At 25.3% G+C, this 142807-nt stretch overlaps 14 protein-coding genes across 27 annotated transcripts; 6 read left to right on the top strand and 8 right to left on the bottom strand.

Moving 5' to 3' along the window:
- The first annotated feature begins 14026 nt into the window (after window positions 1–14026).
- LOC113549460 lies at window positions 14027–33248 on the top strand. 5 transcript variants are annotated; one of them, XM_026950774.1, is made up of 8 exons: window positions 14028–14207; window positions 16072–16151; window positions 18194–18337; window positions 18571–18651; window positions 19663–19902; window positions 26096–26410; window positions 28464–28581; window positions 33075–33248. In XM_026950774.1, the coding sequence occupies exons 1-8, from the start codon at window positions 14189–14191 to the stop codon at window positions 33080–33082; spliced, it is 1005 nt and encodes a 334-aa protein (XP_026806575.1). In that variant the 5' UTR covers window positions 14028–14188; the 3' UTR covers window positions 33083–33248. The 5 variants fall into 5 exon arrangements, with proteins under 5 accessions (XP_026806577.1, XP_026806575.1, XP_026806574.1 ...); XM_026950773.1 differs by having other exon boundaries at window positions 28464–28676; XM_026950775.1 differs by lacking the exon at window positions 33075–33248 and adding an exon at window positions 31672–32378.
- A 6960-nt stretch (window positions 33249–40208) lies between these two features.
- LOC113555924 (zinc finger protein 569-like) lies at window positions 40209–44808 on the bottom strand. Of its 2 annotated transcripts, XM_026960550.1 has the most exons (5): window positions 44581–44808; window positions 42630–43983; window positions 41884–42251; window positions 41267–41805; window positions 40797–40956 (listed from the first exon to the last, which is right to left on the bottom strand). In XM_026960550.1, exons 2-5 carry the CDS (start codon window positions 43957–43959, stop codon window positions 40797–40799), a joined length of 2397 nt encoding a protein of 798 aa, XP_026816351.1. In that variant the 5' UTR covers window positions 43960–43983; window positions 44581–44808. The 2 variants fall into 2 exon arrangements, with proteins under 2 accessions (XP_026816359.1, XP_026816351.1); XM_026960558.1 differs by lacking the exon at window positions 44581–44808 and having other exon boundaries at window positions 40209–40956; window positions 42630–43959.
- Window positions 44809–49166: 4358 nt separating this feature from the next.
- Window positions 49167–69024, bottom strand: LOC113555935 (acyl-CoA Delta(11) desaturase-like). Of its 3 annotated transcripts, none has more exons than XM_026960578.1 (6): window positions 68866–69024; window positions 52843–53113; window positions 52635–52765; window positions 51246–51451; window positions 51000–51185; window positions 49259–49623 (listed from the first exon to the last, which is right to left on the bottom strand). In XM_026960578.1, exons 2-6 carry the CDS (start codon window positions 53099–53101, stop codon window positions 49299–49301), a joined length of 1107 nt encoding a protein of 368 aa, XP_026816379.1. In that variant the 5' UTR covers window positions 53102–53113; window positions 68866–69024; the 3' UTR covers window positions 49259–49298. The 3 variants fall into 3 exon arrangements, with proteins under 3 accessions (XP_026816389.1, XP_026816379.1, XP_026816370.1); XM_026960569.1 differs by lacking the exon at window positions 68866–69024 and adding an exon at window positions 63432–63897; XM_026960588.1 differs by lacking the exon at window positions 68866–69024 and having other exon boundaries at window positions 49167–49623; window positions 52843–53101.
- Window positions 69025–78095: 9071 nt separating this feature from the next.
- LOC113548975 (probable RNA-binding protein 19) lies at window positions 78096–83886 on the bottom strand. The gene is made up of 16 exons (XM_026950096.1): window positions 83682–83886; window positions 83405–83609; window positions 83156–83319; window positions 81643–81807; window positions 81327–81579; window positions 81057–81266; window positions 80793–80975; window positions 80539–80690; window positions 80360–80473; window positions 79800–79935; window positions 79595–79732; window positions 79408–79529; window positions 79133–79335; window positions 78960–79073; window positions 78666–78901; window positions 78096–78232 (listed from the first exon to the last, which is right to left on the bottom strand). The coding sequence occupies exons 1-16, from the start codon at window positions 83715–83717 to the stop codon at window positions 78168–78170; spliced, it is 2496 nt and encodes an 831-aa protein (XP_026805897.1). The 5' UTR covers window positions 83718–83886; the 3' UTR covers window positions 78096–78167.
- Window positions 83887–84068: 182 nt separating this feature from the next.
- Window positions 84069–86584, top strand: LOC113548976 (G-protein coupled receptor 143-like). Of its 3 annotated transcripts, none has more exons than XM_026950098.1 (7): window positions 84069–84265; window positions 84385–84581; window positions 84643–84754; window positions 85004–85092; window positions 85175–85353; window positions 85842–86169; window positions 86299–86487. In XM_026950098.1, exons 2-7 carry the CDS (start codon window positions 84432–84434, stop codon window positions 86485–86487), a joined length of 1047 nt encoding a protein of 348 aa, XP_026805899.1. In that variant the 5' UTR covers window positions 84069–84265; window positions 84385–84431. The 3 variants fall into 3 exon arrangements, with proteins under 3 accessions (XP_026805899.1, XP_026805898.1, XP_026805900.1); XM_026950097.1 differs by having other exon boundaries at window positions 84070–84265; window positions 84429–84581; XM_026950099.1 differs by lacking the exon at window positions 84069–84265 and having other exon boundaries at window positions 84432–84581; window positions 86299–86584.
- A 1744-nt stretch (window positions 86585–88328) lies between these two features.
- LOC113560355 (rhodanese domain-containing protein CG4456-like) lies at window positions 88329–90003 on the top strand. Of its 2 annotated transcripts, XM_026966185.1 has the most exons (5): window positions 88329–88477; window positions 88773–88867; window positions 89371–89565; window positions 89640–89799; window positions 89872–90003. In XM_026966185.1, exons 2-5 carry the CDS (start codon window positions 88801–88803, stop codon window positions 89918–89920), a joined length of 471 nt encoding a protein of 156 aa, XP_026821986.1. In that variant the 5' UTR covers window positions 88329–88477; window positions 88773–88800; the 3' UTR covers window positions 89921–90003. The 2 variants fall into 2 exon arrangements, with proteins under 2 accessions (XP_026821986.1, XP_026821985.1); XM_026966184.1 differs by lacking the exon at window positions 88329–88477 and having other exon boundaries at window positions 88555–88867.
- Window positions 90004–90550: 547 nt separating this feature from the next.
- On the bottom strand, window positions 90551–98823 carry LOC113560354 (dopamine N-acetyltransferase-like). 3 transcript variants are annotated; one of them, XM_026966182.1, is made up of 4 exons: window positions 98654–98823; window positions 93582–93810; window positions 91963–92251; window positions 90551–90800 (listed from the first exon to the last, which is right to left on the bottom strand). In XM_026966182.1, the coding sequence occupies exons 2-4, from the start codon at window positions 93787–93789 to the stop codon at window positions 90581–90583; spliced, it is 717 nt and encodes a 238-aa protein (XP_026821983.1). In that variant the 5' UTR covers window positions 93790–93810; window positions 98654–98823; the 3' UTR covers window positions 90551–90580. The 3 variants fall into 3 exon arrangements, with proteins under 3 accessions (XP_026821983.1, XP_026821984.1, XP_026821982.1); XM_026966183.1 differs by lacking the exon at window positions 98654–98823 and adding an exon at window positions 94129–94287 and having other exon boundaries at window positions 93582–93830; XM_026966181.1 differs by lacking the exon at window positions 98654–98823 and adding an exon at window positions 94129–94286.
- A 325-nt stretch (window positions 98824–99148) lies between these two features.
- Window positions 99149–101785, top strand: LOC113560356 (rhodanese domain-containing protein CG4456-like). Its single transcript, XM_026966186.1, has 3 exons — window positions 99149–99533; window positions 100170–100332; window positions 101200–101785. The coding sequence occupies exons 1-3, from the start codon at window positions 99401–99403 to the stop codon at window positions 101255–101257; spliced, it is 354 nt and encodes a 117-aa protein (XP_026821987.1). The 5' UTR covers window positions 99149–99400; the 3' UTR covers window positions 101258–101785.
- A 1227-nt stretch (window positions 101786–103012) lies between these two features.
- On the bottom strand, window positions 103013–104681 carry LOC113549601 (partner of xrn-2 protein 1-like). Of its 2 annotated transcripts, XM_026950984.1 has the most exons (4): window positions 104496–104679; window positions 104145–104326; window positions 103897–104033; window positions 103013–103170 (listed from the first exon to the last, which is right to left on the bottom strand). In XM_026950984.1, coding segments are annotated over exons 2-4 (309 nt in total). In that variant the 5' UTR covers window positions 104315–104326; window positions 104496–104679; the 3' UTR covers window positions 103013–103168. The 2 variants fall into 2 exon arrangements, with proteins under 2 accessions (XP_026806785.1, XP_026806784.1); XM_026950983.1 differs by lacking the exon at window positions 103013–103170 and having other exon boundaries at window positions 103889–104033; window positions 104496–104681.
- Window positions 104682–105457: 776 nt separating this feature from the next.
- On the top strand, window positions 105458–107116 carry LOC113548327. The gene is made up of 2 exons (XM_026949146.1): window positions 105458–105612; window positions 106754–107116. Exon 2 carries the CDS (start codon window positions 106763–106765, stop codon window positions 107015–107017), a length of 255 nt encoding a protein of 84 aa, XP_026804947.1. The 5' UTR covers window positions 105458–105612; window positions 106754–106762; the 3' UTR covers window positions 107018–107116.
- LOC113548326 lies at window positions 107077–108379 on the bottom strand. Its single transcript, XM_026949144.1, has 3 exons — window positions 108309–108379; window positions 108137–108217; window positions 107077–107504 (listed from the first exon to the last, which is right to left on the bottom strand). The coding sequence occupies exons 1-3, from the start codon at window positions 108352–108354 to the stop codon at window positions 107347–107349; spliced, it is 285 nt and encodes a 94-aa protein (XP_026804945.1). The 5' UTR covers window positions 108355–108379; the 3' UTR covers window positions 107077–107346.
- A 140-nt stretch (window positions 108380–108519) lies between these two features.
- On the bottom strand, window positions 108520–110254 carry LOC113548325 (probable ribosome biogenesis protein RLP24). The gene is made up of 4 exons (XM_026949143.1): window positions 110044–110254; window positions 109773–109959; window positions 109534–109683; window positions 108520–108711 (listed from the first exon to the last, which is right to left on the bottom strand). The coding sequence occupies exons 1-4, from the start codon at window positions 110122–110124 to the stop codon at window positions 108584–108586; spliced, it is 546 nt and encodes a 181-aa protein (XP_026804944.1). The 5' UTR covers window positions 110125–110254; the 3' UTR covers window positions 108520–108583.
- A 2655-nt stretch (window positions 110255–112909) lies between these two features.
- LOC113560680 (m7GpppN-mRNA hydrolase) lies at window positions 112910–116574 on the top strand. Its single transcript, XM_026966707.1, has 7 exons — window positions 112910–113491; window positions 113566–113722; window positions 115154–115372; window positions 115433–115692; window positions 115774–116056; window positions 116123–116263; window positions 116325–116574. Exons 1-7 carry the CDS (start codon window positions 113400–113402, stop codon window positions 116505–116507), a joined length of 1335 nt encoding a protein of 444 aa, XP_026822508.1. The 5' UTR covers window positions 112910–113399; the 3' UTR covers window positions 116508–116574.
- A 9716-nt stretch (window positions 116575–126290) lies between these two features.
- Window positions 126291–141256, bottom strand: LOC113552480 (serine-rich adhesin for platelets-like). Its single transcript, XM_026955359.1, has 11 exons — window positions 140925–141256; window positions 139243–139436; window positions 139034–139179; window positions 138859–138958; window positions 138478–138563; window positions 138335–138408; window positions 135986–136053; window positions 130058–135030; window positions 129466–129507; window positions 127900–127941; window positions 126291–126463 (listed from the first exon to the last, which is right to left on the bottom strand). Exons 2-11 carry the CDS (start codon window positions 139432–139434, stop codon window positions 126382–126384), a joined length of 5805 nt encoding a protein of 1934 aa, XP_026811160.1. The 5' UTR covers window positions 139435–139436; window positions 140925–141256; the 3' UTR covers window positions 126291–126381.
- Window positions 141257–142807: the final 1551 nt, after the last annotated feature.

Raw genomic sequence — 142807 nt, 5'->3', positions numbered from 1 at the left:
GACTGGTAAACATTATATTTTGGAGGGCTTATCCCCCGGGATACCCCTACCCCCTAGCATACCCAATGAGAAATATATATGATTTGGCGAATTTATTACACTATATCTACAAATAAATATGTAAATGAATTTTTTTTTCTAAATGTAAGTTCTTCAGAAATATGATGAAATTTCCGAATGTTTTCCCGTGATTTTAACACAATAATCCCCAAACAGTTAAAACTTTTTTAAAACGTTTTTGGTCTTACGAGCGTAAGTCTTAACTAGAAAGTGGATTATTAGATTTCCACATAGCTATATTTATGTAGTTTGTGTAGCTTAATGAAAGTAAATATAATTTGAATGATTTATATATTACAAAATATTAGTATAAAAAAATTGTTTTACATAATTGAGTATGATTTGTAAAATTTAATATAATATTTATTTAATGTATTATTTATAATATTGAATAATTACTTTAAGATAATATTATATTTTTTTTAGTGAAAAGGTTATTACTTATTTTTTAGTAGGCAGGTAGACTAGCATCGTTGATTTGCTAAAATCTGTTATAGTCATTCATGACTGCTTTTAATAGTGTTTAGTAGATATAGTTTTGAGTGATTTAATATTAAAGTTATGGGACGTAAAGTATCATTTTATAATCAGCAATCACTATTGGTTTTATATACATATATTTTAAAATAAAATAAAAATATTGTACATATTATAATTATTAATTATTAATAAAAATATTGTTTTAACGTAATAGAATATTTAAAAAATATTGATTGCGTAAGTAAACATGTTGTATATGTATTAATTAACTTGATAAATTTAGTTGTATTTATTTTGGATAGAAAGTTGAGAACATTGATAAGTATACATAAAAATTCCGGTTTTAATCTCTATTGAAAATGGTTAAACATATCATAAAGTTAATGAAAATAATTAAAAATAATTGAAGTATTAAATGAAAATAGAAAAATAATTTATTAGTGTTGCAGTGTTTTCAACTTAGTAGTTATTTTTCAAAATAAAGATGTAAGAAAGTTACTTTGCGTTTTCATACGCAAAAACATAATTATACATTTATAAGTTTATAAATAATATATTTTTGATTAAAAATATTTAAATTTCTATGACACTAAAAGATTCATATAATTAAAATGAAAAAAATTGACTATATATATAAAAAAAAATCTATCATAAATCATAATATTATGGTTTGGTATATAATAACCGATCACAAATAATTTGCGAGATTTGATTCTGTGCTAAAATATCCAGAATCAAAAATATTTTATTTAAAAATGTTTGGTTACAAAAATAGTTAAAAAGTGCAAATACTTGAAAACATTTTTATATCAAAAACATTGTCAATATAAACGATTATAATAATGATAATATACAATATAGTTGTAATAGATAAATTTGAATAGTTAGCAAAAATTTACGTAACAGATATATCAACTATTAATGTTACAGTTATCACGTTACATCGATGACTAGTAGTTTTTAATATTTTATGTATTACCTATATAGATGGTTTATTAATATTTATGTATTATTTATTTTACTTGTTATTTTTTTATATGGCTACGGGTTAAAAATCTATATAATATTGAACATAAAAAGTTGTCAATATGTAATCATGTTAAAGCCAATGTGTCAAACAACTATAAATGAAAAGTGTAGGTATACCTAATCTGTCCTGCGAAAACAATATTTTGTTAAATAATTCTGTGGAATTCGTGTGACATTCCACCATAGTGAAGTTGGTTTGGGTGGCATGATGTTGCGCGGTAATACGCAGAAGAATCGATTATCATCGAACCATATAATATTTTCTCAATAGACAGAGTATAGCAAAGACCCAGGCCAAGTAAATAACATTTTAAATGCTAATAAAAATATTTATAATAATATAAGTTGATGTGGCTGAAACATATAAACATAAGAATAACTGTTTGATATTAGACAATTATTAAATTGCTTAAAAAAATATTTTTCTTATTCCAATTGTTTTTTAAAAAAAAACTTAAATTACGATTCGATGCGCATTTTTACCATAATGGATAAATAGTTTTGGAACTTATAATTTATTTTGCTAGATAAAATACTAAGTAACGTTAATAAATATAAAGTGTGTTTTTACTAAAAAAAAAAAAAAATAATAATAATAATTTGGATTAAGTGAAATTAACATAATATAAATTATTTATTATTATTATTTTTAATTTGAATTTGTTTGAGAGTATTTTATGCTTTAAAATAAAAAATCAAAGTATTTATTTTGTTATTTAATATTATTTACTTACCTTTGCGTTAAGAATATTGAATTATTTTGTTATAAACTATACATATCAGGTTTATATAGAATAAAAAGGTAACAACTATAGTTTGTTAAAATTATCAATCAATATATGCCATTGATAAATTTGTGGATACTTAAGTTTCATTTTAATGATTAGACTAAATACAATTTGTCTATACAATTTAAATGTTGCTGTTCCCCTTATTTATTTTTCTCGATCTTCTCAATAAACATTAATCAACTGTATTTGTAGCGCCGTGGTTATTTAAGTCAACAATAAAATTGCTCGCTGACCTATGTAAAACGTATTTAATAATTAATAATATATATATATATATATATAATGTATGATGGTTTGAAAAACCATGTTTTTGAATTAAAAAAAAAGTTTTTCAAAAATTACATTTATACAATACCAATTATTAAAACTTTTCATGAATGGATATTAAATTCTGAATGATAAGTATATTGATTTTATAATTATATATTTTTTATGCAAATCTAATTTGGTGTTTTGGTGTAATTTTCAAAATTTCGACTCTTTTGAAGCAATTTATAGGTAAGAGGAATTTTCCACTTTTTTAGTTTTATTTTCTAAAAATGTCGATAAAATCTATCAAAAGTTAAACTAAAAATTACAAATTATTTTTTAGTTAGAAATTCATAAAAAATGTTTTGTTTATTCATAAAAATTTGAGACATTAATAAAAGGTTCTTTTTATGTTTTACAATCTATATGAAAAAAAGAAAACAATTTTTGATATTTTGTTGTATTTCAAAAACAAAAAAATCGTAGGTAGTTTTAAGTTGTAAAATTTTGATGAAATTTTCATATTATTATTTTCAATGTATATGATAAAATTGTCAATAAATTTAAATTATTTTTAAGTTATTTTTAGGCATGAAATATTTTCAATTTTTTTAAAAGTTTTTTCCTATAAATGTTTATAAAAAATTATAACAGTTTACCAATTACACCTAAAATTACTTTTTTGTATACCAATTGCGCTCAACAATTTTACAATACCTAAGGAATATTTATAAGTTAGTTATAATTATCATATAATAAATGAAAACACTAATCGATTTTGGTGTGAGTATTAATACATAATATAATATAAATAAATACATTTTTTTTTCGAATTTTACAAGTTATTTTTTGATTGTCAATTATTCAAAATTAAATACTTGCAGTTACATTACATTATAATTCGTTTCATAAATTCTCGATACTGTTATAAAATATATTATACCTTGCATAGTCACTTTAATCAATAATCATTTTATCAATAAATAAGTATAATTTTCATGTATTTTAGTATGTGGTATACAAGTGTAATTGGTAAACTTATCCTAAAATATAAGTAGCGTATTTGGCTTACTAACCTTAAAAAAAAAGAAGTGCAATTGGTATATTGACCTTAAATGAAATATTTGTGTTATGCGCAATATATAAACATAATTATTCTTTATAAAAATGTTAAGTTAAAAATTGAACGAAATTACTTATTTAAACGTTAAATAACAATATTAATTATTTTGTTATAAATCAAAAATTTTGGAACCTTAAAACTTGTATTTATAATGTATATCATATATTCATATTACAACGAATTTTACTATACTCAGTATACTCAATATCATTTTTAATTTATTTTAAGGTATTATCTATTTATACTAATAACCTACTTTTACTGTTGTACGGTATTTACAGAAAAATGTTATTACATTTTGATTTAGGACGTAAGGTATATAACAAATGTATATAATATGATATAAATACAATATATTATTATAATAATTAAATATAAAATACTAATAATACAATAAATGCTATATAAACCTATAAAGTATTGTTAAATACATCGGTAGAAATCCTTTGCTGTTTTCCCTAGTTATTTTTCTCGATCTTCTTAATATGCATTAATCATCTGTTTGTGACTATATGTAGTACAGTTTTTTAATATTGGGAATAAGACTGTACATTTTACGCAAAATTGAATTTATTTTATTGTAATTTAAAAATATTTTTGCGAAATTATTTGCATAAATTATTATATTTTTCTAACCATAATGAAATTTTTAAAATATTGAGATTAAATTTTAATATATTATTTATTTATACAGTTAGTACCGACAGTACCGTATTGCTAATAATTATTAATTATAATAAGAATATAAATTATAATAATAATTATATTATATTAATGTATATAGTATATACTTAGTAATATAGCTTAATCTCCGCTCAGAATCGTTTTTTGTACGCAATAATTTATCATTGAATTCAAATTTAACATATTTATCTATTATAGTTATTAGTGACCTACTCAAGAGATACTTTTGAATCATATCGAATTACATGAGCAATTACCTAATTTCCATTGTTTTTTATAACAACTTTCATTCAAAATACAAATAAAATTAAATAATATTGATGTTTTAAAAATTAATATTTTAAAGAAAATATACATGATTCTGATTGGTTTCTGGTATAGATATAAGTTAAAATTTAAGTAAGAATCTAATATAATTTAATCTATTATAATTCTTTGGATATTTTAAGTATATTTGAACAGCTGAGTTTTTAAAAACATTTCGTATTAATAATTTATACGTTGTTTAATAACTTGATAAGTGTTATGAAATAATTCTTAATATTATGAAATTGTATTTCTAATAAATATTAATTTGTTGTGTTTGAAAGTTCATTTTATTTTTATTTGGTTTAAATTGGAAAATAAAGATGGGTTATAATGTTTGTATTATTTTGTACTTTATAATGGCAATAAATATATTAATTGTATAATAATATGGAAATAGTTAACGAGAGAGAAATAATGAATTATTACCACTAAAAACGATTTATATGCAAAAAAAATAAAGTAGTTATTAATTTTAATGTTATCAGTTTTATGGGCATCTTATATTTCAGTCAGCTACTTTTTAGGACTATGGAAGTTTGATTTTGCACACTATATTATTATTATTATTATTAAAATAGTATTCTTTAAATAAAAGTGAAATACGAGTTTACGGTACATTTATACAAAAATTTAAGTTAAATTAACGATGTCTGATGCCAATCATAATAATGATTATAATAGATTGAATATATAACATATTATAGAATATATAACAATAATTAAACATTGTAATCATAATGTTTTTATAAATATCAATTTTCATAATATTATCTTAATAAAAACCATTACTTTATTTTACACAAAATAATTTTCTTTAATAATTAAATCAATATTAGCAGTTGCGTGTAAAAGTATAATTTAATAATATTTTTGTTGTTGGTGAAATTAATGTAGTATATGTTTTGATAATAAAACGACTAAATATTAAAACCATATTTGATTATAATATGTAACTAATTGTAACTACTACATTTATATTTATATTGATATCATTATATTAACTTATATTAACATATTAACTTGGAAAATGATATCATTGACGTACATAGTATACGCTAATTTATTGTTTAAAATGTTTAAATAACTACTTACCCGTATAATCCCATTAATTGTATTTGTATTTATTTCTATATAAAATATCAAATTTATTAATTTTAATGTTGTATAATCAGTGCTTTATTAGGTAGTTTAGTACCTGCCTATTGCTAGATCATGGATATCAATATTTTAATGAAAACAAATTTAATAAGTATAAACTTAAAAGGCAATCTTACAAAACTATAATATAAAGATTAAATATCCATACTTATGTTTGATAATTTATGTGTAAATTAATCATATGTAATAATTAAATTATAATATCCTTTGAAATTGAACATATTACTATTAGGTTGAAATATTACTTATTACCAGTTAAAAAGTATTAAATTTAAAATACATATTTCTGTCTATTTGAATTTATTCTCGATCACAAAATATTACCAAAAATAAAAACTTACAGACTTTAAATACTTCAGAGTTTAATTATGTCTATAATAATTTTAATAGGTACATTATTTGTATATACCTATATATACACGGTAATTGTTCCCATCAATTATTTTTTTGCGCATAAATATTTTAAAAATAGGATTTTTTCAATATAATCTTATTATATGTATTTTCAGTACATATCTAGTATATAATATAGACTTGTAATAAAAAAAAGAATTTTTTCGTATTACCTATTTAAAATGTTGAAATATTAAATTAAAAGATTTATTATTTATGTAAATATTTCAAAGATAAACTATAAACTTTCACTAAGTATTCAAATAGATATTATTTATGTCTTAAACTAAAATTTTAAACAACTAGGTTTACAGAGACAGGTAAAAATAAAAGCGGAAGATCCTAGAGATATGTAGAAAATAATGGTGGTACTTGATATACGTATAAAAGGTTTTTGACCAATATCCATATTATAAAATGTAGGTATAAAGTATGATTAATATAACTGAATTATCAAGTTTAAATTCACCGAAACGTCTGAAACCTATAATCTGCTCATAAAATATAAATATAAAATTGTGTATACGTATCAAAATATAAACTATTATTTTACGTATAACATATACAGAGTGCTTCACCAAAAAATACATTCAATCTCATATTTTGTTTGATACTGGATTCATTCAAATTCTGATTTTCGGGATTTTTGGAATTTTTTAGTATATTTAAGAAATATATTTTCAAATTCTTAAGTTTTTTTATATTATTTAACTAGTAAAAGTAGGAAAAAGTATGGTAAGTTGATGAATTTAAGGTTTGAATGATATTTACATTATTAAATAATAGACAAAAAATCATGAAATTTTGCACGAGTCATAAATATTAAGAATAACGTGTAATAACTTCAATGCTAAATATTTATATTCCATTTTTATTTTGTAAAAATAATAATAAATTACAGAATATTTTGGTATCTATTACCATAAAATAATTATTGTTAAATTTTGGCAAACCCTGGCTGATTGATTAATATTAGCTAATTACTTAGTAACTAATTAATAAATATATATTTTTTTTGTATGGAAATAATTTATTCAGTTTTAGTATAAAAAGATAAAGGTGAGGTGAAGATAAAAAATTAAAAAAAAAAACCTGGGCCTGTGGATGTGCCATTGACATATGTGTCTGGGTACTGAAAAGGTTAAAGGAATTATTACTTATAAATTTTACAAAAAAAATTCAGAATTCGTTATCATACTGGCTATGGCCACATGATGAGGTGAGTTGACCACCATGGTGTATACTATACAATATATAAATCAACGAAATATTGAATAAATATTAAATTTATTATATCTGTAATAGTATTAAACATATTATATCAAATTACTCAAAGTTAATGAATAAATATTATTTTTAAGTAAATTTTTCTTGAGAAATTATTAATTAATTGTAATTGATATTATAAATGTAATAATTTGTTTATACTTAAACTTTAAAAATGTGCATTTAATTAGGTAAAAATAAAAAAAATAGGTACTTAGAATATACATTAATAACAGTATAACCTAACGATAAAAACATTTTATTTTTTAAATCGAAATTTTCTTTTTTTTCCACAAATTCTTAATAAGATGACTTATTTTATGATTGTAATGTACGAGTATATAATCTTAACCGAACTCGAATGAATATTTTTTGTTTTAACTTTGTATACTGATGACAATATAGGTCTATGCTAATGGGTTCGGATGACACTAGGGATATAGTGATTTGAAAATTATATAGATTTATAGCAATTAAATAAATGTTAAATTTATAAATATTTTATGATTTCTAAAAATTTTCGGATTTTTATTAATACTTAGTGGTTACTAAATTGAATATTATTTATATATTATTTATTGATTATTATTTACTTATATTTTTATTGTAAATTATTTTTAAGGATTATTATATATCCTTAGTGCTTACATTTTAATAACTATAAAAAACTTTTCGTTCTAATTTTAACTAATACAAAAAGGTTTTAAAAAAAAAATCAATTAAACAATTAACAGTAAAAAAGTTTAACTCTACTTTGAAAAATATCAAGTGTATATCGCTATTTACCACAGAACACTTCTTAAATTATACAAGAATATATAAGTATTTGAAAATATTGGCTTAAAGAAAGGGTCTCCAACATTTAAACAAGTGAGCTTCATTCGAATTTTTAAGTTCCGGGTGATCGACATCTAGGAGAATTTAGGTCTTTAGGGGAAGATATTTGTTTGATGAGCGAAAAAAAAGGTCTGATAATCTTCAATGAATAATTATTTGAGAATAATCTACATTACCCAATTTTTTATAACCTTATATTAACGGATAATGGTAAAATTAATTTTTTTAACGATCGACTGATTAGCGACCTCTGTCCTAAAGTATTATTAAAAATTTTGAAAATTTAAATTTAAATAAATTCATTAATAAAGCAAATTACTGGTGGGCTTAGTGTAGTATGCTCCATAATTAGGTCGTGTTAGTAGTATATACATTATACAATATTATACATAACACATTTATTATATTGATTGTTTAGAAAACTCAATATTTACGTTGGTTAGCATAGAATTTTATATTAGTTATACAAGTTTTAATTATGTAATTATTAATTATAGAAATAAAAAGCTTATAATTAAAATAAAAGCTTGAAATTTTAACATATGTGGCAAATTTTATAATATCCTAATCACGTGTGTATTTATTTATCAATTAATTATAATATAAGCTTTTGCTTTTTAATATTTAATATTTGATTAATTGCGATGGTTGATGAAATAAAAAGTAATACAGGAATAATATTACTTATAAGATAGATTAATTTTATCACAACAGCTCTGAAGGTTATTTGAAATAACTTATTTCTTATCCTGGTTTAAAAAAAAAATTCAAAATCTAATTTAATAATAGTCTTTTGATTTGTGTATTTGCATTATTATGAAATTATTTACTAATTTATTTATATACTATCAATAATGAGTGCTTGAAATATTTATATCTATAGGAACGTATTTTTTTAAATACAATTGATTTATCATAAAAGTATTAAATTTTTAAATTTTTTATTATAAATTAATTATTTGTAAATTTACAATATTATGTTTTTATACGTATTTTTACTATTTTTCCATATTTCTATGAATACTTAAACGGAATAAAAGTTTTAACGAAGAAAATTGCATTTTTTTTTCAAATTATACATTTTAATAAAATATAAATGTTGTAGTACTTAATTGTTGAGCTGTGTAATAATTTAGATATTGGATGCTATTAAAAATATATATATATAAATAAATAATGTGATATCACCCTACCACAGTTGGTATTAAAAAGGTCATTTTTACATTACCTATTATCTAAAATGTTTGGTCATTGTGTTACAATTCCCAGATTTTCTAATTTTCCCGTAATATCTATGTCCTGTATCTATATTTAAATAACTCTACAGAAACTGCTGTTTCAATTTTGAGTTTGATACATCAATATTTTGAAAAAATATCTACTAAACAATTAAAAAAAAAGTTCAGTGTGCTTGTTAGAAAAAAATAAATTTGTATCACCATGTACGACATTCTTTTAATATTATAAAATTTAAGTGTTTACAAATATAATTCTACAGTTAAACTAAAAAGTAAAAATTAAAAAATCTGCAGAATTTGAATAAGTTCATTATAAAAAGGGAAAAATAGGAGTGAGCAATAAGCAAGTTTAATCACTCTGTATACATACAACGTTGTATACATTTTAAAATATTAAATATTCGACATAGTAAAGAAATAATTAAACTTTATTCTAGATTACTAGATTCTATCAGTTGGCAGATTTAGTGGTCTTGTAAAATTTGTAAATTGATGGAATGTTATTTGGATAATATTATTTTTGTTTAGTCTTCATTATTTTGGCATAATATAATTTAATAGAAGTACTATGTTTAAAAAAAATTGTTTAAAGACAATAAAAACATGATAAAATTTTAAAGTTTCATATTAAGTTTAAATTTTTAGAATTATAATAAATTATAATAATCGATTGTATTTTTTATTAATAATAAAAGTTATATTTCAATTTTTTGGGATTGGCCATTGAGCTTTTAAATCCATAAACTTTAAGAAATTGAGAATTACAAACTGTTCTAAATTCAAAATTTTCAAATACTGGACAGGGGTTTATAATGTTTATATAATGTGCAAACAATATTTACAGATATATTTTTTTGTTTCAAATAAGTAAAGACAGTTTAAACTCATCAATTTAATTTAATTGTTGAATAATAAAAAATAATAACTAACAATAGGTGCATTTTTAAATTATTTTATATTTGAAATTTTTTTCAGCTATCCAAGTTTCTGAATTGTATATTAAGTTGTAATGTTTGCTTGTTATTTCTTATAGGTACATCCAAGATACTCAAGTTATAATGAAATACACGCATTTCATAAAATGATTAGTTTGGTTCAAATTCTTAAAAGTTATATACTTATATAATATATGGTATGTACACTGTACAGTCAATAACGAAAAAAATGTAGTTTGCCGCATTGCAGTTTTCGATTTTACAAAATGTTAAAATAAATCCTGAGGTAAATTTAATGATAAAATATATTTAGATTATTTTGTTTTGAATTTAAGCTATACTATCATATGAGATCATAACTTTTACGTTTCTCTAGAGTATATCATAATATAATATAAACACATATATTTAGTGTGAGCCAACACTTTAAAAAAAAAAACAAAAAAAATAACCAGAGAAAATTTTAAGTATTGTGTACCTAGAATCCAATAATATTATTTTAAAACTTAAAATATTAATTTTTTTTTGTTTGAGAACAAATAAAATAATGAAAAAATATAAACCATTAATATAAAATATTAATTATCAAAATAAGATACAGCCCAGAAATAAAATTAATATAATATTAGAATATAATGTATCATTGCAGTGCATATTATATTTTTCCATCACATTATTAATTATCAACAAGCATAATGCATAACTCATAAGAGACTAATTAATAGATGTAAATACACATACTTGTTCATTTACTATTCAATATTTAGTATAACTTTATACATTAATTAAAATAGATTATGAAAATAAAATCATTAGATAAATTTTAAGAATATTATAATATAGTTTTATTTAGATTAATAAATATGTATATACATATTGTTACGATTAATTTAGTATTACATACAATTAATAGTTAATGGCAGTAGAGTATATAGGATTTTTTTTTGAAACTAAAATAGTTATTCTTTAAGCAAGTGCCCTAACTTCAAGTACGTGAGTATGACTAGTATGAGTTTCTTTGTATTTGTTTTAATCCATAGTATTATACGTCATAGATTTGAATAGCATATACACTACACAGCCATACGGAGTAGGTAGGTATAGTGAATATGTAGTTAGGCCTAAATCACGTGGACTATACCGGAGCTTTGATAAAAAAGGTGGTATAATTTTTGATGTACTATAATTTATCATATGTTTATTTATTATATAGGATATACACTATACAGTATCCATAATATATGGATACGTAATAATATATCTACATATATTTCATACAGTAAAGCATAAGCACGATACTGTATACCGTATAGTTATTAGTTAATACTTATTAATAAATTTACTTGAATTCTTGATAATATGATAATAAAGTATACAAAATTTATGTTTTGTTTTGTCCGTATACCATCACTCGTCATACCAATGAGCGGAGTGGTGAGGATGTGGATGGTGGATACTTTGAAAAATGTTAGTCTATTACTCTACTTAAATAAACCTTAATAACTTATGTTATAAGTGTTATAACTCATAAACTACTCGTCCGAATTTTGATTTGTATGTACTGAAATTCTCGGAAAAATATTTTGCTTCGGAGTATGAAATTAAAAATAAATGTTATCATTCAAAAAAATGAAAATATAAATAAAAATATTGATAAAAATATTTAAATAAATGTTATTTTATTTTGATTAGAAATTATGTAAACATTTTTTTTTTTCAAAAATGTTATAAGGTTTTGATGTAATATGTGTTATTCGATAAAAATAAATACTCTATAGTCTATGACCATCATACATTACGTATATACAATTCTTCATAGTTAAATTTACAGGTCACAACACCGTCAACACCTGTATATATTCTGATATAAACAAATTATGGGTATTAGGTATATTTAAAATTCAAAATTATTTTCTCCGCCGAGTTGTGGTGTAGGTGTTTCACTACCTTTGTAATTCTATACAAAGTACATACTCGAGAGTATAGGTTAACTGCAGTACGTTCGTCACGAACGGTCAATCTACGCAGGTGATTATATACATATATATTTATTTACAATAGATGTATAGTATAACGATGACGACCTCGCTGGTTAGGAATATACATAATACACATAATATTATATGTGGTGGAATTATCGTTTTGAACAAAAGAACAACAAAGATATATTTATGATTATGAAAACGATACGCGCAGGCAAAAAATATACCTATATATGACTTTATTGTATACTTAATATATAATATATCGATGATAATAATAATAATAATAATAAGATGATTAAAATTAATACTATTGAACTGTAAAATCGCAATCGGCAACACCCTGTAACAATAGTTTGTAACTTATAGGTGTCGATTTCTATTATTTTAGTTGACGAAATTGGGTTTACCAATAGTGTTTTAACACGATCATTGGTAATGCTTCAATTTATGAGGGTGAACGGAAATACTCTATTTTTGTTATGTATTATATTTTGAGAATACCCCTTCTAATAATTTTCATTCAAACGAGGAGAAATTATTTTTTAAAAATATTTTTTTTATACATAAATTATATTATTTTTGTAATTTTTATTTTGAAAAAATGCATTGAATAAAATAGTACATCTTATTTCTATTAAGTTACTGAATTTTACCATGACAATTAACATATTATAATATATATATATATGAAATTTGAATAATAAGTTATAATACAAAAGAAAAAAGTATATACAAATATATATTTAACTAATTAATTAAAATTTTATTTTAAATGTGAATAAATGGCTATCGACCAATTTGTTTATTTTAATTATTCATGATCATAAGTATAGTTGTTACTAGACATAGTGGCATGGTCTTGTATTTCTAATTATTCTTGAATCATTCATAGTTGAGTGTGTGGGTGGTTTTGCCCCCTCCCCCAACAAGTAAGGTTGAGTTGAATCATTTTGAGAAACGCTGATTTTTTCAAGTCCAACAGTCACCATTTTTTATTTTTAAAATGTGTATGCACATTAATATTCTTACAATGTAACATAGTTGAATACTTGAATACTCTTGAACGAGTCAATCTTGACATAAAATAGCGATTAATAATAAAATACGCAACATAATAAACTGTACATTGTATTAAAAGATTTTCCTATATTTAGGGGAGGGGTCGATTAAGGAGCTATATGTTAACATCTCCTATATATTAAAATTGCATAAATACAATTATGATCGCTAATGCAACGCAAAGTGCATCAGATAATATATCGCCCAAAAATAACTAAAGAATAATAATATAGCATTATCTACGTGTGCACTGCGTAAATTTTAGATGTGCACGCGCAAAATTATAATATGTAGGTATATGAGGCGACTATATTTTATCGATTTTGTTTTGGCGGCGCAACGGCGGCGACCGCGACGGAGGCGGCGGCAGCGGCGGCGGCGCGCGCTCGAGTAACCAAGGTCACGAGAGAACACCCGCCAGCGGCCCCGGATATTTAACTACAAGTCTGTTATATTTGGACGGACATTGCCGAGCGTACCGTCGTTGTAACTGCACGAGCACTACATACAAAACGAATCGTTAATACAATAGTATCGTAATATATTATTATTATAAATTGTACTCGCGCGGCTAACCAAATTCACATTCAACATGTTTAACTTAGGAGGAGGTGAGTGTACACATTTTACATTTTTTTTACATTTTTTCATTTTAAAGATATTATTTTGTCGATTTATTTATTTATACGTGATTGGTACATATTTTATAACATATTATTTCAAATTTGGAAAGTGGAATTTGTCCATAGTCAAACGTCGGAAATAGTAATGTTTTTGATATAATTTAACTATTTGACATAAACTTACCTCCCAAAGATAAAATCTTAATATATATAATACACGCGATGATAGTATTACGTCTCATCATAATATTATTAACGTCTTATTTATTGCGTCTCTTCGTGCAAATGTCGCGCTATGCGTGAATCATCAAGATCTCGTCGAAAACCGGTCAAACCGAACGCGACGGTATACTACAGTATTAGTGCGGTTTTATGATAATTTTTTGTATGTATTCGACACCAACCTAACAAAGAATTTGAAATCACAATCCGTAATAACTATACGTACGTCGATCGCAGCTCGAAAACCCCGATCATTGTAAATATAGTGCCTTTTAACCGAAAATATGACTCCTTATAAAGATACCAATTAACAGGATAAACAGTTTTCTATACATAATCGGTTAGGTACACTTTTTATTTTTTATAGCATAATTACACGGTGGCGTGTATTTTTTTAAGTTAAAATAATATTAAACCCGAAGATTGTAAAAGAAAAATAGGATAAATTGGCTTCGTGATAGAAACGTATATTAATATTCAAATTTGACGTCATTTAGTGGTTAGTCGTATAAATAGACGGGATGTATAAATATATGTGCATATAATATTGTATATAATATTATATAATATGTGTACGTACGAAATGATCATATTATAATAACGCCACCATTTATTATGTATCGCGACTAAAGTGTTTATATAGGTATGCTTATTGTAGGAGTAGGCTTTTCGAATTACATTTCATGCCTAATGTAGTAACATCTTCATGTATACGGCCTTGCTATTAGCAGCGTTGGTGTTGTTAATGCTTCGACAGGAAATTAACTTTTTATATTAGAATTATTATTATTCGTCCTCGCAATCGATTTAAATTTGTGTGATTGAATTTTACAGGCATTTGTGGAAAAATAATATTTAATTAAATTTAAATAATACGATGGTCTAAACCCTTAGGTATAGCTGGCGTTCGTCGATAAAACGGTTAACATTTTTCTAGATGAATCCAAAATAACAACTTTATTAAAACAGGTTTTTTCGCATTAAATGTACATTTTCATAATATTGTATAATAATATGAAATAAACGAATGTAGCTGAAGTAGATGATTATAGTAAAATCATTCTTTATATTATTTTTATGCTTATACAAACAGTAAACACACTTCACACAGTAATAATTTAAAAAACTCCACAAACTTCTTTGAAAGAAAAACAATGAACAAAATATTATTCAACTGAAAAGTACTTAATCCTACACATGCTTAAGGAAGTTAAACACCTAATGACAGTGTGCGGGTAAGACGGATTGTTTTATTTAGTTGTAGGTGTCTTTTGACCATCGGATAGTTTAATTTATCTTTTACATTTCAAAAGTAGTAATTATTTATGCATTAACATTGAATAGGACACTGGTATCTATGCCAGAAAAACAAAAAATTGTTCAAAACGTGTATTTCATTTTCGTTTTAGCTAATTATTGTGGTGAAGTAAAATATGAAATTTTTTATGAAATATAATATTCAAGTAGGTAATATATAGTTCAAAATGTTGTCCAGGTATCTGATTTCGAAATTTTACTTAATTGCGAAACATAGCTGTTTACAAACAAACCATGTTTTATGTTTCATTATAGTTAATAAACTCATCAAACAATTGAATCTATTAAACTTATTGATGTTTTTCTTTTATAGCAATGAAAAATATTACAGCAAAGGCCGAAGAATTAGTAGAGGAAAAGAAACATGCTGCAACTTCACTTCTTGAAAAACAGGTATGTTAATATTATAATGGTTAACTAGAAATACACTTTAACTAAAATTCTATTTCATAAAATCATCATGATATATTTGGCCTATACAGTGGATTTTTCTCATTTTTATGTATACTTTAGTTTTCATACATTTTAATCATTATTATGAAGGTAGCATATTATAAAGAAATTTATTTTTTTCCATAATAAAAAACTTCTAGATGAAAAAAAATTAATTATCTACGATAATTTTTGTTTTTTAATAATTTTTGTATCAAACGAAACTAAAAAATAATAATAATTGCATTAGTATCAAATAGTATTTATTATTTTTAATTATTTCAATTGTGAAAACTGAATACTCGACTAAAATATATTTTATTTGTATCAAACAGTGCCATTAAAATCATGATAAATAGCTATTTGTCTGTCTTTAGATAATAGAATTCAGTTTATAAAGTTAATGTGTAAATGTTTTTCAAAAAATATTTGTTAAATCAACACTATTTTGAATTTACCCTTATTTCATTTTTGAAAATTACCTAATATTTAAAATGTTCCATTGGAATTTACAATTATTTCTATAATTAATTGTTATGCAAATATAGTATTTCAGAAATATAAAAAAAATTGTATTTTATGACCTTGTATGAGACAAGATATGTATGATGCGACAAACATTTTAGTTGAAAAAAACAAAAATAGTTTAAATAACAATTTTAAAATAATACATTACAAAAACTGACAAGTTAATATTTTATAATAAATCCAATCTAAAATATTTGTTGAATTTGCATAACAACTTTTGTTAAACTATATGATAAACTTCATAAAAACCTTGTATTTTCGTGGGATAATCTTCATTGTTATGGACACACTACAGTACACAAATTCTACTCCCATCAAAATAATGTCAATACAATCAATATAAAGTTCATCTATTAATTTATTTCAATGTGCAATTTCAAATTATACAGTATACAATTTTTAATTAAGAAAATCTCAACACTTATCATTACGAGTCTATTTAATTCATTTTTCAGTGATTAATAAGTTATAAGATCCTAATATAAAATAACAGAATTTATAAATATTTTTAAAATGTTATGAATCAATCAGATACAACAGAAAAAAATACGATTGAGCAATCGCTTTTAATTTAAATTTAAATTTTACATAATTTGTACATATTTTATCACAAGCGTTATTGTGAATCCAGCTGAATTCGAATGTATCATTTTTATGTACTCTCTCTTTTCCACTGAACGGTCCTGTAATATGTATTAACTTATAATAAGTAAACGAATTATGCTGACATAATATGCATTACATTATCTATCATGTAAAAATCTATAGTCCATCTCATATTTAAATTGGTTTTTTGCTTCCGGACTAAATAGTCTTTAAAAATGTAAAGCCTGAATCTATAATTAAAAATAATAAATTATTATATTATATTATATAAGAATACAATTTTGAAGTTATTTTATGGGAATTTTTAATGTTTTAGTCTTTAAGTTCGAAAATTGTTATTAGGTAGTATTTACAAACAAAACATATTGTTTACTTAAATACCTTAAATTACTATTGTAGAAATTCGTAGTATCAAATATCAATAGAACAAAGTAAATCTCTACGTATAATATAAAACATTATATTTTATCTTTGAACAATTTGTTTAAATTTATATCATTTAATATAAGTATAAAATCTTCAATATTGGAAGCATTAAGACCAATTAATTTGTGAAATAGATAAAAACAATCAATTATATCATGGTGGCTTTAAATATAACAAATGTATTTCATTAATTTTATATCTATTTTACGATTTAATATTTATGTTGATAAATATTACTATATTATATTAGATACGTAATCATTTTGTATAAACTATATTAAATACATAAATAAATAATTTTAACAATAATGATTTTATTATTATTGCATCATATTATCATTATACTGTATAATATTGCTTTTTACAAAAATTGCTGTGGCGAAGTGATACAAAGTAATATATATATACACCATTCACACACGTGTTGACTATGAAATCCTTAGGTCAAAGAAACCGGTGAGTTCTTGTCTCACACACTCAACGAGGCAGAAGGCAAAGCTGTGAACGCCGCAGAAGAGGCGAAAAAGGCAGCTGTAGATGGTTTTGACCAGGAGGTCGAAAAACTTGCTGATAGTGCCTTACAGGAGGTATTAGACGGGGCTTTATGATATATTGCTAGCTGAACCTAAAACAGCTTATGGGCTATGGCGAAAACAACTTTTTTTATTGCACATATTAGCTTATAAACGCAACATCCAAATTTATTTTATGTATTATTTCGACTATTTTGCACGATTATTTTAATTTCAACATTTTATACATTTATAAACTTGAACCGTATCGTATGGCTTTTTCTGTAATTATTATACATTTTTTGTAGAATTCTAAACGCGATATTGGTGGTGGTGGTTTATTAGGTGGAATTAAGAATTCAATTGGTCATGTTGCTAATCAAATAGAGGTCAGTATAATATAAAACTACGTTTGATGAAATTATATACGAGTTTTTACGAAGAGACCGAACAAATATGTTATAAAAATAATACCATTTAAGTACGATTTAAATAATTGTTTTATACTGCAGGTAGATATATTTTTTTTTTATTATTTTACTATACATAAATAATATTAAAAGCAATTTATTATTAAAGTTTGATTAGTGATTATTATTATAGTATTATAATATTATATTAGTAATATTTAATTTAGATAACACCTTATAAGTAATTTCCTTAACAGTATTTTATATGGATATTAGTTGGTCTTTAGAAAATTATAATGACGAATATCTTAATTTTGTTAGTAAAAAAGCATATTTTAATATTGTTTAATATTATAACATTGTAGAGTTACTGATAAAAATTTAGTTATTGTTTAAATACATGCATTCTATATATTATATAAAACGTAAACATAAGCTGTATGCTGGTACTATTATTTTATTAAGAGTGTGTTTAATCTAACATTTGTTCCATTGAAATTATTTAAATTTATTACCATGAACATTTACAATTATTGTATATTTGTTTACTATTATCGATTTTGTTACATTCTTTACTATACTTAGCATTTTATTATATTTTTACAATAATCATTTTATGGTTTAATTGCGAACGAAACTTTGAAATGTTTATGTACACTACATAATATTATATAATTATATATTACATATATAATTTTATATTGTAAATGTTATAGTCTGGTGGTAGTCATGCGGGCCTTGATTTGGGTTCGCTGATCGGGAATACGGTCAAAAACGCTATAGCAACACCAAAATCCGTAAGAAATTGTGCAGTGTTGTGTACTTACATTTTAAATGTGTTATTAACATGTTTGTCGGTGTCTCAGAGTATAAAACTCGCATATAACAATAATACAATAATCTATACTTATATAATATATAGCTGAGTTAAATGTTTTAATTGCAACCTTGCTTGTGTGCACGTGTGTTTGAATCCGTGTAATATTTTAGCATAAAGTCGAGGGTTCGGTGCACGGGGTACAAGACAAAATAGAAGGCGCAGCAAGTGCGGTGACCCATAAAATTGACGAGTCGGTTGTCGGTAAGGTAGCGCATACGGTGGGGGATAAAGCTCATGAAGTGACTGGTAAAGTTCACGAAGCGGCCGATGGTGTAGTCGGCAAGGTGCAGGGAGTCGCAAGTACGGTAAAAGGAGTCGCCAGTATGATGCAAAGTACTACTAGCGGAATGGTGAGTACGGCGCAAGGGTTGGTTAACACACTAGGCGTTGTAGCTGGAGGGATGTCCGGCGTAGTGGGTAGTATGTCCAACGGTATAAACGGCATGCTTAACGGAAGTCTCGCTGCTTCAAAGATGGCCATCTTGTTAGCGACTAAGGTCGTACCTTTGGCCACGACTATTCTCAACCAGACTACAAAAGCAACGGGAGTGATATTCGGCAGAGTGGTACCCAAGGTATAAGTCAATGACTAATCTCCCCATCCATCAAAACACACCCTCTGACAAAAACAATATACATGATTTTGAAAAAAACACGGTCTGAAGAGGCAGAATTTAAATAAAAACATCTTGGATCATGAATTTTATTTACAAGTACCTATAAAAAATTTTGAAATAATATTATGTAATAAAATAATTGTTTTTATCGGCTAAAACATTTAACTTGATTCCGGCAAGTTAGGTTTGGTTTCCCTAGTCAGGGTTAGATCAAATAAAAGGTCATAGTGAAGTTTATATCGTATCTGTAATATAAATATAATATAATATAGTATAATATAATTTCAATAAACATTATTATTTTTATTTTACAAAATATCTATTTGATATTTTTCATGACGGATTGTTTTTTTATGGCACACTGTTTAATAATACGATGTTCATCGCTATTATTGTACAATTTTACTTTTAAATATATCGATGGTTCATGATATCATGATTAATTTAAATCTGATCAAACAATATTCATAACAGTAAACAATAATTTTTTTAACGAGTCCAAAATACTCTAAATTTAAAATAAAAAAAATTCATCTTTGTCTCTAGTAAATCGAAAAAAATTAAAACATCACCGTTCATTCCTTTGATTATAGAATTTTGGTTTAGTCCTGAATACATTTTACGAACTATTATATATTATTATATTATTGAAACTACTCGAGTTCTGACTACCTACAAAAATCAGAAATTAAAATTTTTCGGACCAATATCTACACATTATTTGTAAAGGGAAGTCTTATATACACGCTATAATATATAGAAGTGTAAAAGTGCGACAATTATCAAAATGATTGAGAATTGAAGATCAAATAGGTGTTATATCTTAATATTGAAATATTGTAAGTGGAATGTGGGTAGAAACATAAATAAGTATAGAGAATTGACCTGCAAAAACCACACATATATGTATGTAAATTAACACGCATTAACACACCACTGTCCCTTAATAACATGCACTTTGCTTTGTAGATTGTATGTTTAAATGTTTGTTATTTTTTAGTTTGTTGATCGGGTCTCTAACTGTGTAATACAATAAGCACATTAACACGGTACGGATTTGAAATCAATAATGGTTGAATCTATAATATGTAACTGAACTGCCAAGAACTATACATTTTATTGTATTTATTTTCTGTATAATCTCTAAAATATAATATCTTACTCATAAATTGTCCTAAAATATTATAAAAACGAGTTTATTATTATAATGTCTTGTAGCTACAGATTTTAAAGCCCAAACCTAAAAGATGGTATAAATGTGTGCCGTGGTTTTATTTGTTTGTTTGTTGTTGTTTTTTTTTTTTATATAATATTATTCTATATATTGTTATTTATATTTAAATAAATGTACATTTTATATAAATCAGTTATAATAGTTTTAAATGTCTACAAACAGATTGCATATATCATCATTATCTCACTGCAAATTATATTTCCCAGAAATTCATTAATCTAATTAACCTAATCAAAGTCAGGATATTTATAACTTTATAAGTAATACTATAATAATGATATATTATAACAATTTTATTAATTTCAAAATCTTATCCGAGTTTATTTGATTTATTTGTCAATAATTTTTCTCCGATGGTTTGTTATAAATAAATCGTCCGAAACGTAAATAATCACTTTTATAATACAGTTAATTAAAAGTCTTATTATTCCATTTAATTGTAAATTTTATCAAAATGCCGTCGATTGGAATTAAAAATGTGGATATTAAAAAAAGCAATTTTGTTATTAAAATAGGAATACTAGAATAATATTAAAAACTGAACACAATAAAAAATAAAATAACTTAAAATATAACTATCAAAAAAAAAGAAAAAACTATTGATAATACTATAGATTATAATTTATAAGGTGCTTACCCAGCATGCTCACATTCGTCTTATCCTTTAGTACTTAATGCATTTATTCAAATTATGATTGTTGTAATTTTTAGTATACATATAAAGACCAAATTTTCAGGAACGCAGATTTTTATACCATTTAAGCAGTGGTAATAAATATTTAATCACGCAAAATTATGGTATTTTTATACTTCAATACTTAAAACTTTCAAAAACCTGAATTTGAATTAATTTATTATAAATAAAAAATATATGGTGAGAGGGGGTGAGCATACCTGGAGATACCATCTTGTATAATATTATATTTAATACAAAATAATACATAGACCCATAATCAAGTCACTATAGTTAATTAATATAAAACTATATATAATACTAATTGTTATTGCACAAAAACTGAACACATTATTACCGAAGCTATTGTTTTCTATTATTTAATTTAAACTCATTAATGTTTAGAGCATCAAATACAAACAGCTATATACAAAGAGTGCATTTTGGTTAGTATAAAAAAAAAGGGTAACAAATATTTCGAAACACTAAAATAGTATGTCTCGTAGTAACTTTTTAGGTACCTATACTAATACAACATAATAGATTATATAAAACACAATCCAATAACAGAAAGTAGCTTCTGATTTATGAGGATTGTGTTTTGTTGAATAATAATATCAATAATATTATAATAATATAAACCATCGTGTGTTCTCTGTTCTTTAAATCGCGTGGAATTTCAGATTTAAACAATACAATATGGTGACGTATGATCGATACATGGAATGTGGGTTAAACGAACGAACTATAAATGCTATATCATTATGGTGTTTTATTTTTTTTTCGCTATGCATTATTTTCCGAGTTCCCAAGGTTATGGTCGGCGATTCGTTCACTTAAATGACCGCTGAATCGCGTGATGGTGTGTATTAATTTAATATTGTTAAAAATGGAATTCGGTCATTTGTTATCGATGTAGTGTAATTTTAATTATTTACAGTCGGACGAAATGAATACCGACAAATGACAATAAATCGCGAGTATATATTTAAATAAACATATAAGCAACTACTGATAACACAAATATTTCAAAATTTTTATATTGCCTTCGGTGGAGTGTTTTCTTTAACATACCTAATAAAATCGTGGATATACATAATGCATATAATAAAATTGTTCTGTTTAGTCATATTATTATATAATAATATGCGCTTATTCAGATTATCTATTGTAACGAATCCATTAATGTATATCAGTTTTTGTGCTTTCAAATTAATTAATGTAGGTACAGAAACTCTTATTAGTGATTAATAGTTACTATTTATATCGGAGTTAATGTTTTTTGTGCGTTAAAAAAATACCTACTTTGCACATAATATGATTTCAATATTAATAATAAATTATATGCAATAAAATACAAAAATAATTTAAAAAATAAATACAAAACAATAACCAAATGTTAATTATATAAATTATATCAATCGATATTGCGTTCATATGTGGATCATAGTTATTAATTTCGTATTAGAAAAAAAAAACACTCTCAAAAGATATACATCGAAATTAAAATTGCAATAATCAGGCATAGAACTATATCATCTCTTTAGTCGAATATTAATAAGATATTAAATGTCAGATTATACTAACACTATTAATAGATATTTAATTGGTATATAATATATGGACATTATTTATGATTGATAAAGTATTTAAACACTAATTAATGAATTTATTTTTTAAAGAGTAAATAAATGGATACTGTTAGACTGATTATATTTTATAAGTCGTAAAATTGCAAATATCTGAAGACCTTTTGACCTTTATTAAAAATTAAAAGAGACCTTTAAATCGTTTATATCACCTTTTATCAAATATATCAATAATACGTTTAAAACACTTAAACTATATTAAATTATCTGAACAATTAAGAGAATAAAGGTTAATATTGAACATTAAAAACATAATCGTTACAAATCATAGATTCTTGCATTATTATTGTTGCACGCTTTTTTAATGTTGCATGCAAACGGTGATGGGTAATTTACCGAGTGTTACTATAGTGATATAGTATTATATATTGCTATTGTAAAAATAACACGAAACGACACTCGAACTGCACCAACTGTGTACACATAAACATATAGAATAACTTTTACTTATATTTATGTATAATATATGTATTTATTATGTGGTAATAAAATGTCACTTGATTATTTCAATTTTATGCTCGAATCGGGTCAAAAGTAAAAATACAATTATTATTTTGTTTTATTAATTTTTGGTGACATAATTAAGAATATCAAATTGATTTAGAAAATCACTCAATAGTTATATTGTACATAAGAAGGCTAACTATTTTTAAACAGCTGTTCTGCATTCTGCAGAATAATAATAATATTATGTATTGGTGTACTATATTATATGAAATAATCAAGTATATACATTATATTATTTATATCGTGCCTCACGTTAAATACACCGAATATGTCTGTAAATACTTGGCAAATCACATATATAGGTACGCTGTACGTACCTACGGACTACGATTGAGTCGTTTCAAAAACAGGTACCTACCGATAATAGAATAGTACGTTGTAGATACCAATGTGATAGAAAAAAATAAATTATAGTAAAGTAGACGAAATAAAAATTTTAAGCTGTGTAAACGTCTAATTCTTATACTACCGTCGCGTACCTACCAGCATTTATGGTGTACCTATGTATACACCTCCTACTCGAATGTTTGCGTGAGTAAGTGTCGCATTATTATGCGATATTATATATTTTAATAAAGCGAAGGATCAAGGGGCCACTGCCGCCCACGAATTTTGTTTCTTCCTATAATGCGGGCAAGTGAAGATATAATATAAACTACTATTATAATACAGTGTGATCCATTTAACGTAAAACATTCATTATTTCATAAAACACTTAGGTTTTGAAAATATTTCTTTTACCTAATTTTAAGTTGTTTTAAAAAAAATCATATTTTTTCATCGCTATTATTTTTTCAGTTTTTACTCTTTTGAATAACAACGTATATTTTTAATCTTATATTCCTAAGTTGACTATTATTATGAGTATTTCGAACTATAAAAATTAAATTTCGGACAAGTGTGTTTAATATAGTTATAAGTTTTCAGTTTAAATTTGTGAAGTTGGTCCTTAACATTTTATGGGGTACCGCTGTACCCCACTCTGCTCATCAAAGCTTAAAATACTTATCAATCATACTACTCGACCAATATCGAATTTCATATATCAATAATAATATATGTATATAGATATTATCAATAAATTTTCAAAAATAATAACGATAGAACATACTAAAAAATATATATTTTTCTAGAAAAAGTTGTTTTTTAACCATTTAGTTATTCATACAGAGAAAAACATTTTAAAAAATTTAAAAAAAGCGTTTGAAATAATAAGTGTTTAATGTAATCCAATGTTAAATGGATCACCCGGTATAGTAATAATTGATATACCATACATTAGCCGTGACCTTGCAGGAAACTAACGTTTTATACTTAGTGTTGAAACAATTTGTTATGTCTTCCCCTCCTCGCAATAATGTATAAATTAATTTTAGGTATACAACATATAGGTAGTGAAAAATCCTAATTGCGCCGTAACCGGTAGTCTCCGCATGCACATAATATTATATTCGGCACGTCATACATCACATGGCGTCGTGGCTATTAAACAACTAACATGTATAAGTACAATAAACTCGGAAATTTTTCCTAAACAAATTAAATTAAATTCGTCAAAAGCGCCCACGAGTTTCGTGTTTTTCTACTATATATGCCAAGGAACGCGTTGTCATACGATATATTTTGTAGCATGGGGTTGATAGAAACATATTATATAAATCGACTATCTAACCCCTTTGAAATTTTGTCTGCTATTCGGAAATGTCCGTTATAAGGGATAAGTTTCACTGTATATGTTTTAATATATTATCAATTATATTATTACCTACCTGTACCTATTTATGTGTTATAATAAACGAGCACTGCGCGTATATTATACACTTTGCCGGGCACCCAAAATATACAATTTTGGACCGATATTAGGACACACCCGCCGCACCAGCGACCGCCCCTGCCGCTGCCACCCCGGAACAACAGTCGACCGTCAGTCAGGTGGCGGCCGAGGCCAAAACACTGGTGGACAAGACGACTGCCGAACTAAAACCGGCCCTGGATCAAGCGGTGCACGACAAGATCAACCCGTTGGCGCAAGACCTGGCCAAGAAGCTGCAGCCGATCACTGGCGACGTGTCTGCACACATCAACACGGCGCTGGCTGAGGGCGTCAAACAACTGAACCCGATCGTCGATGACGTGTCCACGAAGGCCAAAGGGTTCGTCGACGATGCCGCCAAACAGGTACGGTTCGCCTGCCCGCCCGCCTATAACCGCCGACGATATACCTATAAAAAATCGCGGATTCGATATGACAATATGATAATAACAATATAGTATATGTTCAGTAGCCCAACCCCAACCCCCAACACCTTCACCGAAAAGATCGCCGAGATCTAAATCACACATTATTATAAATGACATATAATATTATGATATTATACATATAGGTATGTTCGAACGCGCGTATTTACCGCATTATATGTATTGTACATAACAGGTAGGTGTGTATTGTACGTGTAAAACGTAGGAAAAACAGACGCAAACGTTTTTTATTTATTTACTGTCGTTGCTGTTATATAATATCATGTATTATATCTTATACGTAATATTATGTATGCGGCCTATTCACATTTATCATTAATTTAATACATAATATAACGACTCCAAATAAAGAAGAGGTGAGACTTTATGCATAAATATTGTATAGCTATATAGTTTTCTGATTTTATGACGTAGTATAGTATATTATTATATACCTACCACAGACGAATGCGATAACGACTATTGCGGTCATTTTTTTCATATGTTTTATTTTATTTTCATATTTCCATCACACGCCACACCCGGTTGTTTTAGTAGTTATTGTCATGCAGCTTTGTATAGACCATAGACGCGTTTATATATATTATAATTTATAATTTTATAAATATATATAATATGTACATGGATGTATTACATTATATAGTTCAATAGTTGAGTGTTTCTCAACTTCTCTGTGACAATTTACATATTGATTTTTTACACCACCACTATTGCAGTTAAATTCGATTGACGTGTATGTGTATATATGTATACAATTCGTCGGCGACATTGAAATTAAACTACTTACTCGCGAAGTGCTTTGAAACAATTTTTTTATTCACTAGTCGCGTTGAAACGTAAAAAGTTTTTAAGAAAAAAAATATATAACTATCGAAAAGAAACTGTTGCAGGGTTGAGAAACGCTAAATATACATTAAACATATACAGAGTGTAACTTCTGGAAAGACTGGCGTGATTTAATTAACTAACTATAGATTTATGTTAAATATATCTGCAGTATATATGTAACAAAAGTTAATATATAGTTAGTATTAATTATATATATTTGGCAGCTATTTCTGCTACACTCTGTGTATACCAGGTGATTATTTTATTGAGAAACACTCTTAATTTCAAAAAATATTAACGATTTTGAAAAAAAATCGATACATCTTTTATTTTTGAAACTTTTACTTTGTGTAATAATAATATCGATTTTTAATTTCTTGTTACAAAGCAAAATATTATTCGGGGTACTTATTCAAAGCATAATAATTTTTAATGTATAATTTATGTGTTATAACTTTATAAGTATTTAACTATAAGTACTAATCTGAAATTTAGCTTTAAATATCGAATATTTTGCTTTAAAATATGAAATAAAAAATATATGCTGTTATTTAAAAAAGTAAAAAGTAAAATAATTCTATCTACACAACATTTTAGGAACAAAATAGAATTATTTTTAAAAATATTGTCTTTTAACAAATTAATTGTACAATACATAATTATGTAAAAAATATATTTCAAAGGATTAATGAGTGTTTTGAGTTAAATATGAATCACCTGCAGATATGCATACTCGCAATCATTAAATTATCGTTTATCATATTATGGACCACCTGAACACACACCTGCGTGTATATTAAAGACGATCTTTTGATCATAGAACACCTCCACTCGATGTCTCTCATCCCATAACCCAATACGACGAACTTAGATGAAAATCTGTCGTACGACTCTTACGAGCTTCGTTTCAATCATCGAATTGGGTCGGATCGACAGATATCGAGTACATTTTGCAAACACTCTGCAGTACACACTATTATAATATGTACGTATTATTATATTACCGACGGTCGTTTGTCCCAAATGTGTATATATAATACTCATAATATAATACTGTGTACTTAAGGTGATTCCGCTGATCGAGACATTATATTATTATTAATCGTGCATTTTATTTTTGTTTGCGTCTTTCGCATATTCGCAGGTGAGCACTGTGGTAGACGACAAGCTCAAGGAGGCCGACCAGTTAATCAGCGAGAAGCGTGACGCTCTTGGGGAACCGGCCAAGAGCATTATGTCCAAGGCCAAGGGATTGTTCGGCTGTAAGTTAGGTTGCTGTACTATCATGTAGGAAAAAAAATTTTCACACAAAACCCGTGTACGCACAGACTACACACACTGTCGATGTATATTGCCAGTAAGGATAATCTTTATCGGTTGAACGTTTGTTTATTTTATTTTTTTGATTTTTGATTTTTCACACATAATCGGATCGATTGCGGATGACGCGTACATAAAACGCATGCCATGCGTGGATTTTGTATGGTGGCAGTGTATAGTAGTATTATAATATAATATATAACGCAATCACATTTTTAATCGCGTCCAAAAAGTATTTATTTGTATAAGCATACAATAACAGTAACAAAAATACATACGCATATTGCAGTGTTAAGTTAAAACTAATAGTTTGTTGTTTTATAATATAATATATGAAAAATATTTTAAATAATTTCGCCACCCAAAACGAATTTTTGTCGTTTTAAACGACCCACATCGACTTATTGCAGAATTGTATATTATGACCTAAAACAATACCGGTACAAATTTGCAATAATATATATATATATATATAACTAGGAATATGACAAGCTTAGACTAAAATACACATTTTGATCATCGATGTAAATCAATAATCACATATGTTTTAATGACGACTTGATTCAACAGCAATGCTGAACTGGGTGTATACGAAACTAATATTCTGAGATAAAGTATTATGATGAAACACTTGTAACTACAACCAGAGCTGTGGATTTAATGATTTTTCGTATCGATAAATTGTATTGTATATTTAAAATAATCGTAAGGTACCAAATTTGATATTTCAAATATGAGATTTATTTTGCATAATCTTGCACGTTGTTTATTCATTCATAGTATAAATTTCATTTTTTTAAATTTTTTTATTTCATTTTCAGGAAAACAATTTTGAATTTGGTGTTGTACACTTGTACATTAATATATAACTAAAGATAATGTAATGAAATATAATATGATGTTTTAATACAAATTATTTCATAATATAATTTTTTTATGGAACCCATTATCTATTTATTTTGTTTTATTTAACAATTATTGTTGCAGATTTAAATATTTTATTTAATTATTTCCTATAAACTTTCTTGCTATAATATTCACAATAATTGTGAATTTATTTTATTAGGTTTATTCTGCAGGATTTCGAATACATTTCCCTGTTTTGAGTGCATGAGCGAATGTACATATCATGATAATTTTCAGTGATTTAAATGTACAAACTTGGTGGATTCATAATTGAATTTTCGTTTTACTAAATCCCATAACGTTATAACTTATAGTATTATGCAAATTTTCTAACGTTTAAAAAAATCAGTTTGGGCGATCATTCAATTTTTATCAAACGTTTATCCACTAACCACAATTATATATAATCATACAAGTAGTATATTATTTTTAGTATTAGTATACATAAATAAAAATATATAATAATAAATGATAGACGAAGACATGTAATTTCCTTTTACAGTCGAACTGGGAAAATCGAACATCTTTAATTCGAAATTGTCGATACCTTGAACTTTTTCCCCGGTCTCTAGAATCTCCTATTTAAACAATGCGAAAAAATCTTGTTTAACTCAAATATTTTCGTGTATAATTCGAAATTTCGAGTTTTATTAATATTATAAAATTGTAACATTTCCCTCGTGTACTTATGTATATTTACAATTGAAAATAAAATAAAATAGAACGATTCACTGTAAATTTTACAATCAACAGCAAAACTCAAACAAAAACAAATATCTTTTTTAAATAATTTTCTTACCTAATTGTTGTTTATACATACCTTTTTAAAATAATACAAAATAAATAAATAGTAAATATTTTTTATTACAAATTATAATAAATACATAGGAATTAATATATTGTACTGTTTTAAAAAAATGCATATGTATTTTGAAATTTTACTTGGATAACTCGAATTCTTATTTCGGTCCCTTCAACTTCGAGTTAACCAAGTTCGACTGCAAATATAATTATAATATGCTAAATATTATTCATCAAAAATATATTATACGCGTTTGATGATTTCTCATTATTCATTATCCACTAGCGTAGATAGTAATTAAATCATTATGTTTTCATATAATATTAGCTATATGTATATCTATAATTAATTAAGTTTTTTTCTGATCTATCAATCTTGGCTAACACAATTAACACATAACGTTTTAATATACTATATACATCATTCAAACACATAACAGTGCATACACAAAGAGTTACAAGGTGATTCTATTGTAAAATGTGAACAATCATTTTTTCGAAAAGTATTAACGCATATTTGAAAATATTTTTGTTACATAATTTAAAGTCATTACAAAATAACTGAAAAAAACATATTTTTTTTTATTTCTTATCCTAGTTATCATTTTTATTTTACCTATTTGAACACAGCATAGTGTTATGTATAGGTACATTTTGGATTTCATATTTTAGGAAATTGTTTTGAAACTATTAATACCTACATAAAAAAAAATTGTTTTCTAGATTAATAGGATGAATAATAGTTTGCGAGGTAAAAGTACTTAAAGATTTAATCAACATTTGGTGTAACAATATTTTGCTAGAATACCTTGCATGTACACTTTTTATCAACATTTTAAACGCCTATAACAAAGTAATAAATTAAAAAAAAAAATTCAATTTTATACATTGAAATCCTTAAAAAAATATTATGCCCCGGAATACGAAATTAAAAATTTATTACACTGTCATTACTATAAGTAAAACAATTTCAAAATTATACCTATAATAAATAGTAAAATGTATGTTAATTAAAAATAAAAATTATTTTAAATTGTGTAACAATTTTTTTTTCAAAAAAATATATCACAGTTAAAACTTATAAGTTATAAAAATCAGATTGTTCACCTTTTAACACAATATCACACACATTGATTGTACTTAACAATATAATACGTCTTAATTAATGAATAATAATATTACTATTTACTAACACGTTTGTGTTATTCCAGTTAAGTGTAAATAACATACTATTATATTGTTAATGAACATATCAGAATACCTAACTATCTGTAAACGCTATTTAACCATCTTATCTTTGGTTTTTTCTTTTTTTCTTTTTTCAGGAATCAATCAACTACTAATCATTACATATTATATGCGTATAATAGTGGAAGTAGCGAGTTGGCTATAAAACTGCTATAGTGTACTAACTGCTAAATCATTTTAATTTTACTCATTATTTATGATACATAATATTCCACGTCTATTACTTATGATATAAAGGAACATTACTTTAAGCGGCACACACGTATAATATAATAATTGTTTTTTTTTTCCTTAACTTTATATTTATCGGAAATTGTAGTCATTTTAAGCTGCACTCTTGATTTAAATATTTATTTTTTTATATATACACGCGATTTATTTTATATCATTATATTATTATATACGTTTTACTATTAATTTGTTCTTTGTTTTTACGCATCCCTATATATAAATATATTTATACCTCTAGTCGTTCACCGTGTAATTTACATTCATAAAACAATTTAAGTAAACAATACCGTATCTTACAATATTACCTATACTGCTTTTGCGGATAAAATGACGAAGACAATGTACCGTAACGTAAATATTATAATAATTCATAATCTAATATTGTAATGTATTCAACTATGAACTCTAACGGTCGAGTACACTGATAATAAACTATATTATATTATAATCATTATCGTCCACAAACATTATATTGTTGTGATATTTTTTTTTACTTAAAATCATTATTTGGTATAATATACAATTAACATGCTTGCTATTTTTTACATCAAGACATATGTCGTTAGTTTTTTTTTTAATCATCATCGGCTGCGGACGATGATATTGGTTACCTGTAATCTTTTATTGACTGTGGCGTATTTATAAGAGAAATGGTAAATATATTTCCATTTCTTTCGAAGGGGCTTATAATATTTCTATATATTTTCTTAATAACATTTCTTCCTTTTGTTGTAGAACATTTATTTTGGTATCACTTTATCGAGATAAACTAATAAAAAATGTCTTATATATTATAGAATAATTAAAAACTGCGATACAGGTATATCAAATTACATCAGTTACTGTTATTATTTTCAACAAAAGTTTAAAATTAAAATTAATATTTTATCGGTACGTAATATGAAGAATTACTATCGAGTGTTGAGTGATATTTATTTAATTATCTATACTTTAAATCATTAATTATTTTTCAATATTTTATAGGCGCTTATAAGATTATTACTTATTTACTTATAATTACATCCTTCTCATACAAAAATAAATTTATAAATACGCCATTCTGGTAATTACAATCTATTAAAATAGTGCTCATCTATAGTACGTGCGCATGTCGAATTGCGGTGGTAATGGTATACAGTAGTTAGACGTTTTTAACGATATTTGCATCGTACTATAATAATGCGATTGATATGATACAGGCATTTTGTTTTTGTTTTTAATTTTAATTTTTTTTTTTTTTTTTTTTTAGTTAGATGATTACATTGGAAATCCACAATCGATAGACGTTCACAAATAAATCGGGGTCATTATTATTATACATACCTTAAGTGTCAATTTCTTTAAAAACATATATTAATTTTTTATTGTAATACATTTTAAATACCTACTTATATAAATAATTATACTTATAATAATATTTTAACTTTTCGTTCATTTATACTACCTATTTAGTATTTATTATTATAATATGTATACTTTTGAAAACGAAACGAATTGAACACTGCATAATTGAGATTATCTTTTAGATAACAAATTCAATAACAAATAATATTATGGTATAGTTATTTAAATTTAGTTTGATGAATAAAAATATTTTTACGGTGCGGTGCATATATTTAATTATATAGTCGTATACATATAAATATAGTTATTAATTTATATTATTATTATAAGTAGATATAATTTTAAAACTTTTTAATACCTCACTTCTATGAATTTATCATGGTAACTATGTAAAATAAAACTCGCAACTGTCGTCACTCATAGGCCTATACAGTATAGTCTGAAATAATGAAATATCGTAATAAGTCTTTGTTCACACGATCAAAAATACATCATATTTAAAAAAAAATATACAAATATGAAAATGGCTATAAAATATGATGTTGGTGGTGTGTCAAGTATCTATCATGTATTATTTTGAATAGTTTGTCGTGTAATAAAATACAAATTAAACAATTTAACTGACGTGAAATATTATATGGGCAACTTGCTTAGTTAATTTGGGTCATGCAATAATATCAATAAATTATTATTTTTTTAATCTAACGAAGATATGTCTAATTTACAGTATAGAGGCTCATCGTGACGATCAGTACCTATATAATACATAATAGTTTTACATTAATCAATTTATCAATTACATAAACTTTAAAGAGTAGAACATGAAGGTTACTAATTGAATTTAAAGTAGGTCGTGTTGTTAGGACATTAACCTTCTACATATTAATATGGTACAAGATCAGTGCTTGTTTCAAAACTCCCGGGAAGATATTAAAATTTTCGAGGAAATAAAAAAATAATTAAGACAATTTTTTTTATAAAATTTAATTATTTATTTATTACATTAGGTACCAAAATTTTCAAAATATCTATAAATATAATTTTCAATTCTGAGCAGTACAATAAATGTATTGATTATATAATTATTTGTGTATGTATAGTGTATACTGTATACACGATAACTAGTTTAAAAAATGGTTTTATTTTAAACTATAATGATGGTTTCGGATAAAAAAAATTGGCCTAGTAGGCCAACGGAAATTTTTACGCAAGTCCAGTTTTTTACCGAATCGTTTTTTTTTTTTTTTTATAACCGTAGTTAATTTTAATTTTCACCAAATGTTTATATAAACATTTTTCATACATAGAGAAATTTTCTCACAACAATCCGCACTCGTGTGCTACAAAGTATTAACAAATAATAAAATGACGATCGATGTACTAAACTACTTGTGCGACGACGCTTGCTGGACACGAATAACTACGACCGTTCATATTGCACGTACCATCCGCACCCGCGAGCGTTTAATACCAAAAGAAAATACATAAAAAATGTCCGTACAGCACGCCTATACGGCTATACGTACATACAAACTACAGCATCCATGTGCATGAAATAGGAAATGTGTAACAGAATATCGTGACACAATTATACGAATCGTCCGTAAGATGCACTTCAAAATCAGCGTCCTATATGATACGTACACGAAAAACATCGATACATCCGCGTTGACAAAATAAAAAACGGACGATAAATCGAGCACACAACGGCAGCTCAACGAAGACTTATTGTATTTTGTAATACACCTGTAAACGCGACGGACTATACGACCGAGTCCGCTGTCGTACATAGACTATATAGTAATTGACTAGAATATTATGGAACGTTGTCGCTAATCGCACAAAAATAGGCAGACGCAATCGGTCCCGAATATATATATTGTTATCGATTTACCGGTAGCAATTTAATTAGATTTTTAAAAAACCGTGGTTTGAACTATTATACATTGTTATATTAATATTATGTAAATTTATACTATCAAATACTATTGTTAATAGTTATTTCACGTGTGAACATGTGTTTAACAGTTATCATAATATTTTATGTTTGTATTTACTTAATCACGATACAGAATAAAGTTTAGTTTTACGACTATGCATGCTTTTGTCATGTTACATTTTTAGTGGGACTGTAAACACAAAATAGATTTCAAATATTTTATACATTACAATTCATAATTTGTGAATTCTCATAACTTATAAGGAACAGTGTACTGAATTGTAAAATCTTAGGTGTATGCATATTAAAATTGTACAAATTTATTACAAAATAACTCACATTTTATTATTTTCAACGAATTTTATTAAAAAATTTCAAACGCTCATAAAAAAATTACACTAGATTTACCTTCAGTTTTTTTTTTATTTCAGTATTAAAAACTTATAATGAATTTTCCCTTAAAACATGAATTTCAGTATAGAAACAAATTATTTTCACACGGCGTAACGGGTATGCAATAAAGGTACAGTACTGTTGTGAATTCATGTTTTCAGTATTTCCCAAAAAACCTTATTATTACCCCCATGCTTGTGAAGTCGATTTAAGTCAAATCAAAACTCTGAACGAATCCAGTAATCCACTCAGTATCATTAATTGTGCACATAAAATAAGTATATTAATCTGTAGCCATCTACACTGTATAATGCCTGTTCATATTTTTACTGTCTTATCTGTATAACATACGTTGCCCGACAGGAATGCAGCGATGACGAAGACAAGGATGGACGAGACACGAGAGCCAGCAGGACGCTCTCGCAGTCGGACGTCCATGTACATATGTTTAGAATATATGAATTATGTTATTCCAATATGCATTTCTATGTTTGAAATAGGTATTTGATTTCTGCACATATTTGATAGCCAAGTGTTATTTAGCATAATATGCAAAATACAATAAACATAATGTTCTTGAAAACAAAATTGTATAGCAATACATTCAACACTCAAACAAACGAACTTAGGTTTTGATTTTTGGAGGTGTCTATTATTAATTTTAATCCCGTACGTGTTCTGAAACATTAGTTATATTATAAAATATAAAAAACTCCGCTTGTGCAGCTGATAAACACTAAACAGTATCTGGTAATATATTATTTTAAAATGCATTTTCGTTGTTACTATAATACAGTTTATTTAATTTAACATAGTGTCCACAACAAGCTGATCAACCTCGTCAACTGCAACTGCTTCGGCGGGTTTTGCTAGCTTTTTCCTTTTTGCGACGTTTTTTTTCCGCGGAGACGGATGCAGCAGAGCAGCGGGTTGTTTTCGCGTGGGCAATGACGAACCAGAAGATTTTTCGTCATCAGCGTCATAACTCACGGTCTGGTAAACGGTACCGGGCAAGATATCGACTCTGTGGTCTTCTGGATTTTCTGGAGTAATTGGTCTCTGTCCGCCGTCTCTGCGAGACATGTCTGAGTATTTCATCAAAGTGTTATTGCCGTGAAAATTATCGGTTACTGGTGTACGATATTTGATAGGACGAAATTTTGTGTGAAAAGTGTTAAAAGATAGTTTATGTATATTAATATATTATGTACTTCGTGAAGTTCGAATAGTACTAATTATATTATTTATATAAAGTAGATAGATATATGTTAAAATAAAAACCCTCTGTCCCCCGAGCGTTTCATATTATAATATTGTAATGTGTTTTCTCTATATCAAAATTTACGTAATATGCTATATTTGTACACAACACCGCGCGTATCCATGTACAACTATATAATTCTAGCCAACTGCATGTGTAGTAAAATTATATAATCACCTAATCATGACTAAAATGTGTCTACATCTATACGGACATACGGTATAAGTATGGTAAATAGATAACTACTAAAGAATACTGGATAGTCTAGGTATAAACATATTGAATATACTATTATACATAATGGCAGATCCAGAGAGATCGGAACTTAAAGATCAAAATAAAAATTGCTAATATTTTTTTTGCATAATCGCGAAAAACAAAAAAAAAAAAATAAGAAAAACCGAAAATTTGTATTCAAATTCAATTTTTAAAAATATCGATTTTGTTTTTTGATTTAACTCGAGAACAAATAACCGTAGATATTCAAAATTTTCAAAAAAATGTTCATGTAATCATTTTTTATTTATATTTTTTTTCTTATATAGTAGCTTAGAAATTTTCGTTGGGTAATAAAAAATTTAATATGAAACTCCTCATAAGTGATTCCTTTTTAATTAAAAAATATCTAAGATCTATTTTTACGTCATATTTTTAATTTTTATAAGCGTTTAAACTTATAATTTTATTGAAATTCGTCAAAATATCAAAAATATATAAATTATTTTATAGTTGAAAATTCATCAAAACATGTTTTTCGTTTGAGATTTGAAAATTTAATACAATATTCTTTTATAAATGTATAATATATATAAAAAAAAATTCTACAAAGTCAATTTTTCATGAACACTTGAAATACTTTTATAACATTGGATATTTACCAACGAAATTTCACCTTAAAATATTTTTAATATTTTACTATAGTTCCAAAAAAAAACTGTAAATATTTCAAATTTTCGTCAAAATGTTATATTATAATTTTTAAAATATTTTGAAATTTTAAAAAATAAGAATTAAAAATTATTAGCTTAGTTAAAATTCTTAAAAATTTAATACAAGATCCCACAAACCTAGGTTATTTTTACATATGTATAAAAATAATAAAAATTTATATAGAGACAATTTTTTATAGACTTTTTTTGTTCAAATTTAAACAATATTTCCTATTTAAATGATAATCATCGAAAATTAAAGCATCTTTATATGGTCAAGATTTAATTTTAAAAATATAAATTATGAATGTATACAAATACCAAACATACAATACATTTTAAAAAAATAATAAATTAAAATTATGCAGTTATAGAAAAAAATTAAATAATAAATCTTTCCCTTAATCACGATAAAATTCGTTATTAGATGTCATAAAAATAAATGAAAAATATATTTTTTTTAATTAACCAGTTTGAATAATAATTTATATGATAATGAGCAATGGTCATTATGCTTATTAAGCAAATCATATTTTAAACCATTCAACATTATCGGAAATATACCTTTTTCATAGGTAATACACATTTATTTTATTAAAATAAATAAAATTTAGATTCTAAGCGGAGTGTATTGATTTGACAATGATGTGTTATTTTTTCTATCTTCGCTTTTGGGTGATAAAAATTCTTTGATTTCAACTTTGGGAGTAATTTCTCGTAAAAAATTGGATCTAGTCTATACTTGGGGAGTTAAAAGTATTAAAAGTAAAAAATTTCCAGTACTTTCCTTCTATAATCAAGACAAATAAGAAAAATTAAGGAATAGCGTGATTTCTTACGCTAAATCCAGTTTCAACAAAAATAGATTTCTTTATTTTATTATAATTCAAAAATGAATCATCGTAAAATCTTTTAAAATATTCACGAAGTTTTCAATGTATTCATATTATCATTTTATATAAAGGTGTAGTTTATAAATTATTTTGAGTTACTTAAAATAGTTGTAGATGCTTGAGAAATTAATACAGATACTTCATAATAATATGTTGTTCGTTTTCCAATAAAAAAATATCAAAAATCTTGAAAATAATGATGTTAAGCGTTTTTTAGTAAAAAATGTATAAAATCTTCAATCTTTAAATCGAAATTTTAAAATTTACAAACAATGTTTTTTGTAAGTGTTCATATTGGAACTAAAAAATAAACAAACATAATTGTTTTAATAATCATTTGTCGTAATTAAAATATGGAAAAATTACGTATTTTAACGATGTAAATTATTTTATAATAATTCAAAAACTTTATTTGTGGTGACATAAAATTTTTATGTACACAATGAATTTTACTATACCCATCGAAATTTTCAAAATATGCAGATTAATTTTAAGAAATATCTATTTACTCTAACTAAGAATCTCTTTATAGTAAGGTGTTCTTCAAAACATTTAATTTCTCTAGTTAATTACAAATTATAACATGGTTTAAATATATGCAATTATTATCATAATAATTTAATACTTTAGTAAATTTAGAGAAAATAATTCAACCTAACGTAATACCAAAAGTAAACCAAATTACTTTAAAATCTGTATTTAAAAACATATTAAAATACCTATATACTGAATGATATTTTGATGCTTTATGATGCTGACTGTCTTCGTTGAAAATTGTTGTTCGTATACAATGATATATAATTTAATTTAAATTTACTACACCCATCACAGTGATCCACTCGACATAATATGTTCAGCAAAGCAGTATTCAGTTACCTACCTTTTTTTAAAATTGTAATTAAATGTTCTACAGTATAGGTGGCATGGTAATAAATTAAAATTTCTAGTTATCATACATTTTCAGAATTAATTTTAGGTAGTTAATTTATTAAAATGAAACAAAAACTATGATTATTTTTAAAAAATAATATAATATAATTGCATATATTATAAAATATTTTGACATTCTTATAACTTATACATTTTCTACTGCAAAAGAACCAAATTTAAAAACTAAATAAATTCTAAATTGCATTATAAGAAATTTAATATTCTCTAAATTAATAGATATATTTTAAATAAAATAAATTATAAAATCATAACAAACAATGGATAGGTTATTAAAAACATTAACTTAAAACATTATTTTACAATTTTTCCGAAAATTTACCTAAAATATATTTTATCTTCATAAAATTAAAATGTTTTTACTATATTTACTTAAATAAATAATTATGTTAAACATGTACTTTTAAAACTATGGCTACAAAAATAATATATTTATTTTGTAAATTCCGATTGTAAATAAATTATAAAACATGCTTCGTATTTTAACATAAATATAAATTTAATACAGAAAAAATTTTAATTTTAAACTTCAGTATTTTTAAGGAAAATATGAAAAATTATAAATTATTTACACATTTTTTGTACGTACATCTATTTGCAAGAAATTGAAAATTACAATATAATTTTATTTACAAGTTGCATTAGTTAATTTTAATTTTAAAAATAATATCGACAATTTATAAAAACAAAAGTTGTAAAATAACATTAATATTATCATAAATAAAAAAAATATATTTGCCATGCTAAACTTAATATATATATTGCATAGGTACCTAACATATAACTAAAAATACTTAAGGTAAATAACTTAACACAAGTGCTTTGATTAATAGTAGACAATCGAAGGATACACACGTACATATAAACACACACATTTGTTCACAAAAATTGCAAGAACCCAGTCAAGTACAATTTAAATCACTATTAAAGTTGAGTTGGTAATAACATATTCAATAATTAAAATAATGTATTAATATAAGAGATGGTAAATACTTAAACTGATGGATAAAATTATTTATGTTTTTAATTTTAGAAGTTATTTATATTATATATATATATATATATATTATGTCTACAGTATTGGTAATAAACAAATAAATAAGAATATAAAAATGCAGACATATTGTTAAAATATGTTGAAATCACTATTATATTGGACCAGCCAAACTATAGATAAAATTTAGTTTATAAAAATTATTCCTTAAGTTTAAATCTTAAAACTATTGTTTTGTAAATTATTAAAGTAGGTTAAAACTGCGATACATTAACCTTCAGTGTTTATTGTTTCTCTTGCATGATGTGTACGGACATGTTTGTTGTGATTTGACTTAGAGCTAGTTGTTTTACCGCATATATGACATGTATGAGGCTTTTGTCCAGTGTGTGTCTTTATGTGATCTGTCAGATAATAACTACGATGGAACCTAAGCAACAAAATTTAAAAAAAAATTAGTTTTTGGTTAAATTAAACATTTAAAAATAAATGTATTAGGAAGGCATTGCAAATCAAGATATTGAATAAAAAATAATTAATTTTTATAACAGAATATTATGTTTGTTCATTCGTTCATAACATAGTTGTCATAATAAGATAAGATTCTAAAAGTATTATTTCTGATACAGCTTTATTAATTTTTGTGCATGCAGTTACAATATTTTCATAATAGTGAAAATATTTATTAATACAATATATTTCTTGATGTAATATATTATTTTAACTTTAATTTTACTCACCTTTTGCCACATTCTTTGCATTCATATGAACGATTGCCTTCTTCATGTTCTGCCATATGTCTCATACAATGCTTTTTCCTAATAAATTGTTTTCCACATTCATTACATGTAAATGGACGAACACCATTGTGTGCACGAACATGAGCTTCCCATTCATGTTTGAGATAAAATGCACTTTTGCACTGGGTACATTTAAAAGGTTTGTGTGTACGTGACATATGAGTCCACTGATGCATTCTTAAATTCCATTTAGTCCGAAATGATCGGTTGCATATATTGCAAGAATAAGGTCTTAAATCTTTGTGAATAAGCATATGAGTAGCAAAAGATTTACGTAAAAATGTATTATTACATATATGACAGGTCATGTTTTCAAAATCACGGTCTTTTGTAGGTAAATATGATGAATCATGTGAACGCCTTATATGTCTAGTCAATGATGTTAAATGTACAAAACGTTCTGAGCACCATGGACATTGTTTTGGTTTATCTTCGTGAGTTTCCTTATGCCATGCAAGCTTTTTTAAAGAATGAAATACCTAAAGAAAAATTATAAACAATGTTTGATAGAGGAATATAAATGATTTATTAATATATTTTTTTTTTTTTTTACTCACCTCTCCACAATGGCAATAAAAATCTTTTGGAGTTCCATTAGCTTGATGTTGTTTACGAATATGACTATTTAAATTTGATTTGCAACTAAAAGCTTGATCACACATAGAACAAGAGTATGGTTTTATATTGAGATGCCCATTCATATGATCTTGAAGTTTAACACGACTGACAAAACATTTATGACATTGTTCACAGACATATGGCTTAATTTGAAGATGACGTTTCAAATGTGTGGTTAAATTAAATTGGGAATGAAATTTCCTTGAACAGAAACTACATGTCAATGGATGAACATTTAGTATATGTTCTCGAAAATCTGTTATCATAGGAAATACTATGTTACATGTTGGACATAAATTATTCTTATCTGAAAAAATAAAATTAATAACATAGTTTATTAGTATGATTTTTTTTTTAACCAATATAATTATGATTAAATAAAATATATTTCGTTAAACAAAATATGTTTAAAATTATTATGCAATAATGGCTAAGATTTATGATAACGATGTTTAAATAAATATTAATATACCTAAATAGTAAATACTACATAAAAATGTTTGTATTTAAATTATGCTAAAATATTCATTTAGAGAGCGAAGTTTAATTTTTTATTCTTAGTTGTTTAAAAATCATATCATTAAAATATAATAATATTTGTTATACATTTAAATTATTAATTGTATTTTATATTAATGTTTGTCTTATTTGTCTAATATAATTGTGAGTAATATATATTAAGTACCTTTATGAGTATCAATAAAATGCAATGTCATATGAATATAATTTTCAAAAGGTTGATTGCAAATGCCACATTCCACTTTCAGAGTAGTTGGTTGATCCGATTCGTCCAAATCAGTTTCTATTTTTTCTGTAAATGGCTTAATGTACATCAAACCTTTTTTCACACCTTCTTCATTTTTATGCTCTTCATTAATATGTGCTTTACGTGACTTAGCATCATTGAACTTTAATTTGCAATACGGACAAATTAATTTTCCTAACAGTGGTTTTACTTCTTTTTTTTCTATTATTTCTTTAGTATCTTCTTTAGGGATTTCTTCTCTGTTTTTTAAACACATTAAATTTCTAGCAGCAGTACTAACTTCATGTACAGTATCATCCCATGCAGTACTAGTTTGAGGCAGAATATCATCACTACTTTTCATTGTCCATATAGATGCAAGTATTGGTTCAGGGGGTTCTAAACTCTCTTGGCCAGACAATTCTCCATGAGCTGGCATAAGTTCATCAGTTTGAATATCTAAAGTTAAATTATGTTCTTGATGGTTTGAGGATAAATATTCTGGATGTAGCTCCATTGTAGTAAGAGTACTATATTGAGGAGGGTTAAGTTGAGGATCTGGATCAGTATGTGATATACGAGCATTTTCGCTGGAGTAAAAGTAATGCGACATATATTCTTCATTTTCAAGTAGATTACCATTTGATTGAAATGGATCATTAAAATGACCTGCTACAGATGAGCCTGTTTCTTCCGACATTTCATGATGTTGAGTTGAATCATTTGATCCTCCTTGAAAACCACCATTACTGCAATCTTGTTGGTCTTCTTCAAATTCTGGTGGATAGTCATCCTCAAAAGTAACATTGTTATCTTCAATATCAATGTCATCTTCGGGATGATCTTCAAGAGCATCTCGTAGTTCTGAAAGTGCTTGACTATTTTGGCTTTTAGGTGATGAACAAATGTTGGGACTATTTCTATCCTCATTATTAAGACCAGAATTAACAGCATCTGATATATTGAAGTTAGTTCTGCTGGTTTCATTAACCGCTTCTGATACATTTAAGGTATTTTTATTTGCATTATTAACTCTATCTGGTATAATAAAGGTGTATCCACCTTCGGATGAACCTGAAGATGAGCTACTGTCATCTGATAGGTTTTCTTGATCTGATTCTGATTTGTCTGATTTTGAAGGAGATATTTGATTGGTTAGGGTTAATAAAGCTTTTATGACTTGTTTTTTTGGATGTGTATGCAAATGAACAGGAAGAGATATTCCTGGGCGTAAGTACAATGTGCAAACTGGACAACATGATTGACTCATATTTTTTCAACAACGATTTTCAGTCTAAAATAAAACAATAAAATGATAAGTCTTAAAATTATAATATCTATCTAAATAATAATATATAAGATCAAATTACTTATTATTAAAAAAAAAAATCATTATGTTAATTAAAATTAAACAGAACTAATTTAAACTTAGAAATTGTTCATGTTTATTCTACTATTGTATTAGTCACTTTATTGTGTATTGCACTTATATATAAATATAATATGATCAAATTATAAAAAATAAATAAATAGATACATTAGAAAATTGAATAATTTCAAGAAAAAATTATAAAAATTGAGTGAAATATTACTATTACTACTCAATCAGTCAAATCAATTCTACTGAAAGTAGGTAACTAAAAAACCACCAAGGCACCAATTATTGAGAACAGTTCGTCGTAATCAATTGAGAAACATAGGTATACAAAATCTATATCTACTGCCTACTAATCAGTATTCACTACATATAATTGAGGTTCGCAGCAATAGAATAGAAATAGTTCGAAACAAATAACATATCAAGTATTAACCCAGCAGAAGAAAAACGAAACAAATTATTTTTTCGAATTTTCTATAGATACTAAAATAAAATCGAAATGATTCACTTTACCTTAATAGAGTTGAGGAAGAATAATGGAACGATTATGGCCGTAACGGCCACAGAATGGCCTGTCGGGCGACGATAGAACGGTGTCGAATTAAGAAAACGTTAGAGCCGTTTCCGAATAATGTTACAAATACAAATTACAAATTACGATTGCTTAAGACCTACACTAAAAACTAATATTTATTAAATAATATACATATAACATATACATGATAATATATATGTATATCAATTAAAAAATGTAATTTTTTTTTACAAATTTACATGATGGAGAAAAGAAAATATCAATAGCGAGCAGTGTTGCCACATTTCCAAGGCCGACGTGTCCAAACAAAATGCAGAATTGCCAAGCTGTTAGACCATTATTTTTTCGTTGATACACCGATTTCTCGATAAAAAACGAAGCGCCCAACATTGCCATGCCATTTAACATGTTGAGTCAGTTGACTGAGTTGAGTCTTAAGTGATTGTAGTTTGCTGGCCTCTCACAAATCATGGCTCATGGGTAATGACTAATGGATATAATAATATGACATAAATGATATAAAGTGAAACTTCTTTACTCTTGTATTTCCATTGTGCATACAATTGGATACATTGTTTTACGGACTTCTGTGTTTGGTTTTTCTTAGTTTCTAGCATTCATTTAGAGTAAGGGGCTCTAATTTTTGTAGTCTTTTTTTAAACGCTCGAAAGACTTGTATGAGATGGCCTCTAAATGAAACATTTTTGGAAACCATGACCATTGTTAATTATGAGTAATATTATCTCCATTTACAAACCAAATGAGTTATAATAATTATTCATTGATTCATCCCCGTCCCCCGATATATGTCGCCTATGACATCGTACCTTCATCGGTATGGCGTTTTACAGACTTAAACAGTTGTAGTGTACTAGTGTTACCATAGATTATATATTTATATACCTAGGTACCTATAGGGGTATTACCTATTGCCTAATGCAATAATGTCTATTACGATAATATCCGATTTAGTTCACTTTTTATTTTTTTTTTTGGTCTATAGAATAAATTATATTATAATAAAAACTAGTTCACAAATTTTAGAAGGAAAAGCTGCAGGTTTCCGTCCCCACCCCAAGCAATTTGTTTTTTATAATTAAATTTTGTATGTACCTATCAATTTGAATGACTAATGGTGCTAGCCACAAGGCATTTTTAATCTTATACCCACAAGGCAAAAATAAAAATCGAATTTCGGACATTGCTGATTGCTAATAAATTATTTAGAACTTCTAAAACTTTATTAAATATTTTTTAAGTTGATAATAATTAATTATAGGTACGCGTATTAAAAATTAATAATTTCTATGTACAGTAATTCTCAAAAAATTAAAATTGCATGCTTTAATATTCCAAAAGTTTGATATGACTTTAACCTTTAATTTACTCAGAAAAAAAACAAAGAATTAAGAGTTGTGACGTGACTGGCATCTGCATATTTGAAATTGAAATCAATTAATTTAACAATTTATTACAGTTATTTATTTACTTTACTCATTATTTATACATGTATTGTTTTATTATTTATAATTTATATATTCATTAATTAGTTTATTACATATTTTAATTAAACGTAAAAAATACGTATAGTAAATTCATTGGCGAATAATTATTGGCCTATCGGGAAATCCGAGTACCTATCATTCTGATGGTAGATCTTTTCGTGGGAATGTATTAATATATTATTTCATAAATAATATTTTCAAATATAAATATGCAATGTTTTCGGCAAAAATTAATTCAACCTATACTGTATTAATAATGGTAAATTAAATTACTTTAATAAAGATATAACAAAAACTCATGAAATATGGATACTTAAGTATCTAACATAGTTTGACTAACCATCTCCACTCAAAGTCAAAATTGTTTTTCATATAAAATGACCCACCGGACACCTTATGTACAGCTGAGCGGTACCCACTTTCCTAACTTTTAGTTTTTGGAAATCATTTAATTAAATGTATTCATTATATATAATGTAATAATAGGTATATGTAGCCATGCAAGTACTGGCGTACTACAAGTAAAAGTAAAAAAAAAATAATTCTAGAATGTTACAAAATTATAGAGCTTGTCTTAATTAATTATTGTGGAAAAAATAGATTTTTTTACAATTAAGAGAATGTAGCTCATGAATAGTTGGTGGTATAATAAAATGAATTTCTATAGACAAAAAGTTGTAAAAAATTCCTAGATTAAATTATTTTAGTATTTTTCTGTTTTTTTATTCGTGTACAAAAAAAAATATTCCTAAAAACAATATTTATCGAGATGTGACGAGTGGTTGGTGTTTAAAGAATTATCCTGCACGTGATAAACCAAAATAGTTATATTAAACTTATTAGAAACGAATCAGGGCTACACTATATATTTTATGTATACCTAATACCTACTGTATATAACTTAATGCTAGCAGTGTATGGCTAGCGCAAAAGTATAATATATTTAGGTTGTCAACATTAAATCATGTAAATCAGTTTACAACTAGGTACCTACATACAGTACAAGCGTTGTTGTAGTTATTTCGTAACTGTAAGTGTTTAATTCTATAGCCCTAATGTTACATATGTATCACAAGTCCAGAACACATAAATATATTGATATTAATAATGAATATTATTAAGTATACTAGTATTTCGTTAGTTAGGATCTAACTTCTAATAATTATATCTTATGTATATACATTGATATAATTTTAACAGCTGTCGATTATTATTTTTTTTAACAAAATTGTAAGAACATGAATTCATATAATACATAAAGAACTATAAACTTTTTTAACGTTCTATAGTTTATTAACAACATATTCAACTTGAAACAAAACATAAATAAAATAAAGTATATTATTAGTATATTTTGTAGGTACAACATACTTATTGTGCGTCGTCCAAAAATATTTTCCACACCTGAAAGGTCATAACTCAGAATTACTGAGATAAATAATTACTATTAAAATTTTTTTATATATATATATATATACACACCTCATGAAGATTCTCCTTCAATAATTCGACTACTGAACAAAAGGAGCGTTTCCATTAAGTTTTTTTCTATATGGATTTCACATCATGGTTTAATACTTAATAGATAACAAGATTCTTAAGATGTGAACATTAATCTATAATATAAATAAATATACTACATAGTATACCATGCATATTTGTGTGATGATTAATTTCGTTAATCAGTACAACAAAACCTAAGGTCATAACAATGTCAAAGTTAATAACGAAACAAAGCCTTGCAATGCATAATCATAGTTCGTGGATATTTTTACTCAATTGCACGGGATACTTATACTACATTTAAAATATTGTTATTACACATTTCCAAATTTTTTGGAATAAAGAACATTTTTCTTATCAAAAAATGAAATTGTTTTTATCATACACTCAACTTGACACATTATGTCGTAAAATAAATAATATAAAACTAATAATTGTAGCAGATAATGTTGTCATCATTGTTTAACCACATTAAAACATTACTACCTGTCTACCTCCCATTTTTAAGCTTAGACAGTTTAATGTTATTTTGCAAACTTTACCATTAATGTTCCTACTTTATAAATGTTAGACCTAACAAATAGTAAATATCATATGTAACAGAACATGTAATAATAAAATAGGTATTTAAATAATATATTCTTTAAAGAGTCTTTCAAAAAATGTACATATTTTCTTTATATACAGACTAACATCATAAAATAAATACATTAGAATTTCATAACCAAGGGTTTATTGTTTATTAAATAATATATAATGTTAAAATTACTACAATATGTATATATTCATAAATATATATAGTATATACAATATATATATATAAATATATATATATGATTTTTATATTGTAGTAGTACACAAAATGTTTATCTACCAAGTTCGGAGGGCTTTAACTCATAATTTAAAAGGTTACTAATGGGATATTAATTATTGATGCATTATTTGAGTTTTGTTAGATAATAATTGTAAAAAACAAAAAATGTAGTTAAAGAATTTGTATTAAAAAAAAAAATACATAATTATATAATATATTTACTTGAAAAACATAAAATATGGTGTGAAATAGAGCCAGTTAGTTTTACTTATCATATATTTTTAATTCATGTATTATTAAAATGTTCTTATGTTCTTAGTATGTAAAACAAAATGATTAATATAAAACCACAATATAAAATAAATAAAACTCAATAATTTTACTGTTCCAGAAAACAGAATAACCAATATAGCGGTGATTAAACTGCTAGTACAATGTGTACACATTTCAAAGGTGTAGAATACATTGAATTTTTAAACAATATTGTTGATGATTAGGAACTAAAACGAAGAAAAAAAGCAGGCTTTATCATAAATATATTTTTTTTTTTTTTGAAAATGATGGCTCCAAAAATGTATATAAAAAAATTAATAAATTAATTAAAATTATAAAATACTATACATATTTATATTTTATTATATAAAATATAATAACTAAGGAAAACGGTTTTAACTTTTTGTTTAAACTTTTTTTTTAAATATATCTTTATTTACATTGTTAAAAGTTTATGTGTATGGGTCTGTCAATTATGTTTCCCCCCTTCTCATTAACACTTCAGCATTCTATTAATTTCTTTCTTTTTTTTTTTTTATTAAGAAAAACAAACTGTACTTGGTTTTTTTTCTTCGTATAAACATTATCTAAAAATTATTTTTTATCCTACATGGGATCTGTTGATGATAACGGCTTCTTCACGGTCTTCTGGTGATAATTCCTTGTCTTCCCATCCCCAAATGCTACTATGAGTTCCATCACCAGTTCGATCAACACGTTTGCGTATCATGTCCATAGATACTGTTTTCAAGTCATAAGCCCAGCCTATTTTAGAAAAGAAATCTATAAATCCAGTAGTTAAATTAGCACGATAATTTCCCAATTCTGCTGCTTTATAGTCCCATGGGAACACATGATGATAATTGTGCCATCCTTCACCAAGAGCACCCAATGCAACACCAATATTTTCAGAAGGATTGATAAATCTGCAAAAATTAAAATGTAGGATACACTAAAATGCATTTTATAATAACAAATTACAATTTAGGCATATAGCAATGATATCTAATATTTTTTAAAGTAGGTAGAATCTGAGATACATTTTGTCATTATTCTCAAATTTGTTTAAGAAATGGTAAAGATTGAAAAAAGAATCATTTTATTATTATATCAGACCATAACTTTAGTATTTATCAAAGACAAAAAAATAATAATAATTATTAATTTTATTGAAATTTAAATTTACTGATGTCTTCATAATTAAAACTTAGATAATATCTAATGTATTAAATTGAGAGATTAATGATTATTTAAAGAATATGTAATATTTCAAAAACTATTAACATTATTGAAAATATTTTTTTCTATATAAATCTAAGTTATTACATAACAAAATTTTCATAATTTCTTTTTAATATATTTTTTTAATTTTACTTTTTTAATGACAACATAAATTTATAATGTCTTATTTTAAAGCAGAATATTTTTGGAATACTTTGGTTTATATATAAAAAAAATAATTGACAAGTAGTATTAGTGGTATGACATAGGAGTACCATAAAAAATTTTAGTTCATAACTCTATTTAACTAAACGTGAAATAACTAATAATATAACTAATCCATTAATTATTTTTAAATTTGAAATATGAAATTAAAAATATATTATTTTAATTATTAAAAATAATAATTTTCTTTCAAAAATGTTGTTTTTAAAAACATTAATAGTTTTTAATATAAAATAATCACCTTGTATAGCTATAATCTGGGAGTTCAAGGTTACAATATCTTTCAGTTTTATAGATTGGTTCAATAAGGTTAATCATAGGCTGAAAAACCCTAGTATACAGCAAATAAAAAAAAGTTAAATGTCTAAATAATGAAAAATTCAAATTATGTAGGAAATACACTATACTCAGACATGCTAATGAGAAATCATTATTTTAATGTGACTTTGCTTTGCTGATATGAAACCTCAATTATTATAATATTAATACATAAAAATATATTCATGACCTATTTGTTTTTTAAAATATATTATAATTTAAACCTTTTGTATCATTCTGTGATTAAAAATTTTAACAAAAAATAAAAAATATTTAGTTTTTTAAACTATTAATAAATAGCTATAATTTAAATTTAACATAAAAACTACATAGTTATAACTAATAACTAATTTTATATTTTAATTAATTAAATATGAAAGGCAAATTACCTATTTCATATTTATAACACTATTACCGGAATCTATTTAATAATTATAATTTTATAACATTATTACAAATTTACTAATAAGCCAACGTTACATAAATATAATAAAAAAGATAAAATAAATATAAATGTTTTATACTTTACAACACTTACTTATCATAAGGTCTATCACCCCACATATGAGCAGCACTATTTACAAGCCATGTCATATTTAAAGTGAAAGTATATCTGAACATAGTAGCAACAAACCACGCATTGGACCATGTTTCACCCCACATAAATACAGGTACACAAGTAGGAACCAAGAAACATAAAACCGGCATCAACAATAAATAATACCTAAACAATTTTTTTTTTAAATTAATATTTCTGAATATTTTAAAATTGGTTTATATTTACGTCATCTGAAATACTACAACTGGATCCCGTTCTAAATCACTCATGTCAATACCACGTCCTTTTTCTTTTATTTCAGGGTGTTTACGACACAACAACCATCCAACATGAGAAAAGAAAAACCCACGTTTAGCATTATGAGGATCAGCATTTGTTTCACTATACTTGTGGTGCATACGATGATCTCGAGCCCATTCATAAATATGGTTCTATAATCAAAATAAATGTATTTAAATTAAATTATTTAAAATCATTACACATAAATTATAAATAATAGATAAAAGGTTAGGTAAGTTAACCAAACTTCTTGACATTCTATTACTCTGTTTTATTAAGAGAATGTAGTAGCCGCATGTGTTGTTTCGTCTTATACATGTATAACATAGCAAATTTTTGTTCACTAGTTTCAATATTGTGCTGTTAGTTTTGATATTGAAACAGGTTAATGAAAATTTGCTATTCTGTATAAGTGTAAATGGAGACAACATATGCGGGCACTATGTCTTCTTAAACTTTAAGCTTAAGTCTAACAAACTAATTGATTAATATTTTATATCAATAAATTAAAATTTTTAGAACTGTTTAAAAATCTTAAAATAGGTTTTTGACATTGTAAGATTTATGTATCTAGTTAAAAACTAAAATAAGATGATAATATTATAAAGCCATAATAGTTTTAGTTGAATGTTAAGTGAAAAAAAAATGTTATATTTATAATGTGTACTATTTAAACAACAAATAGTAAATAAAATAGAAATTTAATTCTACAACTTTGTAATTAATATGCTAATTAATAGCACATATATATTTTGTCTCAAAATAATAAAAATTAGATTAGTTGTGTATACTGTAAAGGTAATATGAATGTTTTTAAAACCTTAAGTACTCATACTGATAATTATTATCAATGTAAGATAATATTAGGAAAAATAATTAGTATAGTTACGTTAGTAATTATATCTTGTGTGATTATGATTTGACATGAATAAGTTTGAAATAGTTAGGTTTTCAGTTAAAATATTTATTTTTATTCTTTTAAAAAATAAGATTAAAAAATGGCTATCGTAAAAATTTAAAAAACTAAATTACATAATTTTTTTTAAACTTGAATTTTTGAAAATAAATTTTGAAACGGCATTTAGTTGAAATTTTTTACTAATTGCAGTGGAGATACTAGATATGGGGTTTCTAGAATTTACTGTACATAATAATAATTTTCTTCCTTTCTACAACATACGTTACTTAAAATAACAGTTATAAAATAAATACAATTGTTGAATATTAACAAACAAATAAGTAGTATCTACTTTCAAACTTTAAATTAGTTGAACTTTGAATTTTTATTTTTTACCTTACAACTAATCTAAGAAATTTAACAAATTTTTTATTTACCTCAAAGGCTATTGTATTGAAAATCATTAAAATAATACGTAATGGAAGTTTTCCTTTGTATGATCGATGGGCCCATAACCTATGGGCTCCAGCAGTAATTCCCAGTCCGGACATTTGATACAGTAAAATTGCTAAAACACAATAATTAAATTAAAAAAACAATACAAATGAACATGATAAAATAATATAGAATATTTAAGAGAATTACCCCAAATTGATGTTGCTATTTTTGCAGAAGCAAACATTAGGTATGCACCATACAGTGCAGCTATATGTAGATAAACAAATAAAGCAACATTTCGCCAAACAATTTGTCTTTGATATCTGTATGGTTTGTATTTGTTATTTTCAACAGTTTCTCCTTCAGCTATCTGATTTCCTTCATCAACAACAGATGGTTCCGAATCATCTTCATTAAATAAAACACTAGGAGCGCCAACTGGACGCTTGGTCATATTTGGGGCCATTTTTAGATGTTCCTATTGTTAAACAAATAAAATAAATTTAAGATAAATTATACAATCAACATACTATGAGTAAATTTTGTCGATTCTCAAATTAAGAAATTAAGTATTAAATTTTAAACTAATATAAATAATATTAGTAATTATTTATTTATTATTAAAATTTAAGTAAAAATTACAAGTATAATGGTCATAATCATTACTGAGGAAAATTTTTTATTGGTGAAGTTGGAGTACTAATAATGAATAATTAAGATAATATAAGCCATAAATAAGACAGAAAGACAAAATAGAATTAAAATACAAAAATTAATATAATATAAATAATAATAATAATAGGTAATTTTTAGCGGAATTAAATTAATTAAATTCACATGATGTACACTATATTTTTAAATGTTTATATAGCATGCCTCTTAAAATTTATTTGAAATATATTTTCATTTCTTTAGGATGTTTAGCAATGGTGGTTTTAGGGGGGGGGGAGGGGGCGCCGCTCAAACCCCCTTAGAGTTTTTTATGTCAATTTGTATGTTGTGTATGTCATATTAATTTCACAATAAATGTACAAACCATTTTTACATCAGCATAAAACATTGAATTGATAAAAAAGAACTATTGATTTTATTATTTAAATTCCATTCCGTGATTTTCTGTCTTTTTTTAACACACGCGTGATATAGTATTTTAGATATATTTTTTGCCAAATATACCAATTGATCTAATGAAGCGATAAGAATTCTGAAAACAGATTTGAATTTGTCATCAAGTCTACTTGGGCACGACTTTCTTACAGCTTTGACAATACTTTGATAAACTCTTAACAAAATTATGTTAAAAAAGAGTGATTAAAAATCACTGTATTTCAATTTTTAGAGAAGTTAAAATCAAAAAATCAAAAATCTGGAAAAGTCAATTTCAAGTAGACTTGACAAAAAATTCAAATCTGTTATTAGAATTTTTATCGCTGCATTGGATCAATAGGTATGATTGGCAAAGGATCTGTCTAAAATACTATGTCGCGCGTGCGTTAGACAAAAACAGAAAATCATGGTATCGAATCCACTTATTCTTTACTTAAAATACTTTAATTAAATTACTTTTATAAGCTTATTAGTTGACTTGTTTTACATGTTAAATTGTTTTAAGCTGTTTATTTGAATATTCTACAAGGTGCTTTTTACATACATAATGATACCAATACAACTAAACTATTTGAATTATGATATAAAAAAATGAAAGTTACATGTAATTTATTATAGGACCATACACAAATTTTATTCTTTATTTGATAAATGTAATTATGGTGAGGGAGGGGGTAAAAAGTTGAAAATAGCCCTCCCTTAATATTGTATCAAAACCTCCATTGATGTTTAGTTAATATAATTATTTCTTACAAATTATAATATGTACACTGATATACATAATACAATACAAAATTGAATAATAAAATAGTAAAAATAAACTTGATGTTTATGACTAATTATTAAACAAGACAACAAATTCAAAGTGAATTAAAAAAATTGAATTGGTTAACACATGGTACAGGTAATTAGTATTTTTTTTAATGAATTTTATTTTAGGTAGATCAAATTTTCATATTGAAAATGTTTTAAATAAAACAGATTTCAAAAAAACTTAAAACGAATTTATTTTTAAAATTTAAAAAGGATGTTTCACCCGTGTCACTAATCTAACAAATTGTATATTTGTTGTTATAATTTTGTATTGTAAGTATTAAAATTACTATGAATTAACTTAATATCAAACTTGAAAGTAAAAACATTATCTGTATTTGACATTTGTACAATGTTTTTTTACAAATATTTTGTTTTTTTAAAGTAAACTATAGGAAAAAATATATACAATTTAAATTTAATCAAGTATCTCGCATGTGCAAACAAAAGAAATAGTTTTCAGTATTATTATTCATACGCATAATATAGTTCAAACACCACTGTATAATATCTATTATTTTTTGTCAGATGGTACAGAAAAAAAACAATATTTTTCAACAAAATATTGACGTCATCGTTTTGTACACATACATTTCAGTTGCACAATAATAATGCATTAATACTTATCAACGTATAGTAAATACAATATATCAAGAGTAAGAAAAATGTATGCTTAATGACAAAATAAATAACGTCTAATTAGGTTTTAATTTTTAAACGTCAGAAACGCTGAGACACGGTTTTGATGTATTACGTACCTATTCAACATTCAACATTGAGGATATTTATTAATTTTTTTTTTTTTTTGTAACACTACCTATAATTACATATTTCTCGTAATAAATATCTACGTTATATTTTATACAGAATTATAAATATACTGAGATTAATCGTTGTCAATACAGTGAATACGTAATAAAGATTTAGGATTATTTTTTATGTAGATTGGATTTATATCAGGTAGTAACAGATACACACGTAAATTATAAACATTGTTGCGATAAGTTTGTGGATTTAGAATCTAAGAGTAAAACATGAAATATTTTTAATTCTATAATACTTGTATTTATAAATTCTATTGCATTTTACGTGGACAACTGATTAGTAATTAGTAAGTATATAGTGTTATTTATTGAAATATTAAGTTACCATATTATTTTACATCGATAATAATTACATATATATTTTTTTACATTGTCACAACTTCATACACACTACAATAATAGACATTAACATACATAGCTAACTATATACAATACCCCGTAAATGCTGTATGTTAACTTGTCAATTATTAGTTATTACCTATCTAAATGCGAATAAATAGAATTATTAACTACTCAAACCTCATTTAGGACGAAAGTATTTATTATTATACCCACTGTGAACCATTGTTTTTAATAGGTAAATGTAGTTAATTAAGAAATAGAAACGATTTGATTTCCCAGTAAGGTTAATTATTTTGTAACTTTCCCTCGAAATACTTATGGACAAATAAATATATAACAATATGTTTAATGAAACATTATTTAAATCTAAACTCAAGGTTACAATAATTGATTGATTTATATAATATACACGAGTAATTAAATTCCACAGTATTGTGAAACGCGTTGATTACTTATTATTAGTTAAAAGAATTGTATTCAATTTTTTTACGCCGTACACGATTAAATCACGTGAACTTTTTCTCATAATTCTTATATAATGTTCAACAGATATAAAATTTAGGCCCATTTTATAATTTAATAGATAATAAAAAAAAATTATAATAATAAAAATGATTATTCTAATATCAAGGTTTTAACAATGATAGTAATTAATAATAACAGTTTTTAAACATATTATATCAAAGCTTAACTTGCAACAAAAATACATAAAAAAAATTACGAACATTCAATATTGGTTACCATTTATTGGAAAATAAGTAAACATCCATCTAAACTATTCTAAACTCTATAAATTTTTTATAATTATTGCAACTTTAATAAAAAAAAAAAACAATAAAGAGATAACAATTAGTATTAGCGATGTATACTTATTAGTTATTACTTATGTAGTACACACTACACACTAAATTTGCATTTTTTCTCATTACTAGTAATTCGCAATGGTACCGTTAGAGTGAAGCTTTAAATATTTTAAAATGCATTTCTAATCATCTAAATGAATAACTTTAAATCCTAACGAAAATTTAAAAAAATTACTACCTACCCATGTATTTTTTTTATTCAAAATTCCACATACACATCTATATAAAGTATATATAGTTTATGACATAGTAGGGCTTTAGCCACTGTAAAGCTAATCTATACAATAATTGCACTTATTATTATTCTTATTTAATTTTTTCAACTAAAATACAATTTATGATAGTAAAAGAAAATTTATAGTTGCAAAACAAGTTATACCCATTCATGCAAAAATTTCTCTTTCTTATGTTTGCATCAAAAAATTTATTGAATTGATACTGAAAAATATATATTAAGATAAATCTATGACGAAAATAAATGTTTTAAATATACATTCAATAGATGAGTTTTTTTCTATGAAAACACATTTTTACTAAAAAAAATGTAACTTTTTGAGTCTTGAAACATATTTAACTATACGATAATCACAATTGTAATATTAACAAGGTCGTAGAGGTCATATACATCAGAAACCTCTTCCTGCGCCAATCCAAATGATATGACTAACTGTCAATTAGGTAATAGTGGCACTAAAGTGTCTACAGCGTTTCAAAATAATGCTTCCTCGGTACGCATTTGACCTTATGTTATTGTAACTCTAAAAATAAGAATCAAATCGACCTCAAACAGAGTAAAAATTGCAATATGCAATTAAATGTTAACTTCAGGTGGATCAACAATGTATCAATAGGTGAAAGCATCGGAAGAATGGACGATTCAAAATAAATTTAATAAATTTTCAACTCGTTACAGAATTGCGTTATGTAAGTCGAAATGCGAGGTAGTCGAGTGTGATTTCAAGGTATGATCAAGACTAGAGTTGAGACTATCTAATTTCACCTTTCGTTAAATAAATAATTGTGAATTAACATTACACTTACACAACCACGCAATCTAGTCTGGATTGTTAGGGTTGCTAAAAAAAAAATATTAAGAACGAGAGAGTAGGAGAGTAATGTAAAACGGAAGAATAAAACAGAACGTGTTTACTATAGAAATCGAAAGTTTATATAAAATAAAAATCAACAATATTTATTGAAGAAAAATTACGTATTACGTTATTCATTTATTAATTAATTGCAGTGAACAATAAATACATTGGGAAACAACATAATATTTATATTTTACATAGCTAATTACGACAACAGTACTATAATTTATATTCATTTTACAACCTCGGAATTTCGAGAAATAACTACAAAATAAATCAACTAAGAATCACATATATACAATATACATATTATATATAAAATTAAATAATATATTAGAAATTTTGAAAATATGATAACCAGGAATAATACATTTTTAAGCACGGAACATATCATTTAATATAAAATTATTTAACTTCTATATTATAAAATATATTTACGTATTAACTATTTGGTATAACATTTAAGACGCCACACCCGGATGTGTTGTGTTGTCTCTCTCTTTCAAACATACATCACTAATATTCGTTCAGCAGAACCAGTTTTATGTTGATAGTCTTAATATTAGAATGAATTTAACTATTACCAAACTAAAAGGTTTTTATTATTTAGGGTATTTTTAGTATTATATTAATATTTTAATTTAGAAATGTTATAACAGTATATAATATTGCAATTTTAAAATTTTAAAATTCTCATAACTCGCTTCCAGATTAAAATCTACAATATAATCTTCTAGCCCCATAGGAAATATTTTTTTCTTAAAATTTGATTATACATCTATACCTTAAATTCACTTTAACATCAAAGCTAACAACACATACAAATATATCGTCTTACCGCTTAAGCAACAAATTAATTTCCCTAAAGCTAAATATTCAGTAACATCATACTTGAAGGCTTAGACAGGTAGAAACAATGTTTTAAATTCCTTAATAATTTACATAGTAGGAACATTTTTAATATAATCATATTTTATACCTCTTAATAGTACTGTTCAAGTTTTATACTTTATTTTATTACATCAAAACTACAATCTTTTTTGCTGTATTTTGTATACTAGGTATAACCAGATATAAACTTGAGAAAAAAATTGAGATAGGTCACATTTTTACCAGTATCTTGTAAGCAATTCGGGAAGTAAATAAGCTTAAATAAACTAATCTTTTGAAATATTTTATAACTACCAATAAATATAATTATTAAATAGATAAATACAAATTGTTTGGAAAAATAAAACCTCTTAAAATTTGATCCTAATTAGGTAATTAAAATTTCCCAAAATAACAGGGAACACTTTATATATCTTATATTACAAATAATTAGCCAAAAATCATACTGGTTACAAGGAGAGTCTTTTAAAAATTTAGTGGGTCTGGCTTGTGTACAACCATTAAATATAATTAAATTTGTTTTGACTTTTAGTATTAATATGTATTTAGTTTTAGTGACTCATAAAATATATTAGATAATCATTAATTAAACTCTTATATTAATAATACAATATTTATATTATTTATTTCTGTATTAAATTTACTAAATACCCACCAATAAGTATTTAATTATACATCTAAAATAATAATTAAATTATATTAGTAGTTTTATATAAAATATAATCATAACAATATAATTGTGTAGTATGATAATATTACATAAATTATGATCAAAACAATTAATTAAACTATCACTATATAATTTATACATTTATACATAAATTGAAATGTTTACATATTTTAATATCTTCAATATTTATAAAAATGAATTAGGTATACCTAAGAAGATTTCTACAAATAACTACCTACCATTGAAAGGCTATGGAGAAAATATATTTCATAAAAATATTTGATTAAATATACAAAGGATTTTAATAAAATTAATTAATATAAATTGCAGTACCTAAAAAACCTTAAATATAGTTTTAATTTTGTTATATAAAGATTTTTTTAAATATTAAATATCAACTATAAATATTGAGGTAAATTAAATTTTTTTTTTTAAATTGGTTATTTGAAAAAAAAAATATACATAGACTATATTCAATATGACAATGGGTTTTATCGTTTAATCTAAGGTCATATGTATTATGTAAACAACAAAGTATTTTCATAAAAATTATTTCTGTTGATTATTGATAAAGCACATTAATACCATCACCACATTTTTGTCGTATAAATTAAAATAATAAAAAGGTAATTTTTTTTTTACCTTGATATTGTCAAATAGATTAATTTGATACAAAATGTATGTAAATAATTAAATCTAAAATAAGTTTATTTATTAGGTACAACTTAATATTTAAACATAAAAGTATGAATGTCGAATGACAATATTACAACATAGTATACATAATATTATTATGTAGCTAAAATATTTAACCTATTAATGAGTTCACAATAAGTGAATATATAATAAATAACAACTACCATATAGGTGTATAGAACCATATAAAATACCTTGGACTACTATTTGATCACTACTTTACTTGAATACCCTCATTACCATCAAGTTATACTTAATAAAATCATTTCTTTTTAAAAATACTATTGGGCGATACCATGAACTTGAATTTAAAATTTAAATTTATGGCATTATGAATTTTATGTGCCGAACTTCAATCTATAGTAATCAAATTTCTCAAATATGTTTTGATATGTTTCAGACTAAAGAAACTTCTAACTAAAAAAGTTAAAATTAAAAATCAAGAATATTGTTAATAATGTTTTAACATTAAGAAAGATAACATACAGTCTATATATTAATACATCTAGTGGACTAATTGACATATTTCTGCTTTTAATTTAGTTTTCCATAATTCAAACTATCTTTAAATATGGATAAATAATATCTAATATTTTTTAAATTGACTTCATACAAAAAAAATCATAAGCTTATTTAAAACCATCAAAAATACCAAGTACTACATATCTTAAAAGGTAACAAGCAAGACACACTAAAACCAAAAAATCTGAATTTAATTCAAACTTTTATTAAAAGAATAAAACAAGTGATCTAAATATGAATAAATAAATAAAATAAAATAAACTGTAATTAGTGCAATAACCAACCCGTCATGGGTCTATTGAATGTTTTTTACTTCATTAGTCATGTAGTAAGAAATTCTCACTATCATAATCATTAATATTGTAAAATATCAAAACACATTTATTATACAATTTATGTTAATTAGTTAACTTTTAAATTCATATATTATAATAACTTACTATTGTGTCATATAGGTATAACATATTAAAAATTAAAAAATTAAACTTTAATATTATGATATCCTGTATTGAAAATATTATTAGATATAAGTAAAATTAGATTAAGAATTTTAAAATCTTTTATGTTAAAAAAAGTAACAATTATAAGTACAAATATTTTTATTTTTTAAATTTATCATCTTTATTATTATACAAAATTAATTTTCTAAAATATAATCAGGTAATACATTTGATATGATAAAAACCTACCTAATCAATCTTAGATTCTTTTAATAACAAATACTAATAAACTCAGTTTTTTGAAAATTTGTTTTTTTTTTTTTACATACATTTAATTTATTACAAAACAAATTTTTAAAAAGCATTATAATTGTGATTAGCAATTTTTTTTTTTTTTAATAATTATCAAATATTTTTATTTTATATTCCAAAGCAGAATATTTTGATGAAATTATAACAAATGAAAATTAAATATCAATTAAGTAATTATTTGGTTAAAAATATTTTAAGTTTAAATGAGTTAAATAGTGAACTAATATTTAGCGTGGTAAACCTAAATAACTCCACTTTTACTTATCAAAATCTTAAAAACTTATAAATAGTACCTCGTTCAAAATTCAATTCTTATACATTAAATTTTAAAATAAATACAATATTGTATTAAAACAATTTTCAAATACTTTTTGATAGAATAAGGGTTTACATAATGTTGGAAAAAATTATCTATACATAGGTAATTCAATATTAATAAACAGGCTGACCTTGATTTTCATTAGTTATTAATTTATCCAAAACAAATATTATAAATATTTTATGTAATTAAAAAAAAAAAAATGATAGGTATTAGCGGTATTGAATGTATGGCATAAAAATAAATACATGCATTGGCTTATTTAACAATTTTATTAATTTTGTAAATATTTGCCAAGCAAAAATAAGTATTTTAATTTAAATCAATTTTTAGTTTGTTTTAACTATGATTCCAAGGACTAAGTACTCCATCAAATAATGAATAATTTACTCAATATAAACTAGTGGTCAACAAAAATATACATATTTTTAAAGATGTCATTAACTGATATTCTCCTAAAAAATACTAATAACTAGTAAACAATGATGTATTTTATCTATCCATCTAGTTATGTAAAAGTAAAATTATTACTAACTACATATTTACTGTACAATTGTATTAAAAAAATTTTTTTTAAGTATTTAAATAAATAAATACTTAGAATTAATAGGTACACAAATTTTCTCAAAATAAAGATTGCCTTATCTACTAATTTTAATAAAAGTTCATTTTAAAGAAATATTTGTATTTTATTGAATAATTAATATTCTTAATAATATACCATCATAACCTTCTTGTTTATTATCAAGCTAAAAATAGTTATCCTTTGGTGAAATAAAACAAATATATATAATTAATAAAGATCATAAAATAATGATTTTTTTAATTTTAATTTTTTCAACATCATGACCAATATAAATTATTAATAGTTTTTGCTAAAATGTTTTTCAATTTTTTAATAATAAAATTAATATCTACACATTTTTGTTTTAAATAAATTTTACAATAAATCATAATTTAGTTATGCTTTATATCTTAAAAAATGTTAGAACAGGCTATACCAATGGTTGGCAATATTTTTAAACTCCCAGGCCACATTCATAAATTAATAAGAGTTTGCGGGCCAGAAAAATTTTTCAAAAAAAAAATTTAAAACGGGCTGTATACAATAGATGCACAGGTTGCTGGTTGCCGACCACTGGGCTATAATACTAAAAACACATTTCTTTCAATTAATTTAATTAAAATTAATATTTATTTAATATTATAGAAAGTTAAGGACAAGTTAAATTATCCATTATTATTTTTCTCAAGTCAAATGGTAAGGAATTTTTAAGCTGAAATGGCTAGTTTAAATTATGCATACATAATTAGTATTTGTTAAAACTACTTGAATACTTGAAATTTTTTTGAACCTAATTACTGCATTAATAAGCTCTTTATGAAAACAAATTTAAGCTATTCTAAAAGAAGAATTTACATCATAAATTATAATTCTTAATTCAACAAACACAATTTGTTAAGTTAGTTTCAGTTAAATTAAAGTTACTAATTTATTAATAATATTTCTTAACAAAATAATATTTTATATATTTAATATAATTCAAACAGTTTAAATACAAATAAGGTCAACTAATATAAGTATTTATTTAACTAATTGACCTGCTAATGTAAGTTAATATCATAGATAGTAATTATCAGTACAAACAATTACTACAATAATTAGTACGTATAATAACACATTAGAACTAATTATTTACAAATTAAACACAACATAGAGATCAAACGTGAATAGGACCAACAAGTCAAATAAAGGTGCAATATTTTATTTGGCAGAAAATACAAAAAAATTGATACCATTCCAAATTTAATTGATTTAAAACAGACATCCAATACACAGTGGTCGACAATATTAATATTAAGAAACAAATAAAACCATATTATACTAAGAATATAGATCATTTACCTGTTATTCCGATTTATTGCAAGTATTTGAATGCGTATCGAATACACGTATTGTTGAAAAATATACTCAATATATTTTACAAATGTTAACACACGATTTTTTTCTATTTTTAAGACAGACCGCAATCGGAATTACAAAGGTCGTGAGACCGAAAACAGTACATTACAAAACAGTAAATTTAATCCCGAAATTTAAATAATGACTCCAAGAACGTCGTACAAAATTACAGGTTGCGTCGAAAAGGAAACAAACCAAACGTATGGTAAATTTTTTTATTAAAATTTTTAACTACGAATACCCGAAGAACCTTTAAAGATTTTTAGTATGCAATGAAAATTATTATATTTTACAATACGAAAACAAGTTTGGGCGCGAATGACGGAATAACAATTGTACTGTTGCGAGCCGCAACGTCCGCGCAGACGGCTAGAACTGAAAAGAACTATTTATCCAATTACCTATTAGCTAATAAACTAATACCTATGGACATTGGACACGACTGGGTAACAAAAAATTAACGGACGACCCCTTTCTGATAAAAACGTGATAAAAAAAAAAAAACATGACGTAATCGTAGTTGTGATCCCCACCCCACTACCCCGTTAAATAGAGAGAGTAGTGCGAACGAAGTAGCGCTGCTGTCGAGCCACACGGCGCCAGGTCATCAGTATTGTACAATGATATCCAATGCGCGCAACAGTGCAATGATTTCTCGACCAGGAGGGTTACAACGAAATGCGAATGTTGATTATCGTAGCATACGTGGTGTCGTGGTGTTTCATAGTCGTTACGACTTTCGAGTTTCGACCGCCCTAATGACTAATGTCTATTAATTGCCCAATACTTGTTAATGCCCTAATGCCCTATCAACTGTCTGATTGTCTAAATGATAACTATATGAACAGATAATATAATATTTATTATTTTTAATAATTTATGACCTGATAGAATATTTTAATATTTAGTGTAAAAATTAATATAATCTGTATTATTCTTATAATATTTCTACTGATGGAAAGTAGAAACTAAGAGTCATATCCTCATTTGTTAATAATTAATTCGTGAACATACATAATAATAAAATAATTTACATATTACATGGTTCGATAGTTGTACACCATGTCTATTGTAATTGTTATATTTTAAACGTACTAAACGTCATTACATCAATGAATTGATCATTCTTGACTTCTACCCATTAAAAAAACAATTGTTCAAAGTTATACATATTACGTAACTTCTTGTTTTCATTATTTATATTAATATTAATTTTACCCCTCATGAAAATGTTTTCAATAGTAGTCCTAAATAAGTAGTACTCTATAGTATGTCTATAATTTCAATTGGATCCAATGCATGCTATTTAAGTATGAGTATAAATAACTAATCGACTAAGTTGGATTTACTTTATTAAAGTTAACTATAACATTTTAACCAAACTTCATAAGTTTACTTTATTTTTACTTTAAATTCAATATTAAACTTAAACACAAATTAATTCTATAAACAATATTGACAAATCAAAAATTATTTCAATTAATAACACCCCTGAATAACTGGTAAATCTCTATACATGATACCTACAAATAAATACAATTTCTTAAACAGCATCCACCCTTTACAATTTTTTTTTAAATAGTGAGTACTGAAAAAGTTTAGAATAATATGACAATTTAGGTATGTTGCTAAGACTTTGAAAAGTGATGAATCGAGAACATTAATACTAAATATATATAAAAATTATCAGTTTAAAAAGCAAGAATGGACCGATATTAATAAAAGTAAAAAAAAATTCTATTCTATCAGTGTAATAATATATTAATAAATATATATATATATATATATTAATCATAAATCCATAGATATACAATGGTATTGAAAAGGTTGATGATGGTATTACATATTTCAACCAAAATTTTGTTATAGGGTCATGTTCAAGGTGGATATATAGAGGTGTAATCACTTTGATAATAAATTGATTAAAAAATGTTCATATTTCTATACGAAAATACGATGCACAATGCTTGCAAAGCCATAAAAATATAATACATGAATTAAATTTAAATAATGAGTAACTTAAATCGATTTTGATTAAAATAAATCTATCCTCAATAATACAATTATTGTTTATTATCTGTAATTTTTGAAGGAATAGTGTTTTATGGAGCAGATATAGACAAGCTGCCTACTTGTGTTATAATTAAAAATTACAATTTATTGTAACCATTTTCATATTAAATATAAATTGAAGTAATAGTAATAAATATATTTAAAATATTATTACTCAATAGAAATATCTGTATGAAAATAAATATATAAATAAATGTATGTGTATAATAACAATATTTACATCATATTATCCAAGTGTACTCTTTTAAAGTTAGTAATTTATGTACCTATACAACATATTCTTTCTAGTTTCTGTACAAACGTGGTTTGAAATTAATTTTTTTTTTTATTCATCAATAATGCCTAAAGTGTTTTGTGACAGGGTGTAACTCTGGGTTACCCAAACAAAATCAAATTTATAAAGAGTAGAGAATAAAACTGCCTTTGGCATTTCACCCACCTGAGGTAGATATTTCTTAAACTAATTAATAATTACCTACCTATTAATTCTTATATTTTTATTACCTATGAACAAACATAACCTAACCTTACTATAAGGTACTTCTTAAAACTATTATTAGATAATTAAATTGTGTATGTTCAAAATAGTCTACAAATTTCTGAGTAAAACCTTTTTTATTATAATTGACGTTTAGATCATATCTTATAGATTCACGTTTACTTAGTTTTGTATTAATTTTGAGTGATTTTTTAGTGTAAAGAATTTGGAACATTTCTTGTATAGGATAAATACCTATAGCTATAGGTATTGAAATGGGGTCATTACTTTTTAGAACATAATATATTATATGAATTAAAAGTACTATTTACACATATAATAAGTTTTAGGTTATACTATTTAAAATGAAAAATATTAATTATATTAGGGCATGAAGTCCATAACCTTTGTAATTCTTAAATATACTAAATATTAAGAAAAATAAATGCTAAAATGCATTATGTGCCATACAAACTGTAGTATTTTTGAGCTCTCATCGGGTAGTCAGTGCTCCCGGTGGCAGTTACAAGTGGTGTACTTTTTTCGTCCCACTATCATAATGGTACAATATAGGAAGTATTTACACCTCTATATATCCATCTTGGTCATGTTTGAAAAAAATGCATCCAATTATCAATAAATTAAACCATGACTACATTTGATGAATATTGAATTTAAATGTATTTATATTTTAAAATAATGTTCCAAACATTGTACATATTGAATATTCTGACATGAGCAATAATAAAACACTTGGCAATAATATTATTGTAACATTTTACTAGCTTTTACTGTACATATTAATTATCCATAACAACCAATATATTATTGAATCAAATAAAATAATTTTACAAAAATTCAACTACTATAGAAGACTGCTTCAATATAATTTATAAAAATATCAGTTAATTAATAAACTTCTGTACATAAAAAAATGTACTAAATATATATTTTAAAAGAGTATACCAAATGATTAGACAAATTATGATTACTTTACTTTTTTTATTGAATAAAATAATACAACTAAGACGTAATAGTAATATAATATAGGTTAAGGATAACCAGTTATAAATAGTATTTTTGACTGTTTTCTATAAGTTCTAACTAAAGCATTATTATTCCATTCAACTATACAAGAATATAGTAGACAAAAGTAAAATTTTTTAATATTTTAATAAAATCTATGAACAAGACTATTATGGTACTTGAAGCAAAATAAAAATTAGTAGTTATTATACAATACATTATGATATTACTAAAATAAAATTAATGATAAATAATTAAGAAAAAAATTTTAATTTACTGTTAATTGGAAATACACCCAACTGACAATTAAGTCTGGATTGAGAGGGGCAAGCGGGGCACAGTCCCAGACACATTGACTTTGAAGGCCATCTTTATTTCCAATATATATAATTTTAAGGTATTTAAAATAGTTGAAAAAAATATATTTTAGTGGGTATAGTAGGTAATTAATGATTATAAAATAAAAAATTTCTTAATTTTATATCACAAAAAATTACTAAATGGTAATAAATATTAAATTGATATTCTAATAGTTGATAACATAGTAATAATTGATATTACCCATTTTTAGGTACCCATAAAAAATAATAAAATCATTTTACAAAAAATCATTACAGGAAGTATTCCCTAATATTTTAATTTCTCTTAGATTATATTTAACTATCCCAGTGACCAATAATTCGGCCAAAAGAGCGTTTTTCAAGTGAACAATAATAAAAAATAAATATAGAATAAGCTAGACTCAAGAAAATTTAACATCTATTATGAAATTGTGCTCAGAAAATGAAATTCTTCAATTTATTGATTTAAATGAAACTGTACAATAATTTACAAAATAAAAACCAAGCAAAACAATTTTTAATTTATAATTCTTTAGTAACAAATACAACAATATATAAATATATATGAATATCAATCGATCCTTAATCCGGGCTTGCTAACAACTACCAGGTAATCTAATTTAAATTATTTTAGGTATTATAACTATTTTTCATGTTACTATATAGTAGCTAGCTATTTCATCAATCGTCCACATTTATCAAAAACAATGAATTATAACAAAATATACTAGAATTGTATGTTCTTTTAAAATAATTTCAAATGAATAGTTGTATTGGTTATGTATTAATATAAATTCACTGATATTTTTAAACATGCCTATTTCAGATGATGATTGTGATTGAATAATATACTAGTAAATTCTAGTATAAATAATGTACATTAGATTTAAATAAATAATTAAAATTAAGTGGTTACAATGTATGGCCCATGTAACTACAACATTCTAATTATAAGTTTGTATAGAAATGTTTTTTCTTTAATTAATAGCCCTATTTTCATAACAAAAACCTACTATGCATTTTTTTTATATTATTCATAATAAAATAAAATTAGAGCCAATAAAACATTTAATTTCAAGATAATTTAAAAAAAAAAAATGTTAAAATAATAAAATGTTATTAACATTGTGTATAGGTTATTACAATTTATAACAAAAATTAAAATTTATTGGTAATTTGTAACAGTATATTGACGTAACTGATACACATAATGAAACTAAACAACTATTGAAGTCAATATTTCAGTTTATTTTCTATTCATAATATAGAAACCCGCCCAGAAGATAATAATATAATGATAACATGTTTGATGAATAATGAAATTATTGAAAATATTAATTGTACATGACAACTTAATGGATTTTCGTAAATTAGATAAAAATAATTAATTAAAATCAAATGAATACATCTAACAACTCGTATTGTCGGCAAACATTATTGAATAGGGTACAAAACTTACCTATTAAAAAATGTATATACGGCTCAAATTCTTTTGAAACAAAAGCACAAACAACTATTAATTATGTATGAATTTAGAAAATAACACTTTTTAACTAGTTAAGTCCCCGATTAATCATTATTTAAAAAATAATTTGACCATAACTTAATAGAAAAATTCGGCACATCAAAAGAAAGTTTCTAGAAATTGAGGTTACGTATGATCATCGATTCTTCTTAAAATCTCCCTGGAATTTTTCGCAGCCGTGATAACATAATATATTATGTTATCATTTGAATTGTGATACTACACTACAACGTCTACAACTTGGCGTGCTGTAATAGTATAATGCAAATACTGTGCAGCCTGTACCACAGAATCACGATTTAGGATATTAATATATTATACGGTAAGGCTCTATAAATATAGTGCTCTATATACGATAGGTATATTATAATATACCCATAGAGTATTACTACTAGTACTACTCTATGCCTTTGTTATTTATTTATATACCATAAATGGCATAAATAGATACCTATAATAATTTGAATCATACACCGAGTATAACTGTACTGTATGCAGTGGTGAACATAGAAAATTACAATGAATAGTAAATACTGAATACTAATTACAATTACTGACTACTTCTGATAAGTAATACATTTTAAGGTCACACTCTTCTTGTACTATTTATATGTTAACAAAAAAATTTCCCGTGATATAATCGATTACATTTTAATGAAACTCGTAAAATCTGGAACATGGGCAAATTATTGTTTAATTAGAAATTCATAAAAAATCTCTATTTATTATACCTACCTAACTAAGATTTGAAAATTCTATTCATAGTTCTTTAGAACTTTTACAATACAAAATAAAAAAAAATAAAATAACGATTTTTATATTATGTTATATATCATTGATTAATGATTATAAACAAGTCTATTATATACTCTTCTATAATTAATATGGTTATATGTAATTCAAAAGCTTATAATTATTATAGACACTACAACTAAAACATTTGACAATTTCACGTTTATCAAATGCTCGTTTGCTATACAGCATAAAATATTTAAAATATTTTGACTGTTTTGGAGCTATTTATAGATATGAGAAAGTTTTTGCTACGTCAAAGAGTTTAAGGCCCGTTTCACATGGGCGCGTATCATACGCGACGTATCGTACGCGCGCGTTTTTAGTTTACATATTACATTGATTGATGTTAAGATAAATCAAATAAGAAAAAAACATAATTCATTTTAATTAATATCTTTCTTTTTTTTCAATAGTTTCCAATATCTGTTAATACAACTCAACATATATAGAGAGAAAGAGACATTTTAAAAACTGGATGTTATTTTAATATCTTTATTTTTATTAATTATAATTAAAAAAAATTAAATGAACATTTATGTTACCCTTGTATAAATTAGGTATAGCTATTTTTACAGAAATACGTCAGTTCCTACCTAATTACTACTGCAACAGCGGTCATTACAACTTGACTAATGAATATATAATATATTTTGATTTCCAATATTGGTTTACATTAATTTAAATTTTTTTCATATAATATTGATAATTATTGTATATTGAAGTAAGTAGGTGATATTTAAAAAATATTTTACGTAAATAACTAAAGTAACATAAACAAAATTGTACAGATACAGTTGTTTAATTAAAAAAATACGTACGAACGAGTGTACGGCGTATATTGGTATATATATACATAATATATAATATATATGTATACTATAAACTACCTATAGACTATGGTGATATACGATATACTGATATAAGTTATTATTTATTATTAATAAAAGGTATAGTGAAATAGGCATTGAATACATTACATGTATTAGTTCATACACGTATCTATACATATAAATATTTAACGAATAGTCCAGAGTTCATAATGTTCATATATACAAGAGTACAAAGTTTAAAAAAAATACTAAAGTAATCATAGATTACCAATGTGTAAGACGTAAGTTATAATTATGTTTTCAATACCATTACGTAATACGTAATAACTAATAAGTAATAAGACACTTATTAATTTCCATATGTACGTGTATTTTAATATTGTATGCATGTATTATACAAATAAAAAGGGTGGATAGTTGAGCAGTGTTAGTACTGTAAACTATTGCACAACATTGATTGAAATTTGAATACTAGATATTTATAGCCTATATTATGTGGCTTGTTACTATTAGAATTTGTCTATGTTGTGTTCATTATTTTTTATGATCATTAATTTTATATTATAACTAAATGTTTTTAAATGGTTTGGTATATTTACTATAGGTAGTGGGTACCCTCAGGGCTTAAAGTAGGAAAAAATTCCAGGAAGACTCTCCTTATAGTTTTAAGCGTTCCATAATCATTTTATGTATTATTATGTATTTATGTCTATACATGTATTTATTTATGTATAAAAAATGATTGTGTAACATACTCATCCCACTTTTATTCTTGAATGATGTTTAAATTTGTAACTTATTTCATGAAAAATTTAAATCACAAATAATACTGCATTTTTAAGAATAGCCAATTAATGTTTATACAAATTTAATATTTTGAAAAAAAATATTTTTTCTCATAATATTAAATTGTAAGTATTGGTTGTCCTTTAAGAACGCCTAGACAAAAAAATTTAAATCTTAAAAACGTAGTGTTTTAAATTGCATAAGAAAAAATTTTAATTCTACGCATGGTGAGACGAGCATGCTTAAAAAATCACACATTCACACTTTACCTATATTATATATTATATGAAACTCGATTTTACATTATTTAATAAAGTTGTTTAAAAAAAAACAACCATAAGGCATAAATATTTAAATAGAAACATAAATTGTATTTTCGTTAATAAATTTTTCTTAAACATTAAATAACATGAATTCATAAAAAAAAAAAACCAAGATTTAATCTCAACAGGATTCTGAATTATATTGACTAATGTTTGGTTATATAATTGGAGCGTTCTGGCATACTACCTTATAAATAATTTGTTAAAGGGGACACTTTTTAATCACCATTAGAGGTTGAGGGAATCAGTACTCCTGCGTCCCGCCACTTTAAACACTGGGTACCCTATTACACATATTTTTTTTCTTTTTTTTTTTTTTTTCGTAATTTTGCGTAACGGCGTTGTCACCTATAGCAACCAAAAGAACATTTAGAATTTTGCCCACGCTGCAGTAGACATATAGCCACGTTCACATTTAGATTTTGGAATAGGTAGTACCACTAGTACATTAATATAGTTACTATTATTTCTACTCAGTACTCACTACACTACTAGCAGTCTTATAAAGTATTCAAATAAATGTATTCGAATAAAAGTATTTGAATACTATTCTAAAAACATTAAAAAAAATATATTCGAGTACGTATTCTGAATATCTTTTTTTAGTATTTTATATTTTATATTTAAATACTAAATTTGAAAAAAAAAATGTTTGTGTTTATAAATTATCATCCTGGGTAATGGTCAAAAAATAAAAAATATAGTATTAGCCATAGCCTATAGACCTTATACTAGTTGACTTGATCTGTGGACATGTGGTATACGATGTACTAACTACCAGCATTGTCACGTTTATACTTTATACGTCGAAACTACAGCCATACGGCTACCATACTCCGTCAACTTATAGTATAAGGACAAAAGGCGTATGGTATTACTGTACTAGCACAAAAACCCCGATAAAAAGTGATAATATTTTGTTATTGCCAGTGCAGATAATATCCATATTTTGAGCAAAATAAGTATTAATAAATAGTATTCTCAAAGTATTCGAATAATTTTTTGAGTATTCCAGAATGTATTCTAAATATATTTTTTTTTAATTATTCGAGTACATATTCTGAATACTTTTTTAACAGTTTATTCGAATGCGTATTCCGAATTCAAAATAAAAGTATTCTTTTCAAGACTGACTACTAGTTTCAATATAGTAACAGTTTACAGGGTCTGATGGCTGATTTAGGAATTTTTTGGCCTTGGGAAAAATAAAAAATGTGGCCCCTATTTGTCAACAGTAGCATATATGCGTATATACTATATAGGCATAAAGCCATAGCCCCCATCCACAAATGAGTTGTATAAAACAAAATAATAATTTATTACAATTTAGTATTTACCTACTTATACATTTTCACAAACATTTTAATGCTTTAGATACATTTTTTTACTTCTACAGGCTACAGATTTCTTGTACCTATTATTTTCATTTACATTTTACGCTGACAAGGATAAATTATTTCATTTTTTTGAAATATTATAAATGTCTTATATTTATTTAATATGATGAAAGTAGTACTCTAAAAATAAGTTTATAAAAATCCGAGCCCTACTAATAACGGAGGCCATAGGCAGTTGCTATCCTGCCTAATGGTAAATGTGGCCCTGATAGTTTACACGAAGCTATAATAATTTGGTTGAAGAGACTAGGGAGTACATACATAATATAAAATAGACTTGTTTAGACCAGTTGAATGAATACAGTGGTAGTGCAATTAGATAAGTGTATTTTAGTATTTTACCACAGTAAAAACATACTCTACATTCTGTGACTAAACTATCTTACTATTTTTAGTACTATACCCAGTGGTGTATTAGGGGGTATACGGAGGAATACGGCGTATACTTACTTCTCTAGTTTTTTTTTTTTTAACGTATACTCTTTAAATAGTAAATAAACGACGATACGCGGGTATACGGCCGTATAGCCTCGTATACCTGTTAGAATTTTCAAAAATGAATAAAATGCACTAAAAATACTACAAAAATGACCTTAAAGTATAAAATTCCCTAAAAATGCAAAAAATGTAAAATAAAAACTGTACCATTAAATTCTATATTTCATGAATTAAATTTCTGTAAAGACGAGCCTCGAATGTGATCATTAGAAAAAAATATGTTAATACATCATGTTTAGCAATCATGATTAGTGCACTAATCACTAAGTTATTGGCAGTTAGTAACCATTCTAATTTCTTACATTGTACTAATTTTTTTAAGTTTTTGTTTGGTTAAAGTGATACTGATGATTAGAAATTAGAATAAAGGTTGTTAGTGAATTCGAGCGAAACGAGAAAAAATTTTTTTTGATTCAATGTTATAGGTGTTATAGGTATATCATTGACACCTAAGATCTAGAAGGCGTATACCCACGAATATTTTTAGCAATACACCACTGACTATACCAACACTAGAAACACCGGTGCAATTGAATTGACTCCCCAATACAGGTAGTCAATATTATACCTATAATAAGTACCTTTAAATTGGCTCCCAAGAACTTACTGTTGAATTAGCTCCTTACCGTTTTTTTTCAAAAACAAAAATTTTTTGTTACCAAAATATTAATAATTTTAAGTACGTAATTGGTAATTCCCATATTTTACATCGTTACACTGATTAAAAAAATAAAAAAAGACAATGTCATAGCTAAGCGCGTCATTATAAAATATATGTATATTATATAAATACAAGGTTAAATTAAAAAATTTAAAAAAATAGGCAATATTATAGCTCAATGCGTCATTATAAAATTTATACACACAAATTAATAAGTTAAATACAAATATTATATTAGACTATTTTTCGGGGTTATACTTATTGGCCAATATTTTTATATATTAAAACCTCGTATTTACACCAGTATCATATTTACTAATTTCATCTTCTAAAAAATGTATTTTATTTCTAATTTCTTTCCTGTGTGGTTTTTTGTATTGGAACTCCTTATAATAATTTTTTTATCAGATTGAATACTATATAATATATTTTGGATGTGGAGAATACAATTGAGAATTAAATTTGGAATTAAAAGATTCGCACGAGTTAGTTGTATGACAAATACGAGTACTATTGCTTTTTTCTGCCTAAATTTCTGGTGGAAATATTGAATCATTGTCAACATAATTTTCTACTAAATAATCATTAAATTTTGTGAGTTTTTCATTCATAGGCTGTATTTCAGCTAATTCGTCGGAAAAGAAACCCCCAACTGATTGTGGATCTAGGAATGGCAATCCAAATATATACGTTAAATATTGGCCTATTTCTGTATTTTGTATGTATTCCGATGAAAGACTAAACTTTTTTATTGTTCTATACCAAGATTGTCCAAGATGAAATCGAATAAATTTGTATATATAAATAGTATAGGTATATCTAGCAGTAGACTTTGAGTGCAAACTGCCAGGCTATATTAGGTTGACGTTGTAAAAGTAAACACCTATAATATGAGAACCTCTGGTTAAATAATAATGTTTAAAAATATATATTTTTTCAAGAGCCAATTCAATATTATTTTATATTTACTCGAAATTGGGAGCCAATTCAATGGTAGCCGGCAACACTATCTATGATGGGCGTTTACATTATGCAATAATAATGGTAAAGTAGGTACTAACTTAAAAGTACTATGCCAAATACTTGGAATACTTTATCAACGCGGCTATAGGTAAATAATAAAGAGAGTAAGTGAGTGAATAAGTGAGTAAGTATGAACAATTTAATAATTTTATGCAAGCGTAGAATATTAATATTTTATTAATGGACCATTAACCATGTTATATTATACCTACAGTCATGAGAATGCGGGGCTAAGTGAGAAGTGGCATTATTATATATTTTTGAAACATATTTTATTTTTCATTATTAATTTTAGATACAATAAGAAATGTACCTATATAGGATTTATAATAGTGTTGTTTTTAATAGGTACCGAACTACCGAACTAGTTTTAGCATTATAGACGTACCTAGCTTATAATATTATAAGTATCTAGTTATAGAATGTTAAATAAAATAAAATCTAATACCTATCAGGACATCAGGTGATTCATTAAACGTAAAAGTGTAAAACACTCATTATATCAAAAGCCTTTCAAAGAAATATTGGAAACTCTTATTAAATTTAAATTAATACAGAAAATAAGAGATAAAGTTTGAAATGCTTGAATTAATAAATATTAATGATTTTTACATTTTAAAATAAGTGATTTATTATTTTGGTTATAGTTATTTACTGCATAATCAAATTGAAATAAATAATAGTTCTTAAAATCATTATCGACACTTATAAACTTGAATATGGCTCAGTAGCAGAAGTTACAACTTTATATGTAACTAGTTATGTGAATATATTCAATACTGTTCTGTATAATCTTGAATTATAGCAGATCAAACTATAGAAATCCGAACTATACGTTGGCAAGTTTAAAAATCAAAAATTAAAAATACCTACATATTTTGTGTATTTTGTCAGTTTTAGGGAAAAAGTACATATTTCATCGATTTTTGAATGTACCTACATTAAGCATAATATTTAAAAAAAAATGATTTTTTTTCTTAATTTATTAATGCATTTTAAATAATATTGAACACAAAACTTAATATTATTTTATGTAGGTTTATTTTCATTAAAAAGAATATTAATTTGACGACAATGATGCGAAATGCTTTTAATCTATGTCACGCTAAAACAACATTGATTTTGTCAAAAACTGGTTTTATATAAAAATCTTGTTTTTCCTATTTATTTTTGTGACATGTAAGTTAAAAGTTATAAAAATTTTGGAATTATCAATTTTGACCTATATTAAAAGTATCAACTTTTAACTAGATTAAATTTACTATTAGAATAATTACCCTCAAAATTGATAATTGAAGCAATTCTTCACACACACATCATAAAATCATATACCTACATTTATCGTTTCGCTAAAAATCTAAAAGCTAAGTTTTTTAAACTATTTTTATGTTAGTACCTAACTATTAACTAATAAGTTAATCAAAATTATTTTATTAGCGATTCATGTGCAATGTTCATTTTTGTTTGTATTAATTATAACTACTCTGACTTCTGAGTGGCTGTAGCCCATAAGCGCAAAATATGATCAAAAGGTTATATTTTTAACAAACCATAAGGCAAATAAATTTTACAAAAATAAAGTGTATTTTATCAAAATCGTATTTATCCCACTTCTAAAGTACAAAAGCGCAAAACAAATTTGCGCTTTTGGTCTATCCAAAAAAATGGACGATTCGCGCTTTTCGTTTTCACTGCTCTGCGTCGACATCGCGTAAAACGGTGTAAAACTGTAAATAAGTTCCGTGGTTTGTTGCATACTTATCCAAATATTCCAAACAGACAACAATTATTAAAATTCACGGAAATTCGAAATATTTTGAAAATGTCATTACATAATGCGTATAGTTAAATAAGTATAATTATTAAAATACATGTAAAAGTTCCAAATTCTCGCAAATATTTTTGAATTAACAACATAATTAAAATCGTTATATTCAATTTTTACTTAAGCAACTTCCCTAATTAATTAAACTTATCTAATGTCAATAAATAAAAATTATAATTATATATTTTTAAATTTTTGGATTTCAATAAGAACTACTTATAAATAACCTTGATGTTAATTTATGTTAGTTATAACAATTTAATCTGTTACCTAATATAAAGTTTAATTTTTTATTAAATTTATTTAATTTAGTGTTCTTTCCATTAATTATTATAATGTTGTTATACAAAAAATAAAAAAGCAGCCTTGTATTAAATTTTCAAGATTGACATTGAATATTTAATACTCTTTTAACTAAAAACTAATTAAAAAATTTGTTAACATTTTAACTTCAGATGGTTAAAAGAAAAAAATTACATTGTATCTATAGCTTTTTAAATTGATATAATAACAATACTTATGACGTACCTAATGTTAATTTTTTCATATAATAATAATAGAAACAATCTCTAAAGAAAGCAATTAAACAAGTTAAATGTCTATAAATAGCTTTAAAAACTTAAAAATCAAAATTATTTAAAAATCATAAAATGCTTAGTAGAAAATTCTAGTATAAACATTTGATGAAAAATTCAAGTTTATACTTGTTTTTGAATTAGAACAAAATAAAAAAATAGATTTTGTCAATAATTACTCATAAGTACCTACTGGGAATTAAAAATTTTCCTCCCAAAATTAGATTCACTTTCTTATCAGAAAGGATATGGAGGTTATAAATCTAATTTTTTTTCATAAACCTTATTAACATAATAAAAAAAAGCACACATTGTAAAATCAATACATTTATCACTATACTCAGAACCTCAAATATGATAGATAATAATTTAATCAGTAAGTAAATTAAAATATTAACGTATTTAGGTATGCTTGAGGTAAATATATATATAAATAAATATTGCATTTAAATAATATGTGTTAGAACATTTATCACTAGTCATTTATTCAAATAAAAATGACATACAATTATTTTTTATAATTTTATTCTTTATTTTCAACTTCATCTATTTGTATATCAGCAACACCTTTGCAATGTTTTTTTGTTCCTAAAAAAAATAGAATATTTATACTGTTTAATAATTTTTAGTAAATGAACATCAATCAGTGACATAACTCATAATTATAGAATAATTTCTACTTAAACCTTTTTTTAGGCTCATGTGTGATGGAAATAGTAAACACCCTATGGTGTTTTATTCATTAACATAACAATATAAATTATAATAGAGTAAGCCATGTCATCCCAATTTAAAATTGTCACTGATGAATATACAAATTTATCTATAAAGTTTGAAAATGTTTTATACTATTAGTATAAATGTACCTAGGTGGACATTTGGTTTAAATGATCTGAAGTTAAGGAGGTTCCCTACAATTACTATTTACAATTTCTACATGGCTAAGTAAAACTGATGTCCATCTTATTAGTTATTATAAACCATTTTCAAACTTTCTAAACAATGTTAATTAAAAACTAACCTCCAGGTAACAGATATTGGTCTGCAGTTCTTTTACGCATTTCATCAAGATTTTCACCAGCTTGTGCCCATTCGAGAACCAATCGCCTACCATACAAATGAGTACTTTGGCACATGGATTCCATAGCTGCTCTTGCTTCGGTCTTAGAATTATATTCAACAAATGCAAATCCTCTATGAGTGCCAGTTCCTATCATTTTCTTAGGCATTCTTAACCCTTTTAGTTCTCCAAAAGTTCTAAAATATTAACAATAATACAATTTCTACTCTAAAAACTATATTATAAGAAACATACTTAAATAATTCAATAACTTCTTGAATACTGGCTTGGAATGGTATATTTCGTACAAGTATTTTAGTACTTTCTTCAAATGATTTACTTTGTTTTCGATCTACAACTGTTGTACTTCTACAAAAAATTAATTTATTAAAATGTATAAAATATAACTGTGTCCTCATACTACTAACTGTAATGTTCTATTTGAACGTTTAAGTTCAATAGAATGATCGTCCAACATTGACATTTGTTTGGTTTTCAATGCTTCATTAACTGATTTTTGTCTATAAAATTGAATAAAACCATAACCCATGGACAGTAATTGTCCTGGATGATTAGGGTCTTTTTTTCGAGCAACAGTAACATTTGCAATTTTTCCACAAGATTCAAAGTGCTAAACATAAATTTGATTATCAATATGGTATTTTTTTCTAAAAATATATATAACATAATTAATTTTTTATACTTTTGTGATATGTTCTTCTGTAGTATTAAAATTGATGTTTTTAATAAATAATGTGGTATCGGGTTCAGGCTCATCAATATCATCTACAGTTTCTTTAATGGTAGAATTTGAATAGGTTTGTTCTAAAATTAAAATTAATGTAATGAAACTTTATCCTCTTAAAAGGTATTTTTAAATTATTGTTTACCATTTATATTTTGAGGAGCATCAGTGAAAACTTTATCTGGTGCCCACTCTAAATAAAGTGGTAAATGTTTAAATTTAGAATAAGCAAGTTGACGAAATGCTGTTTTAGCTTCCGAGTTTTGTACAAATTCTATTAATCCTGTAACAAAACAACAATATCATTGTTAAAAACTAGATTAAACAATAAATCTTTAAACTTTAATTACCAGAGACACCACTTGGTGGTAATACTACCCTGCTTACTAAGCCATACTTGGAGAAAATGTCTTTTAACTCAAGCTCAGTTGTATCAGCAGGTAAATTTTTAACCAAAATAACATTTTTGCTTCGATTTATCACAGTCTACAAAAATAAATATTAAATACAAATAATTGAATATTATTACAAAAAATATTTTTCATTATATTTTGGTAGTTATAATTTTTTTTACTTTTGATATTTTTGTATGACAATATGCATTTTTAATTTAATATTCTTGAACTGAATAATATGAGTTTATAAAAAATAATTATACAAACATTGAATTTTAACTTTAATTAGTTATAACTAGTAAGTTAAGTAGTAAATGTTTATATGTAACATTATTCTGCTTTGGAATAAAAAATAAAAAATTTATTCAAAAACTGTAATTAAAAATGTACATATATATTTGGAAATAACTTAAAATTATGCAAAAAAAAATATTTTTAAAATAATTAGCTCATATTACAAGCTTGAGATATACATTTGATTAATTTAAAATTTGATAAATTTAAGTAGGACTTACTTGATTAAATATATCTAGTTTAACACCATGATTTTCTAGGTAAATTTTTGTATCTGAAACAATTTGTGATTCCCCAAGAGCTAATCTAACAGCAGCATTATCACCAGTAAGTACCTAATGACATAGGATTAGATTAATTATTTGTGTACACAAATAATAATTACTAATTTAGCATTTACATTTTCTTTAGTAGTATTATAAGTTTTAGCAATAATATCAGCAACTGCATTTTGTCCTAAAAATAGACTATTCCAGTTGTGAGATAACCCTGCTTCCGATTTTAATTTTGCCATTTTTTTCTTTTTAAATGAACTGCCTTCATTAGTTGTTTCTAATTGTAGTTTAATAAATGTTTTGAATATTAAAAAAATAATTAATAATTTCAGTAATCATTACAAATAAATAATTTATCATATAAAAATTAAACAATTACCATCTTCTAAATTAATTTTTGCCTTTCCAGGTAATAAATGCATCATACGCCCATGAAATATTGTACCATCTAATTCAGTATATGCTTTCACAGCATGTTCGGGCATAAGATAGGTAATTAAACCATAACCTTTGACTTGTCGAGATATTTTATCAATGGGAATTATAACTTCAGTTACAGGACCTATAGAATTTAATGGTATATCAGCTTATATATATAGATAAAATAAAATAATTACTAAATTTTTAAAATTAAAAAATATACCATATTTTTCAAATATTGCTTGTAATTCTTCCTCTGTAGTAATGAATGGTAAATTTCTAATAAATATGCGCCCAGATTCTGCAATGCTCTCTTCATGTACCAAACTATCAGTTTGTTTCTGCCAATCAGGATTTCTTTTATTATGGTTATTGTTTTCTTCTTCTTCATCAGCTTCATTTTTCATTGGGTATAATAGTATTCGTTTTCCATCTAGAATTTAACAAATAATATTCATACAACGTTAACCAGTTATTCAACATCTAAACATACTTAAGAAACTCTTATTTTTAATGAGACATTGTTCTGCGTCACATTTATTTTTGAATCCAATATAAGCCACGCCTTTGATTTTAGGTGGTAAACGTATAGAATCTAATTTCAGTGGTTTGAAAAATTCTTTCAACATGGCCTTTTTTGCTTTATATGGTAAACCACGAATTACAATTGTATGATATTCTGTTTTAGTTCCTGGACTTTTCAAAACCTCTGCTTCAGATTTCTTACCACTTTTTATTTTTAAATACTAAAAAATATTATGACATATTCAATAATATTATAAATGCATATTTATAATAATTTAACAAACTTCAAAATCAGATATATCAGCATTTGCAACTTTATTTGTAGATTCTTCCTCTATTTCTTTTTGAGTGGATGACTCTTCAACTTTATCTTCATTTTTTATATCTTCAAGGATTTTTTCTTGTCCATGAGCTTCCAAGAATTCAGTAAACATAGGATCATTTAAGTGCTAAAAATATTTTCATATGTTTAGTATTTCAACAAACTTAGTATCACCTTTTTTACATTATTACATAAACAGCTTTCATATGACATAGAATTTATATATAGTAAAAATAGTTCATAATGATATTTTTTGCAGTGACATATTAGATTTAATGACATAAAACATAAAGTCCAAGCTAAACTATGATGTTCTAAATTCTAATCTTCATAGCTTGTTATAGCTATAGCCTATAGGCCACACCTTTTTGTACAAAAAAAAATGCAGAATGTGCAACATAAATTTCAAAAAGTGTAATATGTATAAAAATTACTTGGAAATAGCTTAAATTGCCCTAAAAAAAATTTAAATTCGCAGCTTCTATTTGATTTGAAATAGAAGATAGATTTAAAGCTTTTTGGATATGAGAATAGTCATGAGAACAATTAATTTTAAGAATATATCAAGTTTAGTAATTTACATTGACATTTTTCCAGTATTAGAAAGTCTGCAATGATGAATAAATGTTAAACCCAAACGACAAAACTATATTCAATTAAAGGACAAACTAATTATTAATAAAAACATAGTTTAAATTTGGTGTACATTTTTTGAATAAAATCAAGAACTTTGAGTGCTTTACAGTATATATTCTTAATATTTAGTCTTGGATATAACGAGGAATAAAGCAAAATCCAAGAAAAATCAATTTACCATGGGTACAGAAACATTATTGATCAAATAATTTGCTCATTCGAAGAAACTAATTAGTATAAAAAATATATATATAGAATATCTTAATTTGTGATCAATATATATGGACAATAATAAATTTATTTATTTAAGAGTATAAGAAATATAACTACATTGTTTAGTTTTAGTTAATAATTAATAATAGAATTTTTAAAACCATGATTCATATTTAAAATAAAAGATAAAATTTTGATTTCTAGTTTTATTTGACATTGGGTTTTGTTATTATTTTTAATCAATTAACTACAAACAATAAATCTATACATATTATATTATAGAAAAACAAATTCAATTTACTGGACTTATGAATTATTTTAATTAATTAACCTAAGTTTGATTAAGTTTTAAAATTATAGTTTGTACCAATTTTTAGATAATTATCATATAGTATATACCTATACAAGCATAATTCAGTGTCAAGCACAATATACTCTTGAGTTTATCAACTAGAGTTACAAAACTCGAGGACTTAAGACTACTCGTTTTGAAGCCTTAGAGTTTCTTTAGCTTTTAAGGTAAACTATGAATTTAGAGGTAGTGATAGGAGAGAACTAATTATTAGTTGATATAAGTATAACAACAAAATTTCTATAGTAAATTACAACTGCAACATTATAAATACCTGTTTTAATTTGTCTTCTACTTCAGGTTTGAGTTTACTTTTTTTTTTAGTCTTAGGTTTTGTTTGGATTATAACTTCTTCGGAATTAGCAGTACCATGTTCTTTTTTATAGGCTGTACTGTCAGGTGCATATTTACTCCATGATCTGGGTTTATTATCATCTCCTAATGATCAATTAAAAAAACACACATATATTATAAAACAAGAACAGCAGAGTGATCACAATTAATAATTATTTGAAATATTTACCTAATTCAGTACATTTTTCTACTTTTATACGTAAAGAATGGAGAAAGGTATTGTCAAAATAATCTAAAGCTGCTTTAGCTTCTTCTTCATTTTGAAAACCAACAAAAGCAAAATGACGAAATTTTCCTGTTTTCGTATATTTAAGTTGGACATCAGTAATAATTCCTTTTTCACTGAAAATTTCTCTTAATTTGTCATCGGTTATCTAGAAATATTAAAAAATATTAAAATTATTATTAAAATTTGATGATCAAAAATCTCTGTAAGCTTAACTTACGGATTTTGGTAAATTTTTTACGATTAAACGAGACATTTTCGATACAACACTTGTACTTGAAGTACATGAATTAATAATGCTTAATGCTAAAGCCTTTAGTAAAGCATAATTTAGTTATAATAATTAATACATCATTTTATTGCATATTTTACTTTATTTTTTCATAATATTTATAATATTATTTATCACGTCACGTTAGGATTCACGTGTGTTTTAAACACGATTTAAGATAGTACTATCTTATATCGTGGTATCAATATTAAAAGACAGTATTTATATATATAACCTTAAATAATTTTCGAAATTTCGAAACAATTTGCCGGTGCGTAGGTAGGTAGGCGCCAATAATTTATAGATAATATCTTATTATAACTTATTGTATTGCGCTGACCAGTAAGTGGCAGATAATTGATAATATGTTAACATTTGTATATAAAATATAATTATTTTTAATTGTAACTGTGACAATGTAAATTTTATTTAAATTATTATAATCAATTAATTTATTGTAAGTTATAATGTATGTAAATTAACCATCAATTTAATCGCTATTCTGATTAGAAATTCAATTAACCTTAACAACCGTGAGTTTATTACTATAAATTATTATTATGTTGGTTAAGATGTACAGTAAATATATGTAGTATGTAGTATATTATGTAATATGTGTAATCAATTCCTGTAAAATAAAAATAATTTATAGGTACTCAAACGAAATTTAAATTTGAATTTTATACATGCTCATAGAATATGGCTGACCCATCAATTCAAACATTTTGTTGCCGTAGAGCACTTGATTATCATCCGTCTTATAAACTCATGAACGAATTCAATACAGACCGTTTTAATATGGTGTGTTTACTGTCTTCGATAATAGGAATAACTGGTGCAGCATACCAGGTAATGAGTATTCAAATATATATTTATAATGATCATTAATACAATAATACATTAATTTTAGATATTGCCAAAAATCGAGCTAAAAGTTCCAAATAGATTTTATTGCAATATCATGCAGCGAGGAAAATATATAATAATGTGGTTAGCAATAGCAGATGTCTGTGCATCATTGGGTAAAATCATTTAAACTTTGAATATTTTAGTTTGATTTTATTCATTTCACTAAAATTTTTAATCTACTTTTACATTTTTTTGATAATTAGAATATATAAATTTAATCTAATAACAAATTATAGTAGCTACATATTTATTATTTATAAAAAAAATTTAACTATCTTATTTTATTGAGATTATATTATTTTATATAGGGGTCAATTATATATTATAGAAATACTTCTAACTGGTTATTTTTATAATTTCAGGTATACTTTTAAGGTCCTGCTTAAAATTAATGCATCATTTTCAATGGTATGATGGACAACCATATACAGTTTCTTGTATATTTTTAGCAGTAAGTTTTAACTTTTAACTTTTAAATCATATAATTTCTAGGTTTCTCTAAAGTTTATTGTTGTTATCTTATTTATGAAAAGGTTTGGATACAGTACTTTTACATTGTAACTTGGTTTTGGACTTTGTTGTATGCTGTAGACATGTGGAGAGCATATCAAGATAAACGTTCATGTAGAAAATTATATCATTTTGTTGCTTGGTCAATTCCTGCCATATTTACATTTATTGGACTTTCTACTCTTTATAGACCAAATGCAAAGTATAAACTATTAAGAGAAGTCAATATACTATTTGTTTTCTGTGTCCGACCCAGAAGCAACATAGTAAATGTGTGATAAGTAGATACAAATATTGTGTTATCAGCTGTAATATTTTAGTGAATAAATTTATTATTAAACTTACTGGTAAGAATATTATCTAGGGTATATCATAAACTTTTTTTAATATTTTAAGTTAAAATTGAGTACATCTATGTAAGATATTACGTTTTTATAATTCCTATTACTTGCTTTGAAATATCAATAAAAGCTTATAAGTGATATAAATGATATTATTACCTTTACGGTTGATATTATATTAATTACTCCAATATTAAAGCTAATAATACAAAATAGTATTTTCTAAACTGAATTTTGTTGTGAGTTGGTCAAAAATGAATGGTACACTGACATTCTCTTAAAAAATGTTAATGTTCAGTTAATTTAATATAATTCTTAATATCTACTAATTTTCTTTTAATTATTTTAGCTGTCACAATTTGAGCCCTAAAGAAAATTTTGTTATGAAGTTTCTTCCAAATTATTTTTTTACATTTTTGCCAGTCATTGTTGTTATGGTAGTCAACCCAGTGCTATATTCTTTATCCACTGGATATATTTATCACATAATAACTTCATACATGGCACAATACTCTACAAATGAACGGAAAATGTTGGACTTATTTAAACAGAGATTTGCATTAATTAATTTAGGATTTTATTTATGTTGGGCACCCAATTTAATCAATGCAGTAATAGTATGGACATCTTGGGATAATCTACCAAATGGAGTTATGCTTATACTTTGGTATCTAATGGTATGTACATTCAAGTATATTATTAAAAAAAAGGTTTTATTATGAAATACATAATAATTTTTTTATAAATATCTATAATCAAATATTATATACATACATTTTTATATTTAATATCAATTTTATTTTCAGGCTATTTTGAATCCTATGCAAGCGTTTTTCAACAGTTTTCTATACAACTTACTTGAGCATACTGAGCAAATCTGTTGTAAATGTTTTAGCACCCAAAATAGAGTTCAGGAAATAGTAGAATGTAGACCTTTATTAATAGCTATTGTAAAAGGTTCAGCAAATTCAAATGGTTATGAAATAATTGAATAATTGAATTTAACAATTAATAACTAAACCCAAACAAATATTTGTTAAAAAATTTAAAAAATGTTCAAGACATATTTTGTATTTATACTAGTTATTAATTCTCTGCATTTATAATTTTAATATGTATTATGTTTTTTTATTGTACCATAAAGTTATATATCAATAATTTATAGCTGTGAACAAAATATTTTTTTGTTAGGCATTTCCATTGTATTAATTTTTTGGTATGTATGTAATTACTATATTTTTAACAATTGCATTAACTATTTTATTATTGTATTTATACACCTCAGACTGACAATAAGATATATTAGCATGTTTTTTTTAAATATATATAGCTGTGCATCTTTATATTTTATATATTAGAAAATGAAAAAAAAAAATTTTAAATATGTTATATTCTTATTTTATTTTATTTCTTGTTTATACATTTGAATGTGTATGTTTTTTTTTTTGTAATTTAATTGAATAAAAATATTTAACTAAATCAGACTAATATTTGTAAAAATAATATTAAAAAAAAAAATCAATTTGTATTCAATATTTATAAATTACAAGTTAAAATATAATTTTTTAAAAAATATTTCAATAGTTTATTATTATTGATACTATTCTTAATTTGTTTTTTCTATCAACCCTATTGTACATGTATCATATTACATATTACAGGAGTGATTGTAACAAATACTTTTAGTCAAATTATGTCTTTGAAGGTTTGAAAGGCCAAGTCTGATATTTTGGTTACTCGGAATGTTTTGAAACAAAGTTACTCCATTGGTACTGTTTTACATTATTGTATAATGAAAAATAATTAAATTTATAAATATAATATCTAAACCACAAACTAAGAATTTTTGTACTCGTGTATCTAAAAGTAAATATAAATGCATTTTTTCATCCTTACACTCTTATAGGGAGGAGAGGCGAACTTCATACATTATATATATTATATAAATACACAAATTACTATAGGTAATATAAATTATAAAAATTTGATGGAAAAAATGCTATATGAGGGGCGACTAGCCTATTCGTCCTCTCCCCTGAGGACGCCCCTGGAGCATTGGCACTAGCCAGAGATGGTCTCGGTTTCCATGATCTAGTGACTCGTAGTCTGGTTTGTAAGTGCCTGGTTGACAAATATTTTTGGCTCCTTGATTGCTGAGTCCTAGGATACCACTACACCTACCTCCATCGCTAGTATGAAAATTATGAGGCTGCTTGGCCCTTACGGAGTCCAAGATTAACTAGCTGCTGTTGCCTGTTACTGTCTTGCTACAAGCTCTCAAGCATTCCTTTTTTTCTTTTAGATTTAGGAGTAAATTAAGTTTGCATTTAATTAATATGATATCGTATTCTTTGACCCACTTTGACCCAATAAGCAATTATTGGTAATCAGTAGGACGTGAGTTAAATATATTGTATTGGGAGTCGGCCGTTTGAGCAGCAATGGTTTTGATTTAATAATTATCGTTCTAATGACATCAATGAAAATTATTTCTATACTTTTAAAACAATCGATAATTATAATTACACACCAGTAAACCACAAGGACGACATCTTCTTTACTACTTTAGACTTAAGTATTAAACTATTTATATTTTATACTATTATTATTATTATTTGAACTGATAAATTATTCGATTATTTTATCATAAATTATTTACCTACCTAATTGTATTATTATTTTTATTGATATAAACTATAAAGTAGTCAGTAGTATACGGGTGTTGAGATAAAAAAGCATTCGATTATTCCCATCACTATTCTTTACGGTTTTAACGATATAATACGGCACTCCCCGACCCCCGAAACCTAATGAAATGTAAAGCTTTCTTATCACCACTAGTCGAACGATTCGTATGAAATACGATTACTGCCTTTCACGTGCTTTCACCTAGCTTTGGTCATAGAACATAATGTTCTATGGAAATACTTAGATTCAATCAAGGTCGTACCACAGAATAATATTCTATTGGTAGTACTTATAATGGTAAATGGATTATAATTTGATAAAACAAAATTATAATAATTTTTTATTGATAATTATTGTAAATGTTTATGTAATTTTTTCTACAAATTTTTATTTGTTTTCTGTTTAAATTACTATCAAATTTTAATAAATTCTTGTATAATATAGATATTTTCGTATCTATACTGATAGATAAACATCATTTACTGCAATATTTATATTATATTAATTGATCAATAACTATATTATATAATATCATATTTAAATATTTACTGTACACACTTAAATAATTTTAAATCATGTTAAAAATTTTAAGAAATCAATGTTCTCCTTTCATTGTACAAATGCACTACCTATCTGGGAAAGTAGTAAACAAACAGTTCATGAAAAAAACAAAACCTATACTACTTTGTAAGTTTCTGATTTTGGTTGATTATGATTACGAATTACGACTATAATAAAAATGCATATTAAAATAAATTGATTTATATTCAATCAATTTTATCAGGAATGAAGCACATATATTATTTTTACCTACCATAATAAGGCCTTTACTAGACATATTTTGAGTAAAAGCTTACATTTAAATTATTTATATTTTCAAATTTAATTATAAAAATCTAATATTATAATCATAATTATATTATATTTTACTTATATCAGATTCCTTGCATGTTTTTCAATAAAACTTTTCAAATATGTCCAGTCCAGCTTACTCTACTACTAATATGGTTGTGTCATTGTTTTTAATTTGTCCTAACCTTATTTTCCTTTAATCAAATATAATAGATTACTATATAATCTATATTGAAAATTAAATCCATTGGCCATTGCTCTAGTAACCAAAGGATAAATTAAACAGTACTTATAAGTTGTAATAACAATACTTAATTCAAAATGTTTCAATGTTTAAGATAAAGCCAAATCAAACTCTTGCTCACTTATTCAAAATCGCAGTTTTGCTGGCACGTCTCCACCATTAATTACAGATATTAATTATGAAAAATTGAAAGATTTTATCAACCAAAATGATGTATTAATTATTGATGTACGTACTAAAGAAGAATTAGCTGCCACAGGAGTTTTACCAAATAGCTATAATATTCCACGTGTGTTAACACATTAATATTTTTTTAATTAATATTAGTTTGAATACTTACTTATATTTTTGTTTTTATTTTAGTCGATGAGTTAAATACTGCATTTGAATCTGCACCTGAAAAATTCTTAGAAAAGTACAATATTCATAAACCAGATAAAGATCAAAAAATTGTTTTTTCTTGCGCTAAAGGAATAAGGAGTTTAAAAGCATGCCGTTATGTTGCAGACTTGGGTTATAAAAAGTATATATTTTTGAATAACCTTAATTTATACAGACATGATAATTGAAACTTATTTAGCTAATTTGATTTTAGTCTTTTCAATTATACCGAAGGATGGTTTGGATGGGAGTCACACAAATGAAAAAATATATATGTACCATTTATATTTTTATTAGTCAGTACTCAGTGTATGTCCTAATAGCAAGTAGACTGTTATCGTTTTAAAATTGTATTTTTTATTTATGATTAATTAACAATATTCAACGTTATACAAACCTAAATAGTTTTGTAGAAATTTATCATAAATACTATTTAGGGTTTAAACCTTAACTATTCAATTACCTTTATATTTAGGAAAAGGTGATGAAAAATGTCTTAATGTGTTGGTGATAAATACAATGCTAAATATAAAGTAATAAATATTATTAAGATGTTTAATAAATGATCTAATATACCTATGAATATATAAAATTATATTCATTTTATCACATAAACTATTAAGTAATAACTAATAACAAATAATAAAAAATGATGCATAGGTATTTTAAAATGGAGACAGTAAATATCGCTTTAGGCGAATATCATATTATATTTAGTCTTTATAAATAATAAATTGTTTGAAATAAAAATATTTATATATATTTATATGTTTTTAATTTATAGATTGAAAATATAATAGCATATGTTTGTATGAGTTCATACAACTGTAAGAGTAGATTGTAGCATTGTAAATACATAATTATATAATTAATTATTTATATATATATATATATATATATATATATATCATAATAATTTTTAATTAATCTGCGTCAAAGAATTTTTCAATAGAAATTACATAAACTTTAAATTGTTTGTGAGGAGGTAAAGAATTAAATATCACTTCATCTTTTTCATTTTTATATTCTTCATAATTCAAGGAATAGATGCATTGAAATCCTAGTTTCTCTGCTGCACTAGCAGAAAAATAACTACTACAGTCGACGCGGACCATTGAGCATTTGTTTTCTAATGCCAACTCCCTGAAATTTAAATTTAAAACCTTAAATAACCACAAATAATAATATAGATAATATCATATTATGTAACAAATATTAAAATAAATACAAATTCAATTGATTTTATTTTATTGGAAAATTGTATTGTTCAGAATAACTAGAAGAATATTTGCACAATTTGAGTTTTAAATTTGGAGGAGCTATTATAATTTGTATGTATACTGTGTGTATGCTCCCTGAGATATATAAAGGTGGAAGCGGATGTATACAAACCATTTTGAGGGACTTAGCCCCCAAGCCCCTCTAAAATTGCACTTATGTAGAAGAATCTACCTTTCTTAAATCTAAAAATAATATGAGAATATTTGTTTTATTTTCTAATGTATAATATCACCATTTCATATATTTTAAATGATTTTGTAAATGTTGAGTGGCAAACTTGGGATGTCATGAAATGTAAATGTGTTAATCAAAAATGAAAACAAATATTGTTTAATATATACCCATTACTCAATACATACGTTAATATTTGTATATTAATAGATACCTATATAATTTAGTAACAATTAAATGTGTACTCTATATACTGATTCACAAAAAGTTATCCATATGGGTGGTGTTAATTCAAAAAATTAAGTATACTAAGTGTCAATAATGATTTCTACTTCACAAAATAAATAAAATGAGTTTATATTACATAAACTAAAACGTCTAATACCTATGTTATAATTGTAGTTCTTGAAATGGATATTCGATATTGGCCTAAAGTTCGATTACACTATACCTAGACGGCTAGACACCATAGGCTATAACCTATATATAAATTAGGTATGTATACAATATATGTATATATATATATACCTATGAATATAAATAGTTTTATGAATATAACTAAAGTAAGTATAAGTACATATTATATACAATATACATCATAAATTACAGTTGATAATTTATATTTCCTAGTTTCCTACTTAATTAGGTAGTAATTATCAATTATCATATTATATTATATAGCTTTATAGATCTGATAGCACTAAAAATATCTAGACATAGTCTATAATTATACTTATAATAGTATTATTAATAAATTATTATCATTGTGCATAATTATAAATTATAATTAGTATGCAACTATACTTAAAAATATTTACCAACGGAGTTTAGGAACAGTGTGTGGCTAACGTACTTGCATTTATAAAAAAGTGCTTTGCAAACTCCTTGACCTCTAAATTTTTCATTCACAGCGACCGCTTTAATATCCATTACCCGATTTACATCTGGATACCTTTCAAACATATTTGATTCTTGTTCGATTTTTTGAAAAAGTTTCATGAACTCATTGAATTTTAAACTTCCCACTTGATCTTTGTTGTTACTGCTACAATTACTTCGTGTTTCATTATTCCGATCAATTATTTCGTTGGTAATAACACCAATCAAATCTCCATCCGAAGAAACGGCTTTGAAAGTTAAACCTAAATTTACAAATAAGACATGTTTTTTGCTGTATGGTCTATAAATCATAAAAATTAATTAACATTTAGATAATGAATTCTTCAACGTATAAGTAGAGAAATAAATCGATTGGAGGCAGGTGTGCTATATATATATATTTAACAGAAAATTGACGTGGGATGTATGCAATAAAAGTACAAATTTAAAACAAATTATTTACACTTTTTTGTTATGTATGTTTGGTTATTATTGTTATTATTTTTGTATGAAATATAATTTCATCATATAGACTTATAATATAATACAATAATATAAAACAGTGTATGACGCTCAATGTAGAACAGTAGAACATATAGATAATATTATAATGAGAATGATAAAACCATAAATGGAAATTTTAGTTAAAAAAAAATATAAGCTTCACTCTAAAATTCTAGCTAATTCTATTTTTCCGCCATCTGCTAAAATTTTATTATTTAAATTTAAATTTCTAAATTGTGTATTTAATTATTTATTTATTTATTTATATATAAGGTCATTTACTATGCATGCCATATAATATATACTTCCCTAATTTCGAAAATTTAATTTAAATCTGAATTTTTGGAAATTTTTAGTATACCTATAAAAACCATGTTTTAAAATAAAAGCTACCTTTTCACCGTAAAAGCTAAAGCCAATCAAACGTTTAAAATGGTAATATATATAATTAAAAATGTTAACAAATAGTTAATTTCTAAATTATTAAACTATATAGATACTATTTAGATAAGTACCTACCAAGGATAATAGATTTAAAGGTATGGGTGGGAGAGGGGGTTGAAATGCTTTGGTGATTATAGAATTTATAGAAATTAATTACTAGATGTTAAAATTAAACATAATATTAGCATTTTGTACATTATAGGTTAGATTTAATATAAGTATCTATTTACTAGACTAAATATTACATCTATTTTATAATTTATTGAAAACCATTATCCAATATCCCTACTCTTTAAGGAGTATAATTATAGTATATACAATTTAATAAATGAGAAACTATAAATAAGGTTACTTAGGTACGAACTCGTTCAAATTTTGATTTACAGTAAAAAAGTTTTATTTGAAAAAAAAAGTTTATAGGTATCACCATTGGACATTCCGGTATAAATCTACAAGTATTTGAAAATTAAATTTTTTAGTATATACAAAATGTATATATATACTTGAGAAGCATAATACCTAGTAAATCACCCATCCAACGTGTATATAATATTTACTGTAATATAATTGAAATAACTTTTTTTTTTTTGTTATATGGTATACGTTTCAACATTATTTATGTATCAATTTATAATAACAGCTTACCATTGTCCAAAGTTTTGAAAAGATGATTTTGAAGTTTATCCACTGATTCGACATCTTTAAATAACTGTATACACATTATCAATGGTTCTTGTTGAAAGAAAAATTTTTTTATAAATTCGATAACTTTTTGTCTATCATTGTCATCATTGAAAGACATTGGCACGATATTATAGCTGAGACGTAGCTTGTCTATGTTGGAATTATTCATTTTCTTTAATGTATTTGTGAACTGAAATGTTTGTATTATAACTATAATACTATAATATTAGTTTTGTTTTAATTTACATAAAATATTTTATACATATGTATTATTTAGGTTACTCAAAACTTTCACTTATTATTATTAAAATACTATATATATATAATTAATATTGTACAATAATTATATATAATACATTATATACACAAAGAAAGTCAATAGATGAATTTACAATATACGTGTATAATAATATTTCTCAAAATATTATGATACGCTGTAAACATAAAAAATCGAATATTAAACAAAAATTCCTACATTACTAATTAGTAATTATTATATAGTAAGTACCTAGTCAATAATGCATGTTGATAGATAAATACATACGTACTAAACATACACGTAACGTATACTATTCAATATTTACCACTACATGAATATAAAAAACGTGTCTGTGTATATAATATATATTTATCTTAATTAACACCGACGAGCGTAATAGACATCACATTTTTAAAATTGTTTTTGTTGACTGTTGTTATCTATAGCAAGATTACCGCTATATTGTCTATATTATATTGTATATTGTATGGATACGTAATATATATATATATATATATATATATGATCACCTAAACATAATTTATAAACTGTATTATACCTAAAAATAAATGAATGTGTTCGTTGTATGGATGTCTATATTAGATATTTATTTTATGTTTCTAAATAACCTTGTAATATTATTAACAATTAAGTTTATCGTATAAGAGTATTATTAATTGTTGAGATTGCTTTTAATTTATGATTTCTATATGTGCAATTATTTAAAATATATATTAGGTAGGTGTACTGTGTAAACGTCTAATAATATAGTCATAAAAATCGATTTTTTTTTTAATTAAAACAGGTTCGTTTTTTTTTAATTTATACATTTTATAGTTTTACGTACAGCTATAATGATTAAAATGTATACAATTGTTTATTCAATTTTGTAACAGTTAATTACTATATTACATATTTTTGCTTAATACATAGTAAGTATTTATGAATGTACGATATAGTCGATACTTTAACGTCAATTTTTCAAATTTATACCCAACATCAACTAAAACATAGCTACTGGATTATATTTTAGTTCCTCCAATTCTATTTTAATTAACCTATTACATAACTATTCTTATTATTATTCCAGTTATACTAACACAATCGATAATAGATACCTAATATAGTAATATTATGTATTTTAAAGATTAATTTATGAATGTATATACATTTTATAGTAAAAACTATACTTCCAATATTCAGTTATAGTCTATAAGGGTGGCTTCTGATAAAAAATGTAATATAAAAGACTAGAAAGTTGACTAAGAAAGTTGAATTTTGAAATTTTAAAATTTCTAGTAATTTTAAATGAAATAAGAACAAACAGGAATTTTTTTCACATACCAGTTTTTGAATAAATCGATCTAGTTTATTTATGCATGTAAGTATGTAACTATTAAAAACAAATTTTCATAGTACTCTTTTATAGCAAATTTTTTTATTTATAGTATATTAGTATAGTATAATACAATATTTTGACTCCTTTTGAGCAATTTATAGACATTTTAAATTCACAACTTTTTTTCTCTAAATGTCAATGAAAATTTTTTTTTGTGATCAAAAAGCTTATAAATTTTAAAATTTAATACAAAGTTCCTTATAAATTTTTCATAACCATTCCATTAAAAACTATTGTAAATGCAGTCACTATTATATATATATATATATATATATATATATCGTTTAATTGTAACGAAATTCGCCCAAATTGCTGAAATTTATAAAATATTTTGTAATCAAAATTTACTAAAATTTTTAATTAGTCCAAACTATAAATTCACACAAAATGCATGCTGTACACGTCTTTACTTATAATTATTTTGGCGTATGGTATGATGCAAATCTGGAAATGCGTCAAAACCTTCTCAAACCCTCAAGAGGCATTGGGAGCATACGCCAGTTGCCCTCAAAAGTACCTTTTTTTATACTAATTCCCCCAAACTATCTAAAACAAAATCCACCAGTTGCCCTCATATATTATTAGATATATACATGATTATAATACAAATATATAAAATTGAGGAGGTAAATATGTAAATAATAATAATATTTATAATAAAAGGATAAATATAATTAGTATGAGTGGCATACAATGTAATTTTTTAATAAGGTAAAATAGTATAAAATGATAAAAACAAATTGATTTGTAATTACCTATATATATAAATTATATAATGTGTAGTAAGTATTATAATTTTTAGCATAAAAAATAGTATAAAATAATAGTTTAAAATTTATAAAAATTATATAAATAATAAGTACAATAAAATAATAAATATAATAATTATAATTATACATAGACGCATCTAAAATTACGCACTCAGGTAAAATGTTCTCTTTGTATCAAGTGAGTTATTATTATTCGGAGTGTCTGAATTGGTTCCGAAACGTGCGAGTTGGTTCCCGCGTTGTTAAAAATTATGGCTTAATAATAATAATAATAATAATAATAATATACGTATGTTTAATTCTGCTTCTGGCTTCTGCATAGCATCAATGCCATTAAACGCTAAATCTAATTAATGTTAAACGTCAAACACTATTATAAAAACTATAGTAGTATTGTAGTCATTATAGTAGACAGTAATTTATAGTACGTATAGTCGTAAAGGTACTAGCAAAACATACCCGATACTGATCTGTATTAAAAAAGACCGAGTTCAATGATATAGTACCGTCGTCAACTAATTCATATCGATTTATTATATCGATTTTATACTTAAAACCATGAGTAAGTAAATACTAAATTATTTATAACGTTTGATGGAAAACTCTATAAACGTTTAAATTGTTTAAAAGTTTGTTTATCTAACATTTAATGTTTACATTTTTTATAACGGTAAACAGTTTTTTTTAAGACCGGTAATACAATATTTTAGGGAATAAATCCAAAATATCACCAAATAATAAATCATCAAATGAACCGTGTTTAAATTTTAGTTGTTATATTAGAGTGGTCCCAATGGTCCCACGCACGTAGACTTTTAAAGCCTACATAAGACATATACACCCGTCCTATTTAATTATTAGTCCTCTAGATATCCTCGACTCTCGAAACATCTTATAACAACAGATAAGCAATGATAAAAATTATTCTACCATTTTTACCAATTCTAAACACACAGCTGGTTACACATAATATATGTAACACGCTACACGCGTACATTTACATACTACCCGCTACCGTACACGCATGTCTTAGGACTAAGATTGAGGGTTTTAATTAAACAAAATTGTATAAATTGTTTGAGATTAAAATATCGGTATATGTTGTAATAATTTTTATAATAATACTAATTGCTATTAAAGGTCTGACAGGTCTGTGATTGGAAGGTGAGATGGAGGTCCTGCAACTGTAGCAAATTATTATTATTTATTAATATTAATTATAAATACTATGATATTACATTAACTTGCTTTTATAACTTGTCATCAGTTCACAAAAAAATATAGCTAATATGAGATATACTAATAACTGTACTGTACATTGTACAATGTATATATAACCCATTTTTTATTATGTACCTAGCGCGATGGCACAAACTCAAATATAAATAGGGATAGGTAGCATACTAGCATATCCAATGGAAAATATACCAAATCTGGCACCTACCAAATTGCATTCAAAAATAGACCCGCTTCATCCCTCACAACCCCTTAAATAAAATCTTTTAACTAACTAATAATTATAAGTATAATATTTACAATATATTAAGTTTTAAACTACAAATCATTTTTTTATTTAATCTTAATACCTATTAAAGGTACATACATTTAAATAAAACACAAGTACTCGCCTCAAGGGCGTCATTTCGAGTTTTTTTGCGAGTTATATCAAGCAGGCCATTTTAAAATTTCACCAGGCCATATAGAAATAGACACACTACGTATATGTACATTATTCTGCTTAGAATTATTAATTATTTCCATACATCATGGACCGAATCAAAGCATCATCAACATAAAAATAGTAAAAATAAATTTGAAAACTAAAATATAATAAAAATGTATAGCACAATATTTATTTATAATCAATGCAATTTAAAGCTGTAATCACGATTGACAATATTAATAAATGTTAATAAAAAAATTTAAATTAAATTAAATTTTAATCATATTAATAATCGTGCATTATTTCATCAGAGTGCAGGCCAATTGGAACTATTTTAATAGTAAGGGGTGCAATCGCAAACCCTGATCCCCCTCTCCAAATGACACCCTTGACTCAGTTTAGAATAATATTTAAATATATAAAATATAAATGCTTTACGTTTTACTACAAATAAAACTTAAGCAATAAGAATAACTAGTGTTAGTATTTTGTTTTTAATTATGATTATTGTCTGGCTTAATAATTAAATTTATATTCACTAGAGAACTGCAGTTATTACATACTGCTGATGTATAATAAATAAATGGAAATTAACAAAATAATGTTTTTCTAATATGCTGCTATTATTTGCAAATGTATTAATTTCAGCTTATGTATCAATTTGAACATAATTTTCACACAAAACTACGAAAGTACCATTGTCTATTAAATTTTCAAGTCAAAAAATTCATACCCTAGAACGGCTAGAAATTTCTAATTTGCTCCACTCTATGTATGTTTATACATATATAAGAATATAATTTATAGCGTATAGGTGTCAAAATATATACTGACTTAAAAATAATATAAATAAATAAATAATCTAAATATCATACTTATTTTATTTTTAAAACCAGATTTTCATTTAAAACTAACATTTTAAATACGAATTATGATACATACCTTATGCTGTATGTCTGTAATACATCTAAGTCACAGTGGAGATTTTTGGTGTCACCGATATCTCTATAACAGTACAACGGTACTTATATATATATATAAATCAATTATATATCGATTAATCAATTTGCTGCTGTAATTAATTAATTAATATATATATATATATATATATAGTTTAAGTTTTTAACATGTAACTTTCTACTTCCAACACAAGTTATGCTTAAAGGTAGTAGATATTACAATGTTTTTTGTTTAATAAAAAAAAAAAATATATCTACATATCTAAGGTATATCTCTATAGGCGACTACAGCTTTATATAATTATATTAAAGTATAATACAGCAAACTACAATTAACTGTAATTAATTAGTCGATATTTTAATAATAAATATAGGTTCCGATCTCCGGTACTCCCTCTTCACGACATTCGTCACTCATGCCTAGTACCTATATTATTATAGTCAATTATCTAGTCACATTCGAATTATTATTGAGAGATCGTTAGTCGTCACGACGTCACTAAATTATCGTCAGTGTATGCGCGTGTATAAAAATAATTTAGTCAGGCGAGTGTACATATTTTATAACAGTCGTGAAATATTATGTTATAAGAAAGCTGTTGCGGCACCGTAATATTTGCATACCTATTATACCTAAATATACGTACGTCACCATTCGCTTTTAGACTAGTTATAGTTCTCCATCGATCGAGTATAGAAACAATTTATTTATATCAATCATTCAATCGTAATGTCGGTCTATGAGAATGTAGACTATGATGGCTTGTTGGCAAAAATTGACCAAAAATCATTTGTGATCGATGTCCGTGAACGTCACGAGCTTGCTGCGACTGGATCGTTACCCAACAGTATAAATGTTCCACGTAATATAACACATAAATTTAATATTATAATATTTTATACAATAAAATATGTCAATTTATAAATCGTACGTAATATTACCTAACTTATACATTTTTAGTGAATATCATTGACTTCACGATAATAGTCTTTAGGATTTTAGGCGTGTCATCTATTTTAGAGTGAATGTTTATTTTATTTTATTTTATGTAAGATTATTTTCTTAAACATTCACATTTTAATGGGCGTTGCCGCGTTATAATTTACGAATACTATGCATCTACAAATTAATATAATATGGGAAATCAAAAATTACAATTCATATGTTCACACCTACTCAACACTTCAACAGTGACAGTCAACAAGCTCACGACAAAAACATTTTGTACATAATTATTAATATTTTACTAACACCAGACAAACACTATTGTTGTAGTAGATAATATAATGTTTGGTATTATCTTTTATATGGACCTATAATGAGTACTGACTAGAGCGACTACTACTTAGTAACAATATGAACTATAGAGTAGGTTGTAGGTAGTACTTATAGTGACCTATTTTATAATTTTTAAATTGGTATGGTATTGCTTACTAACACGGTGTTTTCATATGCGGGACTGCATGTGAACAACAATTTAAATTGATTATTATTTCAGTTGGCGAGTTAGAAAATGATTTAAGTTTGCCTGCTGAAGTATTCGAGAAAAAATACAACGTGCCCAAACCCGACAAAGATAACAACGAAATCGTATTCTCCTGTGCCCGGGGAAATAGAAGTCGCCGTGCAGCTGAAATCGCTTTCAAACTAGATTATAAAAAGTAAATACTTCTATTGTTAACATAATTGGTTTAGTTTCCCCACGCAAATTTCATTTTTTTTTTTTTTATCGAAACTTATGTAACTCGGCGAGTTATGAACGATGGTGCAATCAAAATATTTGCATCACGAGTGTGAGGTTTTCAAAAATTAAAAGGTATAATATTGCTTACCTTTTTTTGTTTTACGGATCAAATCTTGTTTGAATAACGACAACAAATGTACAAATGAACAATTTACTTCCAGGCTATTTTCGGTGTAGAAAAACATTCCCCTACCAATTAATTTTTTAATGCAGATATTTTCCCATTAATTTTTTTAAGAATAATTATAGACGTATATTTTAATTTTGAATGATCATTGCCTATTTAATAATTAAAAACAAAAATAATATAAAAATAATAAGTAATTTTAAAACAAATATTATGATTTATGGGTAATAATAATATAATAACAATTATATCTTACAAAAACTCATTGTAATTAAGGTACTAGAAAAAGGTAAAATAAGTACAATGGTACAGTTAAGTGTAATTAACTGTACAATTGTTTCCAAAACCCCCATCAAATACTTAGACTATTAAAATATGTATCTATATTTATATTTATGGTAATACTTGGAAATATATTCTGTTTAACATAATAAGACAATAAATAATAATTAGCATGAGATAAATAAAAATAATTTTGTATTCAAATAACTTTTTAAAAGATGTGAACTAAAAATGTAAAATGTAACAGTGTAATACTAATCGAAAATAGTCTGGGTATAGGAGGGGGGAAACCATGAAGGTTTGTTCATTTACTTGTACCCTATTCTAATACTAATGTATACAGCATAATGCCTAATCTATAGTTTGACATTTCAGGTTATTTAATTACACAGGCGGTTGGGCCGAATGGTCGGTAAAATATCCAACTACATAAAAGATTATTATTCTAATACTAGAAAACAACAAAATTAAATATTAATAAGCAATACATTGTACATATTATACTCTAAGTAGTAAAGTAGGTATCTATTACTTTTTACCTACTACATTGTGATGATAAGTGACAAGATGTCATATTTAAATCATAAAAAATTTGCAGTCATTTTTTAGTATAATAGCCACAAATATCAACTATAATTGTGGAGGATTTGGGAATCTATCTAATATCTAATTACTTAATAGTTACTAGTTTACTATTGTCTATTATAGCCAATAATGTTCCCAATGGAACACGGAACATTTTCTTAATTGACTACAATTATTATTTATTATTTAGGAACTACCTACCAATAGTATAGTATATTTCCTTATGTCTCAATGCCTGTATATCTAATGCGATTTATCTTTTTATATGCCTAATAATTTTAATACTTAATGGCTAGTACTTAAACATATTATAGTTGAAGTTTAGATTTTGTAATTTTTCATAGACTTAAGAAGGAAGAAAATTATAATTAGTATATTAATTTTAATCTAGTCTGTTATATATTTTAATGAAGTGTTTTTTTTTTTTTTTTTTAATCTAATATCAATGGTTAAAAGATCAATAATTGTCGCAACCAAATTGGATGAAAATTATGCTATAACAAAATATATTAAGTTTCATTAAATTAGTTTTGTTATTTTCTTTTATCATTGGAATTCCCAACCCACATATTGATTTTTATATAATTTTAGAGTTATTTTTTTTATTTTTATCATAAGCCAACATACAGATACAATGGACACAAGATGACAAAACATGATGGAAAGATAGATTATATATACTCATACAGTCGTACTAGATTTAAGGTCTATGAAGCCATATCATGATTTTATATAAGATTATACTGAATTTAAAATTAGGTAAGTGGTATAGTGAATGTTAATTAGATGAAATTAACACATACAACATGCTGATACAATGTTATGCATATTATAGAGTCTATTTCAGGGTAGTAATATTTAGAGAAATAAATTTATTAATTTGAAGCTAGAAAATAATCAGTATAAAAATGTGATTCTTATTGAGTGGAAAAGTCCTCAAAATTCATTTTCTTAAATGAAAACATGTATACATCTTTTATATTTTAATATTTTTATTTTTTATAAACTCAGAATTAGTTCAACATACTTATATAGTTATATGTTATTTATATTTTAAGAGTCCAATACTCTAATAGATACATTTAATGTTTTTAATAATTTTATATTTGACATGTTTTTTATCATTAAAGCCATAGATATTGGAATTTTTAAGTTTAAATAAAGGGTTATCAAATTAGTTGGCACACACAAGGAAAATAAAACATAAGCAACATTTTTATTTGACACGTGGGTATAGAACAGTTCGCCATCCCTGAATTTTAGAAAATATTAACCCAAGAACAATGAAATATAATATAATATTGTATTAAATTAACACACATCATATTGTTATCATGAGCTCATTGCTTACTTATCCCATTCATATTTTTTAATTACTTATGTGTATATATAAGAATACATGCAATGTATAGGTGCCAGAAATATTGGCTCTAGTCAAGAATAATATAATCTAAGTATAATAATATTACATAGTATTGTTTAATCAGATTTGTATACAAAAAAAAAAAAAAAACAACATTGAAAATACAAATTATACTTATTACCTATATATTATTATAAGTCTTCAATTCAATTAAAAAAAAAAAATTGTATATTATTATTAGATCATAATGCATGTAATGCATACTAAAAAATATTATTTTAAATCTATTGGTTTTATAATTTTAATAGTTCAGTAATTATAAATGTGTGAATAATTAGTTTGTAATTTGTAATTTATCTGGTTGATATTGATCTGTTATGTAGTGTTATGATAATTTTCTGAAATACATTAAGTATAAACATTAATAAACATATAGTTTTTTAATTATTGAATAACAATAATCTATTTAAATGATACTTAAGTAATTGTTTTAATTTATTTAGAATTATATTATATACAGTGAGTTCTGCTTAATGTGATCACTGTTTTATAGAATCAACGGTTTATTGGAATCAAAATTGAAAATCTCAAACCAGTTCTTATGTTACTAATGTTAAATTAACCTTTTATTAGAATTTAGAATCACCAAGTACCGGATAATTGAATCATTTTTAAGAACATTCTTATCATTTTAATGGTATTTCAAACCTTCAATAAAAAGAAACATGAATTGATTTGAAAAAGTTAAAAGGAGCTATTCAAAAATGTCGAAAATTATACTTTTCAGTTGTTCCAAAACTTATAGTACAATATATACAATATATATTATTATTTATTTATTTTTAAATAATTGAAAATCATATATATATTATATTAGCTGAATATGGATTTTAATTTCAGGCTAATATGAAAATGAAATTAGTAGATTCTCAAATACAATAAAAAATAGATAGTTTCTTTACTTTATTTTAAACTTTTAATCTAATTTTAAACACACATCTAATTAAAAACTCATCAATAAAAAAAAATGTTTTATGAAATCAACCGGTTAATAGAATCAAAATGGTCTGATCCAAAGTGATCACTGATCACATTAAGCGAAAATCACTGAATTATTTACTTACAGCGTTTAGCTTTAGCTTCGGCAGCATCTGATGCTGCAACAAAAGTTCTTTGTAATTTTCCTTTACGTTTTTCTCTTAAGTCATCAGCTAAACCTTCAGATAGTGTTTCAATAAGGTCCATGACTTTTTTAGGGTACCTTAAATAATTAAAATTATTTTAAAAACAACACTAAAAGACTGTAGTTTATAGTTGGATTCAAAAACATTAATATTAAAAATTATACAGATCGATTAAAATTTGAACTCACTGGCATCCTAAAAACTCAACATTAAAAAACACTTGGGCTAAACACACTAATCGATCTTCAGGGAATTTGTCTTGATGAGCAACTAAAAACTGACGCCTAAATTTCCAATGATCTTCATATTCATGTTCAGATCTGTATTTATCAACATCCCAAGATGTGTCAAAAGACATAATTATAGGTACCTGTAAATAAAAAAGAAAGAAAAATAAAGTTTAAACATTGCATAAGTTAATAATTTTTCAATTACATTTATCAATATGTTGGTATTAAGAAATTTATAAAATGTCTACAAAATTAAATAAAAGCAACAACATTTATATAATAATAATATAAACTAAATGAAAAACTTACTATTTTAAAAAACTGAGTCTCGCTCACTCTTCGACCTTTTTTAAAAAAATAGACCCAAATAGTCTTAAACTCAAAAAAAATAGTTAATCGTTAGGTACGTCAAACGCTAAAGTCTGAAGCTTTGAATAGTAAATTTTAAACAAATATCGGTGTTTTGCTGTTTTTGTGTGATGAGTACAATGTGATAACACGTGATAAGGGCAATTCCCATTTACCTAAATTTTTTTTATCTTATTTTTTGTTTTTTCCTAATAAAAAAATTGATTCTGAGCATTTTTACTTTTAGTCCACGAATTATATTTTAATTCGTATATCTATATCGTAAATCTTAATTCGCGTTTTAATCCCAGAAACTAGATACAATTTCCTACCAGAAACCAACCTCAAAGTTGAAATAATCAAAGTTATTTTTATTTTTTACTTCGCTTAAAAGCGACGATAAACAGAAAAAAAAACGCATTGTAAAACCAATACATTTGTCGCTCCACTCAGAATTTAAAATTAAACGAATAATCAAAGAACTATACGGATGTACATTTTTATTGAATTTAAAATTTAAAATAATATTATATCAAAATTATACACTGAACACAAGCACAAAATTCGGACACAATCATTGAATGATTGAACACCAACGTTTTCCAATCGATCTGAATAAAACTCAAATCATTGAACCAATAAAGTTCTAGTATTCATGAGAAATATACAAGACACAAGCTTTCCATTGGCATTAACGTAATTTTTATTACTACCTAGTATATATACGTATATAATATAATTTATTATTTATGAAGTTCGCTCCTCCTCAATAAAAGGGGCTAGGGAAGGCCGTAACCACAGTCCCCTGGTCAGAGTGGTCTGGAAGAATTTTGAATCATATTCGTCCATAGCAGCATGTTTTTTATTCAAATTTCGCGGTTATCATTTTTCTTCACTGTATCACATGTTTCCTCCATGCTTCATATGTTTTTATAGACACTTTATCTCTGGTAACATTTTATCAAGGTTATAGACAGTTTTTCAATTTTCCTTACTTCGTCTACTGTCTAGTACGGCAGATTAAAATATTAAGTAGAAAAGACATATTCGATTCGAGGTCTTAAATCATATATTTAAAGTAAGTACATGTTTATACTAAAATTCATTAATTTATTACTGAAACAGTATTACACTATTCAATTATACATTTTTTTGTTGTGTTCACATTAAATTAAGTAAATATTATTATGTTATAAAAAAATAGTTGAATATATGAGTTCCCTTTATCCGTAATCGATAATAAAACCTCTGTTAATAAATTCATGTGAAAAAACATAATTGTACATTTATCTATATGGTATAATATTATTTTATTAAACATTTCTACGTATCACATTTTTATTAAGGGTTAAAGTAAGTTTTTACTGGGTACTTTTTTTTTTGACATTCCTTTTATCTCGCCCTCCATCTCACAAATAATCTTATTCAGTGGTGGCTATAGGCAGTGGCGCTGATTCTTTTTTAAACCACTGGGGTGTGGGGTGAACCCTGTTTGAGGGTGCCACCTACCCACCCACTCAAGCCTGATTAAGGAAGTGGGTTATATGATACCTGTACATTGTACTTACGGCTTACTGCATTAAATGCATTTTGCTTATCTGTTGTGTACTTCTTTGTATTTACTATTTAGTTTTTACAAATTACAACTATATCAAAAAAAATTACTCGCGACCCATTAAATAATTCTGGGGTATTTACCCCACTCGCCATATGTGATCAGCGCCACTGGCTAAAGGTGTAGTATCTTGCTACACCTTTAATTAGAGGTGGATTTTCTATGTAATTTTTTGCATGCGAATAATAATACAGAATAATATTTTGGAATATTTTAATAGTATAATAGTAACTATTTTATTTTTAAGATGTTAAATAAACTATTCAGTGACGGTATGTTATATGGATTAATATTATTGACGGTGGGTGGTTACTTCTTATGTTTCGCTTTACTTATATTTTTAAGGATAGCCGCCACTGCCAAAGCCTATTTTTCAATTTACTTAAATGCTTGATAAATTTTAATTGTACTTGTCTTTTTTTTTTAATATATTACCTATAACTAATTTAGGTTATTAAATTATAGTAGACAACATTTTTATAATACAAAAATGTAGATTTTTTATCTTGGTATAATTCATAGTTACTACCTATTCAAAATGTTTATGTTCAAGCATTATAATTATATTAATTTTTCTGTATATACTATACAATTATTGTTTTAGACAAACATAATGTCGATCCGAAAAATATTGGTTGCAACTAAACCGTTGTCCAGAAGTATCCATGGAAGCAAACCCCTGTGTGAAGATGCACGTTTGAAAAATTTAAAGGAATGGCAATCAATATTCCAAAAACCTGACGGTGTACCTGTTTACCTGAAACGTGGAATGACAGATCGCCTTTTGGTTGGTTTCTTAGTCATTGGTACATTTGCCGGACTTGCAAACTCATTCAAATATTTGTACGAAGAAGTTATTAAACCATGAATAATGTACACATGTAGATTTTACAGTTAGTTTTGTAATAATAATAATAATACAGTGAGGAAATCTTGTAATAAATTATGTATTATTATTGAAAAGATATTACGAGTTTTGTTTACATCAGGTTAACAAAAAAATAAAAAATATACATTTAAAAAGAAGTTTTAGTATATAAATAATAATTTCCAGCTCATATTTTATTGTACCAACAATACAAAATTATTAAAAGAAATAGTATAGTTATATCTTTTAGTAAAACTATATATAAAGATTTTGTCATACATAAAATTGTTAAAATCATAAAAATTGTTCAACCATTAATGTGGTGAGTTTTAAGATGTGGTGAGTGGTACAGTGGAAGGCGTTTGTTGTGGAGGTTGGTTGTTGATAATAATAAATTTTTGCAATACAGCAAAAATTATTCCTGAAATCCCTAATATGATGAGTCCAGTAAATGTGATTGACAACCAAGCAGGTATTCCTAATGATTCTGAAATAAAATAAAATAAAATTCGTATGTGGTATGTGTATTAATATTTAGTTATGAAAAATATTTAAATTTAATATACTGACTTTGTTTCTTAGTTTTTGAATACTGTTAAAAACATTTTATTTATTTCTATGCAACGTGTATATTGTTTCATTTGTTAAAGGCTATAAATGAATATATATGGTCGAGTGTACGCTATTAACCTACACAATTAACACTGTAGAATGAGGATAGAGTGTAAGAAAGTTATTTTAATAAAAAATATCTTAGTTTGATTACAAAAATTTTGCTATATTAGTTTATAATAAAATGGAAGTTTTATTGTAATAAATAAATACTAAATTTTATTTAGTTTGATGAAACTCAGTTGTACACAAAAGAGTAATGCATATGTATAATGAAATTTATTTTTAAATATTAATTATAAAACCAATGACTACTAGACAATAAATCTATGATCGATCTAAATGCAACTATTCTGACAAGTAATGTTTATCATTTATCATAGTATATTAAATTATTAATTATCCAAGAATTATAGACAAATTATTAATAGTAATAAAATTTAAAACTGTAGAGCCACAACTACATGTTGATTTATTTATAAAAATATTAATTTTATCTGTACTTACTATAATATGTTCTAGTAATAGTTTTTCTTCCCCTAAGAATCTTTCGCCTCGCTTCTGTCTCATTGAGAAATGAGATTATTACTTAAAAACATAACAATTAATTGTAGTTACATTAAAAGTCTATTTACAGATTTACTTTATGATAATTTGAATTATGCCAAATATTACTTACCAATCACCAAAAACAAAAAAACAGTAGAAAAACGCATTTTGAACATTTTGTATTAGTTATTAGTTATCCTTTAGACAATATTTTTAATACCAATAAATAATACAGTATTAATGGAATTTTTTTGTTCATTGGGCGGAAAGATATTTGTATAGTACCTTATCTATTATGTTTTACTGTGTTGTAATAAATAAGGTTGGGTAGATAACTTGTGTAAATAATTACTCATGTATATATTCATAAAAAGATTCATATTACAATATCATTGAACAAATATTTTATATTTTTATGTAAGATAATTTACTATGATCAATATTATTTTCGTCTTCTGTAGTAATCATCTCCACATCATTTTCTTGCTCTTCTTCGAGTAGTTTTTCTTCAGTTGCCAAACGTTGTTTAAGTCCTGAAACAAATTAACAAATAATTAATTAAGATTTTATTATTTTCCAATCACATATCTACTTCAAAAACATTGTTATTGTAATATACTGAACTAAATGTATAATAAGTAAAATATATAATTCTAATTTTAAGTTTTTTGAAATTAAAATAAATATGATAAGCTACAAATAACAAATTAATTGTTATAGTAATTACTTTGATAAAAAATGTATTATTTTTTATTAAAAACCACAGTTTTATTAATTTGAATATTAATTTTAGGTTTCTTTTTTACAAAACCATCCCACATTAAGGAAACTATGTTTTTTTCCTAATATTCATTTAGAGATTTAATAATAAATTAAGTATTACAACAAAAGAATCTTAGCAAATTTTAGGTATTTTTCTCTTAGACTTCTTCTTTTATTCCATTTATAAAAAATATAAGCACTAAATGTTATTGAATTTTAGGCTTCATAAACAAAAAAAATCCACTAACCTAACCATACCAGTTGGACACATAGTTGGCCATTGACACATTTTAATAAATTTGGTATTTAGTGTCAACATAAATTATTTTCACTAAGAAAAAAGGTGCATTTCTGCTTCTAAGTAGAAAAAACAATTACTCTGATTTTCTTTGATTTTACTGTAACTTTAAAACTGGCATACATCGATGAATGCATTAATGATTGCCATTAGTGATACTCAACCTATTGTTATAACAGTGGTATAAAACAATAGTTAATTCCCCAGAGTATATCAGTATAGTCATGTACATGTCATTATATATATAAAATTTGAGATTATAATTGATTATAAATATTAATCCTTTTATTATTACCTGCAGCAGGTGATCTAATAAGAGACATATCTCTTTGAACTTCTCTGATGTCTCTGTGCTGTTCAACTTCACGTCCTTTACGTAATCGCTGCATTACATAAGTAGATTGGCGTTTCTTTTGAATTTCAGTAACTTTCTTAATTGCTTCCACTATTAAAACAAATTGTATTAATCGTACACAAAACATAGATCTATTGTAGTTATTTCATAACTATTTTTATTATATATAGTTTACTCACTAGACATTTGCCAAAATTCTCTGTCATATTTCATTGGTATGTTACGTCTTTTTTCAATCTCAAAGGATGGATCTACAGCAAGTTCTTTACCAACAGCCTTGCGGTATGCTTTAGTCCACCGTACACGCCTTGGGTTCTTCTTCTTTTGGAATGCTCTGTGACATTTTGAGCGACAAAATTTAAATACCTAAAAGAATAAAACATAAAAAATTAATAAATGAATTTTAAAGGAGTACAAAATAAGTATTAAAATTGTATGTACTTGACATACCTTACAGTCATTTCTTACGAAATGCATTCCGTGTCCTGGGTATATTTTGGACGAACAAAAATAACAAGTGTCAATACGCATTGTATCGATTTAGGAATATTAGACTAAGTTACTGAACCAAAAATCACTAAAAAAGATTGGCCGGTGTCTAGTGCAATTTGCAATCCGCAGATAAAAAGAAAAAGAATATTATTTTCATTATTTTGTATTCATATTATCGTATTATCACATTAGATTTATCATTAAAAAGCACGTGAGCTTTAAAATGTTTAGTCGTGGCATAAAAACCACAATTTAAGATAGTATTATCACAGATAAATAAAAATAAATGAGACGCAAAGAGCATAGAGTAAGAATAAATATTAATAATAGTCTAATTATTCTATGATCTATGCAAAGTATCCACCTTAGATCTATATTCTATGGTATAATTATTTTAAGTTGTGATTATAAGAAATTTATTATAATTTTAAATTTAAATTTAATAAAAAAATAATTAATAATTGCAATATATTGACATGAGTATAATTAACATTTAGATTGATACCTAAGGCCAACAATTATATGTCCTAAAAATCTATAAAATATGTATTCAGTTAATAGTTATACCCTAAAAATTACCAAAATATGCTCTAAAGAAAAAATTTTATTGTAAAAATGATTAAACGATTAATTTTTTTTTATGTATCATATATACTATATTGCAATTATTGCCAATGATTTACAAAAATGTGTGGTATTAAAAAATATTAAAAAATTAAAGTCATAATTAATAAATAATAAGTCAAACAAAAACATTAATCAAATGATAAATATTTTAATTTTTACTTGATCTTATTGTATTGAAAAATTAATGATTTAGATAAGTTTTCAAACAGTATTGAGTGAAAAAAAACGTTCTACATCAACGGATATAATAGGTGCCTATTTATAATACAACAAATCGTTGTTTGTCAAATATTCTGGGATACCTTCTAACGTGGATACATCAGCGGATAATACTTTAGAAATTTTCGTAAGAATATGAAAACATTGAAAACCATTATTTTTTTAAAAAACATCTTTGCATTTTTTGTTAATATCAGTGCCAATTGTACCACTAACTTCACATATTTTACTTCGCGTAGTTTCTATTAGTTTAATTGAGTCTTTAACGAGTTTTTAAGATCTTAAATATGCTGCAAAAATTTACTAAATGCTAAAATATGCCCTAAAAATGCAAAAATGCAGAAATGTGCAAAATAACATTTCGTGTACAGCATCTTTAGATTATGAAACACATTTTGGTTTAAAAATTAGCTTTTTTTTGACCAACCAATAAAAATATGCAAATGCATACAAATGTTGGCCCAATTGATAATGATGAAATGCAGCTTTGCTGTGCTACAGCTATACTAAAAATAGTTATGGTCAGTAGTTTACCGTTGGTAAAATTTATATGAAATAAATATCATTCTCAAATCGACTAGTTAAAAATTGGTATAAGTTACCATCACTCTTGCTAGCCGGATCTAAAGACCTACATGGGCCGGGCCGGACTTCGGTTTGAAATATTTAATACTATGTTCCATAATCTATTAAATTATTAAAAAAAAATTTATCTGGGTCAGTTCATTCCGAAAAAAACGGAATTAGCCTCCAGGCTAATGATTTTGACATCGAAATTTTTTTTTTTTATTGGCGTTTATTGACAATTTACAATCTGTACATTATATACAATAAGTAAATATGATGTGGTAAAAATAAATAATAAAACGGCTTTGAATAACTTGAAGGAAGACTTGCAGTCGATATATTATCGAAGTGTGAGACCGAGATATTTGACATGGTTCAGTGATATATTTAGATCTGAATTTTGTATGTATGTGGGAGGGGGTTGAATCCCTTCCCCCGTTAGAACACCACTGACATGGTTGCAATGCGGAATAGTGGAATAGGTTCAAGGTGATCGGTGATTAGGGGGCAGACTTGTGGTCATAGGGAAAAGGTAATATGCAATGACTTAGTTTCGTTGATTTTAATTCTCCATGTATTAAACTAAGATATTAGGGCGTTTAGGTGGATTTGGATTTGTTGACTGGGCAATGATAGGGTCAACTGTCAACACTTAAGGCAAGTATGGCTGTGTCGTCTGCGTAAGATGACGCTATACCCGTATGTATTGTCTCTGTCTTACTAACGTACATTATAGTAAATTTGCATTCAGCAGAACACATTTTATGATGTTAGCTTTAATATTAGAGTAAATTTACCTATAATCAAATTTAAAGTTAAGAATATTATCTAGTCAATGGCATGGTTTTAATTTATTATTTTAAAGTGAGTTATGAACTTTTTAAAGTTGTTAACGTTACATTTTACATGTAGTTATAACTCACTTTAAAATTATAATATCAATAAAACCATAAGTATTTGCGGCTAATCAATTAGACAGCAAATAATAATGCATAAATGCCTCTAAATAGTACTCGTTTGATCGTTTAGTCGTTCATAGCATTTAATGCTATTTTCCAGTACATGGTAACCGATGGACGGATGAACTCGCGTGGGTCGTGTATGTGCATCAGAGAATAGAATAATATCATCAGTGTCACATGTAAGAAATGAGAATGTGAAATTGACAAATTGTGAGAAATCAGAGGCGAAAAATGAGAATTTAAATGCCACAACTTTCTCAGTCAAACACTACTCAAACTATTAAATAATGAGTATTTGAACGGGCCTCGATTAGTGAACAACTTATTCAGTGTGACCGTTGTGTGGGAATAATCATGGATTAAAATTATACTGAGAATCAGCTGTTGGCTTTCTCTTTTTACTTGATGCTGATCGTGACGTCAAGAAATTGCGTCGCAACTAGCAAGCTACAGCAGGCCGTCTGAACTCTGAGTGCACAACAATAACAAGCGACCGAGCGATTGGCTCCATCTTCTTCCTGTTGAGAAAATTTTTGATCTTAAATGGCCGTGTCGACCGACTTTTGTTTAAAACGTACCGATACCAATGAACATAACGTACACGCGGGGACTTAGTGATTGGAGAGACAGTATTAGCTGAAGCATTTAGTCATGTAACTATTAATTATAATTTAAATTATATTATAATATTAAACCAGTGTGATATTAATGTTACGACACATTTTGTTAATTTTTTAAAAAGACAAGTGCGTATTTTCGTTTTTTTTTTAAATATTAAAACCGTTTTGCATTGTGTTTACAAATAAACGTGTTTGTTATTCGATAAGTGCTCGCGTAGCCGTATATATATTTATATATATTTGTATTTATTCGTTGAACCTATATAAGATATAACTGATATACTATATAGTGGTATTCATATCTGTTTATCCGACAAATATGATCATCGAAATGAAGCCAGTTACTGTAAAAAAAGGAGACCAGATGAAACAGAATAAGTTGACTAAGGAAATTCTTGATGACCTTAGCTGGTTCGTATTAATAATATTTAAACTATATTTCTGTTAACATCACATATATTTTTCATGTTATTATTGTTTTTCAGTCGGTTTATAATCAATGTTCCTGAGGTAGAACGACAAAATTTGATACGGATTTGTTTCCAAATCGAACTGGCCCATTGGTTTTACATCGATTTTTATTGTGATGAACATAATTTAAAACCATATGGTATCAATCAATTTGCACAACATATGTTTCGGGTAAAAATTTACATCATTTAAATTAAGTATAAATTTTTTAGGACTGGAATATTCAATATGCTATGTTTTGTTTATGCTTGAATAGACTATTTAAAGCCAAGTATAAATTATGAAATAATAATTTTAAGTAATGTACGTAGTAACCTACGTAGTTTGATTTTTATGAACGATCGTTTATTATTTGTACTCATAGGTGTAACTAGGGGTTGGAATTCATCCCTCCTAGAATTTTTGGGCTAATGTATATGCTTATAAACTTATTAGTATTACCTTTATTTTTGCCTACAGTATAAACCAATATAATGTTTCATATAAATAAATTGCCAGTTGTAAACATCAATTAAAACAATATATCATAATTTAATTAAAAAAAATTTACTATAAAACATTTTTAGGAATCTAGTCGCCCCCTAATTTAAAGGATTCGTTACGCCTACGTTTAAACCTACAAATATTATTTTAGTTCTATCAATTTAATTTACCAAATTTAATTATTTGTTTATAAATAGTAAAATTAATTATGAATACAGATATACTTTTATTATTTGTAAGTAAGTAACTGTCTATGATTTCAAAAAGATTCTAATTAGTAGGTATGACATATAAAATTTAGGTTATATTGATGATTTTGATATCGAACGAAAATTTACAAAAATAGTAAAAATATCATTAAATTCTTATGAAATTCCCATTATTTTTATAACATATTTTTAATCAGTATATGACCCATATATATATAATATTAGGAACAAATATTATCTTTAATATCTTCACATAGATAAGATTAAAATCCTTCTTTCTAATGATTAAAATCTGAAATCCATAAATGATTGTTAAATTGTTGAAAGGAATATTAAATATTTCAATTAAGTGGCTGATAACAAAGTATTACATTTTATATTTTGTGATGGATGGGTTATAAGTTATTAACGTATTACTTATTACAGATAAGTATCTTAAAATTAAATTTGATGGAATTTAAAAATAATTTTTCTTTGCATAGTCAAAGTCATTAATTTAAATTAACAATTGTTTTTTTATGCTAGTTTTTAAAAATAAAATATTTTTTTACTGTGCAGTTATTTTTAAATTTTATTTATCATAATATTATTGTTTTATATATTAAATCTTCCAGTATTAAATTTTATTTTCTAGAGAAAAAAAAATGTATTAATAAATTATCTAAGTTGTCATAAAATGATAATTAGTTTTGAATTAAATTTATTTTAAATAAACTGATTTGTTTGTTAATTTTTTTATATACATTTTTTTATTGTTTCCACAACATTTATATATTTTATTTAATATTAGAAAAAAACACTTAAAAGTTCATTACTAAAATAAAACTGATTTTTTATAAATATTAAAAATTAAAAAATTTAAATATAGGTCTTAAAGTTAACTGAATTTTCAATTTAATTTTGTTTTCAGCATATACCATTTTTGAGAAGTCGTGAATCCCAGGTTTTGGATGTGCTTAAAGAATGGCGTGAATATAAAAGATCAGTACCAACATATGGTGCTATTCTACTAAATGAAGATATGACTCAAGTATTGTTGGTCCAAAGTTATTGGACCAAAACATCATGGGGATTTCCAAAAGGCAAAGTGAACCAAGACGAAGATCCATTAAACTGTGCAGTTAGAGAAGTAAAAATAATAAATAAATAAAAAATTCTTAGTAATAATTAATAAATATAACATTTAAAGGTTTATGAAGAAATTGGATACGATATTGGCAGTGTGATTAACAAGGATGATTACATTGAAACTGTGTTGAATGATCAGATAAATAGATTATATATTGTGCCTGGAGTCAGCATGAAAACAAAATTTTCACCTCAAACACGGAATGAAATTGGATCAATTGAGTGGTTTGCATTAGATAAATTGCCATCTAATCGTAGAGATCATATAGCTGCTAAGAGTTTAAATAAACATTCCTTTTACATGGTGTTACCATTCATCAGGTAATAATTGAATTTAAAATTATTGGAAAATTGTTTTGTTTTAGTAACTTTTTAATAACTATTTCATTACTTATTAAATAGACAATTGAAGACTTGGGTGGTTAAAAAAAGGATTAAAGGAAAGCAAAATGTCAAGCCACCCAAAAATTCTAAACAACCTTCCAAGAATTCTAAATTGCCTTTAAAGAGTTCTAAAACGCTGGTTGAAAATCCTAAGATGGTGGCACAAAAGAGTTCTAAATTATTATCTGAGAACCCTAAATCGGTGCCTGTGAATCCTAAATTGCCACCCAATACCTTAGAGTTAATTGATCCCGCCATCATTTTTACTCCGGATAGAAAAATAGAAAATACAAGTTTCCTTGTAAGTAAAAATTCTTATCAACTGTAAAAAATTAATTTTGCTCTAAACAAAAAAATATTTTTATAGACTTCTCAGACTCAAGAATTTTTTGCTATGTTTCCGGAACGATACAGTTCACCAAAATCTCCCATTATAGTGCCCCAACCAAGTACACCTATACAACAATCTCCTTCTCCTTCAACTACAGCTGAACCTAATGCTATTTCGGTTAGTGTACATTATAATTATAGCTATTTGTACAATAAATAATTAACATTATTAATTTTAGGAAGCCAAACTTAAAGAATTCTTCGCCATGTTCCCTCAATGTTTGGACGTCTCCAAATCCCCAGTTGCCCAAAAGGATACTATTGCTTCTGTTCAGGTGACCGAAAATAAAAGCAGAATCAAGAAAACGAGTCCTTGGCCGGAGTTTAAATTTAACACAGCTGAAATAATGAAATATTTTTAAATACCTTTGACTTCAACTCCCTCACCCCACCTATCATCTATTGAAACATTATTGCTATTGGCAAGTTTTTAACAAAACAACATTTTTATTTTAAATTCATTAATTTTTTTTCTCTTTATTATTTCATTCAATAGTTTTTCTCAGTAAAACTAATAACATTATTTTCTTTTCTTTTCTATTTCTCAAAGTAAATATTTTAAAATGATATTTATTTATACAATAGTATATAATAGCAGATATAACTCATACAATTGCATGGTTATATAAAATATATTTTTTGTTTATTTAAGTATTATTTGAAATCCTTTCATTATTGACCAACTATTTTGTTTTGTATTCTCTTTCTGTAAACGTTAAATTCAAACAATTTTTAAATGTACTTCTTGATTTATTGTCACTACATAATTATTATTTTTTGATAAATTTGTTGTGAATCCAATAAACCAATTCACTTTTTCCCGTATTATGTTTAACTTATTGAGTAAAAAATTAGATTTTAAATAGCTTATTGTCTCATCTTATACTTGATATATAGTCTATATACAGGTTTTGGGATTGAAAAATATAATTTTGTAGGGATTTAAATTTATTACATTTTTACTATTATTAATATTGAAGGGGTATATCTGCTGTAATAATGCACTCCACTAAGTATTTTAAATACATGCCACCTTAAAAATAAATTAAATATTTTATGATGAATATTAAATTGAGATTTGATGAGTGAAATTATTGACGTTTGACGGGTAATTAAGAGTTCTATGATCATTATGAGATTTTTTAAAAGCAGCATGAACTACTTTGTAGCCGTCAAAAAATACTTTTCTTGCAAAAGTATTTGAAGATAATATTCCTCATTATTTATTCATCATTTTGGATAAAAAAAATTAGTTTTCGTTATGCACCCATTGCACCCCTTTGGCACACGTCCCAGTAGCGCTCATGCCCAGTTATCATTATAATAATGATGAGTAGATGTTCATCTACAATAATATTATAATATTAATATATAATTGTATTCATCGAGAATCCTATATACTATCATATGATTTGTGAAATGTATAAAAATATATTTCCAATTAAAAGTATAAATGACGAAGGTAATAATATGTACTGCCAGAGGCGTATCCAGGATTTTTTTATTGTGTTGGAGGGGGGGGGGCTAAATACTTTTAACTTGTGTTGTTGAAAATCAAAAACAAAACAAAAATACTGATAACATATTAACATCGATTTGCCATTAATGTATTTACTATTTTAAATAATTAAAATTTGTAAGACAATTCCATATTTAAAATTAAATATTTCAAAACAATATAAAAAATACGGCCAATGGAAGGGATATAGCCCCTCCCTCTTGGCTATGCCACTCTGTATTGCAGAAGGTCATGATTAAAACTTAAAAGTTTATTTTGTTATTACTCTCCTGCGGTATGTCTAACTTGCATTTGATTGTAAAATATTTATAATGGTATTTAATGACATTTTATTATGTTTTTAAATTATGTAAGCACTATAATAAAATACTTTTAGCGGAACTATAGGACAAGATACAAAATAATATAATTTTATATCATCTGCCGCAGGTCAGGTTAGGTTAGGATGGGCCTTAAAATTGTATCAGGTCCTCAGATTTTACTATACATAATAAACAAACAGTTGTAAAATGAATATAAGAATGTAATAATTTTAAATTTCTTATTTCAAAGTAAAGGTTCCATTATATTAGCTTGACAAGTAAAAGAAACTATTATTTAATAAGGCATTCTAGGATTTAATTTAAGTAATGATTCAGATATAAATGAAGATAATCTTCAAATTACGATATTTTTACCACTCATGTATACAGCAATCTTCAAACTTAAAAAAATAAGGGTCTCTGGTTTATATGAAGTAGCAACAAATAACAATTTTAATTTTCTAATACCTAGCTCGAAATATTTTAAAATATAGTGAAACATGATAATATTGTATAGGCAACTTATGATTTTCAACTATTTTATAAAAATTACATCAGTATACAGATACAACTAGGCCAAAGTTTATGTATTAAAAATATATTTAAAGATTCTCAGGATTCTCTAAAAACAATACACAGCATAAAAATTTTTTTGCATTGTTTATTATAGATAAAGATGTGTAGCTTCTATTTACAAAGATTTTATATTTAAAGAAAAAAATCTAATTAAAATTGAAAATGTCAAATGTCTATGAACAGTTCAAAAATAAATTAAATACTTTGAAAATTACCTACACTATGTAATGTGTATAGAAAATCTAAAAATAATTTCAAGTTGATACCTATCTATACCTACTGTTATTTATTCTAAATTACTGCAAAATAAGAGAAATCGATATTTTACACAATCAAAGCTTGGTTAAAATTTGCTAAATGTGTTTTTGATTTTACTTAATTGTTGACACCAATGTTTTCATGTTCTCAGATTTCCGTTTTAACCCAAAAAAACATAAAGGCACACATGCATAGAATTTGCATCTAAGGCATGTTAACATATAATGTTTATTAGCAATACTGTTTGTATTGTTTGAATAAATATTCATTTTCGAAAAATACCACGTCGGTTTCTAACTATTTTTCTATTAATAGATAATCAACACCATTACTTTATTTTTATTATTTATTTAATTCGCATATGGTGTACACATTTAGTATTCACTATACAGCCAGCATAGAAATAAATTAATAAAGTACCTAATTATCTAACAATAATATTTAATAAATTTTTTAATAATTTAATATTAACATTAATATAAAATTAAATTCATTTTAACCTATAAAGTGATATAAATTCTACTGTAATAAATTTTTATTTTTTATTTACAATAAATTTAAACCCAAAATAACTAAATTAATGAATACATTACACAATATACTATCATAGGCAGTCTTGTTAAAAATACTTTTTAAAGTAGATATTAATAAATAATAATATTATATTATTATTATTGTGTGATGTACTCGTACCTACTGTATAATATTACCTACACAGCTATACGGTTGTAGTGTACCTACTGGTTACCTCAGCCAATAACAAAGCATAATATATTTTGAAACGTTATTCAAACTACATTTAAAGCTTTCTTGATATCTCTTAAATACAATCGTAATAATTTTTTCGTTAAAATCGGTTGAGTATCTTTCTAGGTAGGTACTTATGTAAGCTACAAATGTACATTCATTTTTATATACCTACTATTAAGTATAGATTATATAAAAGCCAGAAAAGCTTCTTTTATTTTTGTACTCAATGGCATCAATGGAAAACACATTTATAACCAAAAAAATATTCGATTTGCATGAGCCAAAACGAAATTTCTGTGTGAATAACCCTTTTATTAATCTACATAATATAGAGGCATATGTGCAATTTGAGGGGGTCTTGGGTGTGCTTAGTACCTCCAATTTTTAAATTAGCACCAGAAAATTGTTTCAGGTTAATTTAGATTTTAATAGTAACAGGTATCAATAACCTTAAGATAACATTAAAAAAAAAAGATAGAGGAGCTTCAGCACCCTTAGTTTTTTCATTGCAATTGCGCCCTTGTATAGAGGTTAGATTTTAGGTTTATGGGTTAAAACGAGATATAAACACTTCTCGAATCTCGTGGAATATTTGTGTGAGGTTTGGTACAAATTGATTCTGTGATGGTTTCCAAATCTATAAGGTCCATCCCATCCCTTTGAACTTTAATTTCTGTATATTTATCGTATGCTCGTACTGTACTTATACGAGACACGAGTCGTACATTGATCTCAAAAAATATTATTATATTTTAAATATTTTAATACTAATTATTACTTTATGAACAAAACATTAACTTTTTGTTTTAAAAATTGATCATGACTGTTTTTTCAGAAACAATATATTTATTCGATAATACAAGTTACATACTTATTTAGAGTAGATAATAATAATTAATTATAAAGACATTTTTACATTTATTATTAGAGCATATAATCCATGTAGATAAGTTATTCTTAGGCACTTCAATAATTGTGCTTTACATTTATCACGGATTAAATAAGTATAACATTGATGTTAGATGTTTATATAAGACTTGCTTTTTAGAGAATTTATTGACATTTTTAGTGTTTTTAAATCATTTTTATAAAGGAATCGATAAAATTCAATAAAAATTAAGCTGCAACTTGTTATACAGTGCTATTATAAAATAAGGTAAAAGTATTAGATACATATAACGAATGTATCTATCAATTGTATATTCATTTTAATAGGTTATAAACTATTATAACTAATATGACTAATCTACTTCTTAATATTTTATGTATTTCTCAAGTGCATTTATTTGTTTAGACGTTTAGTCAACAGCACATTATATATTTTCTAGTTTTCTACTGCACAATTAGTCTCCTACTGCACCTTACAATAAAGCCTGTTTACTATAGGTAATTAATAATTACATTTATCTATTTATAAATGAGCGCGTTAAGACCATTTTGTCAATATTCACTACGATTTTTGGTAAATGTTAACACTCAACATACCTACACCGGTGACTTTCAACATTCGACTAACCTAACCTAACTTAACCTGTGGTCATACACCTTAATATATACAATTATTAGTCTAAGAAGTAAGCATTAATCCTGCCTATAGTCTATAGTCAATGCAGTGGCGTGCTCATGGGGGGGGGGATCAGGGTGTCATATCTCCCCTTTGGATTTTTTTGTAATGATATATTATCTACATGAAAAAAAAAATTAGGGTATGTGACAAGTCAAAAATGAATATCCCCTCTTTCAAAAAAAAAAATGAGCACGCCACTGAGTCTATGTACGTATAGGTAAGTAATTAGTATTAGTTGAGGTCGTTGAGCAAAAATATAGTTATATATTTTATGATAATATATTATAGTATTAGAGTGCTGCGGTATTGTATTGGTGAAAATTAATCCGCGGAAAAGATATTAAGACACCATGCTTTATTAATATCCTATATATATATATATGATATAATAATATATTAAAAAAAAAATTAACAACAGGTCGACAGATGCATATTGTTGCGACCGGTGGGTAACTGCTTTTAAAGTAACAACTGAACAATCATAAAGAGATATAAAAATCTATTGTTCTCGTATTTTAGTTTTATTAATTTTAGTTAGTAGTTAAAAAGTCATAAAAGAGGTTATATACTGTGAACAAATTGTAACTCTTTACTGAAAAAATGTCTCCGACGTTATACGAAACTAAACTCATACTTGTAGTGCTGTGCATCGGATTGACATTGATCCATTATTCGTCACAAGGCAAAGATGGTAATATTTATCATTTTTATATTTCCCATATTAATTGTATTAAGACAAAAAAATAAATACAACTGTTTACTCAGGAATCTTATATAATAGAAATCATCTATGATCATGAAAAATATATTACATCGTTGATGTATTGCTCACTCTACTATAATATATCGTATAAAGTATTCAGTGTCAGATTACGAAACAAATTTTTCTCGGGACTATCTTCTAGAGTCTAGAACCTAGACTATCTTACCGGCCTTCAAAATTGTCTCATCCTGAATACATTCAGGGACGGGTAAGATACTCAAAAATCAGTTTCGCTATATTATATACTAGACACTTGGATTTGGAGTATAGAGATAATATAGATACTCGAAACCCGACACTCGATACATTTTAAAAATTAGTCATAGAATTTTTTTTTAAATTGTATTTATACAGTATACACAATTGAATAGGTTGTGTAGGTATATATATATATATTAATTAGTTAATATAAAACACAAAATGTAATAATTTAATAATAATACATAGGCTATAAGTAATAACTTAATTAATAAACTAATATTATATAATATATTATATTGATAAAAACCGTAAATACTGATTATTATAATACTATAGTTAGTCAATAATACCTATATGGTACCTATGTTATAAATTTTAATTATGAAATTTATGTTTTATATAATGTGTATTGTATAAATGTATAATAAATTCATTAGTCAGGGTTTAATTTAATTTAAATTGTACATTAGGTCTGAAAAACTAATAATTTATTTATTTAGTATAATATAACGTCTTGTTTCCTTTCAAAAATACTAATTTTTCGAAAATGATATCTGATAATTTTTTACTGTTAGGATTATGAATAAATCTTGCCAGGGAAAATATACGTTCAACGGGTGCTGAAGAGCACAAGCTCGTATTATATCGAATAAATAATTTTTTCATTATAGAATAATATTGGTAAGGTTATTTAAAGATTTAATTTTATCATTAAAAAAACTAACTACTTCCAAGTCAGTTTTTTTAATGGTTTTAACAGTTGCAAATGGTTAACGGGTTGAACAATAATTTCGTACAAGTTGTAGGCTACAGCTTACAGGAAATCGCATGTAACTACTCAATTGTATTTGTATTCGCAAAATAAATATTCATTATGATAGTAATATACTATCATAGATTAATTTCAATTAATTAATACTGCAATTAAATTGGTGGTAGGTATTTATAAATTCAAATTTACCGCGTCTTTTACACATATTATACCAGACAATTTCTATTACGATGCATGTGTCTTATGCATTATATTTTTTTTATGTATTTAAGGCAATTAACATACCTAAACAATTAAAATACAAAATTCTATTTTTAGAGAAAACCGATGGAAATCCTGTAATTAATATTTTAGCCAAGGTGTTGCCGTGTTTAATTGGTAGCGTATTTTTGATTACGAGTAAAATTTTTTTTCAACAAAATATTAATTTATAATTTTAATACACATTTTTAGAAGATGTATCAGACGAAGAAGGTAGTGACAAAGGTGTTATAAAGGTATAGTATTATAATATGTTCATAGATTTTTTCAAAATATTAATCAACAATTATAATATATTTTTAGGTAGTGTCAACAAAACCTAAAAATGAAACCAATAAAAGTAGATACAATTCATCTAAATAATATATATCTATTTACTTAAAATATTAATCTATTATTTTTTATATATTTTTACTATTTTAGAAAATGTCTCGAAAGTCTCACCATATATGGGTCCTAATTTAAAATAGAATTTAGAACTACAAAATTTGTTAATACATTAAATACAATCTATTATTGATTTAACTGTTTATTAGATTATCAATTCTAAAAGCGTAATTATGAAATTAATTATCCATATTTTTGTGAATTTAAATGTAATTTTGCTTAAAAAATAAAATAATTTATTAAATCTTTAAAATATTGTTATTCTTGTTGAGTAGGTATTATTATATCGCTGTTTGTCATATAATTTATAACCTACATGGCTACATGTATCTAGTATCAACGTTAAACTAGGAATCACCATTACGGATATTGGCTATTCAGTACGTTAAGTCTTAAGTACCTAACTAATATTTATTTAAAACCACCTTACGTCCACTCCCTTAAACCCAAATAAATATTTTGTACCATTTGTACCTAAATGATAATAGAAAATATAAGTGTACAAAGAAAAATTATTTTTTATAGACATTTTAAGTTCCAATTTGGACGTAATTACTTATTTAAAATTTTAAACGATATGTTAATTATTTTATTATTATTAATTTAAAAACATTATTTGTGAGAATTTAAACTTGCATGCATTTTATGTTATTTATGAATGGTAGCAATAACACTTTTTTATTTATTTTAAAATATGTCTTTTTAGTATTTATATAGGCACCTACTATGAATCTATTTTTATTGTTTTACAATATTTACAAGCATATGTTATTAAATGTTATGTTATAATAAAATATATAAACGTGAAAGTTACTCAGTCTGTCTGTAACGCTTCATGCCTAAACCACTGAACCGATTTTGATGGCATTTGGTACAGAGATAAATTAGATCTCGGAAAGACATATAAGCTACGGTGCTACCTCTTTTGTCGCGAAATAGAGGACGTAAGTTCGTAATCACGCGTTGTACATTTTACAACAGTCCTAATATTATGTAGTTCTAATCGTACCCATATAAAATCTTAAACCTTTAGTTTTTTATAATAATTAATAAATAATAATATATGATGTTCTTTGAATTTGTTTGACTGTTAAAAGATAAACACTAACAAATTATGTCACACGTGCAGGAGGAGGATGTTGTCGAGTATCTCTCGGTTGACAAATGTCATAGACACTGAACACAAAACATCGTACCCTATAGAGTTTCTCAACTCTTCAGAATGATTGGGATTCAGGAGTGTCTTCCCATAAGCTGAGACTGAAAGCTGGTTTTCCGATCCTGTTAATGCGAAATCTTTGACGCACCAAGGCTATGCAATGGGCACGGCTACAAATGAATCACTTAAAAAAAATCGAAGATAGCCATTTTGTAGGGTTTATTATTTTGAACATTTCATTTTCATTAATCTCATGATTTTTTCTAGTTTAGAGAAAAATTGTGAATTATTTAATAGGCATCATATATCAGGGGTTCCTAAACTATTTTAGACCAAATTCAGCCGCGGTGCCTTGCTGTGAATTCCACGCCACAGAACAAAAGAATACTCATTGATAACAACAAATTTTTTATTATGAGCCGTAGACTGCAGTACCTTTAGAAAGTACTCGCGGTGCGCACCTGCCATATACAAGTCCTAGTGTTATTAAATATGTGGCCCGCGGGCTCGTGTCCGTAATATAATATAAAGATATTCTTAAAACTAAAAAAAATTATTAAAAGTTAAATGTTGGAACATCAAAATTTTCAAAATTAAACTTTATAAAATGGCTCTTTGTTTTTATTTTTAATTTTATAACCAAAGCAACTACATAAAATTAAAATTTGAAATACTTTTATCCATATCTCTGTGAATCTTTATAGTACAAGCAAAATTAAATTATTAATATTCAACCATTTTTTATGAATCAAACAATATTTTTTGTGTATAGTACTTACCTAATACAAGTTAACTTACAGTGAAATTAAATTCAAAGACATCATTTGATGACATTTGGTAAGCTTAGTCTTATTGGCACTGATACACGGACTCATCCACACATGATATTAAAAATATACAATTTCAATTTGAGTCGTAGAATTTATGAAGTTTTATTTCAATGATGAAACTTATACTGCCATTTTTGATTAACAAGTTTACCTGAAAAAACTTATCTACAATTTGTACATTTTAATTGTTTTAAAAACAATTTATTATAATGTTTGTTAGATTGCAGCTTTTGGTGACATAATGTAAAATATGTACATACACTGTTTAATTAATGTATAATAGAAATAATATATTTATTAAAATTAAATTAAATATAATTGTAGGTCACTTAGGTAATTCTAGTGAAATTAAAAGTTCAGTCCTACTGGTTCTTATTTTTATTAACATAAATAATAAATACATTTGAATAATTGGTTTATCGAGAAGTTCTATTCGTAACCATAACCAGTATTTGATTGTGTAAAAATTACATTTTTTTGAAAAACAAATTTCAAATTGCCCAATAAAAGAAAATTTAAACATTATGTTGACACTTAATATATAATTAATTACATAAACAACTGTTTTATGAATCAACGAAATAATACAAAATTTAAAGAAATACAATAAACCAAACCAATAATTGATAAAAATAGTTAAGCTACATTGAATTACAGAAAAAATATAAATGCTTGTATAGCTAGCACTTAATTATATTAATAGTAATTAAAAAAAAAAAACATTTGTATAAATTTCTAATTCTAGTATTCTTTACAGTGAATATATTAAAAAAAAAAAAAAAAAACTATATTTAAGAAAAACGTCAATTAGTAACACAATAAAAATTAATATAAACGATAAAAAAAAAAAAAAGATACAAATAAATAAAATTATTCGTGGATATTTTTTTTTCACTTTTTCTTGTCTCTGACTCTTAGTACTCGAGGAGAAATAATTGTCTCTTTATCTTTTGAAGCGGCTTGTTTTGCTTTTCTAAAATAATAATAAAATGTCATAGTAATAATATCTTAACAATAAAGTTTTTTTTTGAGTTCCATTTTATTTAAAAATTGAATAAGACGGTGAATTACTTGTAAGAAAAATTTAACTAGTTGTGATATTCACTTTTTGTTTTTAATTATTTGTTTAAAAAGTCTATAACTATTTTTAATTTAAGCGTTTTGGAGGATTACTAGGGATTACATTGGTTGAAATGGTAAGTTAATGAAATCATGGGGGTTTTGATTACCACACCATCTTACAAAGCCATTAAAATTTAACTTAAACATACAATGTTTCACGTATTAATTTACAATTACTACGCCCGTTACAACTTTTAATAATTGTTTAATATGCAACAGCAAAGACTGCAGAATGATGTGATAGACGACGGTCAACAATAGCATATGTAATATTGATGGTCATTGAATGTCTGTACACGTGTGCAATAGCCAATGTGTATACTGCATATATCAGTGGTCTTAACCTTCTTTGAATGACAGAACACTTAACATTTTATAAGGTTATTACGGAACACGTCCGTAAAATACAACAGTAATTATATAAATTTTTAAATATTTTTCTTACTGATTTTAAGATTTTGGCAGAATACTTATACCAAGTCCACAGAACAATGGTGAACATAAATATGGTAGATAATAGCCACAAGGACTAGTACGACACGATCATGGTATTGTGTATTAATCACTCCAAATGAACTTAGAAGAAAATCCACAAAATATTATAAACTACTAAATTAGTACAATTGAACAATTTTTTTTATAAAAATATAGCATAATTAATACAGAAATGATTTTTTTTTTAATTTGTTAAGTGTATGAAATCAGTATACGCACACACTACGCCACTGGTAAGTTATGAACTTGGATGTTTGGATGATCATTTGTAAATGTAGTTTGCTATTTTCTGAATACTTTTTAGAAACAAATTAGTGCTAAGATATATTTATGGTGAGGAGCAGTTTTTTTTTCATAAGGTAATATTTTAAAAATACTGTATTTTTTTCAGTTTGAAACAATAAGTCCATATTAGTTATAGAAGGTTTTAGTTTGTCTTATTATTCTCATTGTTTAAATATAGTATGCTGATATAAATCAGTGATTGAATATCAATCAATAGATATTTTACTGCCAGGATGGTAGAATATGGGATGATATCTATATATCAGTATGGATTTAGGAAATTGTACTTGTTTAAAAATAAGCTTGGTATAAAACTATAAATCAATTAGGCCAGGTCGATTTTAATAAAAATATTAGTTTTAATATTTAATTGATTTTAATTATTTTAACTACAACTGGTAATTAATTTAAGCATAGCTGAGTGATATAACATTTTAAAAATAAAGTAACTGGTATTATAAAATTAGTTTAAAATGATTAAAATTATATACCACACATTTTACATACCTCGTTTTTCTTTGAATGGGCGAAATTGACTTTCCAGTATTTCTAAAAAGAAAAAAAAATCAAATTTATAAAAGTACTGTTTATATTAGAATATTTTAGATTCTTTAACTATGTGCACGTAACTTACATAATATATATTTACAATTAACAGACATCAGTACTTATGCTATGCCTTATGACAACCCAGTTTCATATATTATATAAATAGTAGTGATTTGTGACTATTGTTAATATTATAGTATTCAAGTATAAAGAGTAGAATTTTACATTTTAGATTCAAAGCGGAGTGATGAAGCTATTGATTTTACAATTATGTATGTTTTTTTCTATCATCACTTTTTGGGCCAGTGACTATGGTTCAGTTTTAAAAAAATGAGAGAGGTTTTTTGTAGCAAATTGGATATAGATGGTAAATCTTAAATGTAATAAATTTTATAATGGTAGAAAAAATGGGGATTTTACGCAAATCCAATTATTGACAAAATTTTTTTTTTTCGGTGCAACTTAAAAACAAATGACCGTTACTTGACATTTTCAAAATATTTTGACTATTTTTGAGTTTTAGTTTTTTTTTGTCAATAACTATTGATAAAATGATATATCCTAGGTCAAAATTTTGAAAGAATTATAGAAATTTCCATATAAGTTGTTCTTATATATTCGTTTAAAAATTAATAAATAAACGCAATCTTTTTAAAATATATTTAAAGTTAAAATTTGAACAAAATTATGTATTTGTTAATTATTTTATTAATACATTATTTGAGGGGACTTAAACCTTTACGTAAATTAAATTATGAACTTTACTCTAAGCAAAGGTAATTTTGATTTATTTTAAGAACTTTGAACTTGTACATGGTATTTATAGAATGATCTTATTAAATTTTGAGTTATACGTAGAAATTATTATAGTATGGTAAAATATATACTTATTATAATAATTAAATACTAATAATACCTATATTAAATGCAATATTTTAAGAAAAATAAATGACTAAGAGCACTAAAAAAAAATATAAAACTTATAAAGTGATATAGGTTAATAGATCGTCTGCTCAGAACCGTTTTTTGTAAACAATTATATATTAATTCAAATTTAAAATGCTAATATTAATGACCCAATCGATACCTAACATACAACAGACCTGTACTCATTTACTATTTTATGTACTTAAAATGTGAATTTTCTAGGTATATCTTTAAATCAGCAGTTCCCACTAAGATTTTGGAAGGGACAAATATTAATTTTGAAAATTGCTTGCAGGGTGCAGCAAGTAGTGAATACATTTGATAATTTACCATATACAGTTATTGATATAAAAATATAAAATGTGTACATGAAGTAACTGAAGTTAAAAGATTGTTAAAGCACTAAAAAATTATTTCATATCCCCCTCAAGGAAATACTATAATCACTTATAACACAAAGATAATGGGATTAAAGTAGGACTATCTATTAATAATGGAAATAAAAGTCAGCCAGTTTATAATAATAAATTGTAATACAAGATTCCACATAAGTCCTAAAATCAATTTAAAGATAGTGAAAATAAATATGCATTTTACCTAGTTTTTTTTTGTACAGGTGAATTTGATTTTTCAATATTTCTGAAAAAAAAAAAAAAATAAATTTATAAAAGTACTATCTAATCTATTATTTTAGATTCAGAACAAAACATTTGCTTCAATATCTAACATTAAAGGTGGTTTATGGTAATCAATATGTCTAATTGAGGAATGTTTGTTTCTCAGACAAAATAAAGTTTAAGTTGTTCTCAAAGCAATTTTAAAACATTGAAAATCCATCTATAGTTCGTGTAACGAAAACTGGCCGGTGACCCTTTTAAATGGGGACATAAACCGGTGGTTAGCCGTGGGTTCTCAAACTGCACCGTGCCATGCCGCTGCGATGTTTACACAATAAATGTGGCAATTAATTTTGGAAGTATGACGACCACTGAGTGGAAACGGCCGCTAGAGTCGGCGCCGGTCACTGGCCAGTTTTTGTTGCGTGGACTATAGTTATATTCATCTAAGATTAACATGGTAAAACAAATTTTTCCATCATAAAAGGTAAGAGTAGACTTGTCATTTTTACCATTATTAATATTATTTTCAATATAATAAGATTGTAATATTATATTATTTTGTAACTTACTTGTTGTATTTCACTTTGTGAGATGCATCAGGCTCAGTAGAAGTATCTGTATTCTGATTTTTAAGTTTAGAAGTTGTGTGGGTAGATAAATCAGATTTTTTATTTTCACTGTCTGCTCCTCTGAGAGTTACTTGTCTTAATTTTTTACATGTAGATGGAGCAGAGTCAAAAGAACAATTATCAGAATTCAATTGACGCTTTTTAGCTCGAGTATTTTCATTTGATTTTGGTTTTACTTTTTCATTTGATTTTTTCTTTTCTTTTTTACTAACTACTGTACTTTCAGGAAAAGAATTATTAGATGCTTGTTTAACAGATATTTTGGACATATTTCGGGTACGTATATTTGGAGAATTTGAAGCTCGAGAAACTGTGTTTGCAACTTTGGATAAAATATCACATTTTTTGCCTTTAGCACTGGGCTGAGATAAAGGTGATGTATCAGCTGCACGTTTGCGGCTTTGTGTTTTTGGCAGCTGCAATGAAACTTCTGAAGTTTTAATTTTTTCCCTTAGATTACATTTAGTTGACAATGAAGATAAATTGTTATCAATAGTAATATCCTTTTTTTTAGTTTTTTCTTTGGTAGACTTAGATGGACAACTAATTGATTGAGGTTTTTGAGTACTTTCTTCGGTTTCAGACTCTACATTTTTATTAGTTCTTAAACTCGCAGATTTCTTTGTTGTTTCTGGTAAAGATTTATCAGGAACTTGATTAACTGCTGAATTTTGTCTAGGTAGAATATAACTTGGTTTCTTTGGAGAGTTTAAAGCCTGAGAAATTAAGCTCGCTACTTCTTTGGATAAAATTTCTTTTTTATTGTCTTTACTGTTTTGAGTTAAAGGTGACACATCGGTTGCACGTTTGCGACTTTGTGTTCTTGGTTGTATTGAAACATCAGAGATTTTAATTTTTTCTCTTTGACTACGTCTAGTTGGTAATGAGAGTAAATTATTATCAATATAAACATCTTTCTTCTGAGTTTTTTCTTTTATTGATTTGGGTGGATCAACTGATTGTAATTTTTTGGTACTCTCTATGGTTTCATTTGATGATTCATTTTCAGAAAAATCTTTTGAATTTGTTTTAATTGGTTTAGAAGGTAAGAGACGTTTTGACCGAGAATTCTTAGTTGTTCTTACATTTGAGGATTTTTTTGTTTTAACAGTTTTTGAAATTTTGGTAGATTTGGATTTAACTACACATGACGTTTTATTATTTTTATCCAACTTCAATTTGTTTGTTTCAGATAATGTATTATTAGTATCAATATATGTCTTAGTAGATGAGGTATTTTTTTTTGATTTTCCTATTGTTTTAATTCCATTAGCATTTAATGTATTTTTTTTGGCTTTAATAGAGGAAGTATAATTATTAAGTTTTCTCCTACGCAATTCTCTATCAAATGTTTGTACTTCATCCGGAGAACTCAAAGAACAAGTCGTTTCATTATCACTACTTGATAATGAATCTTTGTTAACCATTATTTTTACTTTAACATGTTTTTTCATCAAATTATTTGAATCAATTTTTTTCACACTCATAGAAGGTAAAGGTGATTTAGAACTATAATTCCGATTTTTTGTTATTTTTTTAGTTTGGCTAGATGCATGTGTATCTTCTTCTGATGATGAGCTTGAAGTTGTAGAGTAATTATCACTTTTAGAATCAGATTTTGAAATAGTAGTTATAGATTTCCTTTTCTTTGAACGGTTTAATTTTGTTTTAACAGTTTTTTTATCAATGGAATTATTTTTTCTCGGTAATATTTCATCAGTATTGCTAGTTTCTGCTGAATCGTAATTATCAATGTAACTAGTTTGGGAATTGGTAGATCTAATGGATCTTCTTTTATTGCTTAACATAGATCTTCGAACTCGAATAGATTCATTTCTTATAGGTCTTATAACTTGAGTAGACTCATTTGAAGTATTATTAGACATAATTAATGACACTGAACACTGCATAGAATTATTTTTTTTAGTTTCTGATATATTTTTCTTGATACTTGTGTCTTTTGATTTTTTAACAAATAATTGTTTTTTATGTTTACCCGTTTTATTAATATTGGCATTAAAGTTAATAGACGCTTTTTTAACAGATTCATTAAAGTCTCTCATCATTTGTGACCATGTTTGTTGATCAGCATCAAATGAATTAACTGGAGTAGATTTTTCATCACCACTTAATCTATCTTTATTCTTAGCAGAATCATCTGCTATTTCTGTTGTGGTTTCATCAGGCTGTAAACTTGTAATATAATAAAATAAGTTTTTTGAATTTTTTGAAATTCCAGGGGTAGATTCATACCTAGGTCTACCAATAGAAGTATCTAATGAATGATCTAAATTTTTATTTTGGTCATTTTCACTATCACTAGATGAATCCATAAGTTCTGCAATTATCTTTTTAGTTGAATTAATTATAGTATGATCAGGTCTAATAGATTCTTTTACTGGTGATCTGACAGATTTTCTTAATTCTTTAGAATTATTAGCACCAAGAGCAGATTTTAATTGATCCAAACTGATTGTAATTTTTTTAGGTTTTGGAGAAATATCCTTTAGAGAAAGATTGTCTGAGGATATAGTTTTAGATAGGCTATTTGATTCTTTGTTACTTAAATTTGTATTCTGCACAGAATTAGGTTCATCAACTGCAGTTTTGGTGGACAATTCAGAAGTATTAGAATTGTCCAACTCTGTTAGACAGTGATTATTAACATTACTTTTTACTGGGGATTTTGTTGACATGGATACCGAATTAGATATAATTTCTGTAGGTTCATCAACTGTTAATGTATTTAAAGAATTGTTTGATAGAAGATCATTTATTTTTAAAGTATGTTTTTCGGTATCTGTTTCTTCGAGAACTAAATTTGACGTTAATGTTTTCTGTTTATTTAAAGCCAATGTTGAATCTATAGGAATAGTTTTATTTTTATTACAATTAGAGTTTATGTCATTTTCACTATGCATCTTATCAAGCTGCACTTCAATAGCATCAATAAGGCTTTTGTTTACAGGTTCAGTTAATGAAACACTTTTATCACTTAATGTTTTATTACATTTGTCCATATTTGGTTCATTTATTTCTAATGAATTTTGTAGATTATCTTTTCCCACTAATATATATGTTTCTACAAGACTTTCTTTATGTTGTGAATGTGTTGTTTCATGTTCATCAATACTTGCATTGAACATTTCAGACATACTTTGAACTACTATTGATGGAGTTTCACCATTTAGAGTTTGTTCAACAGCTTTTGAAACAGAACTTTGTTTATTTGTTTGATCAAAATTCAGATCTGAAGATTTACTGACAAGTTCTACAATAGAGTTTTGTTTTGTTTTAAGTTCATCCTCTATAGGTTTAATATTCTTAGCAACTTGATTATCATTCTTTGATGTAGATATTTCATTGGTACATATATCATCATTGACAAATTCAGAATCATCTTTCTGTTTATGATAATGTTCTTTATCTATAAGGTTAATTATTGTATTTTTCAAATAATTAGAGTGGTCTTTTTGAGTTTCACCTATATTTTCATTATGTGGAGATGTATTATTTAATTCATGATCAAGACTTTCAACATTATCAGACTTTGTAAGAAATTCGTTTTTAGATGTTGTACAGTCTTCTGTAATACAAGAGGTATCAAGTTTTGAACTTGTATCAGACAGATCAATTTTTTCAGTAGAAATAGAATCCTTTTCAATATCAACACTAGTTAAATCACTATCATTTACTGTAATAGAACTAGAGTTCACTGAAGGAAGATTTAATGGTGGAGCAAATGTATACTCACATTCAAGATTTATATCATTTACAGATTCATCTTCAGTAAAAGTGACTGGTATTTTTTCTGTATCTGTAATATTTAACAAATTTGTTTTAGGACTTGAAACTGTTTCAACAATTTTTACTGGACTTTTTTTAGTTTCTTGAACTATTGTTTCAGTTTCAATATTACAAGTAGTTTTTAGTGAATCTTCAGCTTCAAAAATATCTTCTAAATTAATTCGTCTTGACGAAGAAACTGATTCTTGTAAAATATTTGCATTATTTTGAGAATCATCATTAGGTGATGTCTCTATATGTTTTGATCCATTCATACTTAGCAGATCAGATGCTCGAATACTATGTTTAGGAGATTCATTGGTACGCTTTTCAATGGAATTAACAAGACTCATTACTTTATTTCCTCTTGATCCCCGTTTTGACGATTTATTATTACTATTGTCTAAAATTGGCGAATTAATTAGAGATGAAACACTAATATCTAATGGCTGCACACCATCTAAATCATCATCATATTCTTCAACATCAAATTGCATAGAATTTTTAGTACTTTGATTAGAATCAATCAAATTATTTTCATCATCTGTAACAATAAAATTAAATCCTGGATTTAATCGAGTTTTTGTATTTTTAATCTTACTATCAGTTTTTGGTAAACGAGCAAACTGAACCATTCGACAGTTAGATCTTGATCGATTAGGTTTAGTAGTTTTTGAACACTTCAAAATAGAACGCCTTGGAGCAGGTGTAGTATTTTCTTCGATCACTATAGATCTATTATCAATAGAGTATGTATCTCTTCTAGATGGGCCTGATTCAGGTTCAGAAACTGTTAATTTATTTATGTTATCGGAATTAGATAGTAAGTTATCATTATCTTTATCTTTCAATTCTGGTTGGTTATCAATTGGTAAATTGTTATCAATGGCATTATTAATATTTATATCAACAGACTGTTCACTATTCAATACAAGATTTGGTGGATCTGGGGAATCAAATTCTACGTCTTCATCTTCATAATGATAACTAGAATTTAACTCAGGTGTAGAATCTCTCTTTAACCTCTGAGTAGATAATCTGTTATGAGCTCCAATTGAAGATAAATTGTCTGATGTATTTGTAACAATCCATGATTTTCTTGGAGTGGATTTAGAATCCCTGAGAAGCTAAAATAAAATTATACATGTAATTAGAATATTATTTAATAGAATAACACACTATTTATACAATTCATAGAACCAATATTTTTATAATGCATTAAAATCCAATTATATTTAATTAATTCAAATTGAAAAGTAATAATATAGCTTTCAAAAAAAAAAAAAAAATAGACAAATTAAATAAAAAGTAATTAATTAATTTATAAATTAAAAGCAATCAAGAGATCTATAAGTTTGGCTTTAACTAGAGAAGGAATTATTAGAGATATGACAATGAAATGATAAGACGATCATAGTAACTTCTTTTAGGCTTGATAGACACCTAGTACTGTTTCTACAGTGATACAATTCTATATTGCTAAAAACAATTATTAATTAACTAGTTTTAATTTAAAGCACAATCTTGGATCATTTGGCAACATATATTTTTATTTTTACATTAAAAATAAAATATATAGTAGTAAAATCATGTAGCTCACAAATTTAATTATTATGAATACAATAAGGAATTATTGATTTAATCAATTGGTAACACTGTGATAGAGAATATTCAACAGTCAATGAATTCTATTACTCTATTAATATATATAATTAATATAAATCATATCATTATTTTAAATTGTGCCATGCACTGAGTTTATTAATTGGTACACAGTCTAAAAGTATACTTGATTAATTTTCTATTAATACAACTACTTTTAGAAATTTAAAAAAGGTGTACAAAAATCATAATAAATAATAAATAATTGATTAATTAACCATTCAACAATAACATTTGTTTTATGAATTAACAATATGAGTTGATCTTTTAATAAATTTAGTAATATCTTCAACATTTTTTAAGTACATTGATCAGTTTTTTGAAGGATAATTTTAAAAGCATTAAAAAAATGTAAGATTATAAAAAATAGAAACAATTTAACTGTTGATATTAAATATTTTAAAAAGTGTTTATAATTACCGGTATATTTCGGATAGGAGTCATTGAATATGATTTAATATATTTAGATCCAGGTTGAACAGTAGAATCTGAAAAATATTAAACAAAATTGTTTATACATATATATATATATATATAATATTAATAATACTAAATGGATAAATGCAAAGAACATTTTAATATAGCTATAATTAGGGCTTGGAAGTTGATGACTTTAAAAACATAACCAAAAAAATATACAAATGTTTTAAATTAATAAAAACATATTTTTTAAAAAATTGTACTCTATTTTACTATAAAATTCTATATTCATTTATCAAAATTAACAAATTACTCAAAATATGACATAAAATGTCCATAAAATTAAATAAAAAAAATTAAAAACCTAGTAGATGTAGACAAGCACTAACCAACGTTTTGAAAATTTTACAAAAAAAATAATATTTACTATAACACGATAACAACAATTGTAATCGGTGAGATAAAATCGGATATAGGTTCTAATTTAAGTCTATGGTAATTTCAAAGTTTTAAGTAATTTATCGGTATAATGGTCGACAAGAAACAATAAATGAATTTGAAATCAATAAAAATAGCGGAGCAACCAGGAGAGGGAAAGGGGTTGTAAACCCTCCCGAAATTTCTCCGAGGCCTAGTATAATAACCTATGTAATTATTTTATATATATATATATTGTAATAATGTAACCCCTCTCGAAATTTTTTTCTAGTTGCGCCACTAAGTAAAAATGTGGAAAAATGACTTAAAAAGTAATAAAAACCAAAAATTGCAAAATAAAAATTAGTTGTCCGGATTCACATGCTGATAAAACACATTTGTAGCCTGGAGAGCATTGTCTAAAAAGTTCCAAAATAAAATGCAGCATCAACTTCCGAGCTCTAGTTATAACATGTTATTGCAAAACGTAAAGCAACTCACTAAATAAACATTATGTCAATTTTTCAGGATTGTTAAAGCTGGGTCTTTTATTTAAATACATAATATTATGCAGTTATGCAATTTTAAAATATGGCAACTACTATTTATAAACCAAACCTTAGTAGTTTTTCATATATTTAAGTATTTAAAAAGAAATAATAAACTAAAATATACTATTTTATTAGTTATATAGTTTTTATTATTATTTATTTTTTATTATATGACATGTATTTTTATTTTTGTCACATAATTTAAATAAACTTATAGATTAATAATATGTAACATTCAAAATGAAAATACTACAACTCATGGTTTGGTCAATAAAATGTAATGAAAAATAACTGATAGTGTAAATGTGTGATTTACAAAACATAATTAAGTTGTTAACCATAAGCATAAAACTTAAGATGTAAAAAAAAATTCCTAAATGCAGTAACATTTGTATTTTTTGTTATTTTATGAACAATTTTTTTTTAATTTGAAATTTAAATATTCAGTATTTTATTGACAGCTCTTTAAAATAAATTGTAATTAATAAACTTGTGTCTTAGTAATTTAAGTTTATCAGTTTATAATTTATTATTATGTTGAATATTAATTTAATACTTTAAAATTATCTTTGGAAAAATGAATACAGTATCAAAATTTAAAATTGCAGGCAATTACCCCTCTGCTGTACGGTAGATGTGTGGATTCATTGTAATGTGTTAATTTTGTATTCAATAAAATAAATTGTCTTCTGAACAGAGACGGTCTTTCCTTGTCCTCTACCTTCATAGGCACATGTACCCTATTTCTGCTTTTTTAACATCATTCATTAACCTGTTTATCTATTATCTTACTTTCATAATTAATTTCTATAGTTACTTCCCTATTTCCAAATTTTGATTACAACTGATGTTACTTATATACTACCCATAATGAACTAATAGGTTATATCTTATTGAATCCTACCTCATTACTCCTTAGATTCGTCTTTACTACACTCTAAACTGTATTATAAAATATACCACTTAATTTCAACAGCATCCTCTTGTTACACAACATCTTCGATTTTTCTCCATTTCATCCAATTCTATTTTAAATATCCCCTTCAAAATGTCTATTTTCTTTTACTACTGCACCTAAGCATTTGAACTAACTCATTCACTATACCACCACCATCATTACATTGTGTGCCTATCAATTTTACCACGCTACATCAAAAGCAACATGGTTTAACTTGAAGTAATATTTTAACTCTTAATCAAATATTAATCCCATCATTGGATTTTCTGGTGCAAACTCTAATTCTTAGAAATATTAGTCTCGCTACTCTTTCTCTTTTCATGCATTAAAATGAAGCGAACACAATCAAGTAATGCATATATGTACTTATGTATATCAACTTAAATATGTATGATAGTATCTACAATAATATAGTGTACATACTTGAATTTTGGTTCTGTAAGCTATTCTGCACTTCATCAAATGAAGATTTAGACATATTTTCTGTGGTGACAACACTATATATTAAATAAGTAAATTTTAATTCAGTTTTAATAGCTTATACCCACATTAATTAAAATACTTACATTGGTGTTTTATTTAGGCTAATTATTGTTTTCGAAGGAGTTTTCATGCTGCTCTTAGACGAAGTTGAAAATATTTTGTTATTGTCCTAATATATAATTGAAATAAAATGGTAGATTTAATTTAAATACATATTCAATTTCTTTTTACAAATAGGTACTAAATTATCAAAAACAAAAAAAAATCTAGTAAATGTTATCAAAATATTGTTTAAACTATTCAATAACAATTAATTTCTGGCTGCATAAACACTAAACCTTTATGAATCAATAGTAAGCAAAAGTCCCTTCAACATGATTAGGCTCAAAAATGGTCTATTAAATTTTTTTAGGGAACCATTGAATTATTATTTTTATGCAATTTGTTAGTTTATACTTAAGTACCAATGGTGTGATGACTTGGTTTGAAAAACGTTCTGGTACTCTTGGTGAAAAATGATCATTTTTTATCCAAGACTTTTTGCAAGATAAATTATTTAATTCTCTAAAGTAAAAGACAATTTTAAGAACACATACATTTTTAAATAAAAATATATAAAAATATTTAATATAAACTTACCCATGTGGTTTCTTAGGATATTCCCAAACAAATTTTCTACCACAAATTTCAATTTCATCTGAATCATGCAACAAAAAATTACTTCTGCCAACTTTTTTACCATTTACTTTGGTTGAACCAGCAATACTTTTATCACGAACATATGCCTAGTAAATTTAAAAATAAGATTAATAATTTCTCATAAAATCATAAAAAAAAGTTCATTTTACTTTATTATCAATACATAATATACTACATTGTTGAGCTGACACTTTTTCTAAAAGAATCCTTATATCACAATTATTATCACGGCCTAAAATGCATTCTTTCTTTGTTACTGGAAATCGTCCACAAACTGTACCACTAACTTTTTTGACCAATAAAAAACCATAGTAGGTTTTTATTGATTTTCGGCTCTCCATGGCTAAAAAAAAAAAAAGTTATTAGGATAAAAACCAATAAGTTTTTGATCAAACAAAGAAAATTTAATTTAACTAAAAAGTTAAGTCAATAATCTTTACTTTTTACTTGTTATTAAGTGCGTAGAAAAAGGTGTGATAGTGGACTATGTTGACAAAACTAAAACTAGGAGTTTCTACTGATTTGAAATTCAACATCAATTAATTTTTATTAACAGATACACGAAACTGAATTTTTAGTTAAATCAAATAAATTACTCAAAACTGATCTAATCTATCTATGTAGTCGTTATAAGCAGGGCTTGAGATTTGTATACATTTTTTTTGTAATATATTAAAAGTTAGCAAAATAAACTAAAATATTTAACATTAAAAGAAATTAAATTCCAAGTTACAGCATATAAACAAATTAATATTTCTATTAGGGTTTTTGCGTTTGTATTCTATTTATAAAACTATTTGCTATTAATTAATTGTGGAATTAAATGACAAATTTAGATAATATGCTTTGAGTTCATTGTTAAGTGGCAAGTGTTGTAATTAATTTTTATTAACCAAAAATAAAAAGTAAAAATACAAATGGATATTCAACATAAATTACAGATACACACCTTGCTGAACGCCACTATGCAACAATACATTGTGTGTCACTCATTGCTTACCATAAAAATACTCCAGTTATATGCACAAATGCAAGTAGAAACTGTGTTAGAATTTGTGAATTGAATATACAGTAGAATCTCGGTAATTTGACAGATATCAGACCATGCTACAGTTGGATTAGTGAGGGTTCACATAAAAACACATTTTTACTTATTGAAATATTAAAAAATGAATAACCTTATTGTACTTCAACGTTAACTAAATAAAAATAAAATACCTAATAAGTTTATTCGGATTTAATCTGTTATTACTTAGTTTTATTTAACGTTTTATTGTTTACGATAGTAACTATATACAAATACATATTAGTATGTATAGGTTAATATAGCCGGATTACTGGACATATCGGATTATCGAGATTTTTTTGTGCTTTCTACATATACCTAATTATTGCTTCAAGATACATTATTGTGTATATTTTATATGTTTATAGTACTTTAACTTTTGCAACCGTATAAGTTATAATCCCTGCTGTCTTAGTGACAAATAGAGACCCATTTGTTAGTTTCTATATTAATCCTGAATCATAGTCTGACGGAGTTGTAACCGTGTGACGAGAATCATTATTGTCAATATCAATAGGTACATATAATAATAAATAATGAACGTTAAGCATCATTCCGTCAATAGGAAACAGATTACGCTTCTAGGGTACAAACTTAACATAATATTATGTCTACAGTCTATAATATATTTTTACAGTGTATTTAGTATAGTTTACTATACTAGAAGTAATTGATAATCATCGATAGACGTGCATGACTACGTGAATACGTGATATATTGTTTCGATAAAAGACTTTCTTAACGTATAAACTGATAGATACTTACTATTATTATACGCGACTTTTACGAGAAATGATTGGAATTCGCTGAAGCCTAAGTCTCACTAACGACAAAAACCACCGACCGTACAAAATAACGAATAAATTATCCACTGCACAAGATTCAAAAGCTTGAGAACGACATGGCTAATGGTCACGCGATGCGAATGGGCGAGACACTTACAAGTTCTTGAAAACTTCTAAGACGAGGAACTCACGACGAAAACGCACGCGCATCGAGTACAACAATGGGAAAAACAACGATTTGGGCGCCAACGTGCGACGGTTATGCGCGTATGAGCATCTCAAATCTTAATGTTTGCAGTTTGTACCTACTCGGTATAACTTGAACGCGCAAACGATAAGGAATAACCGTTAAGGTATCTCCGTCCACCAACTTACTGGTAATGCAGCAGCAGGCAGCAGCTGTGTCGGCAGGCTGCCAGACGTCCGGACTGAGTTGGACGCGGATGGGATTGCGGATCATATTTGGTCATGGCCACACTGGGTATACTAGTCGACACTTTAACTTCGATAGTTAAAAAATACGACACGGTAGACATTGGTATTATAAAAGATATAAAATAATTTTGTAAATTCCTGACATTTTCAATATTCCTATCTAAGATTTAAAAACGTAGTACAAGAATCTTTATAAGTTGTAATTCTTCTAATTTCTGTTTTTTAAAAAACACGAAAGATACCTAATATAGGTATATTATTATTTTTTATTAGCATTTGATTTTTGAAGTTTAAATTTATATTACGAAATTAGGCATTTAACCGCGGAATAACGATTTTAGTTATTTTGTTGTACTTAATAAAATATTATTTCTGTGACTTGACATTTTTAACGTGTATTTATTATATTTTATTCTTTTTTATAAACATAAAGCAGTTAGGTAATCTCTTTATTGATATTTTTTTTCTATACGCTTTATAATATTATATGATTTATACAACCATATGCAGAACTAGACATTTTCATTAGACTGGGCCACCCTGAGAGCCATTTTGCACCTATCATATCCAAAGGAAGGGTGGAGGGCGATTGAGAACACCTGTTTTTTATTACAATGCAAATGTATTATTATTTACCTATTTATTAATTATTGATGTTATAAATCTAAAATTGTATCACTTTTAATTTAAACTTAAATTTTACATGTGAAATACAGATACTAAATATATTTAAACATTTAAACTATTACATTTATAATAATTATAATTATTATGTACAATTAATTTGTCAAATTTTTTTCGCATTTATACCTATAATTCATTTTATTACATTTAAAATAATATGTTCTTAGCAAATATATACAATATGGAGTCAATTTGTCTGGGCCATGGTCCAGTTAGCCGCAGTTCCGCCCATGTATACAACGTAGGTATTTATTAAATATAGCCTTTAGCCAATGTAGGTAGGCAGGTAAAATTATTAAATTTTATAAAAATTTTTATAATTTAAAATAAATATTCAAAATAAAATGATGATGATAATAATAATAATAATAATAATAATCATACTAAATAATAATACTCATAATGATTTTTACATAATATATTAATATATTTATGTTAACTATTCATCAATCTATTCTGTTTTGTATTTATGGATTGTGAAATGAGAATATTGTATATCTCAGGCACATATACAAGTAGCAGGGTGTGGTTCAACCCCCCACCACGAATAATTTCGAGTAACGAGGAAAAAATCGTTTTATTATATTGCGGCACAATTTGTATTACTAAATTTTGTAAACCTCCCGCTAATTTTTTTTTTGTATTCATGCCTGGTCTATCTATATACATTATTTTTAAATTTGAATCCAACAGATTGTATTTAAAAAAAAACTTACGACCAGAGCTACAAATATTACTCAAGAC

This window comes from Rhopalosiphum maidis, chromosome 4, assembly GCF_003676215.2.
Source record: "Rhopalosiphum maidis isolate BTI-1 chromosome 4, ASM367621v3, whole genome shotgun sequence".
Taxonomy (NCBI): Eukaryota; Metazoa; Arthropoda; class Insecta; order Hemiptera; family Aphididae; genus Rhopalosiphum; species Rhopalosiphum maidis.
The sequence above is the reverse complement of the archived record's forward strand: the minus strand, read 5'-3'. Positions and strand labels throughout refer to the sequence as shown.

Coding starts and splice junctions, on each gene's coding strand:
- LOC113560355 (XM_026966184.1), top strand. CDS start 88,756: ATGTTAAAAATTTTAAGAAATCAATGTTCTCCTTTCATTGTACAAATG. Junction 88,868..89,370: donor AACAAAACCTATACTACTTT/GTAAGTTTCTGA, acceptor TCAATGTTTAAG/ATAAAGCCAAATCAAACTCT. Junction 89,800..89,871: donor GCAGACTTGGGTTATAAAAA/GTATATATTTTT, acceptor ATTTGATTTTAG/TCTTTTCAATTATACCGAAG.
- LOC113555924 (XM_026960550.1), bottom strand. CDS start 43,959: ATGAGTCAATCATGTTGTCCAGTTTGCACATTGTACTTACGCCCAGGA. Junction 41,806..41,883: donor TTTATTGCCATTGTGGAGAG/GTGAGTAAAAAA, acceptor ATTTTTCTTTAG/GTATTTCATTCTTTAAAAAA. Junction 40,957..41,266: donor TGCAAAGAATGTGGCAAAAG/GTGAGTAAAATT, acceptor TTTGTTGCTTAG/GTTCCATCGTAGTTATTATC.
- LOC113555935 (XM_026960578.1), bottom strand. CDS start 53,101: ATGGCCCCAAATATGACCAAGCGTCCAGTTGGCGCTCCTAGTGTTTTA. Junction 51,186..51,245: donor GTTGTAGTATTTCAGATGAC/GTAAATATAAAC, acceptor AAAATTGTTTAG/GTATTATTTATTGTTGATGC. Junction 49,624..50,999: donor GGTGATAGACCTTATGATAA/GTAAGTGTTGTA, acceptor TAATTTTTGCAG/ATTTATCAATCCTTCTGAAA.
- LOC113548325 (XM_026949143.1), bottom strand. CDS start 110,124: ATGCGTATTGACACTTGTTATTTTTGTTCGTCCAAAATATACCCAGGA. Junction 109,960..110,043: donor TCGTAAGAAATGACTGTAAG/GTATGTCAAGTA, acceptor TTATTCTTTTAG/GTATTTAAATTTTGTCGCTC. Junction 108,712..109,533: donor TATTAGATCACCTGCTGCAG/GTAATAATAAAA, acceptor AATTTGTTTCAG/GACTTAAACAACGTTTGGCA.
- LOC113549460 (XM_026950773.1), top strand. Junction 16,152..18,193: donor CTTCACTTCTTGAAAAACAG/GTATGTTAATAT, acceptor TGAAATCCTTAG/GTCAAAGAAACCGGTGAGTT. Junction 18,652..19,662: donor ATGTTGCTAATCAAATAGAG/GTCAGTATAATA, acceptor GTAATATTTTAG/CATAAAGTCGAGGGTTCGGT.
- LOC113548326 (XM_026949144.1), bottom strand. CDS start 108,354: ATGTTCAAAATGCGTTTTTCTACTGTTTTTTTGTTTTTGGTGATTG. Junction 108,218..108,308: donor TTTTTTGTTTTTGGTGATTG/GTAAGTAATATT, acceptor TATGTTTTTAAG/TAATAATCTCATTTCTCAAT. Junction 107,505..108,136: donor TATTACTAGAACATATTATA/GTAAGTACAGAT, acceptor ATTTTATTTCAG/AATCATTAGGAATACCTGCT.
- LOC113560680 (XM_026966707.1), top strand. CDS start 113,400: ATGATCATCGAAATGAAGCCAGTTACTGTAAAAAAAGGAGACCAGATG. Junction 115,373..115,432: donor TAAACTGTGCAGTTAGAGAA/GTAAAAATAATA, acceptor TAACATTTAAAG/GTTTATGAAGAAATTGGATA. Junction 115,693..115,773: donor ATGGTGTTACCATTCATCAG/GTAATAATTGAA, acceptor CTTATTAAATAG/ACAATTGAAGACTTGGGTGG.
- LOC113552480 (XM_026955359.1), bottom strand. CDS start 139,434: ATGGAGAGCCGAAAATCAATAAAAACCTACTATGGTTTTTTATTGGTC. Junction 139,180..139,242: donor TATTATGTATTGATAATAAA/GTAAAATGAACT, acceptor TAAATTTACTAG/GCATATGTTCGTGATAAAAG. Junction 138,959..139,033: donor TATCCTAAGAAACCACATGG/GTAAGTTTATAT, acceptor CTTTTACTTTAG/AGAATTAAATAATTTATCTT.
- LOC113560354 (XM_026966182.1), bottom strand. CDS start 93,789: ATGAATAATTCCAACATAGACAAGCTACGTCTCAGCTATAATATCGTG. Junction 92,252..93,581: donor TTTCAAAACTTTGGACAATG/GTAAGCTGTTAT, acceptor TTGTAAATTTAG/GTTTAACTTTCAAAGCCGTT. Junction 90,801..91,962: donor GCACTTTTTTATAAATGCAA/GTACGTTAGCCA, acceptor TTTAAATTTCAG/GGAGTTGGCATTAGAAAACA.
- LOC113548976 (XM_026950099.1), top strand. CDS start 84,432: ATGGCTGACCCATCAATTCAAACATTTTGTTGCCGTAGAGCACTTGAT. Junction 84,755..85,003: donor AGATGTCTGTGCATCATTGG/GTAAAATCATTT, acceptor TTATAATTTCAG/GTATACTTTTAAGGTCCTGC. Junction 86,170..86,298: donor TTATACTTTGGTATCTAATG/GTATGTACATTC, acceptor TTTTATTTTCAG/GCTATTTTGAATCCTATGCA.
- LOC113548975 (XM_026950096.1), bottom strand. CDS start 83,717: ATGTCTCGTTTAATCGTAAAAAATTTACCAAAATCC. Junction 79,074..79,132: donor CGTTCAAATAGAACATTACA/GTTAGTAGTATG, acceptor AATTTTTTGTAG/AAGTACAACAGTTGTAGATC. Junction 78,902..78,959: donor GAAGTTATTGAATTATTTAA/GTATGTTTCTTA, acceptor TTAATATTTTAG/AACTTTTGGAGAACTAAAAG.
- LOC113560356 (XM_026966186.1), top strand. CDS start 99,401: ATGTCGGTCTATGAGAATGTAGACTATGATGGCTTGTTGGCAAAAATT. Junction 99,534..100,169: donor CAACAGTATAAATGTTCCAC/GTAATATAACAC, acceptor TTATTATTTCAG/TTGGCGAGTTAGAAAATGAT. Junction 100,333..101,199: donor TTCAAACTAGATTATAAAAA/GTAAATACTTCT, acceptor TTGACATTTCAG/GTTATTTAATTACACAGGCG.
- LOC113549601 (XM_026950983.1), bottom strand. CDS start 104,314: ATGTCTTTTGACACATCTTGGGATGTTGATAAATACAGATCTGAACAT. Junction 104,034..104,144: donor GTTGAGTTTTTAGGATGCCA/GTGAGTTCAAAT, acceptor TAATTATTTAAG/GTACCCTAAAAAAGTCATGG.
- LOC113548327 (XM_026949146.1), top strand. CDS start 106,763: ATGTCGATCCGAAAAATATTGGTTGCAACTAAACCGTTGTCCAGAAGT.